At 34.4% G+C, this 139,389-nt stretch overlaps 17 protein-coding genes and 1 long non-coding RNA gene across 24 annotated transcripts; 9 read left to right on the plus strand and 9 right to left on the minus strand.

The window, feature by feature from the left end:
* Positions 1–285: 285 nt before the first annotated feature.
* On the minus strand, positions 286–3,666 carry LOC133805345 (uncharacterized). 3 transcript variants are annotated; one of them, XR_009878936.1, is made up of 6 exons: positions 3,098–3,666; positions 2,845–2,925; positions 2,397–2,485; positions 2,087–2,240; positions 1,908–1,972; positions 286–558 (listed from the first exon to the last, which is right to left on the minus strand). It is a non-coding gene; the product is annotated as an uncharacterized LOC133805345 (long non-coding RNA). The 3 variants fall into 3 exon arrangements; XR_009878934.1 differs by lacking the exon at positions 2,397–2,485 and having other exon boundaries at positions 3,098–3,522; XR_009878935.1 differs by lacking the exon at positions 2,397–2,485 and having other exon boundaries at positions 2,167–2,240; positions 3,098–3,367.
* On the plus strand, positions 3,277–5,602 carry LOC133805343 (rop guanine nucleotide exchange factor 3-like). 2 transcript variants are annotated; one of them, XR_009878933.1, is made up of 9 exons: positions 3,277–3,405; positions 3,792–3,991; positions 4,168–4,338; positions 4,438–4,554; positions 4,638–4,795; positions 4,910–4,984; positions 5,094–5,128; positions 5,215–5,318; positions 5,451–5,602. XR_009878933.1 is itself a non-coding variant. In XM_062243504.1 (9 exons), exons 4-8 carry the CDS (start codon positions 4,449–4,451, stop codon positions 5,216–5,218), a joined length of 378 nt encoding a protein of 125 aa, XP_062099488.1. In that variant the 5' UTR covers positions 3,277–3,405; positions 3,792–4,185; positions 4,268–4,338; positions 4,438–4,448; the 3' UTR covers positions 5,219–5,318; positions 5,451–5,602. The 2 variants fall into 2 exon arrangements, 1 of the variants encoding a protein (XP_062099488.1); XM_062243504.1 differs by having other exon boundaries at positions 3,792–4,185; positions 4,268–4,338.
* Positions 5,603–28,553: 22,951 nt separating this feature from the next.
* LOC133806496 (uncharacterized) lies at positions 28,554–31,488 on the plus strand. The gene is made up of 5 exons (XM_062244589.1): positions 28,554–29,065; positions 29,709–30,566; positions 30,705–30,833; positions 30,972–31,231; positions 31,316–31,488. Exons 1-4 carry the CDS (start codon positions 28,742–28,744, stop codon positions 31,059–31,061), a joined length of 1,401 nt encoding a protein of 466 aa, XP_062100573.1. The 5' UTR covers positions 28,554–28,741; the 3' UTR covers positions 31,062–31,231; positions 31,316–31,488.
* Positions 31,489–32,146: 658 nt separating this feature from the next.
* Positions 32,147–33,206, plus strand: LOC133804000 (uncharacterized). Its single transcript, XM_062242136.1, has 2 exons — positions 32,147–32,234; positions 32,622–33,206. Exons 1-2 carry the CDS (start codon positions 32,154–32,156, stop codon positions 33,141–33,143), a joined length of 603 nt encoding a protein of 200 aa, XP_062098120.1. The 5' UTR covers positions 32,147–32,153; the 3' UTR covers positions 33,144–33,206.
* Positions 33,207–33,238: 32 nt separating this feature from the next.
* Positions 33,239–35,304, minus strand: LOC133804001 (uncharacterized). Its single transcript, XM_062242138.1, has 2 exons — positions 35,015–35,304; positions 33,239–34,899 (listed from the first exon to the last, which is right to left on the minus strand). The coding sequence occupies exons 1-2, from the start codon at positions 35,222–35,224 to the stop codon at positions 34,432–34,434; spliced, it is 678 nt and encodes a 225-aa protein (XP_062098122.1). The 5' UTR covers positions 35,225–35,304; the 3' UTR covers positions 33,239–34,431.
* A 20,708-nt stretch (positions 35,305–56,012) lies between these two features.
* On the plus strand, positions 56,013–56,971 carry LOC133804831 (uncharacterized). The gene is made up of 2 exons (XM_062242949.1): positions 56,013–56,362; positions 56,468–56,971. Exons 1-2 carry the CDS (start codon positions 56,028–56,030, stop codon positions 56,685–56,687), a joined length of 555 nt encoding a protein of 184 aa, XP_062098933.1. The 5' UTR covers positions 56,013–56,027; the 3' UTR covers positions 56,688–56,971.
* A 42-nt stretch (positions 56,972–57,013) lies between these two features.
* On the minus strand, positions 57,014–59,074 carry LOC133804630 (uncharacterized). The gene is made up of 3 exons (XM_062242776.1): positions 58,989–59,074; positions 58,283–58,792; positions 57,014–58,108 (listed from the first exon to the last, which is right to left on the minus strand). Exons 2-3 carry the CDS (start codon positions 58,292–58,294, stop codon positions 57,650–57,652), a joined length of 471 nt encoding a protein of 156 aa, XP_062098760.1. The 5' UTR covers positions 58,295–58,792; positions 58,989–59,074; the 3' UTR covers positions 57,014–57,649.
* Positions 59,075–70,344: 11,270 nt separating this feature from the next.
* Positions 70,345–71,570, plus strand: LOC133804636 (protein MIZU-KUSSEI 1-like). Its single transcript, XM_062242780.1, has one exon. It carries the CDS (start codon positions 70,471–70,473, stop codon positions 71,176–71,178), a length of 708 nt encoding a protein of 235 aa, XP_062098764.1. The 5' UTR covers positions 70,345–70,470; the 3' UTR covers positions 71,179–71,570.
* Positions 71,571–82,390: 10,820 nt separating this feature from the next.
* On the plus strand, positions 82,391–85,484 carry LOC133804540 (uncharacterized). Its single transcript, XM_062242696.1, has 9 exons — positions 82,391–83,038; positions 83,122–83,178; positions 83,274–83,519; positions 83,606–83,997; positions 84,087–84,186; positions 84,305–84,358; positions 84,482–84,568; positions 84,687–84,812; positions 84,921–85,484. Exons 1-9 carry the CDS (start codon positions 82,904–82,906, stop codon positions 85,230–85,232), a joined length of 1,509 nt encoding a protein of 502 aa, XP_062098680.1. The 5' UTR covers positions 82,391–82,903; the 3' UTR covers positions 85,233–85,484.
* Positions 85,485–87,139: 1,655 nt separating this feature from the next.
* On the plus strand, positions 87,140–96,612 carry LOC133805293 (tetratricopeptide repeat protein SKI3). Its single transcript, XM_062243428.1, has 21 exons — positions 87,140–87,269; positions 87,364–87,447; positions 87,545–87,892; positions 87,986–88,069; positions 88,152–88,202; positions 88,295–88,387; positions 90,039–90,179; positions 90,266–90,346; positions 90,548–90,801; positions 90,871–91,042; positions 91,723–91,838; positions 91,940–91,997; positions 92,322–92,387; positions 92,649–92,861; positions 93,249–93,300; positions 93,677–94,050; positions 94,150–94,244; positions 94,619–94,858; positions 95,185–95,828; positions 95,942–96,151; positions 96,260–96,612. Exons 1-21 carry the CDS (start codon positions 87,267–87,269, stop codon positions 96,439–96,441), a joined length of 3,561 nt encoding a protein of 1,186 aa, XP_062099412.1. The 5' UTR covers positions 87,140–87,266; the 3' UTR covers positions 96,442–96,612.
* Positions 96,613–96,736: 124 nt separating this feature from the next.
* LOC133805294 (protein LYK5) lies at positions 96,737–99,048 on the minus strand. The gene has a single exon (XM_062243429.1). It carries the CDS (start codon positions 98,870–98,872, stop codon positions 96,902–96,904), a length of 1,971 nt encoding a protein of 656 aa, XP_062099413.1. The 5' UTR covers positions 98,873–99,048; the 3' UTR covers positions 96,737–96,901.
* Positions 99,049–99,611: 563 nt separating this feature from the next.
* On the minus strand, positions 99,612–102,156 carry LOC133805295 (uncharacterized). 2 transcript variants are annotated; one of them, XM_062243432.1, is made up of 8 exons: positions 101,570–102,156; positions 101,419–101,479; positions 101,187–101,327; positions 100,756–100,863; positions 100,437–100,668; positions 100,082–100,345; positions 99,874–99,986; positions 99,612–99,783 (listed from the first exon to the last, which is right to left on the minus strand). In XM_062243432.1, the coding sequence occupies exons 1-7, from the start codon at positions 102,049–102,051 to the stop codon at positions 99,904–99,906; spliced, it is 1,371 nt and encodes a 456-aa protein (XP_062099416.1). In that variant the 5' UTR covers positions 102,052–102,156; the 3' UTR covers positions 99,612–99,783; positions 99,874–99,903. The 2 variants fall into 2 exon arrangements, with proteins under 2 accessions (XP_062099416.1, XP_062099414.1); XM_062243430.1 differs by having other exon boundaries at positions 99,612–99,986.
* Positions 102,157–104,646: 2,490 nt separating this feature from the next.
* LOC133805296 (uncharacterized) lies at positions 104,647–106,924 on the plus strand. The gene is made up of 7 exons (XM_062243433.1): positions 104,647–104,941; positions 105,056–105,116; positions 105,184–105,278; positions 105,361–105,394; positions 105,502–105,556; positions 105,642–105,684; positions 106,536–106,924. Exons 1-7 carry the CDS (start codon positions 104,741–104,743, stop codon positions 106,605–106,607), a joined length of 561 nt encoding a protein of 186 aa, XP_062099417.1. The 5' UTR covers positions 104,647–104,740; the 3' UTR covers positions 106,608–106,924.
* A 2,771-nt stretch (positions 106,925–109,695) lies between these two features.
* LOC133805297 (probable calcium-binding protein CML31) lies at positions 109,696–110,424 on the minus strand. Its single transcript, XM_062243434.1, has one exon. It carries the CDS (start codon positions 110,367–110,369, stop codon positions 109,806–109,808), a length of 564 nt encoding a protein of 187 aa, XP_062099418.1. The 5' UTR covers positions 110,370–110,424; the 3' UTR covers positions 109,696–109,805.
* Positions 110,425–110,998: 574 nt separating this feature from the next.
* On the plus strand, positions 110,999–119,268 carry LOC133805298 (stromal processing peptidase, chloroplastic). 2 transcript variants are annotated; one of them, XM_062243436.1, is made up of 24 exons: positions 110,999–111,413; positions 111,523–111,808; positions 111,889–112,115; positions 112,233–112,431; positions 112,598–112,645; positions 112,823–112,930; positions 113,014–113,202; positions 113,322–113,621; positions 113,932–114,033; positions 114,258–114,392; positions 114,718–114,942; positions 115,303–115,506; positions 115,619–115,789; positions 116,082–116,231; positions 116,424–116,561; positions 116,743–116,970; positions 117,065–117,220; positions 117,319–117,439; positions 117,523–117,655; positions 117,832–117,952; positions 118,039–118,119; positions 118,242–118,343; positions 118,451–118,749; positions 118,897–119,268. In XM_062243436.1, the coding sequence occupies exons 1-23, from the start codon at positions 111,226–111,228 to the stop codon at positions 118,700–118,702; spliced, it is 3,864 nt and encodes a 1,287-aa protein (XP_062099420.1). In that variant the 5' UTR covers positions 110,999–111,225; the 3' UTR covers positions 118,703–118,749; positions 118,897–119,268. The 2 variants fall into 2 exon arrangements, with proteins under 2 accessions (XP_062099420.1, XP_062099419.1); XM_062243435.1 differs by having other exon boundaries at positions 111,000–111,413; positions 117,319–117,445.
* A 468-nt stretch (positions 119,269–119,736) lies between these two features.
* On the minus strand, positions 119,737–122,148 carry LOC133805300 (uncharacterized protein At1g76660). The gene is given in 4 exon segments (XM_062243439.1): positions 119,737–120,078; positions 120,080–120,275; positions 120,430–121,444; positions 121,717–122,148. Coding segments are annotated over 4 exon segments (1,350 nt in total). The 5' UTR covers positions 121,765–122,148; the 3' UTR covers positions 119,737–119,987.
* A 1,104-nt stretch (positions 122,149–123,252) lies between these two features.
* On the minus strand, positions 123,253–133,320 carry LOC133805299 (histone-lysine N-methyltransferase ATXR7). 2 transcript variants are annotated; one of them, XM_062243437.1, is made up of 16 exons: positions 132,678–133,319; positions 132,455–132,562; positions 132,068–132,364; positions 131,634–131,978; positions 131,247–131,558; positions 130,689–131,162; positions 130,168–130,573; positions 129,925–130,074; positions 129,297–129,712; positions 129,085–129,207; positions 128,865–128,945; positions 127,889–127,942; positions 127,650–127,801; positions 127,373–127,415; positions 127,224–127,280; positions 123,253–126,145 (listed from the first exon to the last, which is right to left on the minus strand). In XM_062243437.1, exons 1-14 carry the CDS (start codon positions 133,179–133,181, stop codon positions 127,394–127,396), a joined length of 3,444 nt encoding a protein of 1,147 aa, XP_062099421.1. In that variant the 5' UTR covers positions 133,182–133,319; the 3' UTR covers positions 123,253–126,145; positions 127,224–127,280; positions 127,373–127,393. The 2 variants fall into 2 exon arrangements, with proteins under 2 accessions (XP_062099421.1, XP_062099422.1); XM_062243438.1 differs by lacking the exons at positions 123,253–126,145; positions 127,224–127,280; positions 127,373–127,415; positions 127,650–127,801; positions 127,889–127,942 and having other exon boundaries at positions 128,914–128,945; positions 129,085–129,202; positions 132,678–133,320.
* A 1,542-nt stretch (positions 133,321–134,862) lies between these two features.
* Positions 134,863–137,627, minus strand: LOC133807249 (uncharacterized). Its single transcript, XM_062245460.1, has 3 exons — positions 136,709–137,627; positions 135,948–136,634; positions 134,863–135,849 (listed from the first exon to the last, which is right to left on the minus strand). Exons 1-3 carry the CDS (start codon positions 137,567–137,569, stop codon positions 135,262–135,264), a joined length of 2,136 nt encoding a protein of 711 aa, XP_062101444.1. The 5' UTR covers positions 137,570–137,627; the 3' UTR covers positions 134,863–135,261.
* Positions 137,628–139,389: the final 1,762 nt, after the last annotated feature.

Genomic DNA, 139,389 nt, shown 5'->3' on the forward strand with positions numbered 1-139,389 from the left:
CAATTATTAATTATTGGTGTAATTGCGGACTTGAACGGGATGAATATAACGAAGCAATGAAAGCAGTTGAATATTTTATTCAATTTGGACTTCCCACCCTCGAAGATTATCCCTACATTGGCTTTCCCAGTTATGATGACATGGTAGAAGCACAAGAACATGAAAGAAAAAGAAACTACGTAAATAAAAAATTACATAGTTTCTTTTTCTTTCATGTTCTTGTGCTTCTACCATGTCATCATAACTGGGAAAGCCAATGTAGGGATAATCTTCGAGGGTGGGAAGTCCAAATTGAATAAAATATTCAACTGCTTTCATTGCTTCGTTATATTCATCCCGTTCAAGTCCGCAATTACACCAATAATTAATAATTGGTTGCGGTGAATATTTCAAAGTTGGTCCACTGTGCCGGTTAGCGATCCTATCAAAAATGTCTGCTAGGCTCGTTACACAAACAGCCCAACACGTTCCTTCTTCATTTCCTTGGTTCCAAATGGGACCAAGGTTAATCTGGTTCGACCAATCAAAAAAATAATATCTTCGCCTTGATCTTCTTGGCTGTGAAACAAAAATGCAAAACTATAAAACATATGATAATTATACAAAGGAAAAAAAATTACAAAAAGAAAAATTAATAATCATGTTGATGAGCTCGGATAGAGAGAAGAATAGAGATGAAAAACTGGTAAATTATACTTGTCAAAAACAATTTTTTGTGTGTAGGGTAACTACATCTTATGCAGTCTATTTATATACGTGATAAATACATACATATTTGACATAATTACAATATCCTATATAAAATTTTAAAAATATTGTTTTAATTAATACCATGCATCATGGGATATAGATATACCACACATATATATATGATAGTTCGAAATGAGAGCTTGTGCGTTTAGGAAAAGAGTAGTCACATAAATAAATGTGACTGGTAGGAACTTTTGAATTTGGATGTAATGAAGTGGAGATTTTTGAATTTAATTGCTTTTAATGAGTTAGTTGAGTAGATAAAGAAGTTTGATGCCACTAAAGAACGTTCAGTATCCTTTGAATTTAATTGCTATTCAATCTCTCTCAAAATTTATATATTCTTTCAACTACACCTATATATAATAATAAAAATAATTAAAATCACAATTTGACATTTCTCTTTCATCCATCCCAATTGGCACACACCTTATTTTTTTTATTGCACTATCATTATTAGTTTTGTTTATTGCTCATTATTATAGCTGAAGTGAATATCTAGGACAAAAAGGACCCACACAACTAAGATTGAGCACTACATATGTGGCTCTAACATTATATTAATTACGAATTGGATTAATTTAATTAACTAATAATGACTTCCCAAGACTACCCCGATACAAAACATGCAGATTTGTACAACTTTATATATGCTATATATAACATTTATAAAATAAATATACAAATATATATTTATATTATTTCAAATATGCATTTTTTTTAAAATAAAATAAGTAGTTGTAACTTTTAAAATATCACGTGTATATTAATAACATTAACAGTTGTTTTTTTAGAGCTATTAAAAGGATGCGTGTTAAGTCTGTCTATTCTATAATAACAAGCAACAAACAAAATTAATGATGATAAAATAATAAAAAATTTAAGTGTGTGTAAGTTGAAATGATTAAAAAAATAGGGTCAAATTATGATTTTAATTATTTTTATTATTATATACAAATGTAGTTAGTAGTTTAAAGTTCCTATTAATTTTGGTTCTGAATAACAATTAAATTCAAAACAATAAGATGTAGTCGGTACTAAACATTCTTTTTAATGCTATCAAATCTCCATATTTAATCAACTAACTCATTAATGGCAATTAAATTAAAAGATTCTAAACTTCAACTAATTTATTAAATAAAAATTCAAACGCTCACCTATAAATTTATAGCTGGAAAATCGAAGATTGTCTTCCACAAAAGACTGAGTATTCCCACCCACCCTGTCAAAAAGAAAATATCACATCACGCATGATCTCTTTTTATTTTGATTTTTTGCTAGGCCGGAACATCAGAAGTGGTACTGTACTGTTAATATATCATGGGATGGCACAAACCTTTTAGGCGGATGTTCAGTTATAATATGAGCATCAGCCACTTTCGCAGTGGCCCTAAGTATGAGGAGGGAAGGATCGACTTATGGTGTGGGTGGGCATCAGTCGAGTTGGGTCCAAAGATGTAATTGTGTTGTATCACCAACCAAATTCAACCCTGCGAACGGAATCAGCAAAATAAAAATCTCAGTATCAATGCAACATATGGTCCAGAACCAAGACTAAATAAATAGCAAAATAGATCTAATATGTTGTTCAACCATCTCATTAATATCTCATTAATAGCAAGACTAAATCAATATCAAATTAATACATCTCATTAATATGTTGTTCAACCATCATCTCCCTGTACTACTTAACACAATTTATATTTTCACCGTTTCATATACACGATTGACCCATCTGCAAATCAAAATTGCAAAAAACAGAGTAAGACTTAGTGATCTTGGAAAACATAAAAAGAAAAGAAAATTTTCCATAACATGTATCTGCAATGAACATAACCAATTATTACAGTATAAGTATAGAGCAACATTCTGTCCACTTTTTCGACAATATGACTAACTCATCCAGATGAAAAGATTAAGGAAAGAGAAGATAGTGCACCCTTCAAGAATTAAAAACAAACCAGCAAAAGTTTATAATCTTACTTTATATTATTGCATTTCAATCTTATTTTGTCTAAAGATTAGAACCAGTGACTACTACAGAGACAAAACTTGATCAATGATAACCATTCATAAAAGGAAACAACATATTACCTCATTTAGCTTCTCCCGAACCAAGTCGGGTCGATTAATGCAGCCTTGGTCTGTAGCCAAAAGATAAAGCTCCCCCTTGAACTAGAAAAAAAATAGGAAAACAATAAATACTTTTTCTTAAGAGAGTTAGAGGCAATATAGCACAAAAGCTAAGGACCAAAGAAAGTTTTTCTCATCTAATTCATAAATAGATATACAATTAGTTTTCAATATATGAGAATACATAGACAAAAAGAAAAGTGCAACTACTGACCTTAAACATGGTATTGAAGTGATTATTACGGGAAAACACACACAACTCATGCTCTTTAAGACCATCTTGTAAGCAAAAAAATCTTGAATGCCTGGTTCCCGGCCCTCTCCACAGCCTGAAACCTTGAATGCCTGGTTCCCGGCCCTCTCCACAGCCTGAAACCTTGAATGCCTGGTTCCCGGCCCTCTCCACCTCCGTCGCCTCCTTGACTGCCTGGAGCTTTGCGTGCAGATGGAGCTGCCTCTGCCTGGTAGTAGTCAAGACTCAATCAAGAGTGCAGAGAAGAGAGATGGTAGAGAGACACAGAGGTAGGAAGCGGCACATATTTAGGGTTATGTTAGAGAGATATCAGCAAATCAATATATATATTATATATGTATATTTTATTTTGAAAACAATATCACCAATTACCATTCCCTCTAACCTTCTACACCACCATCCATCAACAGGTATTTATATGTTCGTTACCTTTACTGGCTTGTTAATGAAATTACAGATTTTTCACTCTCTAAACTATTATTTCGCTCTAAAAGTTCTATGCTTTTTTTTCTTCTTTTTCTAGATTTTTTCTCTTGTTTCTTCTTTCTCTTCTCTCTTGAATCTATAAGTATTGCTATATAAATTTGAGCTTCTGTAACTGACTGTTGATATATTGCACAGTTAAAGTTTGATATTTGGGAATTTGGGTTCTCAGGATGGTGAAGCTAACAATGATTGCTCGGGTTACTGACGGTCTTGCACTAGCAGAGGGACTCGATGATGATGGCCGTGATATTAGAGATGTTGAATTTTACAAACAGCAAGTCAAAGCTTTGTTTAAGAACCTCTCAAGAGGCGAAAATGAGCCGCCAAGGATGTCACTTGAAACTGGGCCTTACATCTTCCAGTATCCTTGTGTGTTGTGTCTCTGTTGTCCCCTCTATTTGCTCGTTCATTATTTGTTACATTGAAGTTTTCGCGAATTTATTTATTATCATACAGAATTTTCAATTAAGACACTCAAATAGTGGTGACTCTTTTGCTTACTGTCGGACTAATTCAGAGACCTCTGCCTTTTTCTGAGCCTACAGATGATCAAAGCTATTCAAGTGAGCCTTCTCCTTCATGTTGGCACGCCTTGAAGTCCTTAAAGTCTGGCGCCAGAGTTAATAACCATTCTGTTCTTACCAGACTAGGCATGAAGCAACACGAGTCTCTAGTTGGTGATCACAAACTCAATGATTAATAAGTGTTGGATTCAGGTGTGTTTTGATAGCCTTTTCAAGTTATTTTTTATACTAACTAGTTTTGTCTTAAAGACATAGGAATATACTGACTTGAGTGAATGGAATTTATGGCAGAACTTGAGTTGATGAAAGAAAGATTTGCAAAACTTTTGCTCGGTGAAGACATGTCCAGGAGTGGGAAAGGAGTTTGTACTGCAATTACTATCTCAAATTCCATAGCCAATCTCTATGGTAAATTAAATCTTCTATTGAGATTAAGAAAATATGACTATTTTCTCTTTCTTGTTTCAATCTCACATCTCTTTTATATTCAGCTACTGTTTTTGGACAAAATTTGAGACTAGAGCCTCTAAATTCTGAGAAGAGAGCTAAGTGGAAGAGAGAAATGGACTGCCTTCTATCTGTATGTGATTGCATAGTAGAATTCATCCCCACCACATCACAAAATTTGAGAGATGGAACAGCCTTAGAGGTATATACGTACATGAATGATTCATGGGCTGAAATTAAATTCATTTGGTTCTGCTCTACTCTTGCTTGTTATGAACCTTTTTCATATATATTTGTTTCCCTTTTATTCTCTCAGATAATGACAAGTAGACCAAGAGCTGATATTTATATAAACCTGCCAGCTTTGAGAAAGCTTGACACAATGCTTATTGTAAGGATCTTTATCAAAGGGTCCAAGTGATATTTTGCACCATCTTTTACTGAAATACAGTAGCTCGGTTTCCTATCAGAGTCTAATATATACATGAATTCTTTGGTAGGAAATATTGGACAGTTTCCAAGACAGAGAATTCCGGTATGCAGAACAAAGAATTTCAATTCTTTCTTTATTTTTTTTCAAGTAAATCTGCTTTAGTCTAATGTTACATTTTTATGTTACAGATAATAGTGTTGAGTACATGCCATTCCTTCTTTCGCTTGTCTTTTTCTTGAATGGTGGAGTTTGGACTGTCTATGTTGTACTTGCAAAAGACACATTTGTTGGAGTAAGTTACATTCTAATATCATATATCTTCTCCTATAGAAACAAATTTTTTCCTCATTTTTTTGGTTATTAAGTCAAAATATTGGTCAACTAATTGGATAAATGAAATGGATATATTATCTATTGTGTGCAGATACCAAATGGGACTGCATTATTCCTTGGAAGTCTTCAGCAGGTTCTCTATGCAATATAATGGAAGCCAAAGTTTAAATTTTAAGTCATTTGGTTTAAAATTATAAAGATTTTGAATTACAATCATACATTAAATTATATATATTAAAGGAGAGTATGTTTATGATTTAAGCCTAAATGATTAAAACTTAAAAATTGTGGATAAAATTTTGATATCATTTACAATTAGTGGTTCATATTTTTAGCCATTTAAGACTTGCAGTTTAAAATTTAAGATAAGTGGTTTAAATTTCAAACCTAGGAGTTTAAAGATACTTTATTTATAATTTAAGCTTAAATTGATAAAAATTTATAAATTGGGGTTTAAATTTGATGTCATTTAAGCCTTATGGTTCAAATATATAAATAGTGGTATAAATTTTAAGCCATTTGGTTTAAAATTATAAAGATTTTGTATCAAATTAACACATTACATTATATAGATTAAAAGAGAGTATGCATATGATTTAAGCCTAAAGGACTAAAATTTAAACCTTGTGGTAAAAATTTTGATGTCATTTAAGTTTAGTGGTTCATATTTTAAGTCATTTAAGGCTTGCGGTTTAAATTTTAAGGCAAGTGGTTTAAATATTAAGCCTTGTGGTTTACATTTAAAACTTAGTGGTTTAAATTTCAAACCAAGGGGTTTAAAGATACTTGATTTATAATTTAAGCTTAAATGGATAAAAATTTATAAATTGTGGTTTTAATTTGACGTCATTTAAGCCTCGTGGTTCAAATTTATAAATATTGATTTAAATTTTAAGTCATTTGGTTTAAAATTATAAAGATTTTGTATTAGATTCACACATTACATTATATAGATTAAAAGCGAGTATGTTTATGATTTAAGCCTAAATGATTAAAACTTAAACCTTGTGGATTAAATTTTGATACCATTTAAGTTTAGTGGTTCATAATTTAAGCCATTTAAGGCTTGCAGTTTAAATTTTAAGGCAAGTTGTTTAAATTTTAAGTCTTGTGGTTTAAATTTAAAGCTTAGTGGTTTAAAGATACTTGATTTATAATTTAAGCTTAAATGGATAAAAATTTATAAATTGTGGTTTAAATTTGATGCCATTTAAGCCTTGTGGTTCAAATTTATAAATAGTGATTTAAAGCCATTAGGTTTAAAATTATAAAGATTTTGTATTAGATTCACACATTACATTATATAGATTAAAAGATAGTATGTTTATGATTTAAGCATAAATGATTAAAACTTAAACCTTGTGAATTAAATTTTGATGTCATTTAAGTTTAGTGGTTCACATTTAAGTCATTTAAGGTTTGCAGTTTAAATTTTAAGGCAAGTTGTTTAAATTTTAAGCATTGTGGTTTAAATTTAAAGCATAGTGGTTTAAATTTCAAACCTAGGGGTTTAAAGATACTTGATTTATAATTTAAGCTTAAATGGAAAAGAAATTATAAATTGTGGATTAAATTTGATGCCATTTAAACCTTGTGGTTCAAATTTATAAATAGTGATTTAAATTTTAAGTCATTTAGTTTAAAATTATAAATATTTTGTATTAGATTCACACATACCATTATATATATTAAAAGAGAGTATGCCTATGATTTAAGTCTAAAGGATTAAAACTTAAACCTTGTAGATTAAATTTTGATGCCATTTAAGTTTAGTGATTCATATTTTAAGTCATTTAAGGCTTGCGGTTTAATTTTTAAGGCAAGTGGTTTAAATTTTAAGCCTTGTGGTTTAAATTTAAAGCTTATTAGTTTAAATTTCAAACCTAGGGGTTTAAAGATACTTGATTTATAATGTAAGCTTAAATGGATAAAAATTTATAAATTGTGATTTAAATTTGATGCAATTTAAGCCTTGTGGTTCAAATATATAAATAGTGATTTAAATTTTAAATCATTTGGTTTAAATTTATAAAGATTTTGTATTAGATTCACACAAAACATTATATATATTAAAAGATAGTATGCATATGATTTAAGCCTAAAGGATTAAAACTTAAACCTTGTGGATTAAATTTTAATGCCATTTAAGTTTAGTGGTTCATATTTTAAGCTATTTAAGGTTTGTGGTTTAAATTTTAAGCCTTGTGGTTTAAATTTAAAGCTTAGTGGTTTAAATTTTAATCCTAGGGGTTTAAAGATACTTGATTTATAATTTACGCTTAAATGGATAAAAATTTGTAAATTGTGGTTTAAATTTGATGTCATTTAAGCCTTGTGGTATTTACAAATTGTGGTTTAATTTTTAGCCATTTGGTATAAAATTATAAAGATTTTGTATTAGATACACACATAACATTATATAGATTAAAAAAGAGTATGTTTATGATCTAAGCCTAAAGGATTAAAACTTAAATCTTGTGGATTAAATTTTGATGTCATTTAAGTTTAGTGGTTCATATTTTAAGCCATTTAAGGCTTGCGGTTTAAATTTTAAGGCAAGTGGTTTAAAGTTTATGTCTTGTGGTTTAAATTTCAAACCTCGCGGTTTAAAGATACTTGATTTATAATTTAAGCTTAAATGGATAAACATTTATAAATTGTGGTTTAAATTTGATGTCATTTAAGCGTCGTGGTTCATAATTAGAAATAGTGATTTGAATTTTAAGTTATTTGGTTTAAAATTAAAAATATTTTGTATTAGATTCACACATAACATTATATAGATTAAAAGATAGTATGTTTATGACTTAAGCCTAAAGGAATGAAACTTAAACCTTGTGGATTAAATTTTGATGCCATTTAAGTTTAGTGGTTCATATTTTAAGCCATTTAAGGCTTGCGGTTTAATTTTTAAGGCAAGTGGTTTAAATTTTAAGCCTTGTGGTTTAAATTTAAAGCTTAGTAGTTTGAATTTCAAACCTAGGGATTTAAAGATACTTGATTTATAATTTAAGCTTAAATGGATAAAAATTTATAAATTGTGGTTTAAATTTGATGCAATTTAAGCTTTGTGGTTCAAATTTATAAATAATAGTGATTTAAATTTTAAACCATTTGGTTTAAAATTATAAAGATTTTGTATTAGATTCACACAAAACATTATATATATTAAAAGATATTATGCATGTGATTTAAGCCTAAAGGATTAAAACTTAAACCTTGTGGATTAAATTTTAATGCCATTTAAGTTTAGTGGTTCATATTTTAAACCATTTAAGGCTTGCGGTTTAAATTTTAAGGCTAGTGGTTTAAATTTTAAGCCTTGTGGTTTAAATTTAAAGCTTAGTGGTTTAAATTTTAATCCTAGGGGTTTAAAGATACTTGATTTATAATTTATGCTTAAATGGATAAAAATTTGTAAATTGTGGTTTAAATTTGATGTCATTTAAGCCTTGTGGTATTTATAAATAGTGGTTTAATTTTTAGCCATTTGGTATAAAATTATAAAGATTTTGTATTAGATACACACATAACATTATATAGATTAAAAAATAGTATGTTTATGATTTAAGCCTAAAGGATTAAAACTTAAATCTTGTGGATTAAATTTTGATGTCATTTAAGTTTAGTGGTTCATATTTTAAGCCATTTAAGGCTTGCAGTTTAAATTTTAAGGCAAGTGGTTTAAAGTTTATGCTTTGTGGTTTAAATTTAAAGCATAGTGGTTTAAATTTCAAACCTCGCGGTTTAAATATACTTGATTTATAATTTAAGCTTAAATGGATAAACATTTATAAATTGTGGTTTAAATTCGATGTCATTTAAGCCTTGTGGTTCATAATTAGAAATAGTGATTTAAATTTTAAATTATTTTGTTTAAAATTAAAAATATTTTGTATTAGATTATCACATAACATTATATAGATTAAAAGATAGTATGTTTATGATTTAAGCCTAAAGGATTATAACTTAAATCTTGTGGAATAAATTTTGATGCCATTTAAGTTTAGTGGTTCATATTTTAAGTTATTTAAGGCTTGCGGTTTAATTTTTAAGGCAAATGGTTTAAATTTTAAGCCTTGTGGTTTAAATTTAAAGCTTAGTAGTTTAAATTTCAAACCTAGGGATTTAAAGATACTTGATTTATAATTTAAGCTTAAATGGATAAAAATTTATAAATTGTGGTTTAAATTTGATGCAATTTAAGCTTTGTGGTTCAAATTTATAAATAATAGTGATTTAAATTTTAAACCATTTGGTTTAAAATTATAAAGATTTTGTATTAGATTCACACAAAACATTATATATATTAAAAGATATTATGCATGTGATTTAAGCCTAAAGGATTAAAACTTAAACCTTGTGGATTAAATTTTAATGCCATTTAAGTTTAATGGTTCATATTTTAAGCCATTTAAGGCTTGCGGTTTAAATTTTAAGGCTAGTGGTTTAAATTTTAAGCCTTGTGGTTTAAATTTAAAGCTTAGTGGTTTAAATTTTAATCCTAGGGGTTTAAAGATACTTGATTTATAATTTATGCTTAAATGGATAAAAATTTGTAAATTGTGGTTTAAATTTGATGTCATTTAAGCCTTGTGGTATTTATAAATAGTGGTTTAATTTTTAGCCATTTGGTATAAAATTATAAAGATTTTGTATTAGATACACACATAATATTATATAGATTAAAAAATAGTATGTTTATGATTTAAGCCTAAAGGATTAAAACTTAAATCTTGTGGATTAAATTTTGATGTCATTTAAGTTTAGTGGTTCATATTTTAAGCCATTTAAGGCTTGCGGTTTAAATTTTAAGGCAAGTGGTTTAAAGTTTATGCTTTGTGGTTTAAATTTAAAGCATAGTGGTTTAAATTTCAAACCTCGCGGTTTAAATATACTTGATTTATAATTTAAGCTTAAATGGATAAACATTTATAAATTGTGGTTTAAATTCGATGTCATTTAAGCCTTGTGGTTCATAATTAGAAATAGTGATTTAAATTTTAAATTATTTTGTTTAAAATTAAAAATATTTTGTATTAGATTATCACATAACATTATATAGATTAAAAGAGAGTATGTTTATGATTTAAGCCTAAAGGATTATAACTTAAATCTTGTGGAATAAATTTTGATGCCATTTAAGTTTAGTGGTTCATATTTTAAGTTATTTAAGGCTTGCGGTTTAATTTTTAAGGCAAATGGTTTAAATTTTAAGCCTTGTGGTTTAAATTTAAAGCTTAGTAGTTTAAATTTCAAACCTAGGGATTTAAAGATACTTGATTTATAATTTAAGCTTAAATGGATAAAAATTTATAAATTGTGGTTTAAATTTGATGCCATTTAAGCCTTGTGGTTCAAATTGATAAATAGTGATTTAAATTTTAAACCATTTGGTTTAAAATTATAAAGATTTTGTATTAGATTCACACATAACATTATATATATATATTAAAAGAGAGTATGCATATGATTTAAGCCTAAAGGATTAAAACTTAAACCTTGTGGATTAAATTTTAATGCTATTTAAGTTTAGTGGTTCATATTTTAAGCCATTTAAGGCTTGCGGTTTAAATTTTAAGGCTAATGGTTTAAATTTTAAGCCTTATGGTTTAAATTTAAAGCTTAGTGGTTTAAATTTTAATCCTAGGGGTTTAAAGATACTTGATTTATAATTTACGCTTAAATGGATAAAAATTTGTAAATTGTGGTTTAAATTTGATGTCATTTAAGCCTTGTGGTATTTATAAATAATGGATTAATTTTTAGCCATTTGGTGTAAAATTATAAATATTTTGTATTAGATTCACACATAACATTATATAGATTAAAAGAGAGTATAATTATGATCTAAGCCTAAAGGATTAAAACTTAAATCTTGTGGATTAAATTTTGATGTCATTTAAGTTTAGTGGTTCATATTTTAAGCCATTTAAGTCTTGCGGTTTAAATTTTAAGGCAAGTGGTTTAAAGTTTATGCTTTGTGGTTTAAATTTAAAGCATAGTAGTTTAAATTTCAAACCTCGGGGTTTAAATATACTTGATTTATAATTTAAGCTTAAATGGATAAACATTTATAAATTGTGGTTTAAATTCGATGTCATTTAAGCCTTGTGGTTCGTAATTAGAAATAGTGATTTAAATTTTAAATTATTTTGTTTAAAATTAAAAATATTTTGTATTAGATTCTCACATAACATTATATAGATTAAAAGAGAGTATGTTTATGATTTAAGCCTAAAGGATTAAAACTTAAATCTTGTGGAATAAATTTTGATGCCATTTAAGTTTAGTGGTTCATATTTTAAGTTATTTAATGCTTGCGGTTTAATTTTTAAGGCAAATGGTTTAAATTTTAAGCCTTGTAGTTTAAATTTAAAGCTTAGTAGTTTAAATTTCAAACCTAGGGGTTTAAAGATACTTGATTTATAATTTAAGCTTAAATGGATAAAAATTTATAAATTGTGGTTTAAATTTGATGCCATTTAAGCCTTGTGGTTCAAATTGATAAATAGTGATTTAAATTTTAAACCATTTGGTTTAAAATTATAAAGATTTTGTATTAGATTCACACATAACATTATATATATTAAAAGAGAGTATGCATATGATTTAAGCCTAAAGGATTAAAACTTAAACCTTGTGGATTAAATTTTAATGCTATTTAAGTTTAGTGGTTCATATTTTAAGCCATTTAAGGCTTGCGGTTTAAATTTTAAGGCTAATGGTTTAAATTTTAAGCCTTATGGTTTAAATTTAAAGCTTAGTGGTTTAAATTTTAATCCTAGGGGTTTAAAGATACTTGATTTATAATTTACGCTTAAATGGATAAAAATTTGTAAATTGTGGTTTAAATTTGATGTCATTTAAGCCTTGTGGTATTTATAAATAATGGATTAGTTTTTAGCCATTTGGTGTAAAATTATAAATATTTTGTATTAGATTCACACATAACATTATATAGATTAAAAGAGAGTATAATTATGATCTAAGCCTAAATGATTAAAACTTAAATCTTGTGGATTAAATTTTGATGTCATTTAAGTTTAGTGGTTCATATTTTAAGTCATTTAAGGTTTGCGGTTTAAATTTTAAGGCAAGTGGCTTAGTGTTTTAAATTTCAAACCTAGGGGTTTAAAGATACTTGATTTATAATTTAACCTTTAATGGATGAAAATTTATAAATTGTGGTTTAAATTTGATGCCATTTAAGCCTTGTGATTCAAAATTATAAATAGTCATTTAAATTTTAAGTTATTTGGTTTAAAATTATAAATATTTTGTATTAGATTCACATATAACATTATATAGATTAAAAGAGAGTATGTTTATGATCTAAGCCTAAAGGATTAAAACTTAAATCTTGTGGAATAAATTTTAATGTAATTTAAGTTTAGTGGTTCATATTTTAAGCTATTTAAGGCTTGCAGTTTAAATTTTAAGCCTTGTGGTTTAAAGCTTAGTGGTTTAAATTTCAAACCTAAGGGTTTAAAGATACTTGATTTATAACTTAAGCTTAAATGGATAAAAATTTATAGATTGTGGTTTAAATTTGATGTCATTTAAGCCTTGTGATTCAAATTGATAAATAGGGATTTAAATTTTAAGTTATTTGGTTTAAAGTTATAAATATTTTGTATTAGATTAACACATAACATTATATAGATTATAATATAGTATGTTTATGATTTAAGCCTAAATGATTAAATCTTAAACCATGCGGATTAAATTTTGATGCCATTTAAGTTTAGTGGTTCATATTTTAGGCCATTTAAGGCTTGCGGTTTAAATTTTAAGGCAATTGATTTAAATTTTAAGCTTAGTGGTTTAAATTTCAGACCTGGGGGTTTAAAGAAACTTGATTTATAATTTAAGCTTAAATGGATAAAAAATTATAATTTGTGTTTTAAATTTGATGTCAATTAAGCCTTGTGGCTCAAATTTATAAATAGTGGTTTAAATTTTAAGCCATTTGGTTTAAAATTATAAAGATTTTGTATTAGATTCACACATTACATTATATAGAATAAAAGAGAGTATGTTTATGATTTAAGCCTCTTAAACCTTGTGGAATAAATTTGGATGCCATTTAAGTTTAGTGGTTCATATTTTAAGTCATTTAAGGCTTGTGGTTTAAATTTTAAGGAAAGTGATTTAAATTTTAAGCCTTGTGGTTTAAATTTAAAGCTTAGTGGTTTAAATTTCAAACCTAGGGGTTTAAAGATACTTGATTTATAATTTAAGCTTAAATGGATAACAAATTATAAATTGTAGTTTAAATTTGATGCCATTTAAGCCTTGTGGTTCAAATTTATAAATAGTGATTTAAAATTTAAGTTATTTGGTTTAAAATTATAAAAATTTTGTATTAGATTCACACATAACATTATATAGATTAAAAGAGAGTATGTTTATGATTTTGGCCTAAATGATTAAAACTTAAACCTTGTGGATTAAATTTTGATGCCATTTAAGTTTAGTGGTTCATATTTTAAGCCATTTAAGGCTTGCGGATTAAATTTTAAGGCAAGTGGTTTAAATTTTAAGCCTTGTTGTTTAAATTTAAAGCTTAGTGGTTTAAATTTCAAACCTAGGGGTTTAAAGATTCTTGATTTATAATTTAAGCTTAAATGCATAAAAATTTATAGATTGTGGTTTAAATTTGATGCCATTTAAGCCTTGTGGTTCAAATTTATAAATAGTGATTTAAATTTTAAGTTATTTGGTTTAAAATTATAAATATTTTGTATTAGATTCGCACATAACATTATATAGATTAGAATAGAGTATGTTTATGATTTAAGCCTAAATGATTAAATCTTAAACCTTGTGGATTAAATTTTGATGTCATTTAAGTTTAGTGGTTCATATTTTAGGCCATTTAAGGCTTGCGGTTTAAATTTTAAGGCAAGTGGTCTAAATTTTAAGCTTAGTGGTTTAAATTTAAAACTTAGTGGTTTAAAGATACTTTATTTATGATTTAAGCTTAAACGTATAAAAATTTATAGATTGTGGTTTAAATTTGATGCTATTTAAGCCTTGTGGTTCAAATTTATAAATAGTGATTTAAATTTTAAGTTATTTGGTTTAAAATTATAAATATTTTGTATTAGATTCACACATAACATTATATAGATTACAATAGAGTATGTTTATGATTTAAGCCTAAATGATTAAAATTTAAACCTTGTGGATTAAATTTTGATGCCATTTAAGTTTAGTGGTTCATATTTTAGGCCATTTAAAGCTTGCGGTTTAAATTTTAAGGCAAGTGGTTTAAATTTTAGACCTATGGATTTAAAGATACTTGATTTATAATTTAAGCTTAAATGGATAAAAATTTATAATTTGTGGTTAAATTTGATGTCAATTAAGCCTTGTGGTTCAAATTTATAAATAATGGTTTAAATTTTAAGCCATTTGGTTTAAAATTATAAATATTTTGTATTAGATTCACACATTACATTATATAGAATAAAAGAGAGTATGTTTATGATTTAAGCCTAAATGATTAAATCTTAAACTTTGTGGAATAAATTTTGATGCTATTTAAGTTTAGTGGTTTATATTTAAGTCATTTAAGGCTTGCGGTTTAAATTTTAAGCCATGTGGTTTAAATTTAAAGCTTAGTGGTTTAAATTTCAAACCTAGGGGTTTAAAGATACTTGATTTATAATTTAAGCTTAAATGGATAAAAATTTATAAATCATGGTTTAAATTTGATGTCATTTAAGCCTTGTGCTTCAAAATTTGATGCATTTTGGTTTATAATTATAAAGATTTTGGATTAGACTCACACATTACATTATATAGATTAAAGAGAGTATGTTTATGATTTAAGCCTAAAGGATTAAAACTTAGAGTTTGTGGTTTAAATTTTGATGTCATTTAAGTTTAGTGGTTCATAATTTAAGTCATTTAAGGCTTGCGGTTTAAATTTTAAGGCAAGTGATTTAAATTTTAAGTCTTGTTGTTTAAATTTAAAGCTTAGTGGTTTAAATTTAAAACATTGTGGTTTAAATGATCTTGATTTATATTTAAAGCTTAATGGATAAAAAATTATAAATTGTGGCTTAAATTTGATGCAATTTAGGCTTGTGGTTCAAAATTTGATGTCATTTGGTTTAAAATTATAAAGATTTTTTATTAGACTCACACATTACATTATATAGATTAAATAGAGTATCTTTATGATTTATGCGTAAATGATTAAAACTTAAACCTTGTGGATTAAGTTTTGATGCCATTTAAGTTTAGTGGTTCATAGTTTAAGTCATTTAAGGCTTGCGGTTTAAATTTTAAGGCTTGCGGTTTAAATTTTAAGGCAAATGGTTTAAATTTTAAGCCTTGTGGTTTAAATTTAATGCTTAGTGGTATAAATTTATAGCTTATTGGTTTAAATTTAAAATATTGTGGTTTAAATGGGTTTGATTTATATTTATAGCGTTATGGATAAAAATTTATAAATTGTGGTTTAAATTTGATGCCATTTAGCCTTGTGATTCAAAATTTGATGCCATTTGGTTTAAATTTATAAAGATTTTGGATTAGACTCACTCATTACATTATATAGATTAAAGAGAATATGTTTATGATTTAAGCCTAAAAAATTAAAACTTAAATCTTGTGGATTAAATTTGTTGTCATTTAAGTTTAGTGGTTCATAATTTAAGTCATTTAAGGCTTGCAGTTTAAATTTTAAGGCAAGTGGTTTACATTTTAAGCCTTGTGGTTTAAATTTAAAGATTAGTGGTTTAAAGAGACTTGGATTTTAAATAAAACTTAATGGGTAAAAAATTATAAATTGTGATTTAAATTTGATCCCATTTTTCCTTGTGGTTCAAAATTTGATGCCATTTAGCATTGTGGTTCAAAATTTGATGCATTTTGGTTTAAAAGTATAAAGATTTTGGATATAACTCCCACATTACATTACATAGATTAAAGGGAGTATGTTTATAATTTAAGCCTAAATGATTAAAACTTAGACCTTGTGTTTTAAATTTTGATGCCATTGGTTAATCTGTTTATATGAAATAATTTGTCATTGGTTATCAGACATGACCATAAGTTTGCCAGGACGCTTTTGCGTTCTTGAAATTGATTGTGTAGGGTTCGGATGGATCCGGAACCCTAATTCCCTACATGCTCTTGTTTTATAGTTGAACTTACTAAGTGTTTTCGCTTACCTAGTTTTTTCCTGTTGTAGGTAAGAACAAGGGCAAGGTAGACCAGTGAAAGCTGGAGTCTACCTTGCGTATGTACATGTGGACTGACATTTTGGGAAGCCGTTTATTTTTTGAAATGTTGTGTTATTTTCATAAACTAGACTTACTCTACTCTTTATAAAATATGCTTGTATTAAATGTTAAGTATGTCCATACGACTTTTAATTTTTTTTTTATATGCGAGTTTTTGAGACATTTGGTTAAATGAAAACATTTATATTTCCGTATTATCGAGTCTTAAAAATATGGGTCATTACATATATCATGTGTATGCCTCACATAATCAAACCAAAACAAATAATTCCATATTTAAAATCAAATTACTATATTTAAATTATAACCTTGAAATCATCATAAGAAAGCATGCCAAATTTGTTTGGCATGCCAAATATGTGATATGTATAAACATCACACATAAACGATCTTTGAAATGGAGGGAACTATTAAATACATCATGTCATATTTGTTTGTCATAGAATTAATTCTATACACTTGGCTGCTGCAAGATTTAGTATAGAACTGCTAATTGCCTTATCATCACTGTTTTCTTTTTTGACTGAAATCTTTTGTAACAAATTTTATTTTTGTTTGCAGCAGGGGAAGAATGATCTTGTACAAGATGTTGTTTGTATAGGAAATGATGGCCATCAAAGAGAAGGTATTTTATTCACACCAATGCCTTTTCCAAAAAATAAAAAGAACAATTCTTTTAAAAAATTACAACGTATTAAGCATCCTAAATGAGTTGATTCAAAAGATGTTTCTGAACAAGGATCTATTCGAGAAAAGAGAGTTCAGAAACCAAAGTCTGTGAAGAATGTTGTGAAAAACAATTCCAAAGGAGCTGATTCAAGAGGTAATGCTGAACCTAGCAGTTCAATCTTAATTAAGACAGAGAAACATGAAAGTGAGCTAGACTCTGCTCTTAAAAGCAAAGGTCAGATGCAAAATTCTTTGAAGAATCCAAAAGAAGATCACCCCAGAAGAACTGAGTCAAGAGATACTGCTAAAGGAAAATTTTCCTTTCCAGACAAGGCAGACAAAACTGGAAGTGATCCAGACAATGCTCCCAAAAAGAGAGGCTAGAAGTTAAATTCTTTGATGGATGTATAGGATGCCCCATTGGAAAGAGAAAATTCAATAAATACTTTAACGGAAGAGAAGACAGAAACTGATTCTTTAATGAAATCTACTATGGTAGAAAAATTTGAAAGTGAGCCATATTCTGCTACTAAAAAGCGTGGACGGAAACCAAATTCATTAATGAAATCAAAGGAAGACTATAATAATTCTTGGATGTCTAGTGGAAAGAAACTTTTAAGGTCATCTCGTCTTAGAAACACTGATGATCAGAAGAGTACCGAAAGTTTACCTTCTGAAAATTCAGTTTCAAAGGAAAGAACTTCAACAACAACTGATAATGTGAAAGAGCTGGCACCTAAACTTGATGAGAACATAAGAGAAAATATAGGCTCCTATCAAAGGGGTCGTGGAAAGAGAAAAATGAGTACATTGAATCAGGAAGCTGATACCAAGTCCCTGTTAGATATTAAATCAGAATTAGACGGTTCACAGGTCGAAGAGAAGCTTCCAGAATCTATAAATCTCAAATTGAAAAAGGTTCTTGAGGATATTGGCTGTTAAAAAGAGAAAGATCAGGGGAACTCAACAAAGCTTGGGCTTGCTGCAAAGGAAAATAAAGAGAGTGTTGTTACTTCAGAACATGTGTTTGCAAACAAGGAAACTGAAGGTCCTCGCCAGCCCAAGGAAAACCTACAAAAGCAGTCTATTGTGAAGTCTGAGGCTGCTGATGTCAATGATAACCTGTCAGCTCTAAGGACTACTAAGAAAAGAAAAAAGGCTGGGAATTCTTCAAATAACAATAATAATGAAGAATCTAGTCTTAAGGTACCACCATATTTCTTTTACCATATTACTAGTACAAATAAATTTTTAATTCGATGGTCACTTTAACTTTTTCTTACTTGCTTATTCTACATGTCCAACAATCCAAAGGTAAGGACTATGCAATTACAATTAAAAAGAAGAAACATATATCAATTTATAATTAAAATTGACAAATGTAAGGACCCAATGTTAACTCAGATTAAAAGGACATTAATATAAAAAAAAAAAATCAGAAAGAGCTCAGCCTCAAATACTTAACAATCTTACTAATACTAGTAAACATCTGCATTGTTAAGCTAATCTGATGCACATATCTCAAAACTCCAATCAATCATATCTTACTTCAAAGTAGTTACTTTTACAGCAATTTAACTAGGACCCTTTCTCCATTTTTTTTTTCAATAATGAAAAAAATCAATTAGTTTAGATCACTAGATCAGTGAACTAGTTTAAACCACAAGTTTAATGCTTAGTTTTTCTATAAGGAAAGTATAAATTAGCTAATTTCAAATATATAAAAGATATATAGTCAATATCATTGTTCTGCATTTTCCTAGTATTCCATGAATGAATAAGTAATAAACTAGTGATAGATCATTAACAAATGATACCAAGCATATTTAATACAAAATTAAACACATATATAAATCAATATACAACCTCTCCTCTACGGGCCTTAGAGTATGTAGAAGTTATTATTCATTAAACTATAAGGGTCTCATTTGCATACCAAATTTTATAACCAATTTGGTCTGTCTATTGAGATTAAGAAGATTATATGTAGATCTAGGAGAGCCTGATTTCTCTCTTTCTCTCTAATATGGGTGATAACTAAACATTTTCTTATAACATATTATACATAACTTTGGTCTAAGGAATTGGCTTTCATTGATTTAGGAAAGTCATGGAGATATGAAAGTGGAAACAACATATGTAAGTAAGGATAAAAGACATCAAAATTCTTTGGAGTTGATGTGGCAAACACCCTGTGACCAATAAATAAATCAATTTTGAAGAAAAAAATTACCCCGTGACCAATATACTTAGCTCTGCGAAGGCACTCCCGGTAGAGCTACAAGCAATAAAGATGGAATTCATTCTTATGCATTTTCAAGCAAAACTATTTCAATTTAAATGACTATCAAAAGCTACAACTAATTTGAAAATTGTACAACCATTTAAAGTTTTGTAAAAAAAAAAAAAGTACTTTCATCAAAATAAAACAAACAATGAGAACACTATATAAGAAAATAAACAATTCGATGTTTAATGAGGACTTTCATCAAACAAATGGAGTGCAAAAATATTAAACAAAATTCTTTTACATACCTTACTATAAGAAAGCAAGCTTCTAAAATAGCTATATTGGAAATCAGAGGTCAACTCCATCCTTAGGGAAGAAAAAGAAATCGGAGGTCTGCTTCGATAGGAGGTCGGTTCCATCGATTGAGCCGCCGTCACAATCGCGGTTGTCGAATAATAGCCGGCGCCGGAGAGACGGGAAGCAGGAAGGTGGTGATGGGGAAGCTCGCCGCAGATAGAGGAAGCTCGAAGGTGCTGATGGGGAAGCTCGCCATAGACAGGGGAAGCTCAAAGGTCGAAATAGTGAGAAGGTGAGGGGAATCATGAGAAGAATGGGAAAATACTCGGAATAACTCTAAAAGGGTATTATGGGAATACTGATTCAAAAAGTGGGTACAAATATAAAAAAATTAAAACGTGGTTAAAAATAGATATCATTTTCTAAAATTGGGTACCCAATCTAATTTCTACTTTTTATACGGTATATTACATTAATTACAAAAATACGAATCTCTCCAACCGTATATATATGTTGGCCCTTCTTTTCTTTGTGTGATTGATGCATAATTTCAAACTAAATTATATTTATGTATTTATATCCATTAGCTTTGACTATAAGAGATAATATATATAAAAATTATTCTCTTTCACTGATCTCTTTTTAATTTTTTTTTGTTGTTTTTTTGTCTCCATTCTTAATGAGAATTCAGGTGTACCAAATAATATAATAATACTACCTTCAATAAAGTAGATTGATTTATTTTTATTTAAAATGAATATATTTATTAATATTAAAATAAATATTTATACAATTACTCAAAATAAATAAATATTTATACAAGTTAATATCGAATTAATTGAAATTAAACTTAAATTTATAAATCTTTGTAACAATCATGTTAAATCAATTTATAAATATTTATGTAAATGATAGTTACAAAAATAAATTATTTGGTTGTGAAATTAGTTTTGTAAACTATTGTTATAAAAATGTAAAACTTGTTTAAAAAAATATTGTATTTCACCATTATATATATATTTAATAAAGTGTTTTTAGAAATAATGAATATCTTAAATTTATATTTTTAAGTTATATAGCATAAATATGAAGGTTCTTGTAATTTTTTGGTACAATATTGTAACAATATGGAAAAGTATAATAATTTAATGTATATTTTGGTTATGATTTCTTAACTATAAAATATTTTCGTAAATGTTAGTTACAATTTTTTTTTTTAAAAATATGTTACTTGTTTAATGCAATTTAACATTTTAACTTAGTTTTATATATTTTTGTATGTTATACGTTAACTAAATTCACAACTTACTTTTAAAAATATTAGTCACAAATATAAAAAATTTCAGTTATAAAATTAGTTATGTAAACCATTGTTACAAAAAAAAAAAAAAATTAGCGACGAATTATTTTGTAAATATTGTCTACAAAAATGTAAAACTTGTTTACAAATATGTAAAACTTAGTTATATATTAGTAAATGTTGTTTACAAAAATATTTTTATGTAGCTGGTTTACGTATCTGTAACACATGTTTACGAATTTGTAACGGCTATTAACAAAAAAAGTTGTATTTCAGTGTTACTCCGTATTTACGCTTTTGCCACTCCGTGTTTTTCATAAAAGTTCCGTATTTTTGTAATCTACCGTATTTTTCATATATTTTTTAAATGTTAATGTATTTTTGTAAATTTCCCTATTTTTTTTAATATTGCATTAGGCCGGCCCGGGTTGGGATTTGTTTGGGTCGCGGCCAACCCATTCAAATGCGGGTTGTAGCTAAAATGGCCCAGATTCGGGCTGCTCAAATTCGGCCTCTTCGGCCCATTTTGCGGGTTGAGTTGGCCGGTTTGGTCGGCCCAATAACATTAATGCCCAGCCCTAGTAAAAACTAGTGCAACTATTCCCACTGAGAAAATTACACCTCATACCCAGTTTTTGAATGCCCCTTCCGTAACTACCCTGATTTTCAAACATTTCAATTCATACCCACTTTTTTTAATAAAAACTCCCATTCTACTGTTTGTTAATTTTCTCACTCCAAGTTTATCCAAATACTATAATATGACACATTACAACAACACTTATAACTATGTTATCAAATAAGGATAATTTGGAAAGTCTCATGATAATAATGGGTAAAGTTCAACTAAATATATTTATTATCTAATTTTAGTTAACTACTCCTAAAAATGGGTAGTTCTCAACTTTTCCCAAAAAAAAATGCCTCAGACCCCTCCCTCTTCCAGGCTTTCGCGCGCCGAGGTTTTTTTCAAATTATATTAAATATTTGATAAATTTTCAAAAAAAAAGAAAAATGACATTTTTTTTAATTAATAATAAAACTTAATTATATTTATTCAAGAAATAGAAACCCGTCTGCCACAAGGATCCTTTTCCTTATGTCAAAAAATTTATTTTTCACGTATTGGGTTTCTATCATAATAGAGGATAGGAACTTATTGTTCAATTTCTGTACAATCTAAGAGGAATTTTTAATGGGAAGGAACTCCTCCTTCGAAGAATATTTTCTCAAGTTATGTATGGGTGATTTTAATGAGATACTAAGTCATGAAGATAAAGTTTTGAAGTAATGTTTTTGATATGGTATGATATGATATGATGTTGTTATGCTTTTGAATTTTTTGAAATGATCTGTGTCTGCTAGTGCTATGCTTTTAGTTTCTCGTTGGTTGCTGGCTGAGGAAATAAGGGTTAGCTTAGCCTTAGCCTTTGATTTATTAAACAATTTGAGTTTTGACAGTTAATATATCTAATATGATTATTGGAGTTTCTTTAGTTTTGTTGTACATATATAAAAAGAAAAAACCTTTTCTAAAATCAAATCACAATCCATTACTAATCAGGCCTAAGCGTAACTCACGTTTTTTGTCATTTTCTTACTTTTATTTCAATAGTGACATTCTATTAATCAATAGACAGTTATTGGGTCATTTTCTTCATTGGCCCATTTAATTTTGCAGACTTGTTCGGCCCATGAAAGTATGAACTCTGCCAAGTCATGGACCCAAAGGCATTGAGTGGCCAGATATGAAAAAGGTTTGGGATGACAGCCATATATAAATAATAACTATTAGGATTCATTTTTGAAACCCTAGCTAGCTAGGTCAATTTAAAGAAGACCGACCGATGAGATTTGTGTTGTTTATCTTTCTCTCTGATTGAATCAATCATCTATGGCGCCAAATGAGATCCGGTTTAATCATATTGGTACATATAGGAATAGTGACTGGTATAATATTATTACTTTTGCCTTAATTCGTTGATCATATGTATGCATTCATGTACTTTCCTATGGTGTAGATACATAGGAAACTATGGTGTAGATACATGCTTAATAATTATTGAAATTAATAAATACTCATTATTTAATAAATTCTGTTAATTCTTGTTAGAATCATTTTTACTTGTTGTGCCTCTTTGTTATTGGACCACATGTAAACATCCCAGTGGCTCACCACTGATATTTTGTACCTTACACTACATATAAATATAACATTTTCTTTAGCCTATCTTTGAGCGAATTTTGCAATTACTTTGCTCCTTCTTTTTCTTCACTTGGTATCAGAGCCAAGTTCGATCCTAGGACTTGTGGGTTATGGGCCCACCATGCTTCCCCTGCGCAACAACCCTTTGTGACCGTCCCCCCTTTATGTATTGGAAGTGATAACTCTTGAAGTTAACGGAGAAACTATAATTGTTCAAAAAAAAAAAGTATATGAATGCATACATATGATCAACGAATTAAGGCAAAAGTAAAAATATTATACCAGGAGTATACCGGTCATCATTCCGATATGTACCAATATTATTAAACCGGATCCTCTTCGGCCCCATAGATGATCGATTCAATCAGAGAGAAAGATATTTTGAGTAAAAAATTGAAGCAAGATTGGTAACCTAAGCTAGCTGATCTTGTTAGTTGAAACAACATTTATACCAGGAGTATACCGGTCATCATTCCGATATGTACCAATATTATTAAACCGGATCCTCTTCGGCCCCATAGATGATCGATTCAATCAGAGAGAAAGATATTTTGAGTAAAAAATTGAAGCAAGAATGGTAACCTAAGCTAGCTGATCTTGTTAGTTGAAACAACATTTAATGACTGTATTACTATTGTCAAATTAATCTCGTTCATCTTACTTTTCAAGATAAGTTTTGTTGATGCCACTTGACAGACTCTTGGATCTCGAGCAGAGAGAAACAAAGAGAATAATAATAATGCTAAGCTTAGCAATTGTGGAAGGAAAGCATACAGGGTTTCATTATTATTATTATTTCTTATGATGAGATTTTTTCATTTTTTACCATCTTTTATATTATTATAGCATGTCATAACAAGATCAGCCAGAGGATCAAGTAGCTGCTGCTGCTGCATTGGGGATTTTGTAGATGAAGAATGTGAAAAATAGTAAGTTAGAGAAGGAGCTGAGTGTGTGAATCATTTAATAGATATTTCTCTAAAGTTGGAGATTAATTAATCTTGTTGTTGTTATGATTATTGTAACGCCCTGGCTACCCCAGAACAGTTATGGTGATCGGTGAACCGGAAATTTGACCCGCTACCCAAGTCCTTTGGTTAAAAACGTGATCTAGGTGTCATTAACAGGTTAAGGTGTAAAACCAGTAAAAAGGAAAGGGCACTTTTCATTAAGTAAGTAAACTGCTCATGAGCCTTTTTAAAATGTTTACAAGTAGTTCAAGTTACAAAAGAGTTGCTACAGTTCCAAATATACAATCCCCGCCGGCCTAAGCGGCAAAAATAGGGTAAACCCCTAGTCCCTCCGAGAACTCCTTGACCGTGGCGGTCAAGCGGCCCTGTATGTACATCACATCGCCCAAGCTCTCCACTCAGGGTTGCCCAAGCTTTTCCTTCCCTTTACCTGCACCACGTAGCACCCATGAGCCGAGGCCCAGCAAGAAAACATAATAAAACATGATATAATGTCAACAACGTTCATAATAACCATTCAGGACTATCAGTCCAACAAATAGGTGACAATAGCCAAAAGTCACAATAATGAGCATCGTTTCCCTCTAGCCATGTGACGATAGGGTCACCAGGGTTTAACTGAATAGTGATTCATTTATAAGTTCGTTTAGGACAGGTGCATGGTGATTAGTCACCAACATAACCTTCCTCACGACTCTGGAGTCGAAACTATGGACAACGTCCCTTAGCCATGTGACAAACAGTCACCGGGGTCATATACCTTGGCTATATTCATCTGGTTGTAAGCCAGGCAAGCGCTTATAAGTTCCTCAACCCTAGGGTCGGTCTGGCATTAATGCTATAGAGCCGTTCAATGCATGATTCTCGACTTTAGAGTCGGTCCCTGACTAGTCAGTGTCTCAACAGGTAAACAACGTTCAACAGCATTTAATATGCAATCCATGTCCACATATATCAACCAACATGCCTCAAGTATCAAACCACGCATGTCATATACCTATACAGGGTGCAACTGTACTCAAACACTGTTTTCTTACCTCTGGTTCGAGTGAGAATAACTATATGAACGACCCCTGAGAACGATCAACCTTTAAATTCCTGGACGGTCACCTGGTCGTAACCAAAATATAGGATTCATCAATAAATATGATAACCGGGGTTTCCCAAACCAAATCCCAGCCCCCGAGACCTCAAATACTACCCAACCGGGTACTAGGTCCAACCCCGAGGCCTATGGTTTGAATCCCTAAGCTAAAAACCACTTTTTAGCAAAATTGGCCTCATGGGCCGCGGCCCCAAAAAGCCGTGCCGCGGCACGCCCCAAGCAAAGAGGCCCCCCCACCTTCCAGACGCACATGGGCCGCGGCACACAAAAGCTGTGCCGCGGCACCCAGCCCAGAAAAGCTAGAACGGCCACACACGAACCAGATTTTCAACCCTGCATTTCCCTTCACAAACCAGACCTTCTAACCCTCTCTAAACCTCTTCCAAACATCCAATTCAACCCCTAAACCTTACCCATACACCTCCTCACCAAAACCCAATCAACTAACACAAAGAAACCTCCTTTGATTCTCACTTCCCACATCAAAACTCATGATTCAAAAGCTAGAACAAAAACAGAGCTTAACTTGAATTCAATGGTCAAAGCTTACCTTAGAACCTGTTTTGAACCTCCCACACAAGCAAAACCAAGTCTCCAACCCAGCCCTATGTTCCTTTAGCTTGAATCCACAACTAGAGCTCCAAAACCTCAAAGAAGCAATGAAGAGGGTGATGTACGGGAATGGAGGAGGCAAAACTCTGTTTTTTCTCTGTTTTATTCCACAGCCTTCAGCCACTAAACCTTGTATATATCCTCCCCTAAAAAGACCAAAATGCCCTTGTGACATCTAAAGCCTTTCAAACTACTCTAGGGGTAAAATTAGTACTTCTAGCTTAACCCGTTAATTATAATTAACGCTTCCCATTTCCCGCTAATCTCAATATCCTCAAACTCCAATATTTCATAACCCGTTACCCTAAAATCCCCGGTAACGCGATAGCTTTTAATATCACCCCGAGACTCACCCCGAGCCCCGAGCTCAAACCTGTTATGACCAAACCGATAATCACGTTTAACGATCGTCTCATGTCGGAATACTCGAACCAATCCACATTATAATGTGGTCTCACAATATGTCATTAACATACAACAAATATTCAATTATACCCTCAACGGGCCAAATTACCATAATACCCCTGTAAACAAATGTGGACTCACATGCATGCATTTAACATCATATGATAATATAATTCTCATAAACATGCATAAACACATTTAATGGCGTAATTAAACAGTTATGGCCCTCCCGGCCTACTAATCCAGCCATTAACCATAATAGGGAATCCGAGGCATTACAATTATGGTATAGGAAGCAAAAATACACAAATTATGTTGTCAATGTATATCGAAAATAAATAAATTAAATAAAGTAGGTAATAATTTTGAAACTTTTAGATTAATTATATTTTTCTCAATTAAATAAATATTTGATATAGAATCTCAAGTGATTTGACAATAAATATATTTATATATCTATAAAATGTTAATTTGACTAAAGTAAAATGCTGACTCAAAGTTATAAATCCACTACACAAAATGATATCAATTAAGGAGAACAAAAAGTTTTGTACACGGTGAAGTACCGTAATTTTGTAATTTATTTAGTCTGCCGTATAAAATGATTTTTTTTTTATAAATTACCTTATAAAATGTAATTTTCTCTTTTAAAAAAGGGGTTTTTTTTTTTTTTTTTTTTATATATGTACAACAAAAATAAAGAAACTCCAATAATCATATTGGATATATTATTTACAATACAATATACAATATAGAACTGAATATGAAATATATCTACTGTAATTAAGTCCACCAATTGCTCCACCTTCTTATTTAATTTTTTTTTTTAAAATAAAACAACTTTCCAATTGTTTTTTCGTGTAAACAAATTTGTTTATAATGTTACACATATTTATTTTAAATAAACCAAATTGTTTATTAAGTTACATAGATTTTAAAATGAATCTATTTCAACCAACAATACTAGCATTCTAAATAATTTTTTTGAAAGATAATATAAATATATTATTTTTATTTTATGAAAATTTATACATATTTGTTCATTCTAAAAAAAGCCAATGACATCATTGATTGGTTAATTGATCCCAAATAATATACAACACGAAAACATTATTGTTTATTTATTTTTAATGATATAAGATTTCATGAGTTTTGTCATGAACCACTCCAATGGCATCTCATTCTTGGAATTCACAAGAATGTATCTTCCTATTTTCGGACAATCTTCCTAAATATATAAAGAGGAATTTACATGAAATATGGGAAAATTCACTAAAATTTGATATATATGGTTTTTTTTTTTTTTTGCATTTTTTATGATTTTTTTTGTTGTTTTCCTTTTTTATGGGTTTTGTTTTCCCATATTTATCAAAATATTGCTTTTATATCCCATATTTTTTTGTATACGTTTTTTTTTTCTATAGGGGTATTTTTATGAGTAAATTTTTATCTTTTTATTTTTATTATTATTTTTATTATTTTGGTAAACATTTTTGTAAGAAAATTTCAATTCAGTAGTGGTTTATTATGCATTTATGTGTATTTTTGTGAGGGCTTTTTAGTCATTTTATGTGTTTTTTTTATTATTTTATTTTATTTTAATTTTGAATTTTTTTTTGTAAGGAAATCAATTCCCAGTATGCATGCAGGTACTTGAGTACCCAACCTCTATCACGTTTTTATCTTCTTCACGTTTTCTGAATTTTATTAGTATATTTTATTAAGTATCACGTTTTCTTCAGTGGTGATTTGTGTTCTTAGTTTTCGTTCTTGTGTTAGGGTTTATTTGAGTTCTTTGTTGTCGATTTTCTGCCCTCTGTGCGTGTGTTTCGTCTCGGTGAGTACCTGGTTTCAGGTATGTCTTTTTCCGTTTGCTTCAGTATCACGTTTTTTATATATCGTTTGGTTCAAATTTTTTCTTTCTTTCAGCATTTGGTTTTTTGTGTTGATTTCTTCTTTTTTTTCTTTTTCTTAGGATTTTTATAAGTTTCTCGTTGTGGATTTGTGCCTCTTTGTGGTGTTTTCGTATCGGTGAGTACCCGGTTTCAGGGTTTATTTTATTATTATTTTTTTTAATGTAAATTGATTGTTAATTTTGCTTTGTATTATATATTTTTCTGTCGTGGGTGATTGTTTTTTAATCTGTGTTAATGACGGTTTTTATATTTGGTGCACGATTTTATCGTTAGTTTTTTAGTGGGGTTTTTGTCAGTTTTTGATCAGTTTATTATTTGGGAAGTTTATGGGTAGTTATTTGTAATTTGTGCTCTATATATGTGTATATCTGTTTTTCTTTTTTCATTTGTGTTGTTTGTTTTTTTTTTTTATGCAGTGCATTGATATTTCTCTTGCTCGAATTTGTGTGATGGATCACTGTGGTGAATGCGGTGGTGTTTCTGGTTCGGAGAAGAAAATTTCTGGTATAGTAGAGGATGAATCGAAGAATGTAGGGGATGATATTTGCGAGATTCTTCCTCGAAGGAGTAACATTACACATTTGAAGTCTGTTGCAAGGAAGAAGAGTAAATCCCCTTCCTCTGTTGCAAGGAAGACAAGTAAATCGCCTTCCACTGTTAAACAGGCGAAGGATTCGTGTGCATCTGGTAGTAAGGATGCTGGAGATGATTCTCATGAGACTAAACATGTTGTGGTATGTGTTTATTTTTTTAATTATTATAATATAAAATTGTTCATCTGTTTATGTTTCTGTTGTTGTGTTTCACATTGGGTGGATTCTGTTTGTTTTATTTTTTTATGGTTGTGTATTTGGTTTCTTGTAGTTTTGTAGTTAATTTGTATAATGTTCAATTCTGTTTTGTGTTTGTTTTACAGTTATTGTTGTGTTTTCTTTTGTTGTTAAACTGTTTTTTTTTTGCACCTGGTTACATGTGGATTCTGTTTTTTTAATTTTTTTTATGGTTGTGTATCTGGGTTCTTGTAGATTTGTAGTTAATTTGCATAATCTTAAATTCTGTTTTGTGTTTGTTTTATTGTTATTGCTGTGTTTTTTTTTGTTGTTAAGCTGTTTTATTATTTTTTGGTACCTGGTTTCATGTGTACCTGGTTACATATGTACCTGGTTACTTTACAGATAACAGTGAACGATGTTGCTTAATGAGTTTTGAACTTGTTTACCTTAGTGAATGAATTGTTTTTTTTTTTATATGTATATTTAAACCATACAAAGTTAAATACATATAAGTCGTTTTATAAATGTAAAGTACTTATAAATTTTTCATGTTTATATTTTTTGAAACTGGTTGCATGTTTAATTGTTTTGTTTTTTTCTGCAGGCTCATTTAAAGATATACCCCTCCAAGAGGTTTGGTAGTAAGGTTCAACATTTTAATGACAAGAGTGTCATTACTGACTTGAAATCTAAGTTGACTAAAAGTCATAAATCATTGTTTAAGAAGACCCCATTTGGGCACTTTTTAGAAGTATGTGATATTCATTTTCAAACTCAACTTGCCCAGCTTGTGTTATTGAGAGAGGTATCTCATGAGAGGGAGGAAGAGGAAACGTGGTTTAAGCTTGGTCGTAGAGTGTGTAGGTTTTCTATTGAAGAGTTTGCTCTAGTTACAGGTCTTAGATGTGATGGTGATTTTGATTTAAGTCGTTTTCAAAAAAAGAAGGTTTTGTTTAAGAAAAAAATATTTGGCCGTTTTGTTGGTAAGGTGTCGAAGTCTGAATTACGCAATGCTTTTATTAGTAAGGATCTAGTTGATGATGAGGATGTTGTCAAATTGGGTATAGTTCATATCCTAGTTAACTATTTGTACGGCTATACTAGTGATAAGTCGGTTGATGATTTCTTTTTTGAGATGGTTGATCGAGATTTTTCTCAATTAGCAAATATTAGTTTTGGCAAGTTTGTATGGGATAGGAGTTTTCAATATTTGAAAACTGCTTTGAAGGGTGGGAATAAAATCTTTGATGGACTGTTCGTTGATGGGAAGGTTGGCCTTCACCCTTACAAACTTCTTGGGTTTCCCATTGCTTTTCTTGTATGGATTTATGAAAGTATAGCTGAGTTGAGTCCTGAGTTTTGTCAACGGGTTGGGAAAAAATTTCCACGTTTGTTGAATTGGAAGAGTACAGATAATGCGTTCTATGCAAACTTGGTGGGAAAGGTTTTCAACAATCAGAAGGTATAATCTTTTTGTTTTGTAACTGGTTTCTTGCTAAATTTGTTTGATTCATTTTTGGATTTTTGTTTGTGTACCTGGTTTCAGTTGATGGTAACCAGTTTTCTTGATTTTGTATATATATATTTTTAATTTATTCAGTTGACTATCCTGAATGTCTATCCGTCTTCTGAGGAGAGAAAGAAACTGGCAGTAAAGAAGTTTAAGTTTGAGCCTCTATACTTGCCGAAGGTGTGTGCTGAAGATGGAGACAGTAGTCCGGGTACCCAGGTACTGGTTAGTTTTGTTGTTTGTTTTAGTTAAAAAAAAAATATTACTTTGTTTTGAAATTTATAGGTTTCTTTTTATGTTTTTTTTTTTTTTTTTTTTTTTTTGCTGTTTTGTAAAGTATTTTATTTTGTTTTGTAGGTTGATAGTGAAAAGTTGAGATTGATTTGTGAATCAATCTCATCAAAAAAGCATGCCAAGAAACTATTATTAGTGACATTGCAGTTATGAGATCTGAGTTCATGGGGAAACTCAGTGATTTATCTGCAATGATTGCAAAATTTGTTGCAAAAAATTCTGAAAAAGTTGCAAATTCAAGTGATGAAAGTGCTGGTTTTAATGAAGGGGAAAAGCCAGATGATTTTGATAATGTTTCCAGTCCTATTTCTGATGATTCTAAGGTAACTTGTTTGTTTTTATGCTTTATTGTTTTTTTTAACTATTTTTAATTGTAACCAGATTGTTTTTTTTTTTTTTTTGGCTAGGATTGTGGAAATGATTCAGCTGAAGAGTCTGATGGTAGTAAGGTAACTAGTTTATTTTTCTTAATAGTATGTTTTCTTTCTGTAGTTGTTTAGTGTAACCAGTTACTGTTGTAACCAGTTTCATTATTTCTTTTAGGGTGTTGAGAAGGATTTAAATGAAAATTTTGATGCTGTTTATTATGGGTTGGAGTTGTCAAATGTTGTGGATGGAGATAAGGTTTTGTAATTTATTTTTGTTTTGTTTCTTGTATTATTTTATTTAAAATTGAATTTGTTGTAATTGATTTTATTTTTATTCATTATAGGATTTTACAAACAAGCCTGAATTCAGTTCAGTTGGTTTAAGTTTTGAAGAAGTATATGTTGATCCAGAGATTTTGAGTGTTATTGATAGAACTGTTCAGTATGCAGAAGGAGAAAAGAAATTTACCGGGAGTAAGGATGATTGGAAGGTTGTGATGGTTGGTGATGATGATGCGGTTCCTGTTGCTATTGAAAAGAGGGAGCCTAAACCTAGTACTCATGTCAAGTCTCCTTTTGTTACTGAGTTTGGTTCTTCTGATGTTAAAGAAACTGTGAAGAGGAAGGGAGTGGAAGTGGTGATTGTTAGAGGATTGGTTCCATTTGAAAATTAAATAGGGCAGAATGTTTCAAAGAATGATTGCCTGGATTATATTTATTGGATTGAGGATAAAATGAATTTTAAGAATAAGTATGTTTTTTTATATTTTCTTTAATATTATTATTCTTGATATTTAATTGTTTGTTAATATATATATATATTTTGTTTTGAAGGAAGAATAAATTTTCTGATGTCAATAACATTATCAATCCCCCAATGGATTATTCATTTGTTAAAATTTATGAGAAAATGTGGTTTTACAAGCTTCAAACTTGTGGGGAGGAGCTTATGGACACTGTAAGTAACCAGGTTCTTGTTATAATGTTTATTTAGTAGTATTTGTTTGTTTAGATGTTTTTTTTTTTTTTTGTGATCATGTTTAAGTCAAGTAACCAGGTTCCTGTTAATAAGTGTGTAGAATATTTTTAAATTTTGGGTAGTAACCAGGTTCTTTGAAGCATTGTGTGTAACTTGTTTTTTTTTTATTATATATTGGCTAGTAACCAGGTTCTTGGTATAATGATTCTTAATTAGTCTTTGTTTTGTTTAGATGTTTTGTTTTTGTTGTTGATCATGGTTAAGACAAGTAACCAGGTTCCTTTTAGTACTGTCTGTAAATTGTTTTTTTTATTTATGGGTAGTAACCAGGTTCCTAACTTTTGTATGTTTATTTATTTTTTGTAGCATATAAATGTATGTTTTTATTACCTGAGGAAGAAGATTAAGCTGGTTGATGGTTTGAACAAGAGGGTTACAACTACAGACTCTTGGTTTGATGCAACTATCAAGGGTTTGTATGATAACTTTGTGGCAGCCAAATGTGATTCAAGCATCATTCGTTTTGATAATCTAATTTCAGATTACATTATTGGTGAATATTTGTTTTGTAACACTCCTTGGGTGGATGTGGATCATGTTCTTTTTCCTGTGCATGTGAAGGTTCAGTTGCATTGGGTTTTTATTCACTTTTCCATTAAGAGTAGGATGTTAACTGTCTACAATTCTTTGACGGGGAAGAAGAATGAGAGTATTGCTTTGCCATATGTGAAGGCTTACTCTGTTGTTTTACCATATTTTCTAGATTTTCTTGATTTTTATTGTTCTATGAAAGATTTGGACTTGAATGTTGGTCCATATTCTGTTGGGAAGAAGGATCCAATTGATTTTAACTTTGCCAAAGACTTGCCATTTCAAGAGGATAAGTAAGTAACTGGTTTTTTGTATATTGTTGTTTATTTTTCTATTTTGTTTGTTTTTAAGTAATTTCATATTCTGTTTTTAAGTAAGTAACTGTTTTTTGCAGTGATTGTGGAGTATTTGTTATCAAGTATGCTGATTTGTTTATTCATGGGAAGATTGATGACATCCCGAAGAACATGGCTGCCAAAATTGCTACCTATCGTGATTATCTTGCCATTAACTTGTATAGTCATGCAAAAAAGAAGCAGATTGGTGGGTACAAGACAGAAGATGATGCTCCATCAAAGAAATCAAAGAGGAGGAGAAATTATAAGTAGAGATGTTGGAGTTTTTTTTTTTTTAGCTGTATTAACGACCATGTCTTTTTTTTCTTTCGTTGTTTAATAATGAAGTTGTGGTTTGTAACTGGGTACTGTTTTAGTACTGGACTTATGTATGGTTTTTTTTTTTTTTTTTTGGTCAATGTAAAGAATTGGTTTCAACTTTTGGCTTAATATAAAGTTTTTTTTAATGTATATTATTTTAATGTGTATGTTTTTTTATTCAATAGTGTTGGAGTTTTTTTTTTTTTTTAAAGTGTGAAGATATTGTGATGTACATGTTTTTTTTTTCATACAGGTTTCAATTATTATTGTATGAAGATGGTGTAGCCGGTTACTTCTGTGATAGATTGTAAAAGCTATATGTTTCAGGTAACTGGTTACTGTTTCTTTAGTTTTTATTTCTATTTTTTAAATTATTTTTTATTTTTTTATGTTTGTTGTTTTTTTTTTTGTGTGAACGATTTCTGATTATATAACTAGGTTTTTAAAGTAGTTGGTTTTATTAATATATAGTTGTTTGTTAAAATTTCTTATAGTGATTGCTTTTTGTTTTTTATATTTTTATGTGTTGTAACCAGGTACTTGAATTTTCAATTTTTGAATATCTTGTGTTGGAACCTAGAAGTTGAGTATCAAGTTTATAATATTTTATGTTTTTTTGTTTTTTGTGAAAGATTTGTGGTTTTATAATTAGGTTTTTAAATCGTTGGTTACATGTATATGTAGTTGTTTGTTAAATTTACTTATAGTATCTGTTTTTTTTTCTTTCTATAATATGTGTTGTAACCAGGTACTTGAGTATCCAGATTTGGAATATCTTTGTGTTTGGAACCATGAAGTTGAGTATCAAGTTTATAAAATGTAAAATGTTTAAAAAGTTTGTACTTTTATTGAAGTAGAAAACATTAGGATACAATTTTATTACATCAAATGAAAATATTGAAATTGTAGTATATCTATTCTTTAGAAAATTATTTGTCTATTTTCTTTGACTTTGTTGTGTTTCGCAGCTTTGGGATTGGTTCATTCCTGCATGTTTTTCTATTATGCCCTTGCTGTGCGCATCTTCCACATTTTATTTGCACCTTTGGTTCTCCTCTAGATCTGATTCTTTTCCTTCTAGGGCGGCCTGGTGGTTTTCTTGATTTTGGTGGTAGGACAATTATGTTTAAAGTCTCTGGCAGTGTCCATTCGCCTTCATTTGGCAATGGATGAACAGTTGAGTCATATGTTGCTTTCATAGTTGTAGTTTTGTAGTAATTAGCAACATAATCATATGTTTTCAGCCGTGTTTTGGCGAATACTGCTATTGCATGTGCACACGGTATTTCGTCTTGTTGGAATCTTTTGCATTCACATGTTTTCTCCATTAGGTTGACCAAAAAATTTCCTTTCTGTTCAACCACAACTTGGTACAGTATAGTGTTTACTGGGAAGACCTGTTTATTTTAGTAGAGAAACACATGTTAGAAACTGGATACTGTGATATTTTTGAGTAACTGGTTACTAAGAGTTTTGATAAATAATATTCAGTGCTCAATATATGTCAGGTACCTGAAATTTAATGGCACGAATAAAGTTTTCTCTAAGCACAGTTTCAGTATCTGTTGTTACTTGTGTGAATGTTCCGTTTGCTTCGTTACCATTTTTCCATACCCATTTTTGAACTAAACTTCGAAGGCCCTCCATCATTGTAGTGATTGGCAGCGTTCTTGCAGCTTTCAATGCAGCATTTATTGATTCAGCTATATTTGATGTCATCATTGTATATCTTCTTGTTGGAGCATGGCATCTAGACCAAGTTGAATATCCAATTTTTTGTAAATACGGTCTTATGCGTGTGTCAATCTTGTCTATTTTATGCATGTAATGCTCAAATGATTGTACCCTGTATGCCTTTGCTGCTTTGACAAAGTTTAGGTTTAGGTCCTCCCCATGGACACCAAAATTGACTTTGATGTTGTTTAACAGGTGGAATATGCATGCTCCATGGAAAGCTTTTGGGTATACATGGTCTATAGCATTTTCTATGCTTTTATGCCTGTCTGAAATGATTGCCATACCTGTTTTGCAAAATCACAATGGAGTAACTGGTTATTAAGTATTAACTGAGTAACTGGTTTCATTAATTTATATGACTGTTATTTTTTTTTTTTACACTGTTTTCTCTATTTTATTGCTGGATTATTATTAAACTGATAATTTTATGAGTTTAGTTTGTTTCAATAAGAATATAAAGAAGAAAACCGTACCTTCTCTTTCTCCATATGTCTCCTTTAGCTTTGTGAAAAACCATAACCATGATGAATCATTTTCAGAGTCTCCAATTCCAAAGGCTAATGGGAATATGTTGTTGTTAGCATCCATTGTAGAAGCAGTGAATAAAGTTCCCCCAAATGATGTCTTCAAGTAAGTTCCATCTATCACAATGACTGGCCTACAGTGTTTCCATCATTTGATGGAATTTGCAAATGCTAGGTACATATATTTGAAGTGATCTGTATTGTCTGTAACCAGGTGTGTAATTGTAACTGGGTTCGATACTTTTAGCATGTGAAGGTAGATGGGAAGTTTTTGGTATGAATCATCTTGGTTTCCCCTTGCCAATTCTAAAGCTTTTTCTCTTGCTCTCCAGGCTTTTTGGTACCCCATTGGAACACCAAAATCATCTAGCATGTCGTTGATTATGTCATGTGGTGTGTGTACTCTCTTTATTGACATGTATTTTGATTTTATTAGTTCCCCAATGACATTGCAATTAGCCTGCCTGTGGTCTTCCATAATGATATCCAAGGAGCAGGTGTGAGTTTTTACATACTTTCTGTTTTCCTGAACTTTGAAGCTCTAAGTAACCAGTTACAATTGTCATCCACACAGGTTACCAGGTACTCTCTTGGTTCAGATCTTTTTGTCTTGAATTGGAAGTTGTGGATCATAGCATAATAACATAGAGCAGATTTTAAGAGCTTTTTGTCCTTATAAATCTGGCCTTCTTCAACTTTGAAAATTTTATGATCAGTTATAATTTATGTTTCTTCTTTTCTTTTTCTTTTGTTTTCTTCTGTTCTCTCTATGATAAATTCTGCTACATCATCAGCTATGTCTGTAGTATTTGGGAAGGTTTGTACCTGGTTATTTCTGGTGTAGGTTGCTTCGTGATATTGTAATTCTGTAGCTGATTGCTCGTTGTTTAGTTGAAGAACTAGCTTTTCTAAATCTGTGTTCTGTTTTTGTGTTTCTTCTTCATATGTAGTGTGTTGAACAGTTTCAGCTATTGTTTGATCAACAGTGGTGATGCATAGTGGTAGCTCAGTTACTTCATTTTGCTTCTTTTTCAGCTCAATGTAGAATAGGACTGAATTGTCAGTGAGTAATTTCATTGGTGGCATACCTGGTGATAACTGGTAACTCAGCTCAATATTTTGAATATTGCATTTTATTTCAGTTTTCACTAAATGAACCAAATTGTTTAGAGAACAATTTGTTGGTATTATCAGTCTAGTCATGGTGTACTCATCATACTGATATCTATCTGTCCATTTTCCTCCAAATCGAATCAATGTCATTATGGTCTCCATATCTGCAATATAGCACAACATAATTTTTAGTGATGTTTAAAATGTATATGGTTGTGTTAGTGAATGAATATTATTAATGTTGAAATTATTTTAGTAACTGGTTTCTTTTTCTGAATCGAGAACTATTTTCCAGTTTCCATATTTATTTATGTTGCATTAAATTCTATTTTTGTGTGTGTAACTGGTTTCACGTTTGTAATTAAAAAAGTTTTGAAACAAGTAGTTTGAGTCAAGAATTTTATCAGGAAGTAATTTGCAGATTATTTGTGTAAATATTTTGCATGTCGTATATTTGAAGAAAGATTTGCTTACCTGTTTGAGAAATCAGAGAAGTTGATGGATTTATGCGTTTGCTAATGTGAACGAACGTAAAAGTAGAGGATGTAATCGGAGAAGAAGATCTGCCGGAGAAGAAGAAGAAGAAGATCTGCCGGAGAAGAAGAAGAAGAAGATCTCAAATTCAATTGAATTTTTAATTTGATGACTGGAGAAAGAAGACGATGATGAGAGTAGCAGCTATCACTTCTTGATCGGATTTTGATCGGAAATAATGGAGAATATGAAGCTGTGATCGGAAAGAATGGAGAATATGAAGCTATGATTGGAAAAAATGGTCGATGAATTACTGTACCATACAAAAATTTTCTTGATTGGCAGTGGGTGAGAAAATTATGGGAATCTGTTAGTTTAGTTTATGGGAATTCCATATTTATTATTTTGTATTAACCGTGTATTACCATATTTGGCTTAATTATTTTTTTGTCCATATATATTTAAAGTTTATTTAAGATTCCCATATTTATGTTAACATGCCATTTATAAATGTGTATTATTATGAGTTTTCTGTGGTTAAACCATAAGTACAAATGTTTATATTATTGAATCAAGATATTGTTTATTATTAGTAATATTTTGTAAGAGAATATAAACAAGAATGTATATTTTTCTAATTTGTTAAAAATAAACATTTAGTTATGTCATGAATGTTGACTTAATTAGTTTATGTAACAAATTGTGTGTCTTATGAATAGATTTGTGTATTTCAATTCTTTTGTGTAACAGTGATCTTTTACAAAAAGACATCTAATAAACAAAAAAAACATGGCTAATGAAGAACAAAAACTAAACAAAAAAGTAATAAATATATTAATATAAACCATAATAATACACAATTCAAAAGTAATAGATATTTTTAGACAAGAAAGACTTTTGGTTGTCAACAATAATGTGCATAACCAGAATAAATGAGTGGACTGATTTTTGAAATATATATATATATATATATGTGGTAACTTTCATTAATTAATAGTCATGTAGTCAATAGTTAACTTATATGTATAAAAAATATTAAATACAATTCTAAATAAATTTAAGAAATTAAATATTCTAAAAAAAATATATGGATTAATTTGAATTTACCTTATAAATTTTATGTTATAATATAAATAAGTTTTTTGGTATTAATAATGTATTAAAAAAATGTAATGATTAACAAAAAAGAAAAATAACAAAAAAGAAGAAGAAGATGAAGAGAATAGATAGGTTTTGAAATGTGGCAAGTGTGTAGTGTAACCTCTCCAAAAAAATTAGCACTCCTTAAGTGGTCTTGAAAATTCCATATTTATAGCTAAAATGAGAGTATTAAAATAATCAATTTAAATTGATTAAATTAATAAAATTAATAATAATATGGCAAATAGGGATAAATTATAAAGTGTAATGATGATGTTTTTGAGTAAAATGTATAAAAAAAATTGGGTAAAAAATAGTATTTTTAGACACAAGGGGACAATGATACTTTTGGACAATTTATGGGCTCATGACAATTGTAGCTGCTGGCAGGTTTCGGGCGGCTGGTTGGTGTGCTTGGGCTGAGAGGAATGGAGCAGGCCCGTGGGTGAAGGCAGCAGGCTGGTAAGCTGTGAAGCTGCTGGAAGTAGAGTTGGGCCGGGTGGAGACGTGGGCTGCTGTGGGCTACGACTGGAGTGAGCTGACGGGCCCGAGTGGAGCTGTTGGAGGCAGAGGCAGGCGGGTGTACGGTTGGCAGCAGCTGGAGGGATGTTGGGGTGGGCCTGGAGGAAATTGATGGGCCGAAGGCAGCAGGCGTTGGGCTTCTAGTCCGTGGAGAGGGCCTGGTGGGCGTTGGTGCATTGGCTGAAGGAAGGGCCACGGCTGGGGCTTGGAGTTGTAGGCTGGGGAGGCTTCGGTGAATCGGTGGTGCAGCTGGGAGGATTTGGCTGGGCTGGTGTGGGCCTGGCGTGGTTGGGCCTGGAAGAAACACCTGGGCCGAGTGGCTGAAGAGAAGGCTGGAGCTTGGGCCTTCTTTTTGCTATTTCTTTTCTCTTAAAAATGCCAATTTTTTTTTGCAAAAATACACCAAATTCCGTAACAAAATAAACATAAAATAAATCATAATAAAATATTTTTAACTATAAAATAAATCAATTTAATTATTTTAAAATATTAATTATAACTTAATTTATATTTAACATTTAAGTTCAATAATACAACATTTTTTTACCTTAAACTAAACAATAATAATTCAAATAATTAACTACAACATTTTACAACAAAATAGCTATAAAAACACTCAAAATATGTAAAAATCAAAATAAACCCAATAAATTCAAAATTACTTAAAAACTTAACAAATCAATTAAAAATTAATGAATTAAGCAATAATTAGCACATAAAAAGTGGTAAAATAACTCTATTTTGTAGAATTATCAGTGAATATTAATATACATTTTGTTTAAAAAATTCTTATGATTATTTAATGAAACATTGAAAAAAAAAACATAAAACATAACACGGATACAAACTAAAATGATACTTATATGAATATTAATATACATTTTGTTTGATAGATTCTTTTGTTTATTTTAATAAAACACTGAAAATGAAACATGGCATGTATACAAACTAAATAAATACTTATGTGAATATTGATATTCTGTTTATTTTATATATATGTTTTTGTTAATTAATATTAAGTTTATTAAATAATTATGTTTATTAAAATGAAACACAAAATATAATTGTACGTAAAATAATAAACATATCTCATATACATTAGAATTTTGTTTACTAATTTATTGTGTTTATTATTGAAGGATATAAAATAGAAAACATATATTACATATTAAAAAAATATTTTCAACTTATTAATTGGGTTGGTCTCTTAAAAATAAGGTTATTAAGGGAACTATGACTTATACATTATCATGCCTCCTGATTTTTTTGGACCGTTAAAAATTTACCCGAACTATTTGCAGTGTTGTAAAGTGGGATTTCCGTCTAATTTTGTCCAATGTGGCTAACGGCATGCTGACATGACTTTTTGTTTGTTGATGTGTCTTGGTCATGTCAGCGCTACATGTGTATTTTAAAAAAAATTAATTTAAAAATATTAAATAAAAATGATTAAACTTAAAATAAATTATTGTTTATAAAATAAATAGTTAATTTTGTAAGATTTGATTTAAATTATTTTTAGTGTAATGATTTATTTTAAATTTATTAATTTTTTATAAAAAAAAAAAAAAGATTTTTAATATTTTTAAAATACCTGTGAAAAGCAGAAGATTATAGGATGGAAATGGGTTTTCAAAGTCAAATATGGGATACCAAATGTTGAGAAACCAATGTACAAAACTAGATTAGTTGCTAAGGGATTTACACAAAGAGAAGGGATAGACTACAATGACATTTTCTCTCCTGTTGTGAAACATATCTCAATCAGAATTGTATTAGCCAAGGCAGCAAGATTCAACTTAGAAGTGGAACAAATGGATGTAAAGACTGCATTCTTGCATGGGAATCTTGAAGAAGAAATATTCATGCAACAACCAGAAGGTTTTGAAAGCAAATATTCAGATCAGGTATGTCTTTTAAGGAAGTCTCTTTATGGCCTCAAGCAGGCACCTAGACAATGGAATATGTAGATGATATTCTAATTGTTGGTAGTTGGAAATAATCAATTTGCAAGTTGATGCATAATGAGTTTGAAATGAAAGATATGGGACCTGCAAGTAGGATTTTGGGGATTGAAAATGAAAGGCCAAGAGTTGGGGTAATTACAATGACAAAGAAAGGATATGTAAAGAAAGTATTAGAGAAATTTGGTATGGAAAATTCCAAATCTATTTCCACTCCGTTGGCACATCACTTTAAGTTGTCTCAGAATCACTCACCAAAAACAGAAGAACAAAGAAGGTATATGAACAAGGTTTCCTATGCTCAATGTGTGGGAAGTCTCATGTATGCTATAGTCTCAACTAGACCAGATTTAGCTCAGGCAATGAGTGTTGTTAGCAGATATATGGCAGCAACAAAGTGGATACTAAGATACCTAAAAGGAACTCAGAATGTTGGCCTAGTATTTTGGATTATGTTGGGAATATAGATACACGAAAGTCAACAATTGGATATGTGTTTACTGTCTTAGGAAGTCTAATCTACAGAAAGTTGTGGCTCTATCTTCAACAGAGGCAGAGTATATGGTTGCCACTGAGGCTATAAAAGAAGCAATTTGGTTAAAAGGATTTTGCAGTGAATTGGGGTTAAAATAAGAAAATATATATGTCCATTGTGATAGTCAAAGTACTTTACATCTCATGAAAAATCCCATTTTACATTTTATAAGGGAGATCATTGCCAAGAAAGAAGTTCAAGCCAAAAGATAAGCACGGAGAGGAGAATCTAGCTGATATGTTGACTAAGGTGTTACTCAAATCAAGTTTAAGCATTGTTTAAACTTGATTCATGTTGAAGAATATTAGCAGTACCTCATTCAATGAGGCACATCATTGGAATTGTTACATATCTCAATTCTGCAAGATATTTCGGATTGCAATCTGCTCAATTAAGGTGGAAATTTGTTATGTAATTGAGTCACTTGCTTATGTGGCCTATGTTGGTTGGTATCTGTTTAGTTAGTTGGAAGGAGTACTTAGTGTCAGGTCCCGACCAGTGACCCTCGACCAGTGGGCGCGCATCCTACGCACGGACTCGTACGGACGAGTGGGCCGAGTAATGTCACGACCAGTGACGCGGCCCACTAAGGGCCCATGGGGCTTGGGCGACTTGGGGAATTACTTAGCATGGATGTACTCCTCCTTCTTAAGTAACTTAGCTTAGTGGGTTTACTCCCTTAAATGGGCCGGCCATTTAGTTTATGGGCTTGTCCACATGCTTTAGATAGATATTTTAAGGGGAAATGGATGGTGGGGAGCTTGCCACTTGTCGGCCTAGAGTGTTCTCTAGTTGCCTATATATATGGCAATACCCACACATGTTTAGGGGCTGCCATTACATTTCTCTACACTTGTAAACACATTCTTATCAATACAAAGCACGAATTCTTTGTACCTTGTTCCTTTCATTAAGTTGCTTACACTCTTTCGGAGTGGTTTTCCATACCCACTCTTTTAGGCTGACTTTGCCGACGGACTGGTGAAGTGCCGCACTCCCTAACCTCGGTGGGTTCGGAGCGTGTCAGGTGGTATCAGAGCTGATTGTGAGGAGAAAGAGTAGAACTAATGACGAATCAACCAATGGCAGAAGCCACGAAGCAAGTGTCTAAAAAGAAATCTGATCTTAGAGAAGTGGTAACTGAACTAGAAAAACGTCTCGACACTAACGTTTACCTTGTCCATGCCATGGATTCACGAATTGGAGGCCTCGAAGAAAAGTGCAAGGATCTAGAAGCAGAAGATGCTGCTATACACGGCTCCATTTCGGATGCACTTCAAATACAGGCTGAAAGTCTGCGAGATGAAGTTGGAACCATGAGGGATTTGCTGCTCGCAGAAGTAAATTCCATACGAGCCCGGCTCGATGTCATGGAGGTAAATGAAAGAGAGAGAGAGACGCAGAGCATCGGAAGATGCTCAACCGGCAGGAGGAGGCGAATACAGCCACCATGGCCAAGCTTGAAGAAATCCAAGCCGATTGGGCCATGTGTAGAAGAGCCGCGTCCGGAGGTGGAGTTTCCACCCCCTCGGTTCACAAAATCGAAATACCAAAGCCAAAGTCATTTGGTGGGGCCCGAAATGCCAAAGAAGTTGACAACTTCATATGGGCCCTATCTCAGTATTTCGAAGCTACCAACATCACCGATGAGGCAGTAAAAATCCGAACCTCGGCTATGTACTTATCCGATACTGCCATGTTATGGTGGCGCCGGAGGCATGGAGAGATTGGAAGACAACTCTGCGTGATGGACTCTTTTGAAGATTTCAAAAGAGAGTTAAAGAAACAGTTCTACCCCGAGAACGCACTAGATGATGCGAAAGGCCAGTTGAGACGGCTCAAACAAACTGGTGGGATCCGAGAGTACGTAAGAGATTTTACAACTTTGATCCTAGAAGTCCCGAACACTACCGAAGAAGACTCGCTGTTTAACTTCATTGATGGGTTACAACAGTGGGCTAAAGTTGAGTTAAGGCGGAGGAACGTTCAAGATCTTTCATCGGCTATTGCAGTGGCCGAGAGCTTAACCGATTATACTTCTAAAGAATCCTCCAAACCGAAGGAAACAAAGACGTTTGTTAGCCCGAGGAGCGGAGGAGGAGAACGGTGGAAGGCTCGTGGGACGACCGATGCTAGTACAAGTCAAAAGGGGAAGACTAAAGACATGGCCACGCGAGACACTGTTCGATGCTTTGTCTGTGCTGGGCCACATTGGACGCGGGAATGTCCACAAAAACGGCTGTTGAATGCTCAGGCAGTCGTTAAGCAAAGGGAGCTCGAGGAACAACGAAGACTCGAGGAGCAAGGAGCCAGATGCAGCTCGATGAAATTGTTGAAAGCCCTGAAAGCCAGGCCACGAACAAGAGCAGATGGCCAGATGTTCGTGGATATCATCCTCAACGGAACGAAGATGACGGCGCTGGTTGATACAGGTGCGTCTCACAATTTCTTGTCACCCGTTGGAGCGAGGAGCGTTGGGGTAAAGCCTGCTCATGAAGGCGGGGCACTGAAGACGGTAAATTCAGTGCCTATCCCAATAACCGGCGTTGCCAATGGCGTTGAAACAGTCTTGGTGAATGGACTGGTTGGACTAATTGGTCGATAGTGAACATGGACGACTACAACGTTGTCCTAGGGATGGAATTCTTTGATCAGACAAAGGCCATCCTCATTCCCTACGCCAATCAGGTTTGCATCTCTGATGATGCCGGTCCATGTGTTGTTTCTACCCGAACAGCCATGGAAATTGAAGAGCGAGCGCTGTCCGCCCTTCAATTCAAGCGAGGAATGCATCAGGAGGGTGTGAGTTACCTTGCTATACTGAAGGAGTTTGATGATGAGATATTATCATCCCCGACAGTGGAACTCGATGAAGTACAAAGTGCACTGAATGAGTTTGAGGATGTGATGTTGGACGCCTTGCCTACGTAGCTACCCCCTCGACGTGGTGTGGACCACGAGATCGAGCTAGAAGCTGGTGCCAAGCCTCCCGCAATGTGTCCTTATCGGATGGCTCCGCCGGAGTTAGCCGAGCTGCGAAGTCAATTGAGAGAGTTACTCGTCGCTGGCTTAATCAGACCCTCTAAGGCACCCTTTGGGGCGCCTGTGTTGTTCCAGAAGAAGAAGGACGGGAGCCTTCAGATGTGCATTAACTATCGGGCACTTAACAAGATTACCATAAAAAATAAGTACCCGATACCGCTGATCGCGGATTTGTTCGACCAATTAGGGACTGCTCGATACTTTACCAAACTTGATCTTCGCTCCGGCTACTATCAAGTGAGGATTAAAGAGGGCGACGAGCCGAAGACCACGTGCGTGACTCGATACGGCTCGTATGAATACTTGGTGATGCCTTTCGGTCTTACCAATGCCCCCGCGACGTTCTGCACATTAATGAATAAGGTATTCCAAAATTACCTTGATAAATTCATTGTTGTCTATTTGGACGATATTGTCATATATAGCAACACTCTGGAAGAACACCTCAACCACTTGAAGTTAGCTTTTGCTTTGCTAAGGGAAAATCAGCTCTTTGTCAAAAGAGAGAAGTGCACCTTCGCGAGCAACGAAGTAATGTTCTTGGGTCACAAGATCAGAGACGGACTTCTGATGATGGATGGGGCCAAGGTGGTGGCCATCCAAGATTGGGAACCCCCGAAGAAAGTCCCCAAACTAAGGTCCTTCCTTGGTTTGGTGAACTACTATCGACGGTTCATCAAAAGCTACTCTGCCCGAGCAGCTAAACTGACCGACATGCTCAAGAAAAACAAACCTTGGGTATGGGACGATGCTTGCCAGAGCGCGTTCAATGACTTAAAGGAAGCGGTTGCTGTTGAACCTTTGCTGGTCCTGCCTGACTGCGCAAAGCCCTTTGAGGTGCACACTGATGCATCAGACTTTGCCATTGGAGGAGTCCTAATGCAAGACAACAGACCAGTTGCCTTCGAGAGTCGCAAGCTCAACGAGACCGAGCGGCGGTATACGGTCCAAGAAAAGGAGATGACGGTTGTGGTTCATTGTCTGAGAGTATGGCGCCATTATCTCCTCGGATCCTTCTTTGTTGTCATGACTGACAACATAGTCACAAGTTACTTTCAAACTCAGAAGAAGCTGAGCCCGAAGCAGGCTCGATGGCAAGACTTCCTTGCTGAGTTTCACTACTCGCTAGAGTACCGACCAAGGAAAGTAAACGTGGTCGCAGATGCACTGAGTAGGAAGGCATCTCTTGCTGCACTCAGTCGACCACTGGGCACTCTTGTGGCTCGGATTAAAGAAGGATTGGCACACGATCCTTTGGCCAAAAGTTTAATCACTATGGTCGAGGAAAAGAAGACGCGGAAATTCTGGCTGGTCGATGGTTTACTCTATGCCAAGAGTCATCGAATATATGTGCCTAAATTTGCCACTCTTCGAAGGGAGCTCATTAAGGAATGCCACGACTCCTTATGGGCTGGGCATCCGGGAATGAAGCGCACTCTGGCGCTCATAAAGGCGATTTACTATTGGCCTCAACTTCGTGATGATGTTGAAGCCTATGTCCGCACTTGTCTTGTCTGCCAACAAGACAAACCAGAACAGCGCTCACCAGGCGGGTTGCTGTCCCTTTGCCCATTCCTGATAAACCATGGGAAAGTTTATCTATGGATTTTATTACTGGCTTTCCAAATTCAGATGGTTGTGTGAGCATAATGGTGGTTGTTGATCGATTTAGCAAGTATGCAACCTTTATCCCGACCCCGACCGAATGTACGGCGAAAGTAACAGCGAGACTCTTTCTGAAACACGTTGTGAAGTTTTGGGGGATACCCTCCAGTATCATAAGTGATCGAGATCCTCGTTTTACTGGTCGCTTTTGGACCGAGTTGTTTAAACTCCTTGGTACGGAATTAAACTTCTCAACTTCATTTCACCCTCAAACCGACAGACAGACTGAGAGGGTGAATGCGCTGGTCGAGTTATATCTGAGGCACTATGTTAGTGCGAATCAGAAAAATTGGGCAAGTCTGCTTGACGTTGCCCAGTTTTCATACAACCTTCAGCGAAGCGAGTCCACGAGCAAGAGCCCGTTTGAGCTGGTCGTGGGAATGCAACCTCAAACGCCGCACGCGCTGGTCGCGAATTACGACGGGCAGAGTCCTGCGGCGTTTAGGTTCGCTAAAAATTGGAGTGAACAGCTCACCTAATGCGAGCCCAGAAAAGGATGAAGAAGCGGGCGGATAAGAAGAGAAGGCTAGTCGAATTCCAAGAAGGTGATCTTGTCTTGGTGAAGATGTTGCCTCAACAGTTCAAAGCCTTGCGGAGATTCCACAAAGCTTTGGTTCGAAAATACGAAGGCCCATTCCCGGTGCTCCGGAGAGTAGGCCAGGTCGCCTACAAACTTCAGCTGCCTCCACAGTTGAAGATTCATCCAGTATTCCACGTGAGTATGCTGAAGCCTTATCATGGTGACAAAGAAGACCCCGAGCGGGGAATGTCCAAACGAGCCCCTACGGCAATGACTACTTCTTATGATAAAGAAGTCGAGTGTATTCTGGCCGATAGAGAAATTCGGAAGAAGAGGATCCCCAGATACACGGAATACTTAGTTAAGTGGAAAGGTTTGCCAGACGAAGAGGCTAGTTGGGAACCAGAATCCCTTCTTTGGCAATTCAGAGATCACATCCTACGTTACAAGGATGGTGATGCGACGGGGACGTCGCGAACTTAAGTGGGGGAGGGTGTCAGGTCCCGACCAGTGACCCTCGACCAGTGGGCGCGCATCCTACGCACGGACTCGTACGGACGAGTGGGCCGAGTAATGTCACGACCAGTGACGCGGCCCACGAAGGGCCCATGGGGCTTGGGCGGCTTGGGGGATTACTTAGCATGGATGTACTCCTCCTTCTTAAGTAACTTAGCTTAGTGGGTTTACTCCCTTAAATGGGTCGGCCATTTAGTTTATGGGCTTGTCCACATGCTTTAGATAGATATTTTAAGGGGAAAGGGATGGTGGGGAGCTTGCCACTTGTCGGCCTAGAGTGTTCTTGTAATGCCCCGGATTCCCTATTATGGTTAATGGCTGGATTAGTAGGCCGGGAGGGCCATAACTGTTTAATTATGCCATTAAATGTGTTTATGCATGTTTATGAGAATTATATTATCATATGATGTTAAACGCATGTTTGTGAGTCCACATTTGTTTACAGGGGTATTATGGTAATTTGGCCCGTTGAGGGTATAATTGAATATTTGTTGTATGTTAATGATATATTGTGAGACCACATTATAATGTGGATTGGTTCGAGAATTTCGACATGAGACGATCGTTAAACATGATTTATTGGTTTGGTCATAACAGGTTTGAGCTCGGGGCTCGGGGTGAGTCTCGGGGTGATATTAAAGGCTATCGCGTTACCGGGGATTTTAGGGTAACGGGTTATGAAATATTGGTGTTTGAGGATATTGAGATTAGCGGGAATTGGGAAGCGTTAATTATAATTAACGGGTTTAGCGGAATGTACCAATTTTGCCCTTGAGTTGGTTTAAGAGGCTTTGGATGGCACAAGGGCATTTTGGTCTTTTTAGGGAGGATATATATAATGATTAAGTGGCTTAGAAGGCTGTAGAGTAAGCAGGGCAAAAACAGAGGCATTATCTTCTCCCTTCCCGTACAACCTCTTTCATTGTCTTCTTTGGTGTTTTGAGCTCTAGTTGTGGATTCAACCAAGAGGAACTTCAAGGCTGAGTTAGTAGACTAAGTTCTGCTTGTGTGGGAGGTTCAAAACAGGTTTTAAGGTAAGCTTTGATCATTGAACTCAAGCTATGCTCTGTTTTCGTTTGGGATTTTAACTCATGGATTTTGATGTGGGGAGTGAGGATTAAAGGGAGTTTTTATGTTGTTTTGATTGGGGTTTGTTGTAGGTAAGTTAAGGGTGTTGTTTAGGGGTTCAATTATATGTTTGGAAGGGGTTTTAAGATGGTTTGAGGGACTGTTTTGAGAGGAAAAACGCACAGGGAGAAAACTGGTTCGTGTGGCCGACTTAGCCAATCTGGGCTGAGCGCCGCGGCGCAGCAGGGGAGCGCCGCGGCCCTTGGCGCCTGGCAGATGGGGAGCTTCCCTGTCAGGGGGGCGCGCCGCGGCGCAGCAGGGAGGGCCGCGGCCCTTAGAGCCCATTTTGCTAAAATAAGGTTTTTAGCTTGGGGATTCAAACCATAGGCCTCGGGGTTGGACCTAGTACCCGGTTGGGTAGTATTTGATGTCTCGGGGGCTGGGATTTGGTTTGGGAACCCTTGGTTATCATTTTTATTGATGAATCCTATATTTTGGTTATGACCAGGTGACCGTCGAGGAATTTAAAGGTTGATCGTTCTCAGGGGTCGTTCATATTATAATACTCACTCGAACCAGAGGTAAGAAAACAGTGTATGAATACAGTTGCACCCTGTATAGGTATATGACATGCGTGGTTTGATACTTGAGGCATGTTGGTTGATATATGTGGACATGGATTGCATATTAAATGCTATTGAACGCTGATTATCTGCTTAAGACACTGACTAGTCAGGGACCGACTCTAAAGTCGAGAATTATGCATTGAATGGCTCTATAGCATTAATGCCAGACCGACCCTAAGGTCGAGAAACTTATAAGCGCTTGCCTGGTCTACGGCCAGATGATTATAGCCAAGGTATATGACCCCGGTGACTGTCTGTCACAAGGCTAAGGGACGTTGTCCATAGTGTCGACTCTAGAGTCGTGAGGAAGGTTATGTTGGTGACCAATCACCATGCACCTGTCCTGATCAAGCTTATGAAAGAAATCACCTATTAGTTAAGCCCTGGTGACCCTATCGTCACATGGCTAGAGGGAGCGATGCTCATTATTGTGACTTTTGGCTATTGTCACCTACTTGTTGGACTGATAGTCCTGAGGGAATAACTATGATTATCGTTGATATTATATCATGCTATATTGTGTTTTCTTGTTGGGCCTCGGCTCATGGGTGCTTTGTGGTGCAGGTAAAGGAAAGGAAAAGCTTGGCCAGCCTTGAGAGGAGAGCTTGGGCGATGTAATGTACATACAGGGCCGCTTGACCGCCACGGTCAAGGAGTTCTCAGAGGGACTAGGGGTTTACCCTATTTTTGCCGCTTAGGCCGGCGGAGTTTGTATATCTGGAACTGTAGAAACTCCTTTGTAACTTGAACTACTTGTAAACATTTTAAAAGGCTCATGAGCAGTTTATTTACTTAATGAAAAGTACCCTTTCCTTTTTACTGGTTTTACACCTTAACCTGATAATAACACTTAGATCACGTTTTTAACCAAAGGACTCGGGTAGCGGGTCAAATTTCCGGTTCACCGTTCTCCGTAACTGTTCTGGGGTAGCCAGGGCATTACAGTTCTCTAGTTGCCTATATATATGGCAATACCAACACATGTTTAGGGGCTGCCATTACATTTCTCTACACTTGTAAACACATTCTTATCAATACAAAGCACGGATTCTTTGTACCTTGTTACCTTGTTCCTTTCATTAAGTTGCTTACACTCTTTCGGAGTGGTTTTCCATACCCACTCTTTTAGGCTGACTTTGCCGACGGACTGGTGAAGTGCCGCACTCCCTAACCTCGGTGGGTTCGGAGCATGTCATTAGTGCATCTAAGCTATAAAAGGCTGCTGTACTCATTTTAGTTCAAATGATCATAATTATGTTTTTCTCTTGGAAAGAGTTTTCCCTGATTTGTACTCTTGTAATCTGCATTGAGTTAGTAATAAAAGATCCGAGTTTTGTTTCCCTGTGGATGTAGGCCAAAGATACTTTGTCTTTGTGTTCGAACCACGTAATTGTTCTATGTTATTGTGTTCATTGCATTTGTTATCTTTGCTCAATTTGATTCTTGTTTAGTGTGATTAAACTCAAATCACAACAATAACAATATACTATAATAGAATTTACTATAGAGTGAAAACATTTGTGAGAGATTGGACACTAGATTATATATTTGTTTGAGAAAAAAAAAAAAAACTAAATTAGATTAATTTTCAATTTTGTGTGAGAGTTCATTTCTCTTTTAAGAGAGTTGTTGTCCGAGGAATCATAAGAGAATTAGAAAGTAAAGATTAGGATTCCATTTCGTCTCTGTTGTGAATGTAGGATTTTTTTTTATGATCTGAACTAAGTTACTCGTGTGTTTCTTTGTTTATATATATATAAATTTTTTTTTTAGGGTTTATATCTTTTTGGATCTTATGATTTTTATCATTATCTGTTTGGACCCTGTGTTTTGACAAATTATTTTTTAGACTTTATGTTTTGTAAAATAGTTAAAATAGAACCCTAAACTCAATTTTGATAAAGAAAAAATTGAATATAATAACACAGTTTTAAGTAGAATTATTTTATTTTTGTTCTGAATTGTTAGTTTGGTAAATTATTTGTGATTTTAGTTGAGAAAATATTGATCAAAATCGGGTTTAGAGTTCCAATTTTAACCATTTTACAAAATATAGAGTCTAAAAAATAATTTATCAAAATACAGAGTCAAAACAGATAATAGAAAAAAATACCTCACCCAACTTTTTTTTTTTATGTGTTTCAGGTCATATTTCTCTAGTATAATGTTTGTTTAAATTTGTGGCCTTATTTATTTAGGAGAGCCGCATCGTATCGAGCATAAGATTGTCAATGGGCCACCTGCAGAAAATGGGCTTGTAATTCGTTATTTATTTCTGGGCCTATAATAGTTAATAATTTCTTTTCTCGTTATCTTAATATTTTGTGGAAATTACATTTTATATGGACTTTTAATTGATATTTTAAAAAATATGGCTTTTTTTTCATCTTAACTTTTGTATGGCTTTTTATACTTTTTTATCACTTTTGTGGTTTTTTTTCCCATATTTTTGTTAAGATGTCTTTATTATGCCATATGTTGTTTCTAATGATAATTTTTTAATTCCAGGGGTAGTTAGGTAATTTTATTTTATGTAATTTTTTAAAATTTTACATAGGTAGTTTTTTTACTTTACCTTTTCCGATCAGTTGTTTCCCCTTTGTTTCCCGAGCGTTATTTCTTTTTTTTTTCAGTTGGTTGCATGCGGTTTGAGTTTGGTGTTCGGGGTTTGTTGATGAGTATTTTGGTGTGATTGGAGTCGTTTTCGGTCATCGTAGTTGTTGTTTAGGAGTTTGGTCGTCTGGATTTTTCAGAAATTTTGGTGAACTGTCTTGATTGTTGTCGGAATGCGCCGTTCTCCTCGAACTCCGACGGTTCCTGCCGACAATGCAGGAGCTAACGTTAAGGTATCGTGTTTCTTTCAGTGTTTTGGTTTGGTTGTTAGTTTGATTTTTGTTTTTTTGAGTTGGAATCGAATATTATTTGTATGTTGTTTTCATTGTTCATTTTTTCAATTTTTGAATTTATGTTTATGTTTTTTAAGGGAGGTAATGTTGGTTCTTCATCAACAAGTGTTGATGGCGGTTTGCGTTCTTCCCCTCAAGTTAAGGGTTCTTCAAGGATCAAGAGAACTGCTGCTGGGACAAAGAAAGATCGTCAGAGTAGAGTAAAGGTACCTAGTTACCTTGATTTGTTTTTTCCTATGTGTATTTGTATGTTTTTCCTTTTTGCTGCATGTTTCCCTTGAGGGAAATCTTATATGATATTTGTAATTCCCACATATATGATTAATATCATATGCCTTCATCTTTATATTAGATTATGATGAAACTGGCTCTGACTTGCTGTAACTTCAAGTTTAGAGCATGTTTTTTTATATATATATAAATATCTTAATGTGTGTTTGTGTGTGGTTTTGTCAATTAAATAATGATAAAACTTGCTCATACTCCTTGTCGTATACTACTGATTTCATTCATGTCCAGTTCGACATTTAACAAAGTTCAAAGTAACTAGGTAACTAGAAAAACATACATATAAAACAAAGTTCAAAGTGCATTCTAGAGGTATTGTTTTCTGTTTGTGGTGCTTTGTTTCTTTGATATGGTTTAAGTGTATGATTGTGTTTAGTTTTTTTTGTCATGTGTTCTCATGTGGTCCCTAGTTTTTTTCAATTGATTTACTTTTATCATTTGTTGTTATTTTAATGTTTTTAAGTTTCCCTGTTATCTATGTTATGCCCTTACTGTTTCTTTTTTTATTATTTTTTTTGGCTTTTTTAGGTTCCTAGTTAGTTGTTGATGTTTAGTGTTTTTTTTTTAAAAAGTTAATAGTTTATATGTGTTTGGCCTTGCTTTTCTTTCTGTGGTTCCTGTTTACTTTTTATGGTTTAATCGTATTATTATGTTTCTTAAGTTTTAGTGTCTTGTAATGTGTTATCATGTGGTCCCTAGTTTATTTTGTGTTGATTTTATTGTATAATTTTTGTTTAGTTTAATGTTAGCTTTTCATTTTTCTGTATGTTTTCTACTTTTCTTTTTATTTTATTTTTTATATTTTTTTGTTGGATTTTTAGGTACCGAGTTAGTTGTTTACATTTATTGTTTTATAATAGGTACCTAGTTACCTTGTTTGTTTTCCCCCCTTCATATTATTCATAGTTTCTTTATTATGTTTTTTGTTATTTTATAATAGGTACCTAGTTACCTTGTTTGTTTTCCCCCCTTCATATTATTCATAGTTTCTTTATTCTGTTTACTGTTATTTTATAATAGGTACCTAGTTACCTTGTTTGTTTTCCCCCCTTCATATTATTCATAGTTTCTTTATTCTGTTTACTGTTATTTTATCAGTGTGTAATTGGTTCTCATGTTTGTTTTTAGGATGCGCATTTCAGAATTAAACCTGACAGGCGTTTTGGAAGTAAAGTCCAACAGTGGAATAAGCCGTCTGTTATTAGTGAGATTAAGGCAGTTTTAAGTTCGAAACAAAAAGCAATGTTTCGAAGAACTCCTTTTGGTCACTTTTTGGATATGCCTGATATTACATTTCAGGCACAGTTATTTCATAGTGTTTTGCTTCGGGAGGTTTATCAAAAAAATGAAGAATCCGAGTTTTGGTTTAACTTGGGTGGCACATTAGTTAGGTTCTCAATCAGTGAGTTTGCCCTGATTACTGGTTTGAAATGTGTGGGCAGTGTTGACTTTGGGATGTTCAAAGAGGCTGATTTAGGGCTTAGGAAATCTCTTTTTCCGTTGTACGAAGGTAAACCCAGGAAGGAAGAAAAGCTTAGGAAAGAGGAGGTTGCATGTGCATTCAATGATAAAAACTTGAAGAAGAAAGGTGACGAGGTTGTCGTTAAGTTGGCTATTGTTCATTTGTTAGCCAATTTTTTGTTCGGGACACAAACTGAGACTCGCGTTGACAACTCATTCTTTGCCATGGTTGATTCCAATTTTGCTGAGATGAAGAAGTTTGCTTTTGGGAAAGTGTTGTGGCAAAGAACTAGATGTGTGATGCGGGCAGTTTTGAAAGATAGGAATGCCATGTATGATTGTGTTCCTAGGAAAGCTGATGGATCACTGGATAACTATAGTTATAAGTGCTATGGTTTCCCTATTGCTTTCCTTATATGGATATATGAGACAATTCCCTCTTGTTCTCAAGCTTTGTGTAGACGGGTTAATTGTTTGTTTCCAAGGATTCTGAATTGGACAAGCAGGGGAAGTGTGTCATATCAGTATTTGGTTGATAACGTTCTGTTGGAGGAAGAGGTATTGATATTGTTTTATTTTTTCAATGTTTCTTTTCTTTTTGTCGTTTTCTTTCTATTTTTTATTATGTTTGTTTTATAGTTGGGTAACTAGTTACTTTGTCTCATTTATTTTTGTGTTGCCTGTTTTTTTTTTAAAAAAAATTGATTCTTGCAGTATGATGTTAATGTCATAATGCCTACTACTGAAGAATTGAGGCTGCCTATTCTAAGAGGGTTGTCTTTTGAAAGCAAGTTTTCGCCGACAGATCCACCCGATGACGATGCTGCTAGTTCCTCAGATATGCATCAGGATCTTATTGCCATTCAATCAAAATTGGTTGAAGTGCAAGATTCGCAGAAGTCTATATTGATTGCAATTTCTGAATTGAAGGCAGCCTTTGCATCTGATTTTGCTTCTGTTATATCTTTGTTGGATGGTATTAAGGCATCTATGGCAGCTGGTAATCATAATGTTGGTGGAGAGTTTGAAGATCCTATGCATGCTGAGGCTTCTTCGGAGGTAACTGGTTTCTGTTGTGGTGTGTGTTTCCCTTTTATGATGTCTATTTTGGTTCTATTTTGTTTAAAAATTGCTGGTTTTTGTATTTTTTAGGATTTTTTTGATGGCCATTCCTCTGGGGGTTACCAAAATGTTGATATTGATGAGGAGTTGGGGGCTGATTTGGAGCATTCCGTTCAGATTGCTTCACAATTTTTTTCTACTGTTAAAGTAAGATCTTATTTTCGTTTTTTTTGTTTAAGCAATTGGTTTTTTTCCTCTGTGTTTTCTTGTTTGTAATGTAGTATTGATTGTATATTTTTATTTCTTTTTTCAGGAGCCAATTAAGGTTGACTCAAGTGTATGCTCAAGTCCTCAAACTCCCACATTTCATGTGTCTAATGCAATATGGAGAGTTATTAATGATTCAGTTGAGAGGCCACTTAAAGAGAGTAGTTCTTTGGAGGATAAAAGTAAGTGGTCAATTGTGAAGTATGATGATGCACAAGCAGTTGATACTGGACTGATTTTGGGAAGGAAAAGGCAAGCGAAGCCAAGCGCTGTTGTAAAATCTCCTTTCTTAACAAAATTTGGATCTTCTGAAGTTGGAGTGAAACAAAAAAGAAAGAGGACGATATTGGATAATATTTGTCCATTTTCCAATGACCTTGGTGATAATCACACTAAAGAACAACTGTCTGAGTTTGATTCCTGGATTAATCATGGTTTGAATAAAAGGAACAAGTATGTATAACCATTATTTGTTTTAAAGTTTGTTATATGTGTAATATGTATGATTAATTTGTTAAGCTTTTTATTTTGTTTTTTAATGTATTTTTCAGGTTTAAAAAATATGATGATAATTCTGTGGACCCACCAATTAATTTCACTTTTGTTCATATTTCTGAGAAGGCTTGGTTTCATAGCCTTTATTTCTCTGGGCAATTCGTTGACTCATCGGTGAGATTCTCGCTTTTTTAATTTATCTGGTTTTTCATGTTGGAGTTCTTTTTTTTTTCTCTTTTTTTTTTTACAAGGTAATAAGTCTGGTGATCTATTTTATGTTATATATTATGATGTTATTGGGTACCCAGTTACCTTACTGTTTGCTTTGTTGTAGTTCATTGGGTAACTGGTTACCCAAATCATAGTAGATTTGTTTCTACCCATATCATTTTATAATCATGTATTTTATTTATTATGCAGCATATTGATGTGATGATGTATTACTTGAGGAGAAAGGTTAAATTGTCTACAGATTTGAAGAGAAGAGTATCTACGACTGACACTTGTTTTGGGCAAAACATAGTGTTTATGTATGAAGATTTTAAGAAAAAAGGTAGTGGCACATTTAAAATAGATGAGAGATGCGTTGCTTTGAAGATAATGAAGGGGGAATCCATGTTTTGTGCAACTCATTGGAATTTGCTTGATGATGTTGTCATGCCTGTTAATGTGAATGGTCTTATGCACTGGATTTTGTTGCACTTTAATGTACAGCAGAGATCTCTTACGGTGTATGATTCAATGTCTGGTGCAAAGCATGAAAATCAGACTTTACCTGTCGTTGAGGCATTTGCTGTTTTGATTCCTCTTCTTCTGGAGATGATTGATTTCTATGTTCGTAAAGATATTCATCTTGATGTTAGCCCGTATGATGTGGTAGAGAATGAGGCTTTGAAGTTGAGCATTGCTAAAGGCATTCCTCAACAGACTGATTGGTTAGTTTGTTTATTTGATTTTAGTTTTTTTTTTTTTTTTGTGTTCTGTTTTATTTATATGTTCTTAGTTGTTTTTTTTTTCTTTTTCTTTTTTCTATTATGCAGTGATTGTGGTGTGTTCTGTACTTATTTTGCTGAGCAAATAATTCTTGGGAAGGAGAATGAGATGCCTAAAAATATTGATGTTCGCCTCCTTCGTAAAGACATTGCTGTCAGCTTGTACTATCATGGAAAGAACAAAGAACTTGAGGGATACTTAACTAGCGATGAGTTCACTGAGAAGCTTCTGGAGAGGAGACAGAAAAGAATGAAAATTGCTGCATAGGCTTTTAGTGATATTATATTTCTTTTGGTTTTTTAATCTTTTCTACAACTGTAATTAAATGGTGAATCAATTTCTAGTTTAACAGTTAGCTTTTTTAATTTTCTTCTTATGTAAAACATTGGGATTCTTAAGGTCATTTTATATATACATATTAGTATATCGTTTTGTTAATTCTTTTGCTGTTAGCTTTTTGGAAGAATGATTTAGAGGGTAACCAGGTACCCAGGTTGTTTATTTTCTAACATACCAAGGGTAACTGGTTACTTAATTGTTTTCTTTTTAATTTTTTCCCCATTGGTTTGTTGTTTGTTGATTACATTTATTAATATATATTTTAGATAACCCTTTAAATCAGGTAGCTAGTTTTCTGTTTGTTTTTGTATTTTTTTCCACTGTTTTATGGAATAACTTGAGGGAAACTAATTCCTAGTTGGTTTGTTTAACTAATTTTAATGGTGATATTGGAGGGTAACTAGGTACTCAGGCTGTTTGTTTCATAATATACCGAGGGTAACTGGTTACTTAAGTGTTTTTTTTTTATTTTTCCCCTATGCTTGTCTTTTTTAATAGTTATGCAACCAGTTTATTATATTAATATTAAAGTAACTTTAATATTATATATAGACGAGTTTGTGATAGAAGAAAGTAAAGGGTTTAATTCTTTTTTTCTTTTTTTTTGGCTTTGAGATTGTTATAGTGGGGTAATTTACCTTGTATTGAAACTTCAGGGTAACCAGTTACCTATATCGTTGTTTTTGTTGTTAGTGATTGTAGCATTGAAAAATAGAAGCAAACAAATCCAAGAAATTATTTTGAAAGGATTTTATAAGTTTGCATAACCAATCAATGTGTTTTATTTTGAAACAATCTTATTAAAATTCTGAATGATACTTGATGAATATGAAAGTATCTCTTTCAATGAGGAAAGCTATGAAAGGTTTGTTTTTCTGTAGAATGTGAATCTATGTCTTTGGCTTTTTCTGTTTATTTGGCTTCTGAAATGGAGGATTCCTGCAAGTCTTCCTGTTATGTCCTGGTTGTGCACATTTCCCACAGGTGATTATTACGTTATTTTCCCCTCTTGATCTTATTCGTTTCTTTCTTGGTCTTCCTGCAGGGATTGTTGAATTTGGAGGCAGCACTAGTATGTCCAAGTGTTGTGGGAGATTCCATTCATCTTTATGGGGCAAAGGATGAACATTTTCTTGATACAATGCTTTCAACGTTTCTGTTCTGTAGAATTTTGCACAATAATCATAGACACTCAAGTTTCTTTTTGCAATGACAGCTACTGCATGGCCACAAGGTATTTCATCTTCTTGGAACCTATTGCAAGTGCATGTTCTATTATGTATATTTACTGTGAAATTTATCCCCTTTTGATCACGAACTTGGTATTCTATTGTGTTGAAAGGCAAGACCTAAAAATAGTTTGTCATGAATTATAATCAGATAATAAACATTTTAAGTAGACTTAAGATTTAAAGTAACTAGTTATGCTTCTGTGTAAAAAAAATTTCATGTTCTTATGGAAGGTAACTGGTTACCATCAATTGACAGTATAAGGATTTGTAAGAATATGTTTAGTTGCATACCTCATACTTCATTTTTGAAACAATGTCATGTCTCAATTCATTTTCTGTTGCTGTAGAGACTTTTGTGAATGTTCCATTTGCATTATTTGAGTTGTTCCAAACCCACTTTTGAACCAAACTTCTAAGGCATTCAACCAAGATATCAATGGGGAGATTTCTTGCAGCTTTTTAGTGCAGCGTTGAGTGATTCTGCGATGTTGGATGTCATCATGGTGTATCTTTTTGTTGGCGAGTATGATCTTGCCCAAGTTTCATACTTGGCTTTTTCTAAATAGGGCCTAATGCGTCTATCAATTCTATCAAGGCCTTTCATGTAGTTTTCACATTCTGTCTGTGTGTATGCTTTTGCTGCTGCAATGAATTTCATTTGTAGTTCTTCTCCATGGCTCCCATACTTGCCTTTCAAATTATTGAGTAAGTGAAACATGCAAGCTCCATGGAAAGCATTTGGGTACACCATATGTACTGCATTGTCTATGCTCTTATGTCTGTCAGAAACTATAGCCAATCCTGTGTAGTACACATATTTTAATATAAAAAAACAAAAACCAAGTATTTTTCAATTTTTTTTTTATTATTATTTTAGTGAAGGTAACCAGTTACTTTGGTCATATTCTAAAAGAAATAGCATGTATTTGTGTATTTTGTTTTGGTAAAATGTTCCTGTTTGTTTGTAAACAAGAATATATCGTTGAAGCTATCATACCTTCGGGTTCTCCATAGGTTTCTCGCAGTTTGGAGAAGAACCATAGCCATGAGTTATCATTTTCGGAGTCTACTATTCCAAAAGCCAACACGAAAATGTTGTTGTTTGAATCTAACGTTGATGCTGAAAACAGGGTACCACCATGTGCATTTTTCAAAAAAGTTCCATCAACAACAATTATAGGCCTCAAGTATCTCCAACCCTTGATTGAGTTAGAAAAAGCTATGTATAGGTATTTGAATCTATCTTCCTTGTCTGTGAGTAGGTGTGTTATTGTTCCTGGATTTGCTTTTTTCAACATGTAAAGATATATTGGCAACTTCTGATATGAATCATCGGGGTTCCCTCTTACTAGACGCAAAGCTTTCTCTCTTGATCTCCATGCTTTTGTGTATCCCATAGTTACTCCAAAGTCATCATTCATATCATTCATGATGTCATTTGGAGTGTAATTTCTTTTGATTGACTTGTACTTATTCTTTATTAATTCCCCAACTACGATGCTTTTTGCTTGCCTATGGTCTTCCAAAACAATTTCAACAGAGCAAGTGTGATTTGGATTGCATTTCCGTACCTTGAATAAATCTTGATTTCTGTACTTAGATGCTCTCACCAACCAGTTGCATTTTTCATCTGCGCAAGTAACTAGGTACTCTCTAGGTTCTGATCTTTTTGTTTTGAACTGGAAGTTATGCAGCATTGCATAGTAGCTAAGGGCTGATTTGACTGTGTTCTTATCCTTGTAAATTTGTCCTTGCTCTATTGTGTTCACTCTGTAATCAGATATTACTAGTTGGATTTCATCCAACTTCTTTTTTCTTTTTGTATTGTCCTCAATTATGAAATCAGCTACTTCTTCAGCAAAATGGGGTATGTATGACACATTTATGCCCTCATTTGTTGTGCTTGACATTCCTTCTTCAAGTAACATTTGTTCATTGATGGAAGCTTGATTTGCTTGCATTAATAATGTCCCCACCTCCATTTCTTCTGCTGTAGCTTTCTGATTTGCTAGTAGAAGAAGGCCATTTTCATTGTTTGATTCTTGAATTATAGTGACACACAATGGTAAGTCTGTTATTTTAGTAGCAACTTTTTTCTTTATTTCCAGGAAGAACAACACTGAATTGTCTGTTACAACCTTCATTGGTGGTGTTCCTTTTTCTACTTGATAAGAAACTTCAATAGTTGCTGTTTTTTCCTTTATCTCCTTTTTTATCAGATTCACCAAGTTGTCAAGAGAACAATTTGGTGGTATTAATATCCCAGACATTGTGTATCCTTGGTACTCGTTGTTTTCATTCCAATTGCCTCCATATTGAACCAAAGAAGTAATATTGTCCATATCTGTAAAATTTGGCAATTTTTTAAGCAGTTAGTTGGTTCTAAATGGGCTAGGTAACTGGTTAACTTAATATTTAATCACATATTATCCTAAAGCATTTAGCTTTTGTAGGGTAACTGGTCACACTTAGTTTTATATATTTTATGTTTTTCAAATTAGTTATATATATTGATTGTTGTTGCAGGGTAACTTGTTACACTTAGTTTTACACATTGTTTGTTTTTTTTTTTTTTGCAGGGTAACTGGTTACCTTAATAATGAATCATATATTGCTTATTTTTACCCTTAGTTTTATATAGTTGTAATTTCCTCTTAGTTTTATTTATTTTCTGTTTTTCAGGGTAACTGGTTACCCTATTGTTACTGATTGTTTTTGTAGTAAATCTTCCCAGATACATCAAATAATTTTTCAGAGTTCTTGTTTCTTGCCTATTTTTTTTTTGGTTAATGAATGTAGAAAAACCAGTGGGAAGGTAACTGGTTCCCTTAATCTGTAATTGCATACCGTACTGAAACATTTGAGTTGAATTTATTGCATGTTATTCCAAGTAACTGGTTGTCGTAATGTTTCTGAATGTTTCTTGTTTTTTTTCTGGTTAATCAATGTATACAAACCAGTCTTCGATATTTTTTTTCTATTTTTTAGTTTATAAATTGTTTTTGTTTCCAGCAAGCACATTTGATCATGATCATTTTTATTATAATCAAGATAATAGTTGCAAATAATATAGTAGATTGAACATAGTTTGCAAAAAAAAAAAAAAAAAAAAATGACAGCAGAACAGAGTTGACAGAGGAAATGGTTTCTTGCTAACCTTGTTTTCTTGATCGTGTAGTGGATATGCAGGACGCCGGAATCTTCAAAGATTGCAGCTGGTTTGATTGGAAGAATGTTGGAATTTTTTTGATTTCTGCAGAAAGGGACCATTTGTTTAGTGATCAGATTTTTCTTGCATTTTTTTGTCAGAAGATGGGGTCAAACCTTTGCTAGAGTTGGTCGATTGGTGTGGTGATCGCCGGTGATCGCCGGAGATACTACTCGTTGCCGGAGAAGGAAGCTATCACCGGAGAATTGCTTGCCGGAGATGGAAGAAATAGTAACGTGTTTTTTTGATCATGTTTCACGCATGAGCAAATGAGCAGAGGAGAGGAGGATTGAATAAAAATGAGCAGGGTAATTACATGTGTACCCCTGATTTGTGCTGATGTGTTGTTGTTTAAATTTCAATTATGGCATATACTTATTTTTCCCATATTCTAAGTTTTCCTTGTATAAAATCTTCCATACATATTATAAAAAGATTTATTCCCATATTTTTGCACAATTATGGCTAAAAAGCCATATTTATGAAAATTTCCCTAATATTTTTAGATATATCAATATATTTGTATAGTGTAGGTTACTTGTAATTGAGAATAAATAAATTATATAATAGCAGAATAAATTATATATCAACTAGAAGATGGTATGAAGATTTTGAAGCAAAGCATGAAAATAACAAGATTAACACATAATGAAATTATTGAGGGTATTTATGTCATAAATAAAATTATTTTGATTAAAACAAGGAGAAAGGTACAGACCAGTTTTGAACTAATTTATGAAATACTACAAAGTGTAATTTAGTATTAAATAGTATGGTATTAAGTTAGTTTCGAAACCAACAGAATGATATATTTTATTTCGAACACAATCTTTCTAAATCTAATAATAATTAGTAGACGAGATTAAATGGACGCAATATTTTTATATATTATAAATGTGAATTTAACGAAAATTGTTAGTTTCCGTTAGATTTAATATTTTTTTAAAATTAATTTCTAACTTAGTTTTAAATCTAAATAAGGTAAATAAATTTTAAAAAGTAAAAAAATAAAATAAAATCATCTAAATAAGGTAAATAAATTGAAAATAAAAATAAAAGCTAATAAATAAGGCATAACAATTTCTCATTACATATTTTAAAATTTCATATTAAAGTATTTAAATTACTCTATCAATTATGTTTCAAAACTATAACAAAAAAAATTTGTGTTTAAATTTATTCTTTTATTAATTATTTATATTGTCACTTAATGTGTTTTGTTTATCCAAGCATCTATGTAAGTGACATAAGACATAAATATATATATTTTTTATTTTGTCATTTAGTTTTTTAATGAGAAATTACTTATTTTAATTGTTCTAGCCATTAATTGAATAATATATATATTTATATATAAATTTTTGTTCGCTATAAATTTTTTTAATTAAAATTTGATCAAATAAAGTTTTTAAATTCATAGTTTTAATTTAGAATTTCTTAATATTTTATTATATTGAATACTTTTTCTAAAAAAAAATTAGAAAAAAAAGTATATAATTTTAAAACCTAGAATCACCATAAATAATATATAAATTAAAACTTAAAAAATGCAAATTTTTTAATTATTATGAACACTAAATTTCAAACTAATAAACAACATCAAATAATTTACTTTAAACTTAGAATGCATCATATTTTTATATGTAAAAAGTGTGTATCTAATGGAGTCTTGGTTTAACATGTTTTTTTAATAAAATTAAAAATTATGAATTTTTTTTTTAAAACTATAGACAATGTTTTGGCTTAATTTTTTTAATATATTTGTGTCATTCTTTCATAATATATGACACTGCTTATTTGTTTAAAATTTAAATGATAATTAAAAAACATAATAAAAATGAATTAATACATTTTATAAATAAAACTAAACAAACGTGCATTGCACATTAATTTTAATTACTTAATATATATAGGATAATTTTTTTATAGGGGCTTCACTTTAAGCCCTACCGGTAGAGCTCTCAGTGTTTCTCGACCTGTGAACAGTTTTCGGTGCGATTTTTTTTTATGACCGTGTATATTGTAGCTATTTAGAGCATCCCGCAAATTTTCAGAAAATTTCGAATAGTTTACAGTACCAAAAACTAGGTTAAAAAATGTTGATTTCCACGCGCATAAAAAAAATTAGTCACGCGTGTAACATGTTTGAACCAAGTTTTCGGTACTGTAAACTATTCGGAATTTTCTAAAAATCGCGCTGATGCTCTAAATAGCTACAATATACACGCTCATAAAAAAAAAAATTCGCGCTGAAAACTGTTGAAAGGTCGAGAACACTGAGAGCCCTACCGGTAGGGCTTAAAGTGAAACCCCTATAGGAGAATTCCCATATATATATATATAAATGCATGGACTCATGAAACTCAAAATGAAAAGATTATAATGAGGTTAGAGTATGGAATGACTGACATAGAAGTGAGATTTATGGTTGATCAATACTAATTAATAATACTTGATGAAGATGATTTCATTTGATTGATAATTATATATAGCAGGTAGCTAGGTAGTAATTGTAAAAGTGTAGTGTGATGTGTTTATTAGAATTATATAGTATAGTTAAGCAATAATTAAAAGTAAATAGGCCTAGGAGACATATTCGGAAGTAATCAATGGGACATAAATATAATTAAGGAGAGAATATTTAGTGTGAATTATGATACAAATGTTGGTTGGCCACTCATTTGGCAGTGAGTTGTAGATCTGATGTGAGCTCTCTATGCTTTTAACAGCACTCACTATTGCTGTCCCCCTTCATGTTATCAATCACCTCCAACTACTATATAAATCCATTATTAATTAACCCTAATACACATATTATATATATATGACTTAATTAATAGAAAAAATTGTGAAAATGACTTTTTTTTTTAAGTGATTTTGTTATCTGACCTACTTTTGATAATTTTTTGCAAAAAGACCTTTGTCTAAAATTCGATCTATTGTTTAAATTTTTTGATCAACTGTTTGAATTTTTCGACTAACTATCTAAATTATGAGATGCTATTTTACAAAAAATGATTAAAATTAGGTTAGAGTGCAAAATAAAATGACCTTAATTAATATTATTAAACAAATTATTACTATTATTAATTAATTAGATCAAGATGAGTAGCAGAGAGCCAATGAGATGCCTAATTAACGAAGAACTCGATCATGAATACGGGAAAAAAAAATAGCAACTAGATCGAAGGCCGGTTGCAATTGACGTTTGACAAAATAGTCGTATTTTTAATGTCACTTTGTAAAATGGTCTTCTATTAATACATGATAGCATTTCTTTGTAAAATAGAGATTTTTCTACACACTCAGACAATATACTTAATAATATCCTGTCGAATAATTTTGTTTGATACTCTGAAAAACTATACTATTTAGCAAAATAACATTTTTTTTTTAAAAAAAAAAAAATTATTTTTCACCGAACACTAAATCTATGTGGATTGAGAATGAATGAAATAAAGAAAGAAAGTATGTAGGTATGTATGAGGGGCAGGATAGGACCCAATAAAAAGTGAAGGAAGGGGTTGATAGTGATATGGTAATATATGGATTTAGTGATGACAGGGGTAGCTGCTTTTTTGGATCTTATTAATATATATATATATATTTATATTTATATATTTATAAGTATATAGCAACCATGCATTTTAATTTGGTAGCTAGCTTTTTGGTTAAATTTATAATAATTAAAATAAGACTAATTAATTTAGAAGACTAGACTAGTATATAGTAATATGTTTTGTTTTTGTTGGGGCAACAAAGGAGGGTGGGGGTGGGTGGGAGTGCTGTTGTGATATGATGAAGATATGGATGCACTGCATTGCATGCCGTTGCATAGGGTTGCCTTGCCTCTGGTCGATCCATCACTAGTGGTCCATCTCTAACACCAATCAAAAAAGTGATATAGGGCACGGCTGCTATAATAAAATAATACACATTTATTTTTTATGTACTACCACCACGGTGAATCTATAGTTTTACACATGTGTATAAGTAATAATTCTAATTGTTTTACGTCACGGTGGTTATTGTAGTCACAACGAACTTTTTGCAAATTTTAGAAAAATCTGAATAATTTAGGATGTCGAAACAAAGTTCCAAACTTTTAGTATTGTCACATTCACAAATATTGTTTTAGACCGGCCTATTTTCAGTACCCTAAATTATGGCTACATTGAACACCATCGTGTAAAAAAATTGGGGTTCACGTGTGTAAAAATGTACGATCGAACCTGCACAAAAGCGTGCACCATTATAGTCGTACCATATATATATATATATATATATATGAGAATGAGTTTATACTTTTTTGTACCATGTATTTTGTCTCATTACTTTATAGACCATGTGTTTTGTAAAATGATTTAAGTAGACCCATAAATCTAATTTTGATGAAGAAATAGTTGAATATGACAACATACTTATTAGGCAGAATGATTGTATTTATATTCTGAATTGTTAGTTTGGTAAATTATTATTATTTGTGATTTTAGTTTAAAAAATTTTAAACAAAATCGGATTTAAGAGTCTATTTGAACTATTTTACAAACTACAAGGTTCAAACTGATAATGAGACAAAATACAGATCCAAACAGGTAATGAGACAAAACATAAGGTCCACATAGGTAATAACACAAAATACAGGGTCCAACACAGGTAATAAGACAAGACACATATAGTCAAAAAAAGTATAAACTCCGTGAGAACTGCTAAGGGACACTAGTCGTGTCCAACAATATCTGACACGACAAACTATTATTGGTGCAATTTAATATCGAATCCCACATATTTTAATTCAAAATGTAAAACACGAGACACAATACTAAATTACATGAATAAATATTAGGTGGTGTGCCTTGTAGAAATATTGAGTTGCCTACCAATTTTGAGTAGTGATGAAGCGTGCAAATCAACCTACCTCTCTTAATCATCACTATTTATTCATATATATCCTACGCATGCACGCCGCTGGGGGATGGGGACATTCATTTATATATATATATATATATATATATTATATTTATTCATTTTATCTCTTTTCCGATATTATTATTATTTGAGTAATTTATGAAAATTGACATTTTTTTTAAGTTTTATTTTTTGGTATTTTTGACAAAGTTGTACTCTAAACAAAGATTCAAGTTTATTTAATTAATAAGGTGTCAAGAATGTCTGAAAATTTATTTTACAAAAAATTAAATACATAGTATTAAAAACCTATATATTAAGCAAAGGTACTATTTGTTATTATATTAAATCCATAAAAAAATAATAGTTTATATTTAATTGAAAAGTACTAGCTAGTCTTATTAATTATTCCTTCTATTTCGAGACTCATCATATATTATATATACACTACATGTTCTCATTATTAAGTGATTATTAAACCGGCCGCCTTTAGCTAATTTAATGATCATCAACATAATAACACCAATATACATAAGTGTTTGCCTCTATTATTATTATTATTATTATTATTATCTAGGCTTTAGCTAGACATAGCAAAGTCATATATTTATTTTTGGTATAATATATATGATATGAGCATCTAGGAAAAGAGGTAGCATGCCATATGCAATATGTTATATTTTTATTAATAATATAATGTTAGATTATATAATTGTGACAAAATGAGTTTGTCACGTTTTGTAACATAATTTAAGAGTTACAAATAAGTGGGACAAATGTGTGTGTATAAATTTATAACATACTTTTTGAAGTTACACATCTTACAAAACCAGTAACCATCTGTAATCTCCAAGAGATCACCTATAAATAATATAATGTTAGATTAAATAAGTGTGAAAAAATGAGTTCGTCACATTTTGTAACATAATTTGAGAGTTACAAATAAGTGGGGCAAATGTGTATGTCTAAATTTGTAACATACTTTTGGAAGTTAAATATCTTACAAAACCAATAACCATTTGTAACCTCTAAAAAATCACCTATTAATGTATAAAATAAAGAGTTACACATTTTCAAATTGAATTTCATGAGCTATTATGTTGAATAGCTATTGGAGAAGTGATTTTGACTCTCATTAAGTGTATGGAAGTTACAAAATCAAAAAAGGAAGAGTTTGGACGTTTTTGTGGAGAAATGCAAAAATTGGGAGGTTACAAGCTCTGAGCAGCAACCTAGAGTATCCCAGGCTGCGGTTTGGGAATCAGACTCACCACCACAACCTAGAAAAGCTCAAGCCGCGACCTAGGGCGCTTACAGCCAAATCTCATTTTTGCATTTTCATCAATTTGAATGTTCTGAACCCTTCAAGTAACTCCCAACTCTTTCATTTAATCAATCTTATTGTCCATTTGTATTTTACTTGTATTTTTGTTTATATATATTCCATTAAAGTACATATACAATATGTATATATAAGATTTTTTTTATTTTTTTATTTTCAATTAAAATGGTGTAATAAAATAAAATTGCAAAAGCTAGCTAGGGTAGAGTATATGTGTGGTGTATATGTAAATGTATATATGCATTGCATGGATTTTGGTGGGACAAATATGACTGCAATGGGTCTAATCATTGCCTGCTGCATGCTTCACTTTCTCATATAAACAATATTATTATATATGAAACCTTCTGTTGCCCACTTCCCCAGCCAAGCCCACCTTCCTTTTGGCCTTTTTCTTTCCATGCGCTCTGTTTGTCTCTATTAATTCGAAACAGATAAGAATGTCAATGTGCACGAGGAGGAGCTTGCAAAGATAAGATTTATTTGATCATTCTCAACTCTCCCCTTAATTAATTTACTTTTTATATTTTTATTCCCTCCTTCCCTCTCTCCAAAAAATAATATTATTTATTTGGGAAAATATATCTATCTCATATCATAATTTAATTCCATTAAGTTAATTAGCTATTCATTTCTTATGCAATCATGGTAACATTAAGTAATAGTAGTAGTGTGAGTGAGTGAGTGTGATCATCAATTATAGTAGTGCGTTGAGATTTGTATATATATTTGCTTGAGAAATGATATGTGTTAATGATTCTTAGTGTGTAATAATCATCAATTAATTAATGAGTATATGATTAATTAACAAGAAAAAATGAGTAATGGTAGGGTAAAGATTGACTAACATATTATTAATTGGTGGGTGAGTGGTCAAAGATAGAGTAGTGTTTACCACATAACATGTGTTAATTATATATATATTCATATATGCAAAATGAATACAATAATATATAAGCAAACATTTATAATTTCATTTGCAATCATAATCATATATGGTAATAACATTAAGTAGTGTGAGAGTGTTATCAATTATTGTGACAGTCATAATCCTGTGATCCGTGAGGGGAAAGACCGGGTAAGCTGTGTAATCCCACACCGCCTAGGGAAGATCAAGTGTGATGATTAAAATACTGTGTAGGTATGAGACTACACAGTTGAAGATGACTTAAATGGATTGATGGGTACTACCTATATCAACAAGATGCATCTTCTTTTCGATAGCCCATTACTTGAGAACTCCAAAGTTAAGCGTGCTTGACCTGTGGTAATCTAGGGATGGGTGACCTCCTGGGAAGTTTTCCTAGGAAGCATGTGAGTGAGGACAACTCATGTTGGTTTGTAGGGCCAGTCGTCATTCCAGAAAGCAGCCATAGTGACGTGGGGCGTCACAATTATAGTATAGTAGTAGTAGTGTGTTGAGATTTGTATATATATGTGCTTGAGAGATGATATGTGTTAATGATTCTTATTGTAATTATTAATTAATTAACAAGAAAGAATGAGTAATAATTATTGAGTGATGAGAGGCCAGTGTAGTGTTTAGATCCAATTACATGTGTTAATTGGGTTTGGATTCCATGCCGAAACAACAAACAAAAGTTAAATTAATTTGACAAAATTGTATATATAATTATTCTTGACACACAAGTAAATCAATTATTACAATTTCATTTGCAATCATATATGGTAAGTGGTAACATTAAGTAGTATTAAAGTGTAATCAATTATTTATAGTGGCAGTGGGATGAGATTTATATATTGAAAGTTGATATATATGTTAATGATTCTTAGTAACAATTAGTTAATTAATTAATTAATAAAGTAAGATTATTTAACAAGAAAAAATGAGTAATGGTAGGGTAAAGATCGACTACATTGGGCGAGTGACCAAATAGTAGTATTTAGACCACATAGTACATGTGTTAACAATATATTCATATTTGCAAATGAATACAATAATATAAGCAAACTATTATAATTTCATTTGCAATTCATAATAATCATGATATGTGGTAACGTTAAGTATAGTGTGAGTGTTATATGGTAACATTAAGTATTGCGTTGAGATTTTTTAATTTATATTTTCTTGAAAATGATTCTTATGTTAGAATATTTTATTATATTAATTAGAGTTCCCAAAAATTATAATTCTAATTAATTATGATTAAAGTCAATATTATGATCAATTGTGGCAGAGACATTGGTAGAATGTAAATATAGGGTTTTGGTCCTCAAGCTTAACGCTCATTCTCATAGTCCATTTAAAGAGCTAGTGAGAGTTTGGAAATCTTTTACCCCCTCACTAATACTCTTTTGTTTTCTTTTTCAGATCTAAAGCTTTTAGTTCTTTTGTGACAATTGTGTACAGTTTATTCTGCATATAAGGATTGTTAATGCATAGATAAATATAGTGTTGTTATATTTGGCACATTAATGTGATCAGCACCACATGAGGTAGCACCTTATGTTTGGTTAGCAATACATCATAATACTTATTAAACTCAAATATGTGGGACTTAATATTGGATTACACCAATAGTAGTATGTCACTTACTTGTGGTGTTAGTCACCAATGAAACCCTTAGCATTTCTCCTTATTTAAAATCCTAGTCATAATTAATTAATAAGTATGATTGATTAATTAACAAGAAAATAAGAATGAGTAAATTAATGGTAGGGTAAAGAGTAGAGTGGGTGAGTGGCCAAGTGTGTGTAGATCTATTAGGTAGTAGTGTTCGATCAAAAGAGTGCTTCCAAAACAAGAGGGGTCCGCAAGCCCTCGTGGGCGCATGCAGAATTATTGCACACGATTCCTTGCCCTACGTGGGACCCTGGCCGCTGCCTCCTTTCCTCTTTTTTGCTCCTTATTTATGCCAACCAATGCAACACTAGCTACGAATATCCTCATCATCTCGATCCCATCGATCTCTGTCCAGATTATTATTATTATACAATTCCATTCCCTCCTCCATTTTCAATTCTTCATCATCGTCATCATATCACCACCACTACTCCACCATGAGGATGATAGACTTGGGAAGCCAAACCCTTCAAATCATGGACACCGCGACGAGCGTGGACTGCGCGCGCCAAGTCAGGTTCCCACGCCGCTCCTTGCGCGCGCTCGTCGAGTGCATCGTCCCTGCCTGCTGCGGCTTCCAGCAGACGACTTTCGACGACTCCTCCCTCTCCTCCTTCTCCTCCTCCCCATCCTCCGACGCAGCCACCACCAGTACCAGTGGCCGTGAGCCCACGCGGCTGACGGGAACCTTCTTCGGGTACAGGAAAGGCCGCGTCAGCTTCTGCCTTCAAGAGCACAGCCGTAGCTCCCCAATGATGCTGCTAGAGTTCGCCGTCCCAACGGCGTATCTGGCCAGAGAGATGCAGTACGGGCTGCTCAGAATCGCCCTCGAGTGCTGCCATCGTAGTGATAATAATAACAAATGCTCTCTGTTTCGTGTTCCTGTGTGGACCATGTACTGTAATGGGAGAAAGGTGGGGTTCGCCATAGCCAAACAGCTCAGCCTCTCCGACGTGGCGGTGCTGAACCACATGCAGTCGGTGTCCGTTGGCGCCGGAGTGCTTCCCGACGGAGATTTGATGTATATGAGAGCTGGGTTCGAGAGAGTGATTGGATCTCCGGATTCGGAGTCGTTTCATATGATCAACCCCACCGGGTCTAGCTCGGCTCAGCAACTCAGTATCTTCTTGCTCAGATCATCATGATGTGTGCGCACGCACTTACGCTAAACCAAACCAGGCAAACATATACGATGATGATGTTGTTGATGATGATGGTGATCGATGATGAGTTCATGATCATCATGATGACAGCGTTCGGCACGCGCGCGTGTCCTCGTTTCTCTTCGATGTAATCACATGTTATATACATTCTATTTGTCGGGGAGTAGTCAACATTATATGTATACATATACATATATATATATATGTATAATTACTATTGTGTCGGAGGATATTTATTAGGAATATTTGTATTTACCAATTAAGTACCAACTAGCAATATAGGTCTAGCTAGGGTTTTATATATTGAGTTATATTGTTATATATATGACCAATAGATCATTGTTCAATATTAATTATTATTGTTCATTTCTTAATTTCTCTTATTAAGTTCTAATAATTTCACTCCCATATATATTCCACATTACTTAATTAACCCCCACACCACACACATGCACTTATATATATAAATAGAAAAAAAAAATATATATATATATAATCTAATTTTTACACACCCACACATTTTTTTCGCTTTCTTATTATCTTTTTGATCACTTTACTAAACATGTATAACCTAATTAACAATAATATTTTATAATAGAACAATGTTATATTTAACAATTGAATTATTATAGCTTTATTATTTTAATAATAACGTGGTTTTTTTATACAACATAAATTAAAACTCATACACCCAACCACTACGTACTACACCAAAAGAGCCTTTCACATCACTTTTTGGCATCGGTTAACACAAAAACTGATGTGGTTGACAAAATTTAGCTATTATTGTTGATTTTTAGATTGACGCTAATTTATGTTAATAGTGTCGGTGCGTTATTAACATAAATTAGCCTATTAGCTTCAGTTTATAACTGACGCTATGTGGCTGATATTTTTTTTATAAAAAAACCCACAATTTTTTAAAAGTCTAATCCTAATTTAATAACCTAACCTTAATATTCTCCCATCACTTTCTCATTCTCTCACCCTAGCTCATTCTCTCAACCGCACATTTCACCCTTTCGCAATCTCTCTCTCATTCATTCCCTCCCACAATCATTATATTCTTCTTCCTCTCCCTCACTCGCTTACGCTCTCTCTTCCTCCCTCTCTCACGACATAAGCAGAAGCTTTGGCATCAACAACGGGCAAGGCGTGGGATGAGGATTGCTTCGACGACGAAGATCCTTGGGGGATTTTTGGCAAACGACAACATCTAGGTATGTATCTTTCTGTCAGTTTCTTTTTTGTCCTCTAAGTTGGGGGTCACAAGGGGGGGGGGGGTTGGGGGGATCGATGTCATTGCGTTGGGGTCGATGAGTTCGGGGTGGGCCCAGGGTAATAACATTGTGTTGTCCTCTGCTTTGGGTTGCTAAACTCTAGATAATATCTCATAAACAATGGGAAAATAACACAACTTGAGACATGGGAAAGTGATGACATTTCTTGAGAGAAACCCTAGTTAGATAATATCATAATAAAATTATGATTTAATATAATAAATCAATGGAGATGAACATGAAAGCTTGACACAATAGAATTGTTGTCCAAAAAACTTTATTCATAGCCTCCCATAAGAGATTGCTTGAAACTAATACATTGAACCATTTAAATAGTGTAGGAACCATCATTAGTGTTAACCAATGAGATTAGAGCATTTTAAACTAAGTTTTGGAGCCAAACCACGTAACTGTACGGATCTGTGCGGACGGCCCACGCGATGCGCATCGCCCTCATGCAGGCGATGCATCATCTATCTAGGTAGTTGTAAGATAGGTGATGCAACGCCTCTCACCAAGCGATGCAACGCTTGTCTTACAACTACCCAGATAGGCAATACATCGCCTGCATGAGGGTGATGCATTGCCTACCAGGCTCTCAACAGGCGATGCAACACCTGTTGCACTGACTTCTGACCTCGTACATTGATCCAAAACACTTCCAAATGTCACCAATATTTTTGGGTACTCATATATACTCTAAATAAATACTTTAGACCCAAAAAGATAATTTTAAAATGCAACAAAAGTTAACCCGTTCATGTTGACTTTAGTGAAATAGTTTATTATTTTGCATCTCTTTGAGCATAACTTACTTCACTATGTATTTAATAAATTCCAACACTTTGTAGTGATGATGGCGAGGTGGCTTGCAAATTTCATGGCGCTGGGTTATCCTCTGCTTATGATTTTTGTTATTGATGTTGGAGTTTCTAGATTTTAGTAATATTGTTTATGGAAAAAAAAAATATAATATGTAAAGTGAGTTTCTAATATTGTTTTGAAATATAAGTTTTGATGTATATTTACATTGTTTGATTTAGTGCATTTGAAGCTGAATTTCTGAAGCTAGGTTTGGTATTTATTTGAATATATATTTTTTGTGTATAACATTAGTGTAAAATCGACACTATTAACACATTCAGTGTTGGTTGTGCACGAACGCTAAAAGAAGACCCTATCGCGTCACACTCTTCAGCATCAGTTATAGAATTGATGCTATTATTAGCTTTAGCTTTAGTTATAAGCTGACGCTAAAAGTCATTTTTGTATAGTGCATGTGAAACCTGAGATTTTTCTCAGGTTGGAAAAGTCAAAAAGGGGAGGAAAATAAAGGAATTTTTTTAAAAATTTAATTATATATTCAGTTTTTTTTCTTTTCTTTTTCTTTCTCTCTCCCCGACACTCTCCTCTTCTTCTTCTTCTTCTTCTTCTTCTTCTTCTTCTCTCGGCATCCCATGGCAAGGCACCAGACCCAACCACCACCGGCCACCATTTTTGACGCGCGCCAACTCATCGGTTTCGCCTTGCTCCGGCGACCTCAACTACCAAGCGGCACCGCCCAACTCTCCGTCAATCGTTCAGAATCGCCAGTCAAAGTTTTGGTCCGTCAACTTTGACTGTGTTTTTCGGCCAACTCCGACCACCTCTTGATGAGTGGTTGATACCCTTGGAACCAGCGTGGAGAGAGGAACAAAACCCACTAATTCATTCCGGTCAACTCGCCGTTTTTCTCCGGCAAGATTTTGGGTATCTCCGCCCTTTGGAAGCATTTTCCGGCGACACCGGAGGTCATTTGGGCGAAGGAGCTGTACTTTCGTGATGTACTCATCGAGAGGATCGTTTTGATATATGACATGCATATATTCGTCGACGTTTCCAGTACCGCCACCAACCGCTATAGGGCACCGCTTGGGTAAGGTTCCAGAACTTGAAATTTTAAATATGGTCATATTATATGTCATTGGACACGATTTTGAATAAGGAATGCTATGATGATAATCGTTTGCTCATTTGGTGCACGTAGGAAAAACGTGATATTAAAATCGGACTAAATCATTCTAAGATCATCGATAAGCTTAGGAGCGTTGCTTTGTGCTCGTATTAAATTCTAAGGAGGTATCTAAAGAGGTAGGGACTCAAATAGACTATTGGACTTATTTTACTCGTATCAAATTGCATTCAACATATTCCAATTTCGATATTTATAAAATGTTTGAAAAATTGAAAACTTAACCTGCATGTTTTCTGATCTGTTATGGGGGCACTGAGTGCCAAATATATATTTTTGTTCACTTATTTATGCAGGTTATGATTTTTGGGTTTATTCAAATGTAGCTGTTATGTTGCCCAATTTTCTAAAATATAAAGGGAATATGTTTCTTTCTTTTCATGTTTACTTGCATTTGGTTATACCGATGAGAGCCATAGTGATCATGATTGGTGCACGTTGTTGTTTCACGACCTAGTCTCTGTGTCATCATAGGTAGATCAGGTGCCCACTCACCTGTAGGTGTAAAGACCTAGCATCTGTATACATGAAGTGTTCTGAGCCTCGCCATTGTGGTGGTTATCAGGTCCGGCTACCCGGTTTAGGATGTCGGATTTTCTATGGTGGGTAACGGAAACTAGGGGTCTAGTGGACGGTGTGATGTGCACTGGTAGCTATGCTCTTATGATTATTTGTGGTTTCTCTCTATTTTGGTTTATACATGATGATGTATGTTTTGTTTTAAAAAGCTAACCATGCAGGGGTTTTTATTGAACTTTTGAGTCCTATGTTGTTAGTTGCTTTCCTACTGGGCTTTATAAGCTCACCCCTATCTCTCCCATTCCGGGAGCCTAGTGACGCGAACGTGGAAAAGTGTGAATTATTGCTGAAGCCAATCTGTTTAGTGCCATAGTCCTATCTTTTGACCATTGTATGTATTTAATTTGGAACCTATCGGTCTATACATCTAAATTAGCTATGTCCTAGTTAGAAATGAGGAATGGTGGATGCTAAGTATTATTTTGGGTATTTTATGACTTATTAAATTTAACTGTTTGGTGACTACATAACTGTGAGAATATTATTATTCTATGTATTAAGATAAATGATCCTATTTTTATCCGTAATATTTTCATATATAATTATAGGAGTTATTCCATTGTTTCGACTTATAATTATAGTAATATTTAATATAAATTAAAGGATCATTTATAAAGACTATTTTCCACCGAAGGTCAAAGTTTGACCTTTGACCACCCAAGTTATAGATATTACAAGTCTGCCACGGCCTAGGACTCGGGTCGTGACAGTGCACCTAAGCTATAGCCTCAAAAAGCTAATAGGATGGTTCTATTCTATTGATGCTTCTTTATTTTTCATTCTTTTTAATCAACTAATTATTTATTTACATATATATATATAAATTAAAATGAATGTGTCTTCCTAACTTTAAACCATATAAAAGTCATTCAAGTCAAGCTAGCTTGTTATTTTGTCTGGTTTATTATGTACACCGAGTGTGTTAATTATATATATATATAATTAATTAAACAATAAAACTCACCACTCAACATAATTATAGTATAACACATGCATAAAATTAAATTATACATTTTAAAATGAACTTTTTATTTATGTTGTGGCAAGATAGATGAACATAGTTATATATGTTAAAGAATATAATATTCATAGTGATTTTTATTCTAATTATGTGTTTATTTTTAATTTTAACACTATCAAAGATTTAAAAGAACTAATATATGTGTTGGGATGGAAAATAAAGTATTAGACTACTCTACTCAATAGGTTGGGGAACTAATTTTTCCTTTTTAAAAAATATTTAATTAAAAGATAAATTTTATAAGAAAAACATATTTTGCCGGCACTTTTTTCACGTCGGCAAATTTGTGCCGCCGGCAAAACATAAAGTATTGAAATTCTACTCTACACAAAACATAAAGTTTATATGAAAAATTGCATGAAAAGAAACTCTACAATTTCGAAATTTGGTGAGAAAAATATAATGGAGTTATAAGCTATATTGAACTACTTTAGGCGAATTTTTTAGTCCCTCATAGGACTGAGTCCTTTAGTTTGGGGCCCATTTTTTTTTCGAGTGTCAAATTTTTATAGGAGTTTGTCTCTTTTTCACATTTGCTTTTGACTTGTAATGACCGGTTGGAAAAAATTGCTGGTGACGTAGGTATAAAAAGTAGGGGCAAAAAAGTAATTCCCTGTCCAAAAATATGTACAGTTGAGGACTTGATCGTAAACTTAATATGAATTTGAGAGATATTTACGATTTTGGTAACGTAAGCATTGTGCTTCCGCCAAGTGATTTATATGTTATGTTGAGTGAGATGCAACAATAACCACGTAAGTAAAACTGATATATATTTTGTAGTTGTTTTATAAGATTTATATGTTATGTTGGGGCCCATTTTTTTCCCGAGTGTCAAATTTTTATAGGAGTTTGTCTCTTTTTCACATTTGCTTTTGACTTGTAATGACCGGTTGTGTGAACCGGTTGGAAAAAGTTGCTGGTGACGTAGGTATAAAAAGTAGGGGTAAAAAAGTAATTCCCTGTCCAAAAATATGTACAGTTGAGGACTTGATCGTAAACTTAATATGAATTTGAGAGATATTTGTGATTTTGGTAACGTAAGCATTGTGCTTCCGCCAAGTGATTTATATGTTATGTTGAGTGAGATGCAACAATAACCACGTAAGTAAAACTGATATATATTTTGTAGTTGTTTTATAAGATTTTTTAAAGTTTTTTCCTAGAGATGCTTCATTTATTCCCCAACAATCCTAACTCTCCCCCCATCAATCATAAATATATATGCATATATATATATACATATATCATTTTCAACAACATATCGAAAAATTTAAACATCATTCATAAAATCAAATTATAAAAATGCACACAAAACCTTATTTTGAACTAACCCAAGGCCACCATCACGTGCGAAGAGCTCTGTTAGCCACCGTTAGCGAAGAACTCGACCCACCGTAATGGAGAAGTTGAGCCACCATTTCTAGCCTCGTGCCTGTGCTCTACGCCTTGTCGCCGCCAACCTAGGAGAATGAAAGAGATGGAGATATTTTACAACCAATAGAAATGACTGATTCATGGAGTATATCCAAAAGAAGAATCAAGATATATCTAATGCCCAACCAAAAATACACAAACAAATAATAGATATAATAGGAAAGGGAGATTCAGAGTTAGAGTTGACTTGGCAGTTGGGTGGAGTAGAAAATCGACTGGGTCCACTGAGTTAGAGTTGCATTCTTGAGGTTACAGCAGCCATGCCGACAAGGATTGAGATGGGAAGATAAATATGGTCTTTTGAAGTGAGAAGGAAATGCATGCACAGATGATGGACGTGAGGGAAGAAGAGAGACGAAGGATTGTTTTTTTTTTTTTTAAGCAATTGATTGATAAAGAGTAATAGACCCCACTGAAAAAAATTTCTAACAAGTTAGAAGTTTTTAAGGGTAGTGTGGTATTTTAACAAATTTTTACAAAATAAATTGATCTGATGGCTGACAAACTTTATAGTTAAATCTAATGGTTAAAAATCTATGATGGATTTAGTCCCTCCAAAACAAGTGAGGGTGTAACGCCCTGGCTACCCCAGAACAGTTACGGTGAATGGTGGACCGGAAATTTGACTCATTGCCTGAGTTCTTTGGTCAAAAACGTGCTCTAAGTGTAATTAACAGGTTAAGGTACAAAACCAATAAAAAGGAAATGAAGATTTTATTACAAATTGCTCTGCAGAGCTAAACAAAACATTTACAAGTGGTTCTCAGTTCAAAATGGTCATTACAGTTTTAAATTTACAATCCCGCCGACCTAAGCGGCAAAAGTAGGGTAAACCCCCTAGTTCCTCTGAGAACACCTTGACCGTGGTGGTCAAGCGGCCGCATATGTACACACCACCACATCAGCTCTCCACTCAAGGCTAGGTGAGCTTCTCTTTCCCTTTACCTGCACCACATAGCACCCATGAGCCAAAGCCCAGCAAGAAAACATAACACTTCTCATAAACATTATCAAATGATTATCATTATAATCATACTGAACATAAAGCTTTCAAACAAGCGAATGAACATCACATGATTTTAGCGGGAGAGTGGCTGTTAAGTAAGCCACTAGCCTCCAAGCTCTCTTTTCTAGCAGGAGAGTGGCTGCTAGGTAAGCCACTAGCCTCCAAGCTCTGTTTATTCATCGACCCTCAGGGTCGGTCAGGCATTAACGCTCTTTGAGTCATTCAGTGCTAATGGTCGATTAGATCTAATCTCCGTTGGCTTGCGTGAACCACGCTAAGTCCATCCTTGACTAATAAGTCAGCGCTAAGTGACCAGTGTCCAGTATCACCGCAGAACTTGACTAATAAGTCACAGCTTCACAGCTGACACTAACACCTTTGCCAATTCTGACTGACAAGTCAGTGCAACGTGACCAGTGCCCAGTACCACTGCCGAACCTGACTAATCAGTCACAGCTTCACAGTTGATACTAGCACCTTTGCCAAACCTGACTAATTAGTCAGTGCTATGCACAAGCGAACAACATACGCTAAGCATTCCATGTTCAATCCATGTCCATATTACACAATCAACATGCCTTACAAATATCCACGCATGTCACACTTGGGGTGCAGTTTTCTTACCTCTGGTCCGAGCAAGAACAAATAAAAGAGTGACCCTGAGAACGATCAACCTTTTGGTCCTTTAGCAGTTACCTGGTCATAACCAAATTATGGGATTCCATCAATAAAATGAATAATAAAAGGTCCCCAAACCAAAACCTAACTTCCGGGACCTCAAACACTACTCAACCGGGTAGTAGGTTCATTCCCGAGGCCTTAGGCTTGAATCCCCATGCTAAAAAACTCACTTTGGCCAAAAATGCCTTAAGGGCTGCGGCCCTCCTTGGCCATGCCGCGGCCCGCCCCTCAAACAGAGGCGCCTAAACCCAGCCTTCACCAAGGGCCGTGGCTCACCCTGGCCATGCCGTGGCGCAACGCCCAGTTCAGCCAAAACCCCTGTTTTTCTTCCCCTACGATTTCTCTTGGAACCAACCCTTCAAACCCAACTTAAACACCACCCAAACCTCTTTCAAATACCCATTTAAACCACCAAACACCACCCATAACTATCCCTCATCATAACCCAAGTAAAACACCTCAAGAACTCCCCTTAATTCCAACTTTCCACACCTAAATCAAGAGCTGAAATCCATGAACGAAAACAGAGCAAAACCAGTAAAACAATGGATAAAACTCACCTCAAACCTGGAATTGAACCCTCTCCAATGGCTGAATCAAGTCTATAGCTTAAGCCCCTTGATTTCCTAGCTTAGTTCCACCCCTTGAGCTCAAAATCTCCAAAGAAGAAGCAAAGAAAATGAAGGAAAGAGAAGGTACGGGAAGGAGAAGAAGAGAACTCTGTTTTGGGTTCTGTTTCACAGCCATCTATACATCATATATATCCATAACACAAAAGACCATTATACCCCTAGGTATAATAAAGCTTCTAAAACCAACGCAAGGGTAATTTTGGTATTTTCCACCAATCCCGTTAATCATAATTAACGTTTCCCTTTTCCCGCTAATCTCAATATCCTCAAACACCAACATTTCACATCCCGTTACCCTTTAATGCCCGGTAACACTCTAATCATTAAAACACCCCGAGACCCGAGCTTAAGCCCGTTATGACCAAACCGACATTAAACATTCCTTGATCGTCTCATGCCAAATGGCTCGAACAAACCCACATCTTAATGTGGTCTCAAATTATATCACCAACATGTGAACAAATAATTAATTTACCCTCAACGGGCCAAATTACCATCACACCCCTGTAATAAGAAATATGGACACATATGCATGCATTTCACATCATATCATATTATAATCAATATATACATGCATTTAATCAATTAATAACTTAATTAAGCAAGTATGGCCCTCCCGGCCTACTGTTCACGCTGTTAAACACAACGGAAAATTCGGGACATTACAGAGGGACTATGAAATTGCCCTTTTATAAAATATAAATTATTGGGTTTTGGTGTATAGGAATATTATTTGGGTGGGTGTATATATATATATATAAATAAGCATATGAATCATGATGAATATAAATGGATGATTAGCCATCTACCCACCTTGTTGAATTCATTGACCGTTGACTAATGGGGACCTCCTCCTAATTCATTCTAATAATTAATAATATTATATGTCTGCTTATTAATTGATTAATTATCAATATTATACAATTAATTCTCCAACAACAATTGTTTGCCTAGCTAGCTCAACTCAACCAACCACAAGGGGCTCCACTCTTCTTTTCTCCATATCTTTATATAATTCTTGAAGTTGATGAAAGTGAACCAAATTAACTATATATACCATAATATTGGATACTAATTGATTTAAAACAGCTAGAAGAAATTAACAAATGTATGATTGGACCAAGTGTTGATGGGCTGTACTTGAAAAAAATATAATGGATTGGACTCAAATAGTTTATGTGCTCCAAGAACAAAGTATATATATATATCATTATTTTGTGAAATATAGCAAAAATAACATAGGTGGTTCTTTTTCTCATATATATCATATCAAAACTCATTTTATTTATGTATTTTTTTTCTTGAAATCCCACTTGAGTTGCTGAATATGATACATCATTTCTTGCAATATATATTTTTTGTTGATTAGTATGCGTTTATTAATTCTTTGCAAAGTAACTTTCCAAATACCCCTTAAAAAAAGTCAGTTATTAATTAAGAGCCTAAAATAATAAGAATAACAATCATAAGAAAAGACATGAAATTAGTTAACATAGTATCCACATGCCAACTCAATATGAGCTTACATAGGCTTGCCAACTCCTTTTATGGGTCCAATTAATGCTTTCATTTACAAGTTTGGCTTTGATCAATAGCTAGCTAGCCTACCTAAGAAGGAATTCTTCTGCACCCATCATTACATTTACACACACACACATATATATATATATATGTGTATTAATTAGTATATATAGAACATTATTTTAATGTCACTCTACAAAATGTGATATTTTTTTTGGGAAAATAGTCTCTAAATAGATTGTCAAGTGTGTTTTAAAGACTAATTCTACTAATTAAAAAAGGGTCTTGGGCAAACTAGCTTTGTTTTTGCAGTCATTATGTATAATAATTTTTTTGTTTTTAAATTCTTTTACACCTCTCCACACTTTATTTGAAATGTCATTTTACAAAATAACATTATAAAAGATTACATTTTTCGCCTATTAGAATTTTAAAAACATGTGCTTAACATATATATAATATTGCAAGTAATGATATCTGTATCAAAAATATACACTCAAATATTACATATAGTGATGTGGCAGTTTAGCCTAACCAATCACATTTATTAAAATTAGGACTCACGGTTTAAAAATCAGTGACACGTTAATGTTTGAGTATATTTTATGTGCACTAGGCCATAATATAATATGCATAGTATATATATATATATATATTATGAATTGATGAGAGAGAGTTGAGCAACTGTGAATGTAATAAGTATGGCCTATAAAAGAAGCAAGGAATCTTGTTAAGGTAGAAGAAGAAAGATTTTAGGTTTAGAGATTGAGACTTGAGTTGAGTGTGTATGTGTGTGTGCCTCCTTCAGTCCCCACCTCCATTAATGATCATTACAGAAACAGCTGTTGTGTTGTGATATGTGACCCTAGCTATTATATATTTAGCTGATGCTAGCTTAACTGTACCATATAATATATAGTAATAGTTAGTACATATATACTAATATTATTAGTATTATTGTTATTATTGTTATTATTTCATCAGGATGTGTTTCAGAGGATGATGATGAATGAATATATAGCCAGAAATAATGAATCAGCTCACCTGCCCCTTCACTCCATTGTCTTCTTTTATTTGGCTTAATTAATCATAACAGTTTACTTTCCTCCACCTAATCTCATGAGTATATATGCATCTCTTCTTTATTAATACTATTACTAATACTGCATTTGTGTACCAACAGATCCATTTTCTAACACTTTCTCTTCCCAAATTCTGTTTTTTTTTTTTCCAATTATAATTATACAAACACCACACCCACTCCATATCTTGTGGTGGGTCATCTGCTTTTATCTACTCAATAATTCTATTTTGGCATTATGGACAGATTTTTTTTTCTTTTTTCTTTTTTCTTTTTTGTGGGCTTACACAATTTACAGTTATTATTAGTTACTTACTTCTGTTTTTCAGAAGCAGAAAACAAAAACTTTCTTTCTAGAAATACAACCATTTGTTGAAATGCCCCTTTGGACTTTTGACTCTGCTACTCTGTTAAGACCACTGTATCAGAAAGAAAGCTTCTGTTTCTGAAATAGAATTATGATGAGGCCTGATAATAGCCGCTCTTCCTCTTCCTCTTGTCCTTCTCCTTCTCTCTCTTATCCTTCCAATGGTGGCTTTCTTAAAAATGTATTTAACATGTCACCAAGGCTGTCTTCCTTTTTTAATCATCCTGTGAGTATGCTTTTTTTTTTCTTCTCTTATTCAACCTACAGACTACAAACAAACACTGAACTTTCTTCTTCATTTTCACACAGTTGGATAGGACTTCATCTTCCCTGGCTCGAGCTTCTACTACCATTAGCACACCTAAGGTGTTCTTTTTATTTTCTTTTGATTATTTGTTAGTCTAATTGGTTAGAGTTGTAGTTGAATTTTAACATGGACTTTTGGGGTTGGAATGAAACAGTCGTCTGCGGCGGAGCTGGAGGAGGAGATAACCACACTTGAGCGTCAGATTTTGAACTTGGAACGCCATCTTCTCTCTCTTTACCGGGCAGCCTTTGATGGCCAATTCTCAACCTTGCCAAGTACTCCTATTAGTACTTGTACTAGTGCTAGAGCTGCCCCTGCTGATGTTGCTGCAGCTGCTGCTTGGACGAGCCCATGTAATCAGAGCCATCTGACTAGCCAAAAAGCCACACCTACTAAAAGGGTAAGTGTAAATCACTCTATAACTCCATCATCTACATTTGATAACTATATATATGAAAAATATGATGATTGTGGTATATATTGCAGGACCATAAAGTTTCAGGACACCGCAGCCTAGCTGATCACCTTGGTGGTTCTTGCCTTAGTGCTGCTCCTGATAGACTGTCACAGGATATAGTGAGATGCATCTCTTCCATTTACTGCAAGCTCGTCACTCCTACTCCTACTCGGCCTCAAGCCCCGGCTATGGCTGTGCTGTCTGCCTCATATTCCTCCTCCTCCTCGACCTCGTCCACCTTGTTTTCTTCCAGAAGTGCTTGTGATAGTTGGAGTCCACGTTACAATAATCACAGTAGTGCCAGTGATGACGGGCTCAAAGAACTCAATGGAGGACCTTATGCAGCTATGATACAAGTTCTCAAGATTCGATTAGATGACGACAGTTTTAGCTTCGCTTCTACAATGTTACAAAATTTCAGGTAACTTGGGTTGGTTGTTTGGTTGCATATATGTTATATCGATCATTGCTTTATTTATTTATCTATTTGTTTCAAATGTGCTGTTTTAGATCATTGGTTAAAAATCTTGAGAAGGTTGACCCAAGAAAGATGAAGCGTGAGGAGAAGCTTGCATTTTGGATCAATATTCATAATGCTCTTGTGATGCATGTATGCATGTACTGGTTTGTTTGTTCATTTATATCATATCATGTCATATTATCATCCATAGAGATGGAGGTTCTTGAGAGTTGAATAACGAGTCTTTCGTTTTGGAATCTAAATGCAGGCACACTTGGCTTACGGCAGTGGCAACCGTGTCAAAAGTGCTTCGGTGTTAAAGGTAAAATAAAGTGGATACTGATACTACTATCAAATAGTCTGAATTGAATGCCCAGGGCAAAATGACTTGATAATTTTAGAGTGTATCCTGTAATTTGTAATCGAATGGCTCATTTTTTTGAAGGCTGCATACAATGTGGGAGGACATTGCATAAATGCTTATGTGATACAGTGCTCCATTTTGGGAATTCGATCGCATCACTCGGCTCCAGTATGTTGTGTTGTTATCTTCTTCTGTACTCTGTCTTAGTATCAAGTGTTTATTATAAGTGAATGTGGTGTGTATAATGTTGTTCTTGATGTGGTGGTGGTGGTGGTGGTGGCTGCAGTGGCTGCAGACACTGTTTCCAGGAAGAAAACTAAAGGCGCGGGGGATAAGACATGAGTACGCCTTGGAGTACCCGGAGCCACTGGTTCATTTTGCTCTCTCTTCAGGGGATTACTTTGATCCTGCGGTATGCTAGCTCTCATGACGTAATCTACTAAAATAGTCCTTTATTTTCCTATTTGAAGAAGTGGGATTGGTTTAATTTAGCTTGTTGTTGTGAAACGATGGATGTTAGGTTCGAGCATACAGCGCAAGGACTGTATTTGAGGATCTGAAAGTAGCGAAGGAAGAGTTCATAGAAGCAAGCGTGCGCATGGAAAGGCAAGGGCAGAGAGAAACAAAGGTGTTGGCGCCGAGAGTGTTGGAGGTGTTCGGAAAGGACATGTCGCTGAGCGCGGAAGGGTTGTTGGAAGTGATCCTTGAAAGCGTGGCAGATGTCGAGAAACGAAAGTGCATCAGCAAGTGCGTGTATCTGCATTGGCTACCGCCACACAACTCAACTTTTCGTTATGTTATTCATCCTGATTTGGCCAAAGGATGCCATTGATTATTCATTTTGTACATATGGACATGGACACACTATTTACAATTCTATAATAGTCGACACTATCAAACCAAAAACAAAACACAACTAAATAACTACTATGGTCATTAATTAATCATTAGCTACAATGCTTTGATCTTTATCAACTGATACTAATACCATGGTTTAGTAAAAATGAAGATACAAAGCATTGTTTATCCTTCGAACTTGTTGGATGTTGATAAATTGAAAATATAACTTTTTCATTTAATACTATTTGGTTAATTATATTTTAAATTAACTTTTCAAGTCATAAAAAAAAATATTTTTATATATTTTTATTAAGTGTAACAAAGATAAATATACTTTTCCAATTTGAGGTATTATGCTTCCTAATACCTTACATTTATTATCTAGGCCAACTTTAAAAATTATTACAAAAATATACCTTCAAACTAGATTTTGCCAAGTTTGCCCCTGCACAATTTCTATCATTTTCCCTCTCTTTTCTTCTCTTTCCTCTTTCTCTCTCACTAGAACATAAATCCCTCTTTTAACACTCATTTCATCATTTTTTTTATATATACTTCTCATTCAAAACAACACATACAATAAATGCTTCATCATCATTGAACAACCTATCATTTTCTTTTTTAATAATTCAAAATCTATTCAAAGCTTAAATCCACGGAAACATTTACTTAAAATACTAATTCATGGATTTCGAACACTTATGTACAATTTTTTTTTTTAGTTTTGTTTGTGTTGTTTTTTTAAATTTAGAACTCTGAAAAATTACCGATTTTCTATTAAAATTGGTGGTTAACGATGGTCTGTGATGGCCCTATAAAAACTTAATTTTTTTAGGCAAAAAATGATGTTAAATTGATGATGTTTAACGATGAACCTATGAAAACTTTATTTTTTTATGCAAAACAATGTCTAATGATGGTTCCGTGAAAATTTAATTTTTGGGGCAAAAGATAACGCTAAATCAATGCTTAACAATGATTTGCAAATAGTTTGCAATAAACTTTGATAAAAACTTTAGTATTGTATAATTTTTCACTTATTTATCGGTTTTATTAGGTGATTTTTTTTTTTTTTTTTTTTTTGTATTTTTTCAATATCTAAACTTTTAGAATATGTAGGATATAGAACAACAAATTTTGAGATATGTTTTTTTGAGGCCATAATCAAGATTAATACTTAAATAATCGATGTTTAGGTTCCACCCATTTTGAACGTGTAAATCTAAAAAAATACCAAAAATAATTTTTTTACATAAAATCGTTAAACGAGTGAAAAATTATGCATCACCAAATTTTCAAATTTTATCGCAAACTACTTAGACTATCGTTAGACGTTGATTTGGCTTCATTTTTCGTCTCAAAAATCAAGTTTTCATGTATCCATCATTGATTTTACCTCAAAAATCAAGTTTTTACAAGATCTTTGTTAAAGCATCAATTTAGCATAAAGTTTTCATGGGACTATTGCTAAACCATCTTTAAGTATCGATTGTAATCTTGATTCTACAATTATTTTGAGAGTTCCAAATCTAAAAAAAAATGAAACAAACAAAACCATAAAATGATATTTCCTCAAAAATAAATAATAGAAAATAAAATAAAACAGAAGGAGAAAACTAAATAAAAAAGTAGAAGACTTTGGAGAAAGAGAATATACTTTAGAAAAAAATAGAGAAATAATTTTGTAATATGTAAAATAAGGAATTGCAAGATTTACAAACAGATAAATACAAATATAATGAGATTAGATAAATATATATATATTTTAAAATAATGAGATTAGATAATTAAATATAAATAAAATTCAAATAAATGTTAAATTGAAATTCCAATCTATGAAAGCAAAAGAAGGATTAAGTATAAAAGCAAAAGCTTCTTCTTCTATCAAACAACGGTAGAGTTAGAGTAGAGACCAACACTCTATTCTTACTTCATTCTCAGGCAACCAAAGTTTCTTCGTTAAGGGTTTTAGCAGAAGCTTAGGGTTTAGGCAAAGCTACTATCTGTGTCTCATTCTCTCCTCGTTATGGTTAGGGCTTCCTTCTCTTCTCTTCTCTTCTCTCTCACTCACTTTACTTATTTTCCAACTCTCTCAGTTTAAGGGTTTTTCTTTTCTGGTACAGGAAGGAGAAAAGGCGGCCGAGCTGCGAATCCTAGAGGAGTCCGTTCAGGCCAATCCTGATGACTTCTCTCTTCATTTTGATCTGGTACGTCCGTCTGCGTTTTTCAATTTTTGTATCTTACGCATTTGTTCATTTCATCAATGGAAACTGAGTCAATACATCAATCAATCACGTATGTAAGGGCGTTTTTCTGTGGGAGAACATGGAGGAGGACAATAAGGCAGTCAAATCATTCAAAGAACAAGCGGCAGAGCACTTCTTAGCCTCCGCCAGACTCAACCCCCAAAACGGCGCCGCATTCAGATACTTGGGGCATTACTATGGCGGACACTCCCTTGATCCTCAGAGAGCTATTAAGTGCTACCAGAGGGCTCTCTCCCTTAATCCTGACGACTCTCTTTCTGGGGAGCCCTTATGCGATTTATTCGACCGCTTAGGAAAGGAGACCTTAGAGGCAGCCGTCTGCCGTGATGCTTCTCACAAGTCTCCCAGGGCCTTTTGGGCCTTTCGGAGATTGGGTTACTTGCAGGTATAAATATATATATATATATATACATGTATCTCGTTTTGTATCTTCCGTCCATTCTCATCTCTACAGTGCTCATTGCTTCTCACTTGGCAGGTTCATCAACGTAAATGGTCAGAAGCTGTGCAGAATCTTCAGCATGCCATTCGAGGTTATCCTGCTTCTGCTGATCTCTGGGAGGTCTGTCCTCTTCGTTTTTCTCTCTTTATCCCTTGAAGCCACTGGGCTTTCAGAAATGTTGATTTTCTATCTTTGTGTTTAGGCTCTTGGCCTTGCCTACAACAGACTAGGCAGGTTTACCGCAGCTATCAAGGTAGGCGAATATTGTTCTATATTCATATAATGTCATGTATGTGGATAACTGACAAAGTAGTCTAACCCCAATTTATTGCTGTATTCTGACAGTCCTATGGGAGAGCCATTGAATTGGAGCCGATGAAAGTCTTTGCATTGGTTGAAAGTGGAAACATTCATTTGATGCTTGGCTCCTTTAAGAAGGTTAGCTTCATCTCTCAGCAATTGTATTCTTTCTTCCCTCATCACTCGTACTTGTTTTAGTTCTACAACAGTGATGTACCCCAACTAGGGAATTCAATGAACAACAGAGATCATAGGCGAAATCATATAGACAATTGGGGATAGAATTTTCTAACAAAGGAAGATCTGATATTTGCTATTGAATGATAAAATGATAAAGAAAACAATTGAACAATGAGGTATTCGAGAGACCTCAACTCTCCCAAGAGCTACTGCTCAATTCATTACAATCAACATGCCCTATTCCTTCTTCTTACCTCCTATTTATACTATCATATTCTCGCTCATATGTAAATTGACCCATATACCCCTTTCCCTCACTACAATGAGCCATATGCCCTTTTATTTCCTATACTCTATTACTCCCGGGGTCTATCAAACAACTTTCAAACCAATTTGCTATTGAATTATCTGTTCTAGCTCTTTTGATAAGTAAGCATGCAATAATGATGTGCAGCTTGTGAAGTTGAACTGCATGCAATTATGTTCTGGCTTGGTGTTCAGTTTCTTTAATAATATCAATATCATAAAGAATCATTTTAATGTTTTGAAGGGAATTGAGCAGTTCCACTAAATTAACCGGGTATAATTTTGAAAGAAAATGCTCTCTAGAAAAGTATTTCATAGATGGACTAACAATACCTTTTTGTGTTTTATTTAAAAAAAATCAGATTAAAGTAAAGTGAGTAATTTTAGACCATTAGTTTAGTAGCATGCTTATCAATATCGTAGCTAGAGTTTGGTTAATAAATTGGAAGAACTTGTTAGCTGAATTTTTGTTAAGCTAAGTGGCATTTGTGAAAAGAAGACAGCTCTTAGATGTGTTGTTGGTGGAAAATGAAGCAGTTGAGGAATACATATTGTTTGAAGTGAAAAGAAGTTTTTATGTTTTATTTTGAATGGCATTTATGATTACATGGATTAAGATTTAATTTGCTCCATCAAGTTTTAGGGATAAGTGGAGATGGTAGATGAATGGTTGTTTAAGTTCTGCTTCTTTTTTAAGTACTAATAATTGGTAGACCAAGAGTAAGATTTTGTGCATCAAGATGACTTAGAGGAGTTGATCTAGTGTCACCTTCTAAGTTAACATTGGTGGTAGATGTACTAGGAAGGTTGTGAATCAGGCAATAGAAGTTTCGTTGTTTGAACATTTTAGGGTTCAGTTTGCACTTTGCAGATGATTCTTTATTTTTTCTCAAGGGTCAGAAGGAAAATTTCTTAAATTTTACACGGGTTCTACTTGTAACACATGAGACATTTGATTGGAATTTTTTGGCTTTGTTAGAAGTAAGATGAAAGTATGTGGAACTGTATGGTGATGGCAGTCTTCTGAGTTATATGGTTGAGAAGATTGAAGAGAAGGAACTTGATTTGTTATCTTTTGTGAGAAAATATGAAGTTCTTGCTTCTCTGTGGGCTTCAGTGTCAAAAGAATATAAACATTTTCTGCTATCTTTGATTACTCTTTGTTGGAAAAACACTTTAAATTGTGGTGTTTACTTATAGCTTTAGGTTTTCAGTTTGTTTGCTGTTTTTCTTTTTAAATATATATAATTTTCTTCAGATTTTTATTTATAATGGAAGTTCTGTTTCTTGTTTAAAAAAAAAGGGAATTGAGCAGTTCCGTCATGCTCTGGAGATCTCACCTGGATGCATATCTGCAAACTACGGGCTTGCTTCCGGGTTGCTTGGTTGGGCCAAGGAATGTATTTATTTGGGAGCGTTTCAATGGGGAGCTACATTGTTAGAGGTAAGAAACTTCTTTTCTTTTTATTTTTATTTTTTATTTTGTTGAGAAAGTCTGTCCTCTTTGCAACCTTTTTGATCTGTTTACAGGAAGCATCTAAAGTTGCCAGAGAAAGTATGCGCTTAGCTGGAAATTTATCGTGTATTTGGAAACTGCACGGTGATATTCAGGTATGGTGCTCTAAAGGTACAGGCATGCTATATTCACTCCACATCTCTACCCTTTACTCCATTTACGGAGTTTTTTTTTTTCATTCATCAATTTTTCACCCTCTAAAGTAACGCAAGTTTTCTTATTTCATCCTATGTCATAATATGATTGTTTCCAAATGACTCAGTTAATAATGATGGATGTCTTCCATTTTCTGCTAGCTCACATATGCTAAATGTTATCCCTGGATGGAAGAGAGCCAGAATTTAGAACTTAGCGTTAGCGTTGAAGCTTTTAATGTCTCCATCATTTCCTGGAAACATGTTTGCTGTTTGGCTGCAACTTCTGCTAGACGCTCATATCAACGAGCTTTGCTCTTGACCCCGTGGGAAGCTAATATCTATACAGATATAGCAATAAGTTCAGATATTATCCACACTTTCACCAAGTGTTCTGGTCTTGACATAAATGCTTGGTATGATTTTCTCATTTTGTATGATTCAATTTCATGTTGCTTTCTTGTACTTACCATTTTTGTTACCAGGCAGCCACCAGAGAAGATGGCCTTGGGGGCCTTGTTACTTGAACCTGAAAATTATGAGTTCTGGGTGGCTCTGGGATGTTTATCTAATTTTAATCCATTGAAACAACATTCTTTGATTCGGGGTTTGCAATTGGATGTATCTCTAGCTGTTGCTTGGTCCTACTTAGGCAAGGTACTATCTCACATCCTTAATTTGATTGTTTATTCCTTTCTAAGTTTGTAGGCAAGGTACTATCTCACATCCTTAATTTCTCTTCTTCACTTTTTATATAATTATTTTGCAACCTTTTATTGGAAGTGGGAATTGAGGAAATAATAAAAGAGTATTGTTCAAAGTGCTGTCTCATACTGAATCAGGTTTTGTACAGAAACTATTAAAATTTTAGTTCAGGGTTTGCTTTTGAGCATTGGCTTTGTCACAGTTGATATGTAGATTAAAATTGAACAAACAATGCGTAGGATGGGTTGGTGGCACTTCGGTTTGTGTTTTGAGCCTTTGAATGTTATGCATAATGCAATAAACTTATATTTTTGTGGTCTTAAATCTTCTCCGTACCTAGGATGGCTCACCTAATTTATCTGTGGTGTTTATTGAGTAATATGGTGAAAGTGGAAAATTCACAAGGTCTGAGATTCCAGTCCTTCCTGGATACATACACAGCCCTTGAATGTACATAGAGTTAGGTGAGGAGCCAAGTTTTTATAAAAATAAAAATGGTTAATGTAAAAATGAGTTCTTATATTCCGTGCAGCTCTATCTTTGCTACTTGAAAACATTAGGTAGCAGCATCTTCTGAAGCTAAGTTCGTTTGTTTGATTATTTTTTTTTCTGGGTATCATTTCCTTTCTCAGATCTATAGGGGAATGGATGAGAAGCAACTGGCAAGGCTTGCTTTTGATTGTTCCAGAAGCATAGATCCTTCACTGGCATTACCATGGGCTGGCATGTCAGCTGATTTTCATGCTAGGTAATTGTTGAAAGTATTCATTTCGAACGTGAACTGCATGATTTGTATAAAAGTATTCCCCTGAGGCCATATTAACTAGAGAATACACTTCTTATTTTCAGGGAGCCTGCACCAGATGAAGCTTTTGAGAGTTGTTTACGAGCTGTTCAGACACTTCCTGTAATCCATATGCCCTTTTACTTTTCTAATATGGCTGATATTAAAAAGAGTAGTTATTGAATTTTATCTATCAATGTAAATTTTATATTCATTCTTATGCTTTTCTAATGTATTTTGTAGGAATGAATAGTGGATGGATTTATTTAATTTACTGTGATTTAAGTTTCATGAAGATTTTAGGCTGATGGGAAATTATTGGATTTAGTGGCCATTTCCCTTTTAATACCTTAACTTCATTTGCACTCAATTATCAGCCTGTTGTAGCTTCATTGGCTTGTCTTTTGATCTTTGCTTAGCCATTTTTTAAAATTTTGTTTCATGCAGCTTGCAGAATTCCAAATCGGTCTCGCAAAGCTTGCTGTAGTTTCAGGGCATCTTTCATCTCCACAGGTTAGAGTAGTTTGAGATTGATGAGGATTTCATGGAGGTGTTTTGCCTTTGCTGGTCTCTTTTGGTTCCAAATGTTTTTTATTTACTTTAATAAAATAGTTATTGTTCTCTTTCTTTTCTGATTTATTATTATTATTTTTGTTTTGAATGAGGATTTCATAGAGATGGTGTTGAGTTTTGTTGTTGGTTGGGTTGGATAAGCGACAATGACTAAAATGGCTTCAGAACCTCAATCTTTTTGCTGTTAATTTTTTATTGCAGGTTTATGGAGCTATCAGGCAGGCCGTGCAGCGCGCACCTTACTGTCCTGAGTCCCATAATTTAAAAGGGCTGGTTTGTGAGGCACGATTTGAGTATCAAAGTGCTGCTACTTCCTATAGGCTAGCACTCTGTGCGCTCACCAATCTTTCAACAGGTTTTTCAAAATCTCAAATCAGAGATATATCAATTAATTTGGCCAGATCACTTTTTAAGGTAAAGCATTTATGTATCTTTATGTTTGTGATTGAACTATACAGTTCAATCAATTTGTGTGTGCGTGTTGCGTGTGCATGTGTCTCTGTGTGTGTGCGTCTGTGTCTGTCTGTCTGTGTGCGCATGCGTGTGTTTCTGTGTCTATGTCTCTGTGTTGCGTGTGCATGTGTGCGCATTTGGTACGCGCACGCATGCGTGTGCGTGGGTACGCGCACGTGTGCGTGTGTAACAGAACATGAATATTTGTAAACAAAGTAAAAGGTTATTTATTTTTATTTTCATGTTTGAAATATCTTATTTCCCACACGGCACTGTATGTTAAATGCGTTTCACTTTTTTATTTTATTTTTATATATCTGCTTTAGCCAATACTTTCATTTGGTGCAGGCAGGGAATGCTCTTGATGCTGTAGAGGAATGTGAAAAGTTAAAGAAAGCAGGTTCTAAGTTTATAACTCAACTTGCAACTTGGACTTCTTTTTGTGTGGGGCCAAATAGTGGGATTGAGATTGTTTTTTTTTCTTTCTTTCTAATTTTAGCTAAATTATTCTAGCCTTGATACTGAAACTTGAGACAGGCTCGTGTTATTTATCTTAACCTGTCCATCTTCTGGTTTCTTTTTATTTCAAACTCTTCCAATGTGAATTTTACCGCAAAAATTAGCAGATTTTAGGTTAACATATTTTCCCAAGCTTGTTGGTTTTCTGATGCTGTTTTCATTGTTTTTATTGCTGTTAACCTTTACTCTCGCTACTGCTTTGAAACTCTTACTTTTGCAATTCCTATTTTTTTTAATTTTTATACTTGATGGTTTAGGATTGCTTGACGAGGAAGGTCTGCAAATATATGCTTTATCCCTATGGAAACTTGGTGAAAGTAATTTAGCCCTTTCTGTGGCAAAAAATCTTGCTGCTAATGTTTCTACTATGGAGCATAATTCTGTTGCTGCCCCTATCAGTTTAATCTGCCGGTTGCTTTATTACATTTCTGGACTAGACTCAGCTATCAATATTATTCTTAAAATGCCAAAGGAGCTGTTTCAGAGTTCAAAAATCAGCTTTATAGTGTCTGCCATTCATGCTCTTGATGGAAGTAATCGACTCGAGTCAGTTGTTTCTAGTAGTCGTAAATTTGTTAAATCTCATGAAGATATAAGCGGAATGCACTTTCTAATAGCTCTTGGTAAACTAGTAAGTTTTCTTTTCATACTTCATTGAGATTATTCTATATTGTTTAGTCTACTTGATCTGAATATTATCAGATATTTTATTTATTTCGCTGTTATGCAGTTGAAAAATGGATCAGGACATTCTATTGGAATACAGAGTGGAGTGGCTCATCTTAGAAAAGTTATTCACATGTATCCTAACAGTTGTTTGTTAAGGTATTTAATAACAAGAGTGATGCATTAATGTGTGATGTCTAAAAGTATGCTTATGTCAGAGCCTGGGGTCTAAATCTAATCAATTTTTCAATCATTGATGTCTAAGCTATGCTGAGTTTAGCACCTTGATATTATTTTCTCCCTTTTTCCTCAGTATACACCTTAGTTCTTGCCCAAAATCTAGTTTAAAATATTGATAAAAACCATATAAATTTAGATATCAAGATCTCTCACAAGTTGGGGATAAAATTTGTTACACGGCATACTTTTTTTGTTAACATAACTAGAACTTGATCGAAAGAATGACAAAGAAGGCTTATATACTAGTTGTTGTTGTTTGCAACGGTTTATCTAACAAAATATGCTGTAAGCAGGAACCTTCTAGGTTATTTTTTGCTATCTGGTGAAGAATGGAATGATACTCACCTTGCTACTAGGTGCTGTAACGGGAATGCTTCTTGCTCTCCAATCGATGGTTTGAAAACAGCATATGAAATTGTTGGTGCTGGAGCAGTTGCTTGCTATGCAATTAGCAGTAATAACCCAATGTTTTCTTTCCCAACTTGTCAAAATCAATGTCTGAATGAACTCGGAGCTATCCCGCAACTGCAGAAGTACTGAACTTGTCCTTTTCTTATATATCAATTGAAAGGCATCTTTTTTTCTTTTCTTTCTTATATAGCTTTAAAAGAAAGCTTTATGTTTTGGGTTTTGAGAAGCAAATTCTTCTTGAGTTTTAAGAAATAGGTGAAAAAATAAAAGGAAATCATATTCCCATTCAGATAGAAGTTGTAAGGGATGTTCCATATAGGCCTTCAAATTTGAATCAGTTTCTTTAAAAGTTGGAAAGTGAAAAGAATAGGCAAACCAGATATTGAGGACCATTTTTGCTTGTTCCTTTTATTTGTTCTTTTATCTGATCCATTTTCTTAATGTGCAGATGCTTGCGCCAAGAACCATGGAATAGGACTGTGAGATATTTACTTATTCTTAATTTACTCCAGAAAGCACGCGAAGAAAGATTTCCTCGTAATCTATGTACTATGCTCGTACGGCTAATCTCTGTGGCTCTTTCAAATGAATGTTATTCTGAGACTGAAGTGTCTTATCAATATGAAAAATTCCAACTTCTACTTTGTGCTTCTGAGATCAGTTTGCAAAGTGGAAATCAAAATGGTTGTATCAAGTATGCCAAAGTTGCTTCAGCGATTGCAATTCCCAATAGTTATCTCTTTTTTGCACATTTGCTTTTATGCCGTGCCTATGCATCGGATGGTGATATTATGAACCTTAAAAAAGAGTACTTAAGATGTTTGGAGTTGGAGACGGATTGTGATATTGGTTGGATTTGTCTAAAAATGATTGAAGCACAATATACTTTGCAAAATGGTTCGAATATCTTAGAGCTGTACATTAAAGATTGGGTAGTGGGAGAGAAGAAATCATGGAATGCTTGGATGGCTCTATATAATCTAGTGCAAGGTTTGATTGCCATACAGAAGCAGGATCTTCCTTCAGCGAAGGAGTTTCTCGAACAAGCTTGTACATTGGCAAGTGCTGAAAGCTGCCTCCAGTTCTGTTATGGTATATTCATTTGTCTCTACTGATTTTATCTAGGATTTTTCAGTTAATGTCTTCTATTTCATTCCTTTCCATTTCATTTGTGATGTGAGTAATAAGATAAGTGATGGGTCCAGGTGCCACCTGTTTAGAACTTGCCAAGGAGGGGTGTGATTCAGAGTTGTTATCGTTTGCAATTAGGAGTCTTACTAAAGCTAAAAAAGCTTGTGTTACTACTATTCCTCTACCTATCATCTCAGCATTATTGGCACAAGCTGAGGGAAGCCTTGGCTCTAAAGAGAAGTGGGAGAAAAACTTGCGCCTGGAATGGTATACTTGGTCACCAGGTTGGTTGGTTGTGTCCACTAACATACCTTACATTACAGTACATTCACAAATGAAATGTGGGTTATTATTCTAAAGTGTGTATATATGTTATTGTATATTGTGTGTAGAGATGAGGCCTGCAGAGCTTTTCTTCCAAATGCATTTGCTTGCAAAAGAATCGAAAGGTGGACCAAAATCTTCTTCCAATGTGGAGTACTGTCAGAGTCCACTGAGATGGGTTCTCAGGGCTGTTCACACTAATCCTTCTTGCATGCGATATTGGAAGGTGTTGCAGAAGCTACTTGATTAATAATTTACCTGCCTTTGTAGCTCATCAACTTTAACACAATCTCATTCTCATCATGTTTATGTAAATTATTACATGTTTTTGTAAATTATATCATACTCTGTCTCTGTTTTGACCAATCGCCATGGAAGTTTTCACAGCTATAAATACGTAAACACAGCTCTACTTTTTCTATATTTTAATTATTATTTGCTGTATGTGATCATAATATATTATATGTAACCCTTGAGAATCGTTTAAGATGTGATGGCTCAATCAACTAATTATTTATATTAATAACTTAATATTTTATACTAACTTTAAAAAGGAAGAGAAACTATTGATTTAGTATCATCAGCAAACTCTGACGTTGTCCTTGTCATATTTTACATACAATTTTGCTTAACTCATCATCATTGGTATGACTATGAGAAGAAGAATATGAAGATAGCTTAATAAGCTGGCTTCTTCTACCACGGTTCCTCTACCTGGAGTGTTGGAGCTCGTCTGAGGGATCCCAGTCCCGAGTAGATGAACGAATCTTGGACAGTGTCACGAGAACCTCAGTGATGTCTGGACGAGAATTAAGGTCTGGAGCCACACATGCCTTGGCCAACTGAGCCATGGGGAAGGCCAAATCCAAGGGGTACTCGCGCTTCAATGCAGCATCCATGAACTCTCGAAGCTTCTCCCTCACGTTGTCTCCATCCAACACATTTCTTATCACCCACTCCGATACCAACTCCTTCCCCTTCTCACCGCCACCGGCTTCGCCTGCTGCTGATCTGCCGGACAAGAGCTCTAACAGAATGACTCCGTATGCGAAAACATCAAGCTTTGAAGTGACTAAGCCGCTCTCAATGTACTCGGGCGCCATGTAGCCCTGTGTTCCAACCACATGTCTGGTCAAGTGGGGTTGGTTGTGTTCCTCCTCATTCTCCACCACTCTTGCCAACCCAAAGTTTGAAACTTTGGCTCTCATGGTCGCATCCAAGACGATGTTGCTGCTCTTCAAGTTCTTGTGGATGTAAGGAGGGTTAGCAAAGTTGTGTAAGTAGTTGATGGCATCGGCCACATCGTAGGCAATCTCCACTCTTTGCTTCCAAGATAGTGTGTTGTGTTGCGGTTGTTGCAGCCAGTCGCTGAGAGAGCCATTCTGGGCGTACTCGTACACCAGGTAGCTGTTTCCTCCGCTCACGCACAGACCCGAGAGCCTGATTATGTTGGAGTGGTTGATGCGCTTCAATATGTTGATCTCGTCGGAGATGTCTCCTTTCATCACTTTAATGGCAGCCTCGTCACCTTTGAAGCTTCCCCTGTAAACGGACCCTCTGATCTTGTTCTTTTCACTGAAAAAGTCAGTAGCTTTCTGCAGCTCATCGAGCTTGTAAATGGTCAAGGAATCCACCGCCGAACGTAGTGCCCCTTGAGAAGAAACAGTTGACCAGGACGAAGAAGAGGTTCCCGGAACAGTATAGTACGAATTGGAGGACACCTTCATGGACGGCGGTAATGACGTGGAAAGCTGTTTGGGCTTTTGAGTGCGGCGGCGGCGTCGTTGGAAGAAGAAGAAGGCGGCGGCGATGGCTGCTAAGAAGAGTAAAGCAGCTCCAATGGCAACACCCACCACAAGCCACTTAGTTGAAGAATTGTGATTGGGAGTTATGGGAGGTTGCGCCGGAGGAGGAGGTGATGGTGGTGGCGAGGCTGGTTCTTCAAGGGAAGGCTCGGTGGTGAGAGGGACCAGAAGGGGTGTGAATGGGTATATGTTATCCGAGGAAGAGAGGCGATTGGCAGCGGGCAAAGACTCGGGTTGTACGCCGAATCGAGCAGCGATGGAAGCAAAGCTATCGCGCCAGGTGACGAGGTAAAGAAGAAGGTACTTGACAGCGGAGGAGTTCTGGGAGCGAGTGGGACAAGCACACCTGAGAGGGATCTGGATTTTGAGGCCGACGGAGAGGTTTTTGTCTCCGACGGAGTTTTGTGCCATGATAGACTGACATGTGGTGAGGCCCTGAAAGGTGTTGTTGGCGACGCTGAAGTAAGTCTCGGAGCGTTCCTTGAGGATGTAGGAGACGTTGTGCTGGTAGTAGGAGTTATCTCCTCCGGCGGTGCAAGAGCAGTTGACGGGGACGATGACAAGGTTGTTGGTGGGAATGGGGTCGACGTCGGAGATGTTGTTGGCTCTGGCGATGAGGACGGGCTCGGAGCCGAGAAGGAAGGCGATGGAAGGGGGAGAGTTGTAGGGAGGGAGGGATCGGAAGGTGAGGTAGGAGACGCAGGTCGGGGCGACGCCGTTGCAGACGAAGCCGTCGGTGGTATTGAAGTGGTTGTAGCAGTCGAGTTGTTTGTTGTTAACGTAGCTCTGCTGGGCTTTGTTCGTTTGGATTTGGAACATTACCCATATCACAGTCCACACCCGAAGCTTAAACATCTTCGTTTCCATCTTCATCATCTCCGGCGGTGTGGTCTGGTCTGATCACAGACTCCTTGGATTCGGACGAGTCTATAATGTAATGATAAGAAACACAGTTCACTTGACGCGTCTTTATTTGACTTCCAACCCCACTTGCACGACACGCGTTGGACCATTAATATCTTAGTCTAAAGAAGACTAGGACTTTGGTACAAAGCCACACGTTGGACTTCGTTTCAATGACAATGCTGTACGATCAAAACCCAAAAAACGACATGACGTTTACCATATATAAATATATATGAAGAAGAAGCTCTCTGTAACATTTTCACAAACACTTGGAGATGAGAGTTGTGAGTAAAAGAAACAACTGTATGATGGTGTAATAACAGGGAAGATGGCATTTAGTTTAGTTATAGAAAGCTTGCAATGGTTTGTTTGTTTAAAGTCCAAGTTTTTTGCAGTGTATTCTTTGTGTAGAAGAGATAGAGAGGCCCAGAACACAAAAAAGGAAAAACTTCAAATTTCAAAGACTAGCATGGCTCTCAAAAGATGCAAGTTATAGTATAATCTATACTCCTTCACTAATCTCCTAATAATAATTTTGCACGCACAAAATAATTGGGTTAGTTAAATTATAATATAATCTAAAATCATTGCCAATCTTTTCTGGCACATACACAATCATGTGGGCTGTACCAAAAGTCCCTATAAAAAAGATGAGTGGATCATATACATATCATGTGCAAAATAAAAACTTTATTGTGACACAAAGCTCTAGCTATAATATCTCTTGTCTGGATTATATCTTTATTTCATATATCATATACATACGTTTACGTGACCTTTATAGTCAGTCATATATTAGAAAATTCATTACATAACAAAAATGTTAATCTCCTTCACTATTCATTCCCTATCAGTCTTCATCTCTAGAGCATCATCTGTCCCTGTAAAACAACAAGCATCTTCATGAAGATACATATATATTATATATCTTCATCAACATCAACATCAACATCAACTAAAAAACAAGCTACCATAGTCAGAGATTTTCCAGTAAAGTGGCCTCAATCACGTTTGCACTTGTTGAGACATTTCCTGCATGCTAATGTTGCTACACAACTCAGTCCTATAAAACCAAGAACCAGTACTGCAACAAAAGTTGGACCAAAAAATATGTTATCAAAGAGAATATATACCAGTTCTATATGTACCATTGAAATTGAATGATGACCTTACTCTTACCAGCTAAAGTGGAATAAAAGAAAATGGTCAGTCTGTATCTGACAATCCATGGGAGAGACACTTCAAGAGAGCAGTGCCTCGAGATTTTTCCTGGTCTCTTTAGTGTGTTTGAAGAGCTGATATTCACATTCTTCCCCCACTTCAAATCTGACAATGATATATTAACACTGGCCACAGCCTCTCCACTCCTATCCCTTACTTCACTTCTCACAGTCACAGGAGTTGTCGCCCAGTCTATCTCGATTGCCCCGAAATTGGGTTGGCCTAAATAAATACATGATTATTCGTTATGTATATCTGCACTACAGTTATACATGCATATGATATAGTTACAAGAATTCAGATGCTTGCTTACCAAAAGTGCATGACTTGTATCTGCAGTTTCTATCTACTACTCTCATGGTAGTGGGAGTCAACCATGCCAGAAATCTGACTAAAAAATGTAATGGGGATGGGACTGTGTTCTCCACTGCTTGAGTGAGGCCACTGGAGGTTATGTCATAGAGTGGATATCCAGTAGCAGCACAATCAAATCTAGTGATTTCTCCAAAATGAACATCTCCACTGATGAAGATGACCCCATCCCTCTGCACCAGATGAACAGAGATGACAACACGTACAAAGACAAGAGAGAAAGAAAGAAAGAAAGAATGAAAGGTGGATATGATGATCACCTTACTATCTGCTATTAATTTAAAAAGGCGCTCTCTTTCCTTGGGAAATCGTCCCCAAGATTCCATATAAAACAATGGACCAGTGGTGGCTGAAAGATTTGATATAACCTGGAAGCAATTATATATATGATGTGAGGATGGTTGTTTAATTCTTTGAAACTACAGCAAAACCTCAAAACAAGATCAAGTCAGAGAACACAAACAAGCAAACAAAATCAAGAACAACACCATAAGAGGGCAATCTTTTTCAATCTACTATCAACAATCAAATATTACAAGGTCTTTCTCTTCTCACACCTTCTCTTACAAAATCAATAGCTCTCGTAAACAATACATACTTATGGTAAAACAAAACAAATAGAAACATAAGTAAGATAGTTGAGAACCCCATTTTACAGTTATGTCATGTCTCGTGTATTATTAACAGATACCTGAATAGAAGAGCCAATTATAGTGATAGCTGAAGGTGTACTGTTGAGCTCCTTTTCCAACCATGTCCATTGTGAAGCCCCCAAGATAGTCCCATCGCTAGAGAGAGGGTCTCGGTGGTATCTAGTATCTAGAAGGATAACCTGATGATCCATTTTAGAGAATAAAAAGATGAGTTACATTTACGATTATATTATAGAACCTGTGAATGAATTTTGAATTATAAACCCATACCTTGACTTGTCTGCCTCGAGGGCCAAATGTGTACGAAGCATGCACACCTTGCTGGTGGCGCCTGTAAAGAAAGTAAAAAAAGAATGAGTGAAGATAACAAAACATAACAATGGGATAGATAGAGAGATGATAGGTTGGTTAGTTAGTTAACCTTGGACTGTTTCTGGGTTCATCCAAGAAATCAAGAAGAAGGTTTTGATTGGTGGTTTTAGAGGAAATGGGGAGTTCTTTCCCAGCGTCATTCAATCCATAGTCATGGTCATCCCAAGTACCAATAATGGTTAGATTAGGATGCCGACGGAGACGAGAGTAACCAGGGTTGGACTTGGCCTGAAGGTACCTGGAGCTCATCTCTTGAGGGGAGGAAGGAACAAAGCGAGGGACATTCTTCCATGGGCCAATGGTCCTTTCCTTCCCAAAGACTCTAAAAGGGCGCTTTATGTCTCCATATATGTTGTCACCCATCCAAATGAAGAGCTGGGGATCGAATGAAATGATGGCATTCCAGATCTCTTCCTGGGGAGCGCTTTGGTTGGAGCATGATCCAAAAGCAATTCTTGAGACCACCCCTTCTCCGCCCACCGTTAATCCCAGCACGGTGGCCGTTAAACCCCACCACAACCACCATGCCATCCGACTCCGAGGGATTATATGTCGTCACCAGCTTCACTTCACTCTTGGTAAGACACAAAAAAAGACCCCCTTTTTTTTAAGCACAGAAAAAAAATACACTTCTTTTTAGGACATCCTACAAAATAGAAGATAAAGGAGACATTTTTAAAAAATATATATATATATAAATAGTAATCTTTAGTAATTTTAATATGGTTCTAAATTTTGGAAATGAACTTTTCAAAAAAAAATAAAAATGGAATTTAACAATTTGAAAACTATTATGGATGAGAAGAAGTAGGTAGGGATGGATATTGGCGTGGAAATTGGCTCGGATGTGCTGTCTCCTTATTGCAATGTTTTCATTAACTATATTAATATTCATTCTCAAATTACATAATAATTAAAGTGTAAAATACTTACATCCAAAATATCCACTTAAATATTACTCATGATAATATAGAACTGTTTTAAAAAATAATAAGTTTCAGTTTTGATAAATAAGATTGAATAAGCTAAACTATTATGTTATTGTGTGTAATGTTTGAGTACATATTTTGGGTGCACATATCATTACTCGTAATTAAAATAATTTTTCTAAATAAAATTTAATTTTTAAAATTTTTTTGCTAATATTATATAAAAATACATAAAAAAAATATATAAATATATTAATAATACGTTATAGCAATTTTAACATTTTGACCTAGCGGATGATATGACAAAGGATGTATCAATAAGATGCAATTCAAGCTCAACTAAGAAGGATCCTGGCCACCTTGCTAACAGAGACCCTTGCCAGTTTTTAAAAGGGGTCCTCACCAAGTCTATGGATACCCCGTTTCGCCAAATAGGGCCATCACCAAGTCGAGAAACTCGCCATATGGGGACGTCGCCAAGATGAGAGAGTCGAAAGGGACTATCACCCACTTTGGTACTCGCTCACATTAGGCATCATCAGGGTCCCCCACCATCACACACTTGTGTCTCGCGCAAGTAAATAATATATATGAACTTCATTAATTCATTTTGGGTATACAAAGACATGAGACATCCTCGCAATTTTCAGGAGTTAGCCGAATCAGAAAATAATTTTTCACTGTCAACTTTTCCCATTTTTTTTACCATATAGACTGTTCATATTACCTAGAACAATTATTGTGTATTCAAATTCTCAATTACCTCAACCCTACTAAGTGTAATTATTCTTGCTGGTTCATAAATGTAGTCTCAGTGGTATTGACTACAGTAGACGCATGCCTTATTAATAGCTCAACCACTATAAATATTTTTCTCTTTCATTCATTACCCACATATTTTATCCTAAGTCTTTATTTCCTAACTCATTCAGTACTCCTTTCGAAATTTAGGCACAAAAAACTTCCCAATTATTATTCTATAAGTTAATTGAAAAATCTAAAATTGTAAACAAGTTACGTCAAAGTGGGGGAGTAACATTCCGTCCCATCACATTTAACATTTGAGAATAAAAAGTTATCTTCACCCTCATACTTGTCTTATTTTCTAGGGAAATTTGCGGCATAAATATCTATTTTATTCATTTTGTTGCTAATAAGTACCTAATTTTTAAAAATTGCGGCATAAATACCCATTTTGTTCATTTTGTTGCTAATAAGTACCTAATTTTTAAAAATTGCGGCATAAATACCCATTTTGTTCATTTTGTTGCTAATAAGTACCCAATTTTTAAAAATTGCTGCATTAATACTCAAAATTCTACTTTTTAGACTCTGCCGTTGGTACCTACTTAACAGAATTACTATTAAGGACACGTGTACTCACCTGATAATTCTTTTTTTTCCACCTAATTAATTAAGAAAATACAATAAGTACCATCAATAATGTGTCTAGCTTTACTTTTAGCCCGATAAAAAGTCCAAGAGGAAACTTTAGAGTACTTACTATCAGATGTCATCTGTCTGTAAGACTTTAGAGTACTAATTTTTATTTTAATTAGTTTTATGTATTTTCTTAATTAATTAGGTGAAAAAAAAGAAGAATTATCAGGACAGTACACGTGTCCTTAATAGTAATTCTGTTAAGTGGGTACCAACGACAGAGTCTAAAAAGTGGAATTTTGAGTATTAATGCAGCAATTTTTAAAAATTGGGTACTTATTAGCAACAAAATGAACAAAATGGGTATTTATGCCGCAATTTTTAAAAATTAAGTACTTATTAGCAACAAAATGAACAAAATGGGTATTTATGCCGCAATTTTTAAAAATTGGGTACTTATTAGCAACAAAATGAACAAAATAAATATTTATGCCGCAAATTTTCCTATTTTCTATTTAGACAAGAATTTTCTCTCATTAAAAGGGATATAAGGGCATTTAACATTTGAAAATAAAAATTTGTATCCCTAATAACAAAATAAAAGAAAAAAAAGGAGCACCTTCACCCCTTAAAACACAGAAAAAAGACGCATCCTTTAACAAAAGGTATTTCTTTAAAGAAGAAGAAAGAAAGTGACCTTTTTATTTTCTTTCAATTTTTTATTAAAATATAATATAAATCGGATTCTTCAATATTTTTATGGTCCTAAATTTGTGCAATTTTATAAATTTTAAGTATTAATTGTGAGAAAAAAAAGAAGAGAAGAGAAGAGAAGAGAATAACAGTGTATTGGGTTGGGGTGGGCTTAGTTGATTGGACCGAACAAAGTAAAGAAAAGAGAAGAGTCCATTATGCATAGCAGCAGCTCAGTGTTCTCCGTGCCCAGCGCCAAGCTCCCTTCGCATCCTCCTACGCTACGCATCAGCGCACTCTTCTCCGCTCCCACCACCACCGGCACCGATTCCAATTCCATGGCTGCTTCTCCCAAGTGGGCCCAGAAGACCATAACTCTGCCTCCCCTCCGCCGTGGCTGTCACCTCATCACCCCTAAGGTATCTATCTATCTATCTATCTATCTATAATCTACTCTATTAACAATAACAATCTTCATGATGATTAGTATTGTTATCTTACTTACTTGTTTTCCCTCTTGATTTTTCTATCAGATTACCAAAGAATTAGGCGATGACTTATCCCAGTTCAATTGTGGTCTGGCTCATCTATTCTGTAAGTTCAATTTTGGGTTTTCAATTTTTGATTATATACACATATACTTATTGGGTGGCTACTACAGTGCAGCACACAAGTGCTTCTCTGACCATCAATGAGAACTACGACTCTGATGTTAGGGATGACACTGAGACATTCCTTAACAAGATAGTCCCTGAGGTGAGCTTACTTAGCTTAGCTAGGCCTTGTCTTGTCTTCCTCAATATAGTTCAATCTCATTTTTTTTTCACTTTCTTTTCAGGGAAATTCAGCTCCTTGGAAACATACAATGGAAGGTCAATCAATACTCACGAGTCTGATGATTATGATTATGTCTGTCTCAACTCTTTATGCAAACTTGATTATAATGTTGGTGTTGAAATTGCTCTTCCATGTTTCTCAGGTGCGGATGACATGCCTGCCCACATTAAGTCTTCCATGTTTGGTTGTCAACTAACGTATGTGGCATTCTTCTTTTGTTCTTATGAATATTATTATAATTCATTCCATTCCCATTGCTAATCCTATTTATCTATTGGGCAGGATCCCAATTACCAACGGCAAGTTTAACATGGGAACTTGGCAGGTATGCCTTTTATCCTCTTAGTATCAGTATTAGTATATCATGATGCCATGGATTCTCATGCAAAGTAATAATTTTTTTGTTGGACAAATGTTTTGCTTTAAAAGCTGATATTGATAATATCAACTCTTTCTAACTCAATTACTGAATGCATCATCTGTAATAAGCATAATTCTGCTAAATATTTGTAGAACATATATGGTTATGGTGGTGAAGTGCATTTTTAAGCAATCGTGTCGATCTTACTGTACTTGCCAAATTTTATTATTAGTTTCTTTTCTTGTGAGGTTGAACTTTGGTTAGTTAACATTGTTAGAATCATAATAATTGGACCGAAGTGATTCTATGACAGTAAAAGTTTGTGGAATTCAACTGAGAGCGTAGCTCAAATGGTCAAGTATATGGTTTGCTCTTGTAGTTTGAGGTTCGAGTCTTTCCTGACTAGAGCGATTGCTATAGTTTTTTGGTCTCTACAACATTAGGATTAAGCGGGAACCTTGTTTCCAAATAAAAAAATTGAATTCTTGTAAAGTTCTATGATGTATTCGCAATGATTAGAATCATGCAATCTCTTTAAAATGAAGAATCTTTGTAGGTTCACTTGATATGTTGAGTTTGTTTCTGCTTGGCTACATTTGGAAAGGTTGTTGGATCTCTTCCATCTTAATAGTAAAAAAAAAGAATTTGTATTGGCTGCCAATCTTCTGAGGTATACAGTACATGTCATGACAATTGATCACCAGTCGATTATTTGAACCCAACTTTGTTGAAAAATATGCTTATCTTATTTTGGCTGCTTTTCTCGTTTTCTTTCTTTAAATTAGTTATTATTGTTACGGTTATCTGTGCTTCAGGGAATATGGCTGTGTGAGCACCGTGACTACCCTACTGCACGCAAAGTGGTGGTCACCCTGAATGGAATATGAGAATCTGTGATTTGTTTGTTGCTGTGCTGACCCTGCTGGGGGTATTAATTATGCTCTTTTGGTTTCTCATAAAACTAGTACTTGTTAATGGACTATTATTGCTCCACTCTCTTATATTATCTTAAATCCATAGATATTGTATTTACAGTTTGTATTTACTTAATATTTTAACCAATAAGTAAGTACTACTCTCGAGTTATGTTTGGTGGATACTGTTGGACAATATGGGAAAAGTGTGAATGAGCATCAGACCAAATATTGTGATGTTCTTGTTGTACTTGTTTATAACACCCATTGAAATCCGCCATCTTTTGATTTATCTTGTTCCAATGGTTTTTGCATTGCTTTCCAGTTCTTGTTTGCTCACCTTTGTGGTTGGTGTTTAAGTATTATGCAACACAATTCTAGAAATTTGTAGAAGTTTACTCATTTCGCACGACGGCATCCTTTAATGTATTAATCAATCCACTTATCAAAAGTATAGCTGCTTCTTTGCTCCATTTGATTTTATCTTTTTGGCGTGGTTCCTTTTCATTGTGTAGAACCATGTTTTTCAATCCTTCATCACCATGCACAGGTTGGACTATTAGACTTTTTCATGCTTAGCATAAATTTCTTGAAAAAGTTGGTGTAGAGAAGGCCTATGAAAGACATATGAAGTGAATTTTTTAGTGTTAAGAATGGAGTATGTTGGGGTGTCTCAAAAGAGTCAAAATTTAGGTAAGGGAAGGAGTATATGGGATAATTTTGAAAATTTTGGTTAACTTAATAATATTGAAAATTTAGATTTTGGGGATTAGTATGTTGTGAATTTGATGAATTTTGAAATTTTGAATTTTAGGGTTTGTATATGGAAAATTTTGAGAATCCATTTAATAATAAAAGAAATTTTATGATATTGAAAATTTTGTAAAACAAATGAAAAAGTGTGAAAAATGAATAAAATTGATGAGTATTTATAGAAAAAAAATAATAAATTATTTTTAAAAAATAATAAAATTATGCCAATGTCATTTTTCGTCACGTTATTTCTTTTAATACATTTTATGTATATAAACGTTGGTTGTTTTTTTCTTTTTTTTTTTTATAAACAAAAAACGTTGCTATTGTCAAGCAACGTTGGTGGGCAACTTGTTAAACTTCAATGCAAAGGCAACATCACTTGTGGCGTGAGGATTGACATTACTCAATCAAACATCATTCACACATTGTGCGCTGTAGTTGCGTTGTGGTTGCTCTTAAGGCTATGTTTGGTATGCAGGAGAGAGTATGAGTATGACGGATGGAGAATTTAGGAAGGATGAGGAGTAGAATAGATAAAAATGATAGGTCATGCTTTCCCTTCCATACGAAAATGAAGTTGATAGGATGGGAAGTAAATTAATTATTAAAATTATTATTTTTTATAATGATATTTACATTTTTTTTTTATCGTTTTCTTGTATGGCTCCAAACATGAAAGGATTAAAATTTTAAGCTTTAATTTCCCTCCATCTCTCCTCTCCCTTCTTCTTTCCTAAGGATTTTTCCTCACTACCAAACATAGTGCAAGACCATTATGGTCTGATTGGTTCGCGATTAGAAAATTGTATTTTTAAAAAGTGAGATTCTGAAATGAAAATCTGAATTTAGTGACTAAAATCATGTTTCTGAACATGTGATTGGTTCAATGTCAGTAAAATATTTTTGAGTTTTAAAAAAAAGAATCTGTGATTGGTATTAAATTTGAAAATATAACAGAAACTGAATACGTGATTGGAACAGCTGAATCCGAATATTATTTTAATTCTATATATTTATCAATAGATTTAATTATGTAAAATTTAATTATATTGATAAATTAAAATTTAATAATAATTATTGATTAAATTCATAACAATATTGCATTGTCATCTATAAAAATACCAGCACAGCTTATTTTTGAATTGGGCAAATGTCATAAAATGTTCCATAAACACCTTATTACTAGTGAGAACATACTCAAGTCATTAAAATTAGCAAAAAAATAAATAAAAATACAAGCAGTGATACAGAGGATAGGAGTAGAGAGAACAAACAAACCCTGATTTTGATTTTAGGTTTTTGGAGAAAAAATTACAAAACAGAGAAAACGTGAAATCATTGTTTTCTAAATTACAACACAAAATTAGAATTCTGATTAGGATATAGTTTTCAAAAACAATTTATCAATCAAATATTTTAGTAGGTCCCACAAATTTTGAGTTTTCAAAATCATAAAATCATTTCCAAATCAACAATCAATCAAACCCTTAGATATTGTATTTACTTAATATTTTAGCCAATAAATGAGTACTACTTTGGTGGATAATGTTGGATAAATTATGGGAAAAGTGTGAATGAGCATCATATCTCCACCCTAGCCTTCAACTAGCAATCCAAAGAGTAATAAATGCTTTTTCCAAGTTTGCTACAAATGATGGCCAAAAGTGCCTATTTATCCTTGAGCATCATGTACATAAGTGGATAACAAGTGTATTCTGCAGATAATACTGGTAAACTGTTTTTTTTTTCTTACCCTTCTAGAATTTCTAAAGTCTTCTAGAGAACTCTACTAAGTTCTACCTTCTTCTAGAGAATTCCATAATGTTCTATTACCTTCTGGAAGGTACTTACAAGACTTTCAAAACTCTCTAGATCTTTCTAGAGAACTTCATGTTTCTGAAATTGAATTTGTGCAAATTAATAAGAAAATTGGGCAAGATGTGACAATCAGCTGTCTATGTAATGAATTTCTCCAATGTTAAAACTTGTGTATTAGAGCACTTGCAAGGGTTATTGTAAAGAAAATGTCTCAGATAAACACTTTTGACCATATTTTGTATTTTATAATACTCTTCCTCTCTCTCTCTGATACACACTTGTATTTGAAATAAATAAAAAGATTATAATTTGTGAGTTATTGCTGCTGAACTACTTGTAAATGGGCTAGTATTATTGCTTGCTCTAACTCTCAAATATAGCATTTGCAGTCTCTGTATGTACTTGAATATGATGATAGTTTTGGACAAGATTTGGAAAAGTACGAATAACCAATCTTTTTATATATATATATATATAGTACAGGGAATTAAGTATAAAAGAACATGACTAAAATGTCAATATCATTGTTATGTATGTACACAATTAATAATGAATAATTGAATAAGAAAAGGCAAGAAGAAAGAAGGGTGTTGGTGATCAGCGCATCATAACAGAGAACTCATCAAAGCTGAGCACCCCATCTCCATTGAGGTCGAAGGTTCTGATCATAGCCTTGCAATCCTCGAGAGAGTGGGAGCCACCGAGCCTGGACAGCATCGTCCTCAAGCTAGCCGGCGTTATGCAGCCCGACCCACCCATCTCGTACATCCCAAATGCTTCTCTCAGCTCCTTGTTCTTCTCCTCCTCCTCCTTCACCTTGTCCTCTCCACTGCCCTCCATAAGCTTCACGAATTCATAGTATCCCAATAGTCCGTCTCCGTCCATGTCGGACGAGTCGACGGCTGCTGCAGCCTCGTCTAGCGAGAGCTGTCCCCCGGTGGCTCTAACACAACTCTGCAGCTCAGCTGGGGATATCTTGCCATCCCCGTCCTTGTCGAAGTAGTCAAAAACCCTCTGAAGCAACGGCTGCTGCTGCTGCATGGACATGATGGTGGGACTGGGAGTGAGGAGAGTGGTAGACTTCTTTGGAGAGAGCTTGCGGCGTAACCTTGCAAGAGGTGATTTTGTGTGATCCTTGGCTAAGTCAGTCGAGGTTGTCATAGGTTTTGTTTTTGTTTTTGGATAATAGAGTGTGTGTTTTTACAAAGTTATATGGTCTGTGTAATAGTGTTGTCCGTGTATTTATAGAGGAAGGGAGACGTGTGTAAAAGAACAGAATAGTCAATGATGGGATTAAGAAAACGTGGCAACAAAATAAACGCTTCAAGAAGAGATATTTTTGATTTTTTTGACGATAAAGGAAAAGAAAAGGAGGAAGGATTAGGATTAGGATGTTTAGGTGCCACACAAACTCACACGCACACGCACACAAAGCAAGCAGCGTCAGCGCAAAGGCATATTGGCCCACGGTATGCCGTCGGTTCCCACCGACTTCGGCCGCTTGTTTGTTTTGTTTTCATTTAATTTAATTTACTCACTCCAACGAACCTTCCTCTCGACCCAATCCCATGACATGATACCGACATTAATCTAATTTAATAACTTAATTAATTAACAAAAATCAGATTAATTGTGAGATAGATAATTTTGAAACGTGGAAGCATGGTGATGGAGACACGTGGATGTGTGTTTTTGATTTGATAAGAGAGAGAATATTAATTTTGATTTTGAGTCACATATATATATATAAATATTTATTATTATTATTTTCTTTCGGGGCTTTTTGGTGGTGAAAGGCCCAATATCTCAGCCTCGGCCTCCGCAGGCCCTCAGTCTCACCACTATTCACTATCTCCTTTGAACAAACTGAGAAGAAGAAAATGATGGTGAAGAATATGGGGTTGATGTGATGACTATTGGGAAATGAATTTAGAAGAATAAAAGGAAGGTTTTTCTTTTCTTTGCTTTGCTTTGCTTTGGTTCTCTTCTCGTCGTCGACGCCCAAGTAGGCTGAGCCATGGCCGCCACAAGCTCCGCCCTGGGCACTGTGAGCCTCCCCCAAATCAGTCCCTCCTCCACAAGTTCCCACAGATTAAGGAACGATAACCGCCTCAAACTCAAATGCCTCCGCCCCAGTCTTCCTCCGCCTTTGAATCTCTCGCATCTCAATTCTCCTTTATCCTTACTCTCTTCCTCCATCTCCAGGTACTCTTCCCCACTTTCTTATTCTTATTCTCATTGTTATTGTTATTCTTAGGGTTTCTATTTATTGATTTATTTTCTTTTCTTTTCTTTTCTTTTCACAATCCCGAAGGCATCTTCCAATTCGAGCTGTCTATGGAGGTCCAGGATTTTTTCCGAAGACAAATAGTTATAGTTATAGTAATGGTAATAGTAGTAATACTAGTATTAGGCATAGGTCTGTGTTGAGTGGGCTGCCCCTCGCCAAAGCTGCTGATTCTTTGAGGCCACGTAATTGCGTTTCTTGCTCCCCTTGTCGAAGCCGACGAGGCTATTCACGTTTCAAAACGTCAATACCATCTGTATTTCCTGACAAATCTTCTTTTTGCTTATCCAAGCCCAAACTACACGATGCCCTGGTAAGTATTCTACTACTACAGTCTTCGCTCTCTTGTATGCACGAGTTAATGTATCTTCCTTCTTTCTTCTGTTTGTACAGGTTCCATGTGCAACTGTTGGTCCGGATGAGCCACACGCAGCCAGCACTGCCTTGCCAGAAGGTATTATTGAGAAGCAAGACTTGGATTTATTGTATGGCGGAGTAGATGACAAAGACTTGGATGAGTTCTTACCTTGTCAACTTCCCACTCATCCAAAGCTCTATCGAGGGCAATTGAAAAATGGCCTGCGTTATCTTGTTTTACCCAATAAAGTTCCTCCTAACAGGTACTTTTCTGTTCATTTCTCGTTATAATTTAGGAACACTGTTATTATGTTGTCCTCATTCAACATAATTATAAATGCATTATACACATTCCCACTTCAAAATTGTTGGGATTTTAGGTTCGAAGCACACATGGAAGTTCATGTAGGATCAATAGACGAGGAAGATGATGAGCAAGGAATTGCTCATATGATCGAACATGTGGCTTTCCTTGGAAGTAAGAAACGTGAGAAGCTTCTTGGGACAGGGGCACGATCTAATGCTTACACCGACTTTCATCATACAGTGTTTCATATCCATTCACCGACTAGTTCTAAGGTTCATTACTCTCTCTTTCTCTCCACCGTGTCTTAGTAATGTTTTTGAATTTAGTCCTAACTATTTTTCACTGTTTCTGCTGGGTATTATTTTATTAAGAATTTATTATTGAACCTGGCACTTCATTATGCGTAAGAATATTGATGATATAGTGTGGTGCTTTCAGGATTCTGATGGAGATCTACTTCCATATGTATTAGATGCATTAAATGAGGTATGACCTCTCTAGATTTGCTACTTGGGCTACACATATAGCATTAACTTGATTTCTGTCTTTCATTCACAATTTTTCTTCAAACTTCTCTATCATGTGCTTGGAACAAGTTTAAATTGAAAGATAGCTGGTACACCTAAGGTGACATATTATTCTTTATTTCGTGTGTGATAATAGATAGCTTTCCATCCAAAATTCCTTTCTTCTCGAGTAGAAAAAGAAAGGCGTGCAATACTTTCAGAATTACAAATGATGAATACAATTGACTATCGTGTTGACTGCCAGGTATGAACTGAGGATATCTTTGTTTTTGTTTTATATCATATTGCTAGTTACAGTCTCAATCAATGTTTTTTTTTCAAGTGCAGTTGCTACAACATCTTCATTCTGAAAACAAGCTGAGCAAAAGGTTTCCAATTGGATTAGAAGATCAGATTAAGAAGTGGGATGTTGACAAAATAAGGAAATTCCACGAGCGCTGGTATTTCCCTGGAAATGCAACCTTGTACATTGTCGGGGATATTGACGACATCTCAAAAACAGTTTTCCAGATTCAAGTACGTTCACATATATATATTTAATGAATTCTTTTTATGTATTTCCAGTCAGTGATTTTACATTTTTCAGTTTGACATCTAGAGTCAGTATGCTGACTAGAATTATCGCTTATTTGCAGGCAGTCTTTGGACAAACTGGCGTAGAATCTGAGGCTGTCTCGCCATCAAGTCCCAGTGCTTTTGGTGCAATGGCTAGTTTCCTTGTTCCTAAGCTCTCAGTTGGGCTGGGTGGAAATTTATCTAATGAAAGATCATCTAATTCTGTAGAACAATCTAAAATCTTCAAAAAGGAAAGGCATGCAGTTCGTCCTCCTGTAAAGCATAATTGGTCACTCCCTGGAAGCAGCACAGATGAGAAGCTTCCGCAAATTTTTCAGCATGAGCTGATTCAAAATTTTTCCTTCAATATGTTTTGCAAGGTACTAAGATTTTGAGGCGATGCTTCTCTTGCTGACTCTACTACAGGCTTTTCAGCAGAACATTTTACTTAATTGCTAAGTTAATACTGGTTTTTTACTTCTGAAAAAATTCCTGGAGTTAACTTATGTTTTGAGATGCATACATGAGTAACCATTTTCTGGCCTTGAAGATGCTTTATAATCCATTATAATAAAAACAAGTCTTTTCTGAAAACATTGTGGCTCTTTGCAAGTAGAATGTTTGTTTAAGGACACAATTTCGCCTGCCTTTCTTCTTTCACTTGATTATTTGTTGTGAAACTTCTTGCAGATTCCAGTGAATAAGGTTCAAACATATGGTGACTTACGGAATGTTCTGATGAAGAGAATATTTCTATCTGCTTTGCATTTCCGGATTAATACGAGATACAAGGTGAGTTTATAGTGTCATATTATCTTTTCTACATTATACTATTCAAAATTATTACTTGACTGGTTTACTATCATTAGTATGTAACATTCCTTACTGTTTTTGTGTATATCTGTAAGTCTTAATTTTGGAGTGTACATTTATATCTCGTAGCTTGTACTTTTTTTTGGGCTGTTGAATAAACTAAGTGGCCTTAATGTCAACTGCTAATCTATTGTAATTTTTAGAGTTCAAATCCACCGTTTACCTCAATTGAATTGGACCATAGTGACTCTGGAAGAGAAGGATGCACTGTTACTACTCTTACTGTAACTGCTGAACCGAAGAATTGGCAAAGTGCAATAAAAGTTGCTGTTCAAGAGGTTTGTAATTTTCTACCTTCATCAGCTATATTATTCACATGAGTTTGGTCTTCCTGTTCTCAATTTTGTGTACTTACTTTTTTTATAGTTGTCTGAACATCGGTTTCATCAGAATGTACATTTTGGTCCTTTGTAGATGATGAATTTACTCTCTTTCTCTCTCTCTCTCCCCTCTTGAATATTTTTATTCATTATAATCCTTTTTCTTCCCCCCTGCCCGATGAGCAAAGAAGCTTTTTGTTTAATTGATGACACAAATAATCTGGTGCCATTTACTTGGTTAAAGTTTTTTGTAGTGAGGCTAATCATGCTTGCGTTGTTTCAGGTTCGTCGCCTGAAAGAATTTGGGGTTACCAAGGGAGAATTGACTCGCTATTTGGATGCACTTTTGAAAGATAGTGAACATCTGGCAGCTATGATTGATAATGTGTCATCCGTAGATAATTTGGATTTCATTATGGAGAGTGACGCATTGGGCCATACAGTGATGGACCAGAGGCAAGGACATGAGAGTTTGGTCACTGTTGCTGGAACAATTAAACTTGAGGAGGTAACAACTTTACTATATAAGGCTAGTTCTGTCTTTAGAATCTGTACTGTGTTCAGCTTGACGATCTTCTGTAAGAACTTAACTCTTCAAATAATAATATTAAATTAAATGGCAGTCTTGTTGAGGTAGTGTGGCTATATAGCTTTATGGTGAAGTTTTATTCATCTTTGGGTGCGTTGTGCTTTTGTGCAAAAAATTAAGCAGTTATCTTAAGTTTTGGTCATTTGGTTAGCTGGTGAACTAAAGTGCTTTTTTTGTTTCACCGTCTGTGCAACCTCCTAGTATATATTTATTGATCTTTAATTCTCAGTTACCCTCATTTTTCACTGGCATGTTATCTTTAAATATTTTCTTGTGTAGGTAAACTCTATTGGGGCTAAGGTGTTGGAATTTGTTTCTGATTATGGAAAACCTACTGCACCCCTTCCTGCTGCAATAGTTGCATGCGTTCCGAAAAAAGTGCATATTGAAGGAAAGGGTGAAACCGAATTCACAATATCCCCAAGTGAGATTACAGCTGCTATAAAAGCAGGACTGAAGGAGCCTATTGAGGCTGAACCCGAGGTGTTGTTTCTTTCCATGCCATTAAATTTATCCGCTAGATTGCATTGCATGTCAACAATTTTCAGTTGAATAAGTTTTTTGGTTTGATATAAATTTGATTTGTTTTTTGTAGCTTGAGGTGCCAAAGGAGTTACTATCTTCATCACAACTACGTGAATTATGGCTGGAGCGTAGCCCATCCTTTATTTCCTTAAGTCCTGAAACTAATGTGTCAAAAATCCATGACAAGGAAACAGGAATTACTCAATGCCGTCTCTCAAATGGAATTCCTGTAAACTACAAGGTGCATGACATAATTTATTCAATTGACAGAACTTATTATGAATACTCATTTTCTTTTTAAGCATCCTTTACCAACTTTTAGAATCCCTGCTCCTTATATTTTAATAAACTGAGAGCAGCTCATGGAGTTAGTTTCATAACCACGGCTTTCCCACTCTTTGTTGATTTCTAAATTGTTCTAAATGGTGATGATGTTTCTCATTAAACCATATGATGTGATGCTCTATTCAATAAAACTTTCTTAGAAAGAAATGATGCCATTGTCCCCAAATTGTTCTTTCCTTCTCTTGCAGATTTCAAAAAGTGAAGCCCGTGGTGGTGTAATGCGGCTTATAGTTGGTGGTGGACGAGCAGTTGAAAGTTCTGAATCAAGAGGAGCAGTTGTTGTGGGTGTTCGAACTCTCAGTGAAGGAGGGCGTGTTGGAAATTTTTCAAGGGAGCAGGTTTGTAACCCTGTATTCATTGGAAAAGCTAATAGTCAAATCAATTATATGAGGTTTTCATCAGGGTTCCAAGATTTTGCTCGAACACAATATTTTCTTTTGTTTTTTTACCAGAAGAAAAGTTTCAAAGATTTTTAAAGATAACTGCATGATATGTTTTCCCTGATATCATGTACTCATTCTCTTCTCCAGGTTGAACTATTTTGTGTAAATCACTTGATCAATTGCTCCTTGGAATCCACAGAGGAATTTATTGCTATGGAATTTCGTTTTACTTTAAGAGATAATGGGATGCGTGCAGCTTTCCAATTGCTCCATATGGTATTGGAGGTAACTCCAATTGATCTGTGTCTACATATTTTCTTTTATATGCTTTGAAATGTTTCCTTGGTTGCTGCTAGTGCTTCAAAAGGATCACCTCATCAGCACTTTTTTTTCCATGGGCTACTGGCATTTTACCATTGAAACTGATACTAATTTAAACATTTATTTCTATGCTTTGCTGATGCAGCATAGTGTCTGGCTGGATGATGCGTTTGACAGAGCACGACAATTATATTTGTCATATTATCGATCCATTCCCAAGAGCTTGGAGCGGTCCACTGCTCACAAACTCATGATAGCAATGTTGGATGGAGATGAACGATTCGTTGAGCCTACTCCAAAATCATTACAAAATTTGACCTTGCAATCTGTAAAGGATGCAGTCATGAACCAGTTTGTTGGAAATAACATGGAGGTGTGTGATTCTCACTTTATATATTTTTTTATGAAATTGCAGATAAATAAAACATTTCTGGTCGTTTAATTGATGAATATTTTTTTTTTTCAAGGTAAGTATCGTCGGTGACTTTTCAGAGGAGGATATAGAGTCTTGTATTCTTGATTACCTCGGTACGGTTAGAGCTACTGGAATTCCCACAAGGAACCATGATGAGTATGCCCCGGTTGTTTTTCGTCCTTCTCCGTCTGATTTGCAGTCTCAGCAGGTAGGAGAAACTAATTTATCTGTTAATGGACTACTGAAGTTTTTAAACCTGTTTCCCATTTAAATATTAATCATAGTTGTCAATGTTTATTCCATCAGGTATTCTTGAAGGACACCGATGAGAGAGCATGTGCCTATATTGCAGGCCCTGCACCAAACCGCTGGGGTTTTACAGTTGACGGAAAGGACCTGTTCAAGTCAATTAGCAGTATTTCAACTGGTGAGGGTGAGTTGTTGCAGCATCTTGTGTGAAACTATTATTTGGGTGATGTACATATATTAATGTGGCTGGGGTATATGCAGTTGCACAACCAAACACTGAAGAATTACTTACTGGGGCTGAGGATTTTGAGAAGGATTTGCAAAGAAAACTTCGTGGACATCCACTTTTCTTTGGTATCACTATGGGGCTTCTGGCTGAGATTATCAACTCCAGGTATTGCACTTGAAAAGGCTCAACTTCATGTTTCAGATGCATTCATGCCATATGTAGTTCTATACGATGCAGTAGCATCACCTGTAGCTACTAGCATGTGAAAGTTAAAATTCATAAATTAGATGCATTCCACCATTTGTACAAGTTCGATAATTTTCTTCCGTGCTTTTGTGCAGGCTGTTCACTACTGTAAGGGATTCTCTTGGATTGACATATGATGTGTCATTTGAATTAAACTTATTCGATAGGCTAAATCTTGGATGGTATGTTATTTCCGTAACATCTACTCCAGGCAAGGTGAGGACTGAATTTCTGCTTGTGTAATTTGTATTTTTCGGCTACTTCGATCCACTTCACTCAGTTTGGCTGTTACAAACCTTCAGGTTCACAAAGCTGTTGATGCATGTAAGAACGTTCTCAGAGGTTTGCACAGCAACAAGATTACTCAAAGGGAGTTGGACAGGGTTTGTTTCTTCTTCTTTTTTTTTCCTTTCCTTATTTTGCGTATGTGTGTGCATATATCTATTTATATATTTGAATGGCACATGTACCGAGGCTATTTTGATCCTTGTTTCGCAAACTGCAGGCAAAAAGAACCCTTCTTATGAGGCATGAGGCTGAAATCAAGTCGAATGCGTATTGGCTTGGACTGTTAGCACACCTACAAGCCTCTTCCGTTCCAAGGAAGGTATAATAGGAAATCTCTCTCAAAATCAACCTAACCTAACCTTTAGAAATAAGTGTGTTACGATAGTTGTATGTGACTTCCTTGTGTCTGTCTGGATTTTGGTACAGGACATATCGTGCATCAAAGATCTGACATTGTTGTATGAAGCTGCTGGTATTGAGGATGTATACCTATCATATGATCAGCTGAAAGTAGATGAGGATTCTCTGTATTCATGCATTGGGATAGCCGGGGCTCAAGATGACGAGGAAATCAGTGCCGAGTCAATAGAAGAGGAAGGAGGATCATCAGATGAAGGCTTTCCGGGAGTCGGTCCAGTGGGACGTGGTTTATCGACAATGACAAGGCCTACCACATGAGAGAGCTCCTCCCCCGTCAATCCTAAGATGAGAGCTTTATTCTCCAAGTAAAGCAATAAACTACGATGCACACACACACACATAGTTATAATAATAATTTTAATATTAACATACAAAATGATTTGATGAAAGGTACATAATTTCATGCTGAGACCAGTGGCAATGATGTGCTAATTTTGGAAGTTGATTTTCAGGATTAAAGGAGTGGGACGGCCTGGCCTTGCTGGGGCAATCCAGAATATGGCATTGCCGTGAAGCAGCCCCGCTCTGCGCTGCCCGAGCAACCCAAAGCTAGCTTCTTTGCCAAATCACCGATGCAGATTTTTCGCATCCCCCATATGTGAATTTGTTATTCTTCTGTTTTTATATTGTTTTTGTACAAAAAGAAAGACCTCGTATTTTGCCCATAGGTGATTAATAATAATAATTGTTCTATAAATTTTGTAGTTGTACGATGAAATTTTGTACACAGATTACATGTCCTATTATTCTACTTCAGATAGAGAGCAAGGAAAACAAAATTGTTACAGAAAAGCGCAATTCTAATATTTTGGGAATTTATGCTATATAGACGTGTTTAATTAGAAAGTCCTTGTGATGTAATTTTTTTCAATTTAAAATTACTTAACTCAATCGGTTCAAGTTGGAGTTGGATTATATTTTGGTAATGATACATGAATTTAAAATCTCTTGAGAATTATAAAATAAAATGGAAGGGAATTAGTTTGTATGTTGAGGAGGGTTAAACAACTTTTTATCAACTCCTGCCTTCGAAAATACATGTTTTAAAAAAAAAATTCAATTTTTTTTATAGCAGTACTTGTAAATTGAAAAAAAATTACCAATTGATACAGCCACGAAAAAAAAAAATTGGAAAAAACAAAATTGATACCGTGACTACAACAGGTATCTATGATTCTATAGTGGGTTGTTGTTAACAATTTCTACTTACTGAATAATCAAAGCAGAGTAAAGCCACTTTGTTTCTAAAATGCGTGTAAGAATGGGCAAGTAGTATGCTTTTGATATCAGGCTTCTCACAAAATATTTAACATATATGTATATATATATATATATAGCAGAGCTTGTTGCATTCGGATACATTTCTCAAAGTCACACAACTGGGCGAGAAAGAGAGAGAGAGAGAGATGTTAGAGAGAGATCATCATAGGTTAGATCATTCCACCAATGACAGAAGAGAAAAGAGAGCAAATTACTACAAATTGGGAAATTCCACAAAGTGAAATATATGATCTAAGCTTGCTTGATTGCTTTAGCTAAAGTCCTAATTAATAATAAGGTCGAAAGAAGTCCAAAGTCCCCAAGTCTCAGTCTGGTTGGTCTTCACTTGGTCATGCCATATGAAATCTTTTTTCTCTCAAGCTTCTTCCTCTTCTGTAGTCAATTTCTGCATCTGAGCTTGACATTCCCATTGGATATCTCCTCCTCGTTTTTAATGATGAGAATATGTCTTCTTCTTCTTCTTCTTCTTCTTCATCTGATATCATCGTAGCCTCTCCTCCACCTGCTTTATTATTATTATTATCACCACTACCTTGCAGCCTTTTGTAATCTGAGTGACAAAAACACACGCTCACACACACACACATACAGATGCACAGCTAAGTCCAATTCCCAATTCCAATTCTTATCTATCATCAATACAATACGATACAATACAATACATAACATCTCAATCAAAATTCAAAACAAGATTGTAGCTTTACCTGGCCCTGGCCTCACTTCCACTGTGGGTGTCATGGTAAAGTTGGAGTCATCCATGACATCAGAAATCTCAACATACTGTGGGGTTGTGATGATCTCATCCGCACTGAATCCAAACGATGCTCTATAAGCTTCAATCTCCTCAGCATCTTGCTTCGGACTTTTCATCTGCCTACTGTTCTGATTCTGATTTCCATTCGCAGCAGCGGACGACGAGGAGTTGTAAACATCTGAATCTTTTGAAACACTCAACCTCCCACCAGAATTTGGGAAGGGCGGGTTGTCCAGATAGAACTGAGCAAACGTAGCAGGGCAGAAAAAGTTTGAATCCTGAGTCGATGCCGCAGCTGAGGCTGCACCCGCATTGTCATGGTCGAGCTCACATTTACCATTTTGGGGTGATATGAGACTACTAGGAGTGGGAGGGCTTCCAGGGTAGAGCGAATAAGTAGCTTGGAGATCGTTTGCCCCAATGTAGCCGGTCTTGTCCGAGGTTTTAAGGCCCATGCCGCTCCCAGTAGAGGAGAGGAAGTGGGCAAAAGGGACATCAGGGGAAGATGGAGTGGTGAGGTGAGCCAGCTCAGGTGGGGGTGTGAGAGGAGCGGTGGATGGCTCAGTGGTGAAGGTTGAGAAGACAGGAGGGGATACCAGCTGGGTCTCATGGGCATAAGGACCGGTGGCGTACATGTTGGAGGAAGGGCCGCCGGGAGAGTTGGCAGAGAGTGACAAGAAACAATTGGTTGGGGATTGAGCGGTAGAAGGAAGAGCAGAGTTGGTGAAAGAGGCTGGGGACGAAGGTGGGGCTAAGAGGGTGGTAGGTTGGGAGGGGAGGCCATTGGGTTGGGGACCATGAGGGTGACCATGACCGTGACCGTGACCGTGACCATGACCATGACCATTGGGTTGGGTTGCTGATCCATTACCCTCCGGAATTCGAGAAGCGGGTACAATTCGTTTTCCACCTTTTTGGGTTCCGAAACAAGAGAGCGCACTCAAACATCCTCCCCATCTCTTTCGCTGTCAAATGGTAATAATAATAATAATAAAATCTCAATTCTACTTCTACTTCTTCTTCTTCTTCTTCTTCTTTTTCTTTTTCTTTTTCTTTCGTTCGTATTTTCTTTTTTAATATATGAAAAAGAATAAAAAAAATCTAAGAAGAAATGCAGGAACAACCAGATCTAATAATGAAACGAAAGCTCAGATCTGAGGAGAATGCCCAGATCCAAGCCATTCTACTCTCCTCGAGAGAGATACATATATATGAATGAAAGAGAAGAAAAGCTTACCCGTTCAGCTTCCTGGTGCTGAGGAAATCTGTTTTGCTCGGAGCCCATTAACAGCAAAGAAAAGCAGCGATGGATTTGGCTATCGAAACTCAAAACGCAAAACACACTCTCTCACTCACTCACTCACTCACACTCCGACTAAGCTCTTCTTCTTCATTTCATTGTATTCACCAAAGCCCAAGCTCAGCTCACACCATTTGTATTTGTATTTGTATTTGTATTTGGGTTTTGGATTTTGTGATTTTTGCTTTCTCAAATTCTCGCTACTCTAACTCACTCTCCCTTCTTCTTCTTCTACTTCTAATGAATCTAATAAACAAATATATATCTATTAATAATAACAATAATAATAATATCTTTCTTTTCCTTCCTTATTAGTAATATGATTTATTTATTTATTATATTGTAGTAAGAGTAATAGTAGTGTAGTAGTAGTAGTAGTACCACTTTTTCTTTAATCCATCTTTATATAAAGAGTAAAGAGAAAAAGAGGCAAGACTAAAGAGTAAAGAAATCTTTTTTATATATATATATATATTTATATATAAAATGAAATGGAATTGAGAAAATAGTGAGTGAATGAATGAATAGCAACAAACAAAATTGCAAGAAAAGGATATATGAGATGAGATGAGACAGACAAAAGACAAAAGTGAACAAAACTTTCATTTCTTTTTCTTTTTCTTTTTCAATTCATCCATTGCTTTCCTTTGTTCTCTCTCTCTCTCTCTCTCTCTCTCTCTCTCTCTCATTTAATACAAATTATTATTAATCAGTTCTATGTTCTCATAAATTCATTTAATATCTCCATTATTCACGTCAAATCATATGTTTCATATACTGTTTTTTACGTATAAATATCCAATGGATGATATTATGAAGAAAATAAAAATTAAAAAAAGACACCCCAATTAAAGTTTAAGCTTTTGTTTTCACATTAAAGGAAGAGAAATGAGAGTGGGAGTGGGAATGGGAATGGGTCCCAAATCACATATAAAACTCATCTAATTAATATTGAAACCAATTTATTAAAGAGATTTGATTGATTACTGGTTATTTCTTTCTTGATTTCAGACCTACCTTACTCATATGTCATGTTGATTAGTAGCTTAATTTGATTTTTCTTAGTCTTTTGAATGAATAGGACAGTTCCAGCACATTCTTTATGGCAAAAATCTTCTCAAGTTCATATGGTCACCAATTTCACAATTGTAGTCAATATGTTGACTTATTCCAATAGACGAACCAAACGTCTTCATTTCCTTTGTACATTAATTCATCACCAAACCAAAATAGGGTTCTTTTTTGTTTTTGGAAAGTACCATGTACTCGGCAACAAAAAAAAGAAACAAGTTTGACAATCTATGGTTATAGGAAGACAAAAGAAAATTAATAAAAAAGAACCAAGTACCAACCAGCACATGTGAATAATAATAACAATAAATGATGAACATGTTTCAAACACCATTCTCTCTCTTCTCTACATTTACTTCTTCTTCTTCAATATCAATCATAACAATCAATGATGCTTGGGAGAGGAAGAAGACAATGTTATGTCATTAGTATAATCAAACACGTTTACAAGTACAAATTGAAGATAAGAGCAACGATAGCTTCCTACTTCCAAACTCACTATATATGTGTATATATATATATAATCATGAAATTACTTACTAGGGTGGCCATGTAGAATATGGTAGGGCAGAGAGTAGCCGCCAATTAATTAAAAAAATAAATTCTAAGTAAAATTGACATGGTTAAGAATACAAACAGAAGGGGGCTTTAGGCAGCTTTATAGAAGTGCATTGAAGGATCTAGCATTGGATTATGCTCCAATGACCAACTTGTCCATAGCTTTGTCCAAAAGGAAAGTGGTCTCAAAATCAATTTATGCACACCTCCACTCTCCACTTGTTGTAGTTCACAAGAAAGCTGTCAACATGATTCTTTCTTTAATACATTATTAAATTGACTTCGAACTTACTAGTTTTTGTAGAAGTGGTCCAATGCTGGATTGGATTTTGTGTCATTCTTGGTTCAAATGTATTTTCTCAAAGTAGTACTCTTGCCTGCCTTGTCCGACTGTCCAAGTAGCTTGGGTGAGGCCTTTGCTTAGTGATGATAAGTTTTGCAGTGTTCTAATGTCTGCCGCCAATCCATGTAACATCAAAGCACATTGAGATTGATCTTAGCTTGTTCTTTGTTCAAGATACCCAAGGATTATGAGAGTTAGATTTGACCAAACATTCTTACCATTGCTGTTTCATGCTCAAAATCTCAGCTGAGCTACTCTATTTGTTCTCGTTCATGCATTACATAATTCGATTATCTACTCTCTTTTTTATTTTTCTCACTATCACTTTTAGTTTAAATTGAAGCTGTCTCTTTCAAATTTAATTTAGTCTTGGAATAATTTGAAAATCTAATCATATTTAAAATGCACCAAGAGTCTTCAGGTGCAATAATGTACAAACTATGCCATTCCAAAACGCCGCCCCATGTGATGTTCCATGACCATTTCAGTAAGAAATTTGACACAATTAATAAATTGGAGTTAATTGCCATTTTTGTCGTCTTCTTTTTTAATGAGATCAAGTCTTGATTGCCAAAAAACAAAAAACAAGAAAAAGGGACCAACACACCAAAGTGCAATAATAAATTAGAGGGCAGACAATAACATTTTTATGTTATCAGATTAAAACCCCATCTAGGAGAAGAAAGTGCTAATAACAAAGATATTGGGGGCAATATCTCACGTTGTTAATCAAATGATATCATGAGCCCATTTCTTTTTCTATATATTGGAGAATTTTGCTTTGAATGGGGCATTAATTATTATACTATGATTATGAATAGCTTGTTAAAACAAAAAATCCTATCAATTAATTTTATTGTAAATGGAAATGGTTAAGAAAAAAAGGAAAGGAAAAAGAAAAGGAGATGGAGATGCATACCAGACCTAGAAAGAACTCCGTCTCACTCTCAGGCTCGCTCAGCCAAGAAGTGGTTTAATTTATTTTAGTTGATCTACTACTCCTGCAAACAATCAAATTTTGAGAGAATAATAGAAATAAAAGGTACTACTATTATAGCTCAAATAATTATACACCATACAAATTTGAGTAAGAAATTCATCAAAACCCAAAAGTGAATAATTGGATATAGGACATTCATTCATTTCTCACCCACTATAGAAAAAGTATGCGATTTTCACGAATTGATTATATATATATACATATTTGTTTATACTAACTACACTACACAATATGTATCATGTACATACCAAATAAAAGATCCTCCCAAACGCCACATTTATTATTGGCTATTCAACTTTTTCTTTTGTTTAAAAAAATTAAATTACCAAACTATTCTTCTAGGCTTCCATGATGTATAGTATCCTGTTTGTCTCTTTGTTTTGTCACAATAACCAATTTATCACAAAACCATTTATGGGCCTTTTAGTCATTAGCAAGAAAATGAATGAGAATGTCTTTCATGGACTGTAAAAGTAGTATTGTTTTTTCATAATAACACAATCCCAATACTCAAATAAACCATAAGAGATTCCATTATTAAGTCCAAACTTAGCTTTGGGGTTTCAAATGCTTGCAGATAAGCTTGATGACAGTTTCCTACACTCCAAAAACAAACATGATAATAATAATAATAACAATAATAAAAACAATAATAAGGGTGCTTGACAAAATAGCTTTTTTTATTATCACTTTGCACTATAGTTTTCTTTTGATAATACTTTGTAAAGTAATCTTCCTGACATACTCGACAACCTACCGAATACACTTGGCATTCGAAGTCGAATTTACTCGACAATCTGTCTGGAAGACTAATTTGCAACAAATTATCAAAAATAACCACCTTGCAAAATGACATTAAAAAAGTACTATTTCACCAATTACTCTAATAATAATAATAGTAATGCATCCAATGGATCATGGCGTGGCCTAACACAGCAAATAAATTGGTCATCACACATTACAATATATTTAAATTCATTCCCCTCTAGTTTTATATTTATTCCCTCTATAAAACATGTTCAACAAACATACACGTTTCTAAATTAGAAAATGATCATAGAATAAACAAACAATTTCCAACATAAAAAATACTGACTATATTAAGCATATAATGTACAGCTCCTCCCCCTAAATAAGTAAATTTATTTCATTTGTATTGAAATATTATAATGCATGTCTGTACAAAAACCAAAAATCATATATTCAAAGTTGTAAGCAAGAAAACACTCGAGACTGATTTACAGATTCTGAGAGAAGAAACTCATCTGCAACAGAGAAATCTATAAGAATGCACATTGTTCAGTAATTCATCTTTTGAAAAGGCAAAACTCCCACCGTGAAACCATCACTGTGATCAGATCGTCTGGCCTTGTTGCCAATTGTAATCCAAAAACCTGGGAACAGCATACAACTTCAAATCAATGCACTGCATTCAGGTTTTAGATATTCTAACAAATTAAGTATGATGATGACAAGCCCCAAAACACACAAGTTTCAGCTCAATGATATAAACATTGCATAGTTGCTGTTTTCACTCCTTGATACCATATTCTTTTAGGGGAAAGGGAAGGGGTATAACTTTTTTCTTCCTTTCTTTATAATTTTATTAAAAGGAGAAAAAGATAGATCATGTTTACAAGCACAAAAATATTAGATTGAATCCTAAGTCTTGTAAGAAACATTCAGCATCCAGCAAACCACGTCCTATTGAAACACTAGAAAACCCAAATTGTAATCACATGCATAGCATGGGCACAAATAAAATGGCTTTCAATAACTCAATTACTATTTCCCCTAGTACCTAAATCCTAGCTGCAGAAATCCAATGTAAGAGATCTACCTATGACCCTTTCCTTTATGTCCTAGAAGAAAGAAAGAGCCTGCCCGCAAGATTCCTACTCTTGAAAGCAACCCAGGATATACAAAAGGAAAACAACTAATAAAAGCACCCCCTTTTTTGTTTGAAAGTGCGGTAAACCATTAAATTTTAATGATAGAACAAACAATTGGGGATAAAACCTGACGAATCTTGCTCTAAAGCATCTAACTTGTCAAGCCTTAAACGGGCCTATTGTCAATCCAAGAAAAACTGCACATGATCATTCTAAAGACAACTAAAGGAATAAGAAGGTACAAACTGATCATCAAAATTCAAAAGCACAATCATTAGCTAGAAATTGAAAATATTTTACGAAAGTATATTGCACTGCACAATCAAGAATATTAGCTAGTATATTTGACCAAGAGTCATGTTCAAGCAAGACAGCTAAACTGCTACAAAAATAAAAATACAATTATGCTCCATCTCTATATATACATTTGGATTTTCTAAAGTTAGAAATTATTGTTTTTATTCCCCCTTAGTCCTTGGTACTTGTGGGGCTTTAAAAAGTAAAAAATCTGCAATCACCAACACTCAACGCTAGAAAATGAATGAAATGCAGCACAACATTATGAAAGCTGCTGTCGTACCTCTTACAAGTGGACTGCCAACACAGTGTCAGGAGACAGGGCGATCGGGAAAATAACCTGCAAGAAAAATGGAAAGATAACATAGATTTGGAATGACCAAAAAACAAATATACCAGTCCTTTTGAGCAACATTTATCTAAAACACCTACCAGAGAATCAAAGGCCGTCAATTAGTTCAGTGATCCACGGCACCTGAACAGAAGAATAGATTGAAAAATTATTAATCAATGCTTCTTGTTGTGGCCAGAACTGTACCCTTTCAAGTCTCACAAACCTATATGTGAATCATCATTCATGAAGGATGCAGCCTTTGCATAAATTCACCATCCAAACAAACATATGATATAGTAAAGTCTCTACTAGTAGCAACCAAACATATTTGCACCATACTAAGAGAACCAGAATATAAAATAAGCAGAATCCTACCTTCTAGAACCACAGTGGCAAGGAATCTTTTTCTCTTCCAAAGGAAACTTGTAGTTATATGTGATTTCATCACCAGCTGCTATGTGGCGTTTAGCGTAAATAAAAATTTTCTTTTCACCCTCAACACTTATAACTTTGGTGTAGCAATTGGGCTGGCACAAAGGAAAAAAAATCCTACTCAAGGACAAAAATAATATATAACCTTAGGTACATTTGATAAGAATACTTATTCTGTCTACCTCACAAGAATGGTTTATAAACCTAGCAATCCCACCACGTTTTGTTGCATCAACCTACACATAATTCAGAAAGTGAATATTAGACATAATCAGGGACAAAGTCATATATAATTGTCAGTGGGGACCATTTCTAATAATGTTTTTTAAAAATACTAGGGTAATTGTAGATATACTTTCATACATGAAAAACATTATATAAGACATTTTGAATCAAAATATATATCAGGTACAATAGTCTCTTTAAGGAATCAAAACCAAAACAATGCAAATTTATTTACTCATGAATTACGATATAATGAAAATCATCGGTTTATAATTATACTAAAACAATTTAATAAAAGACAAAGTTTGACTCTTTTGTAGAATATACATTTAGAACTATTGCTGGAATGGTGTATTATCAAGTCATGACTGCATTCATGCAGCAGCTTGCTTGGTCTAAAATTGAAGTTTGCCTCTTTCAGTAGTATTCCAGGTATTTAAACGGCAAAAAAGACCATGTATGTGGCTTTGTGTGTGACAACATAAACAGAACCAACAAAGTGGATTTGCTACATGCCACACTAAGAAACTCCAGTTATCATTTCACTTGATTTTGTATTAAGCCTGTAGGAAACAAAATCAGGATCTATTGGTGTATTACTAATCATGATCGCATACAGCTGCTTGCTTGGTCTTAAAATTGAAGTTTACCTCTTTCTATAGTATTCTATGTATTTAAACAGCCAACACATTATCAGTCAAAATCTATAATGCAAAAATAACAAAACACTGCTTTAATGAACAGCTATAAATCAGTCTACATCTCCCCACTTCGAATAATAAGATAATAGACCAGCAAAAAAATTAAGGTAATAATAGTCTGATATAATATCACATACTAGTCCTTTTTAAAGGATGATAATAATTTTAAGAGAGGAAACAAATAGGGAAAAAAAAGCCAAGTAAAGATAGCTTTGAGGGCTGGTCTACTCACCACATAACCATCATCAAGCCTAAACAGATAACTGCTACCAATTCCCACCTTCTCATAATGACGTTCCCGTATGTCAGATATCTGTGAAATCATATACTAATAAATAATGGTCGAAAAAGGACAAATGATAGCTCTCCAGAGAGGAGGTGGGAGACAGAGCACACAACTACAACTTGAAAGCAGACAGAACAAATAATAGAGCAAATTAACAAAAAATTACCCGAGGACGAATTAGCTCCCCAACATATTCAATAACGAAGTCCTCAGCCTCAATTGGTTCCAAGGCAACAAGACCCCAATCATGTATCTTGCTCCTTTGGAAACGTAGTTGCTTTTTTCTGGCCTATCAAGTAACATAAAGATTTGTTATAAAATAAATCTGGTACACAATAAAAGGACAATCCATTACAACGTCATCCTAATATCTATTACCTTCAATTGAGTGGCTTTTAAAAGGTCAGCACCCTCTGCAGCAGCAACAAGATTGCGCAGTTTTGCCCTATTTGTTCTAGCAGAAAGACCTTTGCCATTGGACCACTGTGATGTAGTACCATCAGACCCTAAATGATCCACGTGAACATGTTTACTTCCCCTAACACGGACTCTTTCAGAAGGACTAGCACTTATTGACCACTTACGCCATTCCCATCCATTAATTGAAGCCCGAGCACAACCATCTGATCTTGGGCATAGACTTGTTGTTTTCCTTGACTTTGTGTTTTTTACTGTGGTCTGCCTAGATGCTACTTGCTTTGCAGCCCCATTTGCTACTTTCATAATCTTTTTTGAAAATGATGACGGTCCACTGTCTATTACACGCTTCCTCTTTAGCTTTGACGCCTTCATTACTGCACAGAGACAAAGTTGTGAATCATGCAAATGTATGCCAAACTGAAATAAGGAAAAACATGTAAAAACGGTATTTAAGGAGAAGAAAAAAAAAGTATGTCATGTAAAACGGTATTTATTTATTTTTTTTAAAAAAAGTATGAATCGTGTGAAACAGAAAAGAAAATACATGAGAGACGATCATTAGAGAAAAAAACATAGATACACTTACAGCAATCTTCTTGTACTCTAACATCATGGTCATTACCACTTGTTACTTTCTCAACACCACTTGTTACTTTCTCAACACCATCATGTTTTATTAAAGAAGCTGAAACCTGTGTTCTGGCAGGTTTAATTGAACCTTTGAACAACTTGCTTCCTGAATTATATAGAAAACAAGACACAGTTATTATGATAACATTTATTAACACAAAATTAATATATGTATGTATATGAGCACACGGTGACATACTTTGAATTTTATGGGAAACCTTAGATACTCTTTCACTACTTGGATCCTTGGCTACTGGTTGACTGTTCGACAAACTGCCTTTCAGTTTCACAATGGTCTGCAAAGATGTATCCTTGACAGATGGTTCGGAATGGCGTTTGTTCTGCCCAATTTTTTTATTACTCATAGCAGGTCTTTCAACTTTTTTAACAGCAGCAATGTCTTCGGAAGCATGTTCTTTCCTTGAATTTTCTGGAAGCTTACTCTTTCTTTGAATTTTCTGTAACCCATTGTTAACTGGAGTAACCAATGGAGAAGAACCCAAATTGTTCTGGCACGACTTTTTGCGAGAATATGTATATTTACCAATTGTTGGAGTTGCTGCTGAACTTCCTGGAAGCATGTTATCCGCTCGGTGTGCCCCTTCCTACAGATGAAGTAGAATTAAAAACTGAAATCACAATCATATAAAACACTTAATGCAAAGGGGGAAAGAGGGGGAGAGAGAGGAAGATGGAGATGAAGACGAAAGAGCTCACTACCTCATTACGCTCAAGCTTACGCAGCTTTCTTGATGTACGCAATGATGAAATAAATTGATGCAGAGTATATTTGATAAATGACGATTTCAATTCTTTAAGAACGTCCTCGTGCAACCTTTGTCGGCACATTGCTGTGGTAACATATTCCCCAATCTTATGAGTACGTTCATTGGACCTCGAAGGTTTAAGTTTGTTTACATTCGAAGGTGCAAATATTCTAACATTATCTTCAAAACCAGGAGGTGGTGGCTCACTGCTTTCTTGGTCAGCCACTAGATCATCACCATGTACACAGAATTCCTTAAACACTGCCGAGAATAACTCAGGCATGTGGTTTTCAAATACATGTCCATGAGAAGGTTTAGCAATCAGTGACAAAGATGGAGAAATGTTAGGTGAAGTTATCTGTGCAGAAGTTTCATCTAAAGAAGTCTTCAATTTGTCGCACTCCTCCAACTTAGGGGGAAGATTAACCTGCATGAACAGGACTAACTCATTGAAATTACAGTAAACGAGATGGTACGAAAAGTACATAGCTTTAAAATCTCGGTTAGATACCTCATCTAATCTGTCCTCTTCATCAGACCCAGTAATTTTCTTCACTTCATCCTCAATAAAAAAATTAACGTACTCAGTCAGTGATACCATTGCAGACGAATGAAGCTCATGTTCTACACTTTTTACAATGCAATCCACATCCTCGTATATGCAAGTTGTGCATGAGGAGCTCATGTGTGTTGATGACTTTGATCTCAAAAGTTCTGGAGAAGACATAACAGAACCCCCTGCATGATCATCTGATTCCTTTCTGAACGGTCCAAAACCAGGAGGGCAGTCAACATCACAAGCAGATTCCTTCCTTTTTGAACACTGCAACAACCAAAGAAATATTACGACATATATAAACAGCATAAGAACAATTCCTGAACTATGCTAATAACTTACATCTTCATCTGGTGGTTTCTCAAACATTGTGACAGTATTGCTCAACTGAGCAGGCTTTCTAACAAATGGATAACCCGACCAAAGTTTTCTCTTTCTCCAAGCAGATGAATACTCTGAAATAGTATCATAAAAGACAGCATTCCAAGTAACTTCCATGCAATAGTTAAAAAGAAATCGGCGAACAACTGCATATGACCCCCAAAAATTCTCAATGCCTCCAACAGATTTAGTGATTTTCAAAGGTTCTATGGAGTCTACATTAGTGGCTTGGTCAGCAACATGATTAGATATGGTCATGTCACGTGAAGAACGAATGTTAATATCCTTGACTTCAAAAAATTCTGACTGCCAAAACAACGCATAAATCATAAGATAATGAACATTAAGAAAGGGAAGAAAATAATGAGCGATATCTTGGTACTAAGACACCTTACCTTTCTTCGATCAGCGGAACAAGAGCTAGCAGCCTCATTAGATGCTTTCTTCGTAGAAACAAAATCAGCTATAACACAACTAATGATTTCATCCAACACAACCCTACGAGCAGCTTTTGTAATTCCAAGGTGCAATTGCTTTGAAACTTGGTCACAAATCTCATCTAGGAAACTTAAAGAAGAGCTCGTGTGATTGGTTAGGGAGGTAACAGGTTGGGTGAAAATTTCAGGTTTATAAGTTTTCCAAGCGTTTATAACAGAGATCAATCTAAAGGGTGTTTTGTCAGCATGGTATATCTGCAAAAATATGAAACAATATTCAGAAGACAAAAGAGCATGCATGCATGGACTAGAAGTCTAGAAGTGAGGTTTGACATGAAAATTTACCACGGTTGAATCCCGGAGATACCCACATTGATGCCATGAAAAAAACTCTTGAAGAGAATGTGGGCCAATTTTCCTCCCTTCATGGTCCTGGTAGAACCAGTTGCTTAACTAATTTGAGGAAAACACATAAGATTATTAGAGACTCTTTTAATATCTATATGAGAGAGCGAGGGAGAGAAAGAGAGATAGAAAATCAATACTGTTGAAGTGTAAAAATGAATACCTGTAGAGGATACGACTTGGGATCAAATTGCGGGTGATCGGAGGAGGGGAAGGCAGAAGAAAGAGTGGGTTGCGTTGCTGTGCCCAAACGGAGATATGCAAAGCCAGTGGAAACATGATCAGGGAAGAGCTTGAAATATGTCAGAGGAACAGAATTGAGTAAGGCACCATTGAGAAGAGGATATACAGGAAGATCTTCCGGCAAAAAACCAGTAGACAGACCCTCGTATAGCTGCCGCTCGATGTATGGACCGCACATTTGGCCACATTCGTTGATATACATCCATCCGGTGGCCAGAGGAGCACCGCCGGCGCTGCCGCCGCCACCACCTCCTCCGCCTCCCCCAGAAGAGTCTTGCAAATCACTGCTATTTCCATTGGACTGGCAGCTCATCTCGAATTCAATGGAAGATGATTCCTGCGAGGATGATGAATCATCGCAAAGCTTTAGTCTTTTCTTAGAGAATGAAGAGTGATCGTGGAGGAATTCCGTCGATGAAACCATTGATTGATGGATTATATCTCTGATTGAATTCCAAAATCAAACGAAGACGATTAGGGTTTTCCTATCGTACCATATCAGCTCAGGCTCAGCTCCACTCGGCTCCGCTCCAGATACCTAAACCACGCAGTATATCTCACTCTTTCTAATTCTTTTATTTATTTATTTTACAATAATACGTGATATAATACGACCATGTACATTTAATACGTAAATTTTCAAGAAATTTTCAATAATTTATTAAGCTAAAGACAGACTTTAAACGGTTAAATTTTACAGGCGTACACAACAAAAAACAGCCACCCATGCAACAGATAGTTTAAACTCTATTTCAGTATCATAATTTATTCATAATTTTTTAAAAATTTGTAGTATATTTTAGATAGTTATAATGTACACCATCATATAAAAAAAATTAGAATTATAACTATTCAGATGTCAAAATAGAAAAAAATGCACCAATATTGAAAAAAAAATGCATTATAATCGCTCATTATATACATATAATCTTTTTCAAAAAGAAAAATAAATAAATAAATATCCAACGTATAAAATTTATGATTTCACTTACTAATGTAATAAAATTAATAATTGTAGTGGTAATAACACAAGACAAGGTGAGTCCACTTATGAGATCTACCAATTGTTATTGCAAAAATTTGTCTATAATCAAATTTAAAAGTATTTCAAATAATAATAATAATTACAAAATAAAAACTTGAGCATGTTAACTATGTGCGTGAACATACATAATAATATATGTTAACAAATAAGGTATTATATTATGTGCATGAACATGCATAACATATGGTACCAAATAAATTTGGTTAGACATTCTAAAGTGTGTGACTATTTGTTCAAAATCCTTCTCATTTTATTTTTATTGGATGGTCCTTTTTTCTATTATGAAATATTTGATGTCATCTTTTGAGTTTGTTTGTGCGTTTTTGCTTAGTGTAAGAAAAAGAATTGTTACAAAATATTTATTTTCATTTATAGCTCTTTATGATTGTAAGAATTGTTAGGAGTGAGGTAAATTATTCTACCTTAATCTTTAAGCTATAAATTGAATTTTGGTATCAACTTTTTTCTTTAAGTGTCATCTTTCTTTCTTTATTCCACAACATGTTATATTTTAAAAATATACTTGTGATAATCGAATGTTATGAATAATTAATTATGTTCAAATTGGATTAATATTGTAATTATGTTCAATATGGATAATTAATTAATGGAGATTCTCCAATACACCCTAAAAGATGGGCACCCACCTACCAAATTTTAAGAATAATTTACAACGTCAAAAGCTAAATTCAAATAGACTATATTCTACGCATATAAACAAAATAATTATGCTGTTTTCGACTTTATAAATCATTCAAAATTTCTTAAAAATTTACATAATACTCTGAAGGACTACAATATGCACGGTCACGAAAAAAAACTCTTTCGATGTGTAATCGATACTAGCTTGATAGATTTTTATAAAGCATCTGTAGAGTTGACATTAAAATAACAAAATCAAAATCTATCAAAAATTTATGCCACTTGATATAGTTTAAATAGGATGATATTTATTTTGGTAATTGATAGACTTCAGTAACCGCTATAACAGTAAATAGCCACCATGTGGTGTGTGTGAGTGTGTGAAAGAAAGAAACTAATGTAGTTGACACCATGAGCCTAACCAAAATCCTTGAATTGACGTTAAAAGGTGTACAACAGTTTCAAAAGAACGGTATCTCAACAAAAACAATGGCGGTCACAACACAAGAAAGATGGGTTACAAGTCCTCAAAAACTCATTGGTGCAAACAAAATTAAACCCAGAATTGCATTGGCATGGAAAGCAGAGACATGCAATCTACAGAGAGAATAAACTTTACACATTCCTTGTTTTAAGTGGGGTGGGGGAAGAAAAACTCTAGAGCTGGGCCAAGCCAAGTTTAATTGAATAAGAAGATTTTGAATTTGGATCGAAACCTGGTTGGTTGCTCAAAACAAATGCAGTTTTGAAGTTCCGGCAGCTTCGCATAGATATATAAATATATAGTACAATAGTCCGGGAAGGAAAGCAATGCTTTTCAATTCTCTGGAGAAATATCAATAGATACTGCCAATTCCTCTAATTGCTTCTTCCCAAGGTTGGCTATAAGTTCCATGGAGATGAAGTGTTTTGGTATATTTGTTAACTCCTCCACCTTAAAATTATATATTGGCTCAAGTTCTTTTGCTTCAGAATCCGCAGCTTCTTTCTCTGCAAGGAGTAGCTTAGCCTCTTCAACATCCCCAAACTCCAAAGCAGCTGCTCTTTCTGCTTCAGCATAACCCGCTGTCAAAACCAGCCTCTGGAATCTGGCCATGGCTACCTCTTTTTCCTTGGATGAAATGACCATCTCTGTCTCCTGCAGTTTCTCAACAGTCTCATTAATTTCTTTCTCAAGCTTCTCAAGCTCTAACACACCTTTTTCCATCTCAATCTGAATGTCATTCTTCTCAACCGTCAGCGATTTCGCCTCAGCCGCTATTCGTGCTGCTTCTTTAAAATTTCTTGCAGTCGCAGCCACCTTCTTTTCTACTTCCAGCTCTGGGACTCTTTTGTCTATGAAAATCATCTTCTGCTTGGACGATGCTATATCCTGCTGGATGCTAGATTTTCTTGTAGACAGTTCCTATAACAAGAGGAAGTATGATAAGATAAGTTACTCTCCTCATATTTCATTTTAAGTTTGATCTCGTTAGCCATGGAATGGGAAAAAAGAAAACTAACCTGTAGGGAAGATCTTGAAGACGAAACCTCCTGTTGGAGCATTTGAACATCATCAGAAAGCTTCTTCTCGGTCTTTGCAAGCCTATCCTTATCTTCCCTAGACTTCAATACGAAGGTCATGAGATTCTTTCTAAGCCCAACAACTTGGCAGTATGCCTCAGCTTCCTCCATGGAAGAGTTTGCAAGGTCCCTCAACTTTGTCCCTTTCTCTTGTTCACTCATGAGGAAATCATCAATTTCCCTCTTCTGTTTAGACAAGGCTTTGCTTTCTAATTCTAGATTCGAAATGCAAGACTGCAAGTTACCAAATTTAGAGTCGATGTCGGAATGCATCTCCTGAAAACCAGAGACGACATGGGCAATCCTGCTCTCAACTGCTTGGATCCTAGAATCGGTTTCTGCTATCTGTTGTTCCTTTTGTTTGACAAGAGCGAGTAGCTCCTGCAGTTCGTCCAAAAGGTCACTCTTTTTCTTGCAAAGAGACTCTTTTTCCTTCTGGTCATCCTCAACTGAGTTCTCAATGGAACTAGTCAACATAGTGCGAGCATCGTTTACTATGTGCGACTCGATTTCTAACTCCATCTTTTTAAGCTCCAAGGATTCGGTCGAACTCTGCCATTCCTCCAATTGCTTTGAGGAGACTTGTTCAGCTGTGTTGATAGCCAATTCTGCTTTGTCTGAGGTATCCTGTGGAAACAAATAAGACTAAGAAGAATTCCAATGGATGAATCATAACAAGCATCATCATCATCATCATCTACCTGAGCAAATTCGCGGAGCAGAGAAGCGCATTCTTCCTCGGCAGCGATCTGGGAGACCAAAACCTCCTTCATCCTGGATTCAACGGCGTCGCATTGAGCCTCAGCATCAGCAAGTGCTGCCACAAGAGAGTGTTTTTCGGTTTCAGCAGCAGCGAGGCTCTGGCTAAGCGTTTCCGCAGTCTCGAAATCCTCCGATTTGCAGGCCTCATCGAGTCGGGTTTCGAGCTCAACGTAAGCGTTGGAAGCCCTGTGTAGACTCTGGGCAGCTTTTCTTCTGCTGGCAATGGCATCCTTCCGGGCGGCGGACACAGAATTGGCCAATTGGCGAACAAGGTTGAGCTTGTCTGAGATCTGGGACTTGATTTGAAGCAGGCGAAGGTCTACATCGACATCGACATCAACGGACGAGGAAGCTGGCTCGTCCGAAGGCGGCGAAGACGGAAGATGATGTACTTCGGAAGGCGGCGAAGACGGAAGATCACGATGATCGTCGTCGGAAGGCGTCGAAAAGGGAAGCTGCTGCTGATCGTCGGAAGGCGGAAGATGATTAGAAGGTGGTGGCGAGGGAAGAGCTGGATTATCGTCAGAAGAAGCAGCAGCAGTAGCATCCCTGGCGTATCCGATCCTCAAAGCAGGCCTCTTTTTCTTCTTGGAAACGGAGGTTGGACTTGGAGTATGATTATTATTATTATTATTGTGAACTTGATTGAATGATTTAGATTCAGATAAAGATGGAGATGGAGATGGAGAGACGATGGTTAGGTCAGAGAAGAGAGACTGAGAGTGAGGGAGATCTTCAGAGCTGGGGTTGAAAAGCACCATCCCCTCGAAGAGGGAATCCATATCACCGTCTCCCTCCATGGATTTTTGCCTCTGTTTACTTTCTCAGCCACCACCACCGCCGATTACTTAGGATTTCCTTTGACTACGGTCTGGTCTCTATTGGGCTTTCAACATACTGGCCCAGCCCATGGCCCATGGCCCATTTTCTAGTTATATTCAGATCGGGATAACTTGAAAAATACCCACTTTTAGGATTAGTTAACTAAAAATAGCTACTAATAATATTTAGTTGAATATTACCCACTTTTTAAAGCACATTTCCCATATTACCCTTAAAACACTACCAGAAGTCCAATGTAAAAATCTCAATCTTTGCCTCTGTCGTGTCATTTACTTCCCTCTTTAAATAATATTCCACTGTCAGTTCCACTAGACCACTGTATAATGGGTAGAGTCATTAATAGTTTGGGTATTAATCAAAGAGTTTTAAAAGGTAGGTAAAAATTAAAGAGGTTAACTTAAATTAGGTACTAGGTGTAATTTTCACATTCTTCAGATCAGATCTAGTTTTTATTTTTAACCCAATAACCCAATGCAATGATATTATTACGTAGTAGTAAAATCTGCACTGCTTTTTAAAATAATTATTGTCAGTTTTAATAAATGTAATTTGGTAAAATAAACTGTTATATATATATATAATATTTGAGTATATATTTTAAGTGCACATAGTTATTTTACTTTTTCTTTGTTTTTGTATATAATATTTTTATTTATATAGATTAGAGTGTGTGTAAATGGGAAAGTGTTGTGCCGACAATAGTTGGGGATTGGAATAAAATAGGCTGCTCTTTCTTCTTTGTTACTTCCTTTTCAAGCTGCATAGAGGCCACGTTTTGTGGCTAAAATCAAAATCACCGACGCTTTGTGTAAGTTTATATATTTATATTTTGGCTTGGGCATATGAGATGAGATCTACAACTCTTAACGTACGTACGTACAGCTGGTGTGGTGTGGTGCATCACAAATCACATGCAATGCCTATGTCCCATGGCATGATCCAAATCCCAATAATAACAAATCAAATGTTCCCTTCATTTTTCACGTCCTTATTGCAGTTACTGATGTTATACTTATAGGGTGTTTTCTTTTCACCCTTATGTGAGTACCACCTCCTCGCCTTATATCAAATAATTTATGAATATGGGAGGGAAGTATGTTTGTGGCTACTCGCACCATATTAGCCACATCGCGCAAGATAGTTCGCAGATGATTATGCTACTCAGTTTTATGCGGAAACAATCATGCGATCTTATGTTGTGGCATCCCGCTACATTTGTATGAGTTCGGGATATCATACTTGCTACGTGGGTCATACCCATCGGCGCGATGACTTTTATATAGGATTGCGTTCAAGTCCTTTGAACGAGGCTGATACAAAGGTTTTCGCGAAGATAGAACACTCGTTAAAGAAATGATCGTCCAACATTAAAAGAAAATAGAACACTCGTTAAAGAAATGATCGTCCAATATTAAAAGCGATTAATGTAGGCGTTTTGAATCTGAAAATAACGTGCTTGTGAACTTAATATATTAGTTGTAAACGATCTCCTGATGACCGAAAAATCAGACCCCTATTTTACTATAATTTTCGAGTTCCTTGTTTTTTAAGTATTTGTAATTTTACTATAATTTTCGAGTTCATTGTTTTTTAAGTATTTGTAATATTTTCTTTAGTGTTCGAAGTTTTCCTTGAGTACTCGTATAGTTTTGGTGTTGTTATAAACAACTAACACTCACAATCACATTCCAATGCACTCTCCTAAGCCTAATTAACCATTTTCATTTACTCAATCCTTAAAATAAAATTAGATTTTAGAGATCCTATGCTCCTAGTT

The sequence above is a fragment of the Humulus lupulus genome, chromosome X, assembly GCF_963169125.1.
Source record: "Humulus lupulus chromosome X, drHumLupu1.1, whole genome shotgun sequence".
NCBI classification, from domain to species: domain Eukaryota; kingdom Viridiplantae; phylum Streptophyta; class Magnoliopsida; order Rosales; family Cannabaceae; genus Humulus; species Humulus lupulus.

What these genes read in the sequence shown, in the direction of transcription:
- LOC133805293 (XM_062243428.1), top strand. An exon ending in TCAGCTGATTTTCATGCTAG is followed by an intron (nt 91,839 to 91,939) that starts GTAATTGTTGAA and finishes TCTTATTTTCAG; the next exon opens with GGAGCCTGCACCAGATGAAG. An exon ending in CTGCCTCCAGTTCTGTTATG is followed by an intron (nt 95,829 to 95,941) that starts GTATATTCATTT and finishes TGATGGGTCCAG; the next exon opens with GTGCCACCTGTTTAGAACTT.
- LOC133804540 (XM_062242696.1), top strand. Translation starts at nt 82,904, where the DNA reads ATGATGAGGCCTGATAATAGCCGCTCTTCCTCTTCCTCTTGTCCTTCT. An exon ending in GATCGCATCACTCGGCTCCA is followed by an intron (nt 84,569 to 84,686) that starts GTATGTTGTGTT and finishes TGGTGGCTGCAG; the next exon opens with TGGCTGCAGACACTGTTTCC. An exon ending in GGGATTACTTTGATCCTGCG is followed by an intron (nt 84,813 to 84,920) that starts GTATGCTAGCTC and finishes GATGGATGTTAG; the next exon opens with GTTCGAGCATACAGCGCAAG.
- LOC133805297 (XM_062243434.1), bottom strand. Translation starts at nt 110,369, where the DNA reads ATGACAACCTCGACTGACTTAGCCAAGGATCACACAAAATCACCTCTT.
- LOC133805299 (XM_062243437.1), bottom strand. Translation starts at nt 133,181, where the DNA reads ATGGTTTCATCGACGGAATTCCTCCACGATCACTCTTCATTCTCTAAG. An exon ending in GTAAGCTTGAGCGTAATGAG is followed by an intron (nt 130,574 to 130,688) that starts GTAGTGAGCTCT and finishes CTTCATCTGTAG; the next exon opens with GAAGGGGCACACCGAGCGGA. An exon ending in GGCTTGATGATGGTTATGTG is followed by an intron (nt 127,943 to 128,864) that starts GTGAGTAGACCA and finishes AATTATGTGTAG; the next exon opens with GTTGATGCAACAAAACGTGG.
- LOC133804001 (XM_062242138.1), bottom strand. Translation starts at nt 35,224, where the DNA reads ATGATGACATCAAATATAGCTGAATCAATAAATGCTGCATTGAAAGCT. An exon ending in TTCGTGCCATTAAATTTCAG is followed by an intron (nt 34,900 to 35,014) that starts GTACCTGACATA and finishes TAAAATAAACAG; the next exon opens with GTCTTCCCAGTAAACACTAT.
- LOC133804831 (XM_062242949.1), top strand. Translation starts at nt 56,028, where the DNA reads ATGAAGGGGGAATCCATGTTTTGTGCAACTCATTGGAATTTGCTTGAT. An exon ending in ATTCCTCAACAGACTGATTG is followed by an intron (nt 56,363 to 56,467) that starts GTTAGTTTGTTT and finishes TCTATTATGCAG; the next exon opens with TGATTGTGGTGTGTTCTGTA.
- LOC133805298 (XM_062243435.1), top strand. Translation starts at nt 111,226, where the DNA reads ATGGCCGCCACAAGCTCCGCCCTGGGCACTGTGAGCCTCCCCCAAATC. An exon ending in AATAAAGTTCCTCCTAACAG is followed by an intron (nt 112,116 to 112,232) that starts GTACTTTTCTGT and finishes TTGGGATTTTAG; the next exon opens with GTTCGAAGCACACATGGAAG. An exon ending in TATTAGATGCATTAAATGAG is followed by an intron (nt 112,646 to 112,822) that starts GTATGACCTCTC and finishes GTGTGATAATAG; the next exon opens with ATAGCTTTCCATCCAAAATT.
- LOC133804000 (XM_062242136.1), top strand. Translation starts at nt 32,154, where the DNA reads ATGGATTATTCATTTGTTAAAATTTATGAGAAAATGTGGTTTTACAAG. An exon ending in GGGAGGAGCTTATGGACACT is followed by an intron (nt 32,235 to 32,621) that starts GTAAGTAACCAG and finishes TATTTTTTGTAG; the next exon opens with CATATAAATGTATGTTTTTA.
- LOC133805296 (XM_062243433.1), top strand. Translation starts at nt 104,741, where the DNA reads ATGCATAGCAGCAGCTCAGTGTTCTCCGTGCCCAGCGCCAAGCTCCCT. An exon ending in TTAACAAGATAGTCCCTGAG is followed by an intron (nt 105,279 to 105,360) that starts GTGAGCTTACTT and finishes CTTTCTTTTCAG; the next exon opens with GGAAATTCAGCTCCTTGGAA. An exon ending in ATGTTTGGTTGTCAACTAAC is followed by an intron (nt 105,557 to 105,641) that starts GTATGTGGCATT and finishes TCTATTGGGCAG; the next exon opens with GATCCCAATTACCAACGGCA.
- LOC133805343 (XM_062243504.1), top strand. Translation starts at nt 4,449, where the DNA reads ATGAAAGAAAGATTTGCAAAACTTTTGCTCGGTGAAGACATGTCCAGG. An exon ending in TTCCATAGCCAATCTCTATG is followed by an intron (nt 4,555 to 4,637) that starts GTAAATTAAATC and finishes TTTTATATTCAG; the next exon opens with CTACTGTTTTTGGACAAAAT. An exon ending in AGCTTGACACAATGCTTATT is followed by an intron (nt 4,985 to 5,093) that starts GTAAGGATCTTT and finishes ATTCTTTGGTAG; the next exon opens with GAAATATTGGACAGTTTCCA.
- LOC133807249 (XM_062245460.1), bottom strand. Translation starts at nt 137,569, where the DNA reads ATGGAGGGAGACGGTGATATGGATTCCCTCTTCGAGGGGATGGTGCTT. An exon ending in TGCTCCGCGAATTTGCTCAG is followed by an intron (nt 136,635 to 136,708) that starts GTAGATGATGAT and finishes TTGTTTCCACAG; the next exon opens with GATACCTCAGACAAAGCAGA. An exon ending in CTTCAAGATCTTCCCTACAG is followed by an intron (nt 135,850 to 135,947) that starts GTTAGTTTTCTT and finishes CTCTTGTTATAG; the next exon opens with GAACTGTCTACAAGAAAATC.
- LOC133805294 (XM_062243429.1), bottom strand. Translation starts at nt 98,872, where the DNA reads ATGATGAAGATGGAAACGAAGATGTTTAAGCTTCGGGTGTGGACTGTG.
- LOC133804636 (XM_062242780.1), top strand. Translation starts at nt 70,471, where the DNA reads ATGAGGATGATAGACTTGGGAAGCCAAACCCTTCAAATCATGGACACC.
- LOC133806496 (XM_062244589.1), top strand. Translation starts at nt 28,742, where the DNA reads ATGCAGTGCATTGATATTTCTCTTGCTCGAATTTGTGTGATGGATCAC. An exon ending in ATGAGACTAAACATGTTGTG is followed by an intron (nt 29,066 to 29,708) that starts GTATGTGTTTAT and finishes TTTTTTCTGCAG; the next exon opens with GCTCATTTAAAGATATACCC. An exon ending in ACAGTAGTCCGGGTACCCAG is followed by an intron (nt 30,834 to 30,971) that starts GTACTGGTTAGT and finishes TTTGTTTTGTAG; the next exon opens with GTTGATAGTGAAAAGTTGAG.
- LOC133805295 (XM_062243432.1), bottom strand. Translation starts at nt 102,051, where the DNA reads ATGGCATGGTGGTTGTGGTGGGGTTTAACGGCCACCGTGCTGGGATTA. An exon ending in CTCGAGGCAGACAAGTCAAG is followed by an intron (nt 101,328 to 101,418) that starts GTATGGGTTTAT and finishes ATGGATCATCAG; the next exon opens with GTTATCCTTCTAGATACTAG. An exon ending in TAATTGGCTCTTCTATTCAG is followed by an intron (nt 100,864 to 101,186) that starts GTATCTGTTAAT and finishes AATTGCTTCCAG; the next exon opens with GTTATATCAAATCTTTCAGC.